The sequence below is a fragment of the Talpa europaea genome, assembly GCF_964194135.1.
Source record: "Talpa europaea genome assembly, chromosome: 2".
NCBI classification, from domain to species: domain Eukaryota; kingdom Metazoa; phylum Chordata; class Mammalia; order Eulipotyphla; family Talpidae; genus Talpa; species Talpa europaea.
The window spans coordinates 117,483,197-117,599,831 of NC_140068.1; the positions used below are offsets into that span (position 1 = coordinate 117,483,197).

The following is a 116,635-nucleotide window of genomic DNA, read 5'->3' on the forward strand; positions in this document are numbered from 1 at the left end:
CTCCTCCCACTCACCCTCCCAGGTCTGCACCTCCATGCCCGCTGGGGTCCTGGCGCGCAGCTCCTCCATCAGGGTGAGGGGATCAACGCCGTCGTAGGCGAACTGATTGAAGCGGCTTAGGCTACCGTCCAGGCCCACTTCACAGCCATCCCTCACCTGCAAGGTGTGAGGCACCGGCCGCCCCCGCCACGTCAGCCGCGCCCACTTAGCACCTCCCATCCCCAGGCAAGCGCAGCTGCTGGGGATTTGTAATAAACTAAAATAGAAACAGGGTAAAAGTTCCAAGGCCTCGAGGGGAAGCTCGGACCCAGAGACTGGAGGGAACCCCTGCCTGTAGGTGGGGATCACGCACCTGTTCCGCTCTGGGTGTAGTGTATCCGCAGGTTGCTCAGTCGGAGCCTGGACAGGTGTACGTGGCTCTCGACAATCCGCTTTTGGCTCTCCCAACCCCTCTAGCTCCATCCAGGGCACTGTTGCCTCCATTTTCAGACTCGGGTCATTGTTGTGGCACCACAGGAACTGCGTGTCGTCCACGTAGCCCACGCAGATGAAGTGGGGTTCCCCGGGGCCAGGCCAGGACATCGCGGTGTGCAAGTACATTACAGAGTGGGAGCCTGGGGGAGGGGAGGGGCTGAGACCCCAACTCTCCTCTGGGCGCCAGTGTCTGGGTCCGAGGATGAAGGGGCCGGGCAGGGGGAGAGAGCAAGGGATTCGTGAGAGTAAAAGGGGGTGGCAGGAAAAGGTCAGGGCACAGGAGTGGGTGGAAGGGAGGAGCAGGACACCGAGGTGTGGGGTTTGATGCGGGTGGAGGAGAGGGCGGTCCGGGGACTCTTCCTGGGTCCTGGCCACTGCAGGGTCCTCTCACTCCTTCCAGGCCAAAGCCTGGAAGGACTTTTCTCCTCCGAACTTTTCCCCTCCGAACTTCGCACTCACCTGCCCAGGTCTCAGTCATGACCAGGGCCCCGGACAGCAGCAGGAGGAAGGTTGGGGGTGGCATAGTCTGGATCCTCCTGGTCTGGGAAGACTATAAAACTCAGTTCAGACTTTACACCCCGAAAGCCTTGACGTTGATTGACTTATCCGGACGGTCGTGTACAGGGAAATAGAACTGGGCGTGTACAGGGTGAGGACTTGGCGCAGCCTGTGACAGAGCAAAGTGGAGATGAATATTCCCTTCGCTTGGCTCCCCACCCAAACACTGTCCTGAGGCCTGAAGCCCTGAGAACCAGCCTGAGAGCTGGGGCTGGGTCCCGACCCTCCTGCAGGTGGCTCTTGGCTCTGGCGTCTTTGCTTCTGCATTGAGTAGCCTTTCTCACACCCTCTCTCTGAGTACCAGGGTCTGTTTCAGTCAGTGATTCTCAAAATTTCTGTCTTTATGATCTGAATACACTCTCACAGATGAATGAGGATCCAAGGTAATTTTGTTGGTTATATCTATCAATATTTGCCATACTAGAGATCGAAAATTAAAAAATGCTTATTCATTTAGAATGATATTAACAACCCTACATGTTAATAGGAATAAAATATTTTTATAAAAACTTTTTTCCAAAATAAAAACTATAGTGACAATATTAGGGGGCAGGATGTCCTGAGCAAGCTTCATACAGGCTTTGTGGACCCCACCCCCACTCCAGACCAAAGCCATCAGGACATTGGGAAAGACAAATCCCATTACCACCAAAGGGAGGGTGGCTGGGACCTGAGGGTGGGGTTAAGCTGCCAGGTTTGGTATAAAACCAGACACGTGGGCTTGTGTTGGCCGCACATGGCTCTTGGCTCGTCCCCAGCTCTCAGCGTGCCCTTGGGATTCCAGGTCAGCAGAACTTGTAGGATGCATTCATGAATTTATCTCCCTCTTTATCTCCCTGAGTTATTCATTTCTAAATTTCCCCTTCTTTGGTAAATTAACTTTTTATTAACCATTTTTGTGTGCCTGCAGTCAAGCCTTAATAAGGCCCTTCTAAGTGCGCAGGTGAGGACCCACAGTCACACAACCAGTTTCATAAGGGGGTTGCCCTGTAAAAGATTGGTGTTCAACGTGGTTGACCAGGTTACACCTGTGGTTGACCAGCCCAAAGTAACTTTCCTTGCGATGGTCACCACAAGTGCCACTAGGTCTGCAGGACGTGTGGTGTAATCTTTGTCTCAGGTCTTGAAAAGTCTGCTTTTTCCCCTGCTTGTGTACAGCTCTCTCTTATGGGTGTGTTTTTGACCAAAGCATGGCCTCAACCATGAGCTTAAGCAGTTGTATCCCTAGTTTGAGTTCTTTCGGTTTTTTCCAGCCTTGAGTTTAAGTAGCCTTTTTCCATTAAATATTATCACCAGTTTTATAAATGTACATAATTTGATAAAACCTGGTATATGGCACATTTTTTTACTTCTGTACACAAATGTGGGTGGTTTATAAGCCATCCCTACTTTACAGTCTTTGCTTCTGGGTTTTTTTTTTTGGGAATGTGCATAAGCGCCATTTGCTACATTCTTGTTTCTATGAGAGGTAGATGTTCTACTTCACATACTGAGAATGTGCAAGAACGCATTCAGGCTCTTAGCCATGCAACAACAAATTCAGGCTCTTGATTTAACTATTAAGAGTATGAGGGATGAAAACCATAACATTTTTGAGTCAGCTTTTAAAAGCATGCAGGATCAAGCTTGTAAAAGTATGTAGGGCCAGCTACAGGCCGCCCTCCACGAGGACTGCAAGAGGGCAGAGTTAGAAGAGGAGGATTATCACGTGTTAAACATCTTAAACACATCAAGACAAAGTCCTTCTCCGTGTGACAAGGCCCCTCCCACGCAGACTCCTGAGGCGTCACAGCCTCCACTGCCCTCCAGGGAAGAAAAAAAAAATGGCATCTCCCCCCACACTAGATGGGGCACCCACTTTTGCAGGAAGAATCACCCTGATGCAGGACAGTTTCCTCTCCGACAGCTGCCAGTGGGTGGCTTGAATGAACATGGGTGACCTGCTGGGTACTTTTGGTCACACCATCCCTTTAGCACCGCGGACCTCCTAAATTGGAGGAGATCTGTCCCCTCATACCGGCAGGCTGCTAAGAGGATGGCGAACTTGTCTGCATTTATCTTCCTCTCCCAACGCCCTAACAGTCCATGCTCACTGCAGGGAGGAGGGACATTGGAAGTACAGTTGTCCCAGATTACAGGGGAGCAGCAGACACAATAATGACAGAAGACAGGACAGAAGACAGAGGACACCACGACATGACGATTCACCCAGGGGTGACTGGACGGAATATAGACAGAGCACACAGAACCCAGAACCACGGAGAGAGGAAAGGAGAGAAATGATAGCCCAGAGTAGAGGCTCAGATGAAGATAGGAGGGAATATAGACAGAATAGAAGGAATCTAGAGCCAATTACAGAGGAAAGGAGACAAATGATATTCATGGAGAAGGTTCAGATGAAGAATAGGCGTTCCCGGGGGCTCCACTAAATCTAAAGAAGCCCATTACAATAACCGCCTCAGAGCCCCGATAACACTCGCTGTGGGGGATCGTCTGATTGATTTCTTGGTGGACACTGGAGCGACATTCTCAGTTCTGAATTCTAGATTGACTAAAGTGAGCAAAGAGACCGCAGCAGTCACTGGGATCCCAGGAAGGCCACAACAGAAAGCCTTCTTACAACCTCTGGATGCTGGCTGGGCACCACACAGCTCCAGCACAGCGTCCTGTACATGGAAGAGTGTCCAATCCCGCTGCTTGGTTGTGACCTTTTAAGTAAGCTTAACGCACAAATTATGTTTTCACCCAAAATTCTGAGGCTTCACCTACAGGTACCTCCAGAACATGCTCTGTAGTTCCAGATGTTTTTTACTCAAGATGTTCCACCAAAAGTGAAGTTTTACCTTCAGAAATCATTGAACGAGTAAGTAAATGGGTATGGGCTGGTGGGACCCCAGGACGTGCAAAAAATGCAGAGTCTATAAAGATAGAAGTGATTGCAGGGGGCCTCCCTGGTGGCACAGTGTGTTGAGTGCTGCGCTGTGAAGCTGTCTGCAGCCTCTGCAGCGCTGGTTCGATTCCTGGCCGGCCAGGGAGATTCCCACATGGCGGGGCAGGCCTCTCCTGCCTTGCCCACTGCTCCCCTCAGCAGTGTATTTCTGCCTGTTCTGTTCCCCATTCTGTCTCTGGTGAATCCTCTCACCATCCCTCGCTTGTGTCCTGTACCCCAGTTCTTGTATAAAAATAAATAAATCTTTAAAAAAATAAAAGAAGTGATCGAAGGAAACAAAACCCCAAGGAGGAAGCAATACCCCTTAAAGAAGGAGGCCTTGAGGGGAATTGAGCCAGTGTTAAAAAGATTCCTTCAATCTGGACTCATTAGGCCCTGCCGCTCACCATACAACACTCCAGTGTTGCCAGTGAGGAAACCCCATACAGGCCGTTTTGTCCAAGATTTTTGGGCCATTAATGACATTGTCCAGGATTTAAATCCCGACTGTGCCTAATCCCTACACCTTATTAACTGCCATACCTGGTGACTTTGGATGGTTTTCTATATTAGATCTTAAAGATGACTTTTTCTGTATCCCAATAGATGTTCAGGATCAACTGCTTTTTTTTTTTTTAAAGAGGTATGTATTTTTATTTATTTGTTTGTTTGTTTTGTTTATACATGCACTGTGTACAGTCAGAAGTGCGGGAGGGTGAGAGAATTCACCAGAGCCAGAGCGGGGAGCAGAGCAGGCAGAAGGACTGAAGCACACTGCTGAGGGGAGCAGCGGGCGGCAGGAGAGGTCTGCGAGCCATGTGGGAACCTCCTCCGGTGTCCGGGGAGCAGCCGGGAATCGAACCGGTGCTGCAGAGGCCGCGGGCAGCTTTGCAACCCAGCGCTCAACTGCTGCACCACCAGGGAGGCCCAGGATCAACTGCTTTTTGCCTTTGAATGGCAAGACCCTAAGTCCAAGAGCACCCTCCGGTATTGCCGGCCTGTGCTTCCACAGGACCTCCCTGGTGGTGCAAGGAGTTAAGACGCAACCTATGAAGCTATCAGCAGCCACTGAAGCAGGAGTTCTAGCCCTAGCCAGGGAGCTACCCACATGGCACAGCAGACCTCTCCTGACTTGCCAGCTACTCCCCTCGGCAGTGTATTTCAGTCAGTCTGCCTGTTCTACTCCCCACTCTGTCTCCAGTGAATTCTCTCACCCTCCACGCCTCTGGCCCATACGCCAGTTCTTATATGTATAAATAAATCTTAAAAAAAAAAAAAGAGAGTTATAGGTATCCCAGAAGGTGAGGAGAGAGACCAAGGCACTGAGACACTATTCAAGGAAATTAAGCATGGAGTTTGGTAATTGTGTCACCATTGCTTTATTAGCTATAAAATAAATAACAACTTTAGTCATGCAAGATGTTAACAAAGTGGAAATGGTGTGGGGTAAACAAGAACTGTACTACCTTTGCAACTTTTCTGTAAATTTAACAGTATTCTTTAAATGTTATTTTTTTTTTAATGTCCTCAATACTAAATAGATTGTAGAAGGAAAAAATGATCCACTTTCCTGTTTTCCAGAGACTGGAATCCAGGGACTTGTTTTGTTATCCAGGGACTAGAGGGGTCCTGGGGAGAAAAGCTGGAAACCTCACACCCAGGGCAGGCTCCAGAGTCTTCTCTCCTCTGAGTCCTGCTTCTCTGACTCCTCACAGAGCATCTCACCCCAGGACACCGGACCCCAGAGCCCCCAACTCTGCCCAATTCACATCCCGCCCCATCCTGGCGGCTCCACCAGAATCCGGAGCAGCGCGGCAGCGCCCCCGTGTGGCCACAGGGCTGAGCACAGGAGCCCAGAGCCGCCCTTTCTCCCGCTCACCCAGGCCCTCCCCAGGCCCTGGGCTCGCAGCGGCAGGACAGGGATCTGCCACAAGGTGGCGCCCAAGTCTGTGTCAGTTTTAGTGTCCTCATTTTTAGTCTCCAGTGGACATGACAACTGGTTCCTAGATTCTGAGAAAATCCCCAAATATAAAGGTTGCCTCAGTCTCTTGGGATGGAAACTTAGATCCCAGGGTCCCTGTAATTTGTTTCTGCTCTGCTTCCAAGGACGAAAGGCCTTCCTCCTGGGAATCACCTGACATTCTCCATCCTTGGAGGAGGGGAAGGCCTAGGAGAGCCCCCAGGGCACTGACTAGGAAGATGGGGAGACTCCTGGAAAAGAGAGAGAAGATGGAAATGGGGACTTTAGGGGACAGAGGTGGAAAGGGGTACAGTGGGGAGCCAGAGAGGACCGGGCAGGGACGGGGCAGCATCAGGGACACTGTGGGGGGAAGGTCTGTGTGGGCTGATCTCAATTACAATACCCAGTCAACCAGCAGATGAGAAGTGCCTGGAGAGCAGACTCACAACCCCTGAAACTATAGATGTGGAGCACATTTTCTAGTCACCTTCTTCCCCTTTTTCTTTTTTCCTTCCCCTTACAACTGCTACTGTATGATTATTCTGTTAATAAAAAGGCCAGGATCTTGCTCTTCAGCAGCATGCTGCATTATGTAGCCTGCTCCATGACTCCCATTTCTTTATCAGTGTGGTGTTGCCAGATGCAACACTTGGTAAAACACCCATATTTCCAATAGTCAGTCAACTAGAAGGGAAAAAAGAACCTTATTGGATATATGCAAACTAACATTTTGACATGAGAAAATAGAATACTTAGTAAAAGTTTTACTGCTGCAAACCAGCCGCAACAGCCTGGGTGTCAGGGGTTCCTGAAATATGGGACAGCGTCGGCGCGATTGTAGAAAATGAGTGAGGATGAGATGCAAACACTTAATCAGGGTGCGGCCCGGACCCTTGTCAGACAACATGAGTAGCATGGCTTCCAGCATTTTACATCCTCGGGAGAGAGAAAGAAAGGAAATATTTCAGTTAGCTTTTATATATATATATTTTTATTGAAAGATATATCAGGGCCTCCCTGGTGGTGCAGGGGTTAAGATACAATCAATGAAGCTATCTGCAGCCACTGCAGCACTAGTTTGATCCCCAGCTAGAGAGCTACCCACATGGTGCAGCAGACCTCTCCTGACTTGCCTGCTGCTCCCCTCAGCAGTGTACTTCGTCAATCTGCCTGTTCTGTTCCCCACTTTTCTCTGGTGAATTCTCTCGCCCCCCTATCTCTGGCCTGTACCCCAGTTCTTATATGGATAAATACATAAATCTTTTTAAAAAAATATATATCGGGCCTCCCCTGGTGGCGCAGGTGGTTGAGCCCTGTGCTGTGAAGCTGTCTGCAGCCTCTGCAGCGCCGGTTCTATCCCGGCCGGCTGGCGATGGTCCCAAATGGCGCAGCAGAACTCTCTTGTCATGCCCGCTGCTCTCTTCAGCAGTGTATTTTGTCAGTCTGCCTGTTCTGTTCCCCGCTCTGTCTCTGGTGAATCCTCTCACCCTCCTGCGCATCTAGCCGGTACCCTGGTTCTTGTGTAAATGAATAGATAAATCTTTTAAAAAAAGATATATCATATATCAAAAGATATATTTATGGGCCCAGCTTTGCATAAGTTTTGTAGTTTTCTTTAGTTTCATGACAAAACTGTAGTTTTATTTCTTAGTGTGAAAGAAGTTTAAAAGAATTAATGTTCATAGAGAGAAAGGAAGAAATAACATTAGGAATAAAACACCCAAAGTTCCCCAGCCCCTCGTGGGTAAAGACCCAAACACACAGCCTTGGCCCAAAGCAGGCCACTGTGGCCTGAAAGGTCCCCCAATGCTAAGGCACCTTCAGGTGGGGACCTGGGAAGTGGATGAAAGGAGCCAGTAAGTCTGGGCCAAAAGGAGCAAAATTAAAGTACAAGGGAAAGGTCTGTCTCCCCCCTGGGTCTCTTCCAGGAGTCTCCTTCCACGTCTCTAAGTTCCTGGTTCAAGTCCAAAGCCAAGAAGCAAGGCAGCTTCTCCACACGCCTCTCTCCTGTGTGTCTCCCGGGGCTCTCTGTGCTGGCAAACCTTTATGTTCTGAGAAAATCATCCATCAGAACAGCCTGTCACAGCTGACACTCTTGGTGTCTGTCTGTCATGAGCAGCCCCAGAACTTGCCATCAACCTCCTGGGTATCCTGCCCCTGGTACATCAGAAGGCATCAGTGTCCGGCACTCTTTGGGGCATCAGCAGGGCAGGATCTCAGTTTAAACAAGAGCTTTAGTTCAAAGAAAACAGATCATGAGTCATGTAGCATGTATGTGCAGCCTGCATGTGTGCAGATTCCTCTACTAGGTATGGGCCCTTCCTTCCTGGCCCCCTCTCAGAAAGACAGAGCTAAGGTAGGGGAGAGGACACTGTGGTTCTCACCCCTGTGCTCAATTGCAACCACTCAGGCTCAGGGAACAGCAATGAGGTTTCTCTAACAAACAGGAGAGCAGGGAAATAAAGAGTTTCTAAGGCCTCAGTGGCCAGCTGTGTCACCCCAGATAGTGTCCGCTGTGTCCAATAGTCCCAAATTAAGGCTGCCTGTGTAAGGTGGTACAGTCCCATCAGGGAGGGCCTGGAGCTGGTGGAACAGCCGGAAGCACTGGGCCAGGACCCAACCCATAGTGGCAGCAGGAGGTGTTCCCCGGGGGTGCTCCCCTCTGAGCATCACCCCAGCAGGCACAGCCACAGTCTGAATGCTGGGCCTGAAGGGAAGGAGGCAACAGCACCGGGAGGTGGTGCCGGACAGTCAGCAGCAATGACAGGTCTCAAAGCTGACCTTGCTGCTGTAGCCCCAGTGGGCTGCATGCCCTGGGGTGGTGTGTGGGGACAGAGAGCCTCTGCTGCCAGATTGGTTGCCGCCATTTCCATGACACTGACGGTGGCTGCTGGTAAAGTGCCCACCTACTGTCACCCACTGCCACTCCCGCTGCTGGGTGCAGTGGCCACAGCTGTCAGGGTGGCCTCAGCCCTGTCCTCAAGCAGCGGCCTTCTGGAGCCTGCCAGAGCTGGTGGGGTCCATTCATACCCAGCTGATGCCCCCCAGCTATCATCCCTAGCTCAGTGAGGAGGTCCTTAGCGAAGCTGTCATGTGGCACCCACTGCAGGGCGGCCTTGGTGCTGCCCAGAAGCAGCTCCTCTGAGGGGCCAGGGATGGAGGAGCCAAGCCCTAGGTGCTCCTGTGCTTAACCCTGGCTTGCTCTGGGGGAGGGGCCCTCTGAAGTCTGTCTGCCCCCTGTCAGGAAACTCCCCCTCTGCCACCACCTCTAGAGCTGCGCCCACCAGCTCCCACCTGCACACACAGGGTGCCAGGGTAGGAAAGCCCCACTGCATCTGCCAGCCCTTTCAGACTCCTGCTCCCACTGGCCTCTGGCTGTGCCCACTGGGGCAGCTGCACCAACAAAGCCCACATGTCCCACCACTCAGGGGGCAGGACAGAGCTGGGTAAGCCACAGGGATCTGGAGTCAGTGTTACACACTACACTATTATATACAGACATATACACATTCACATGTATCTATTAATGCCTTTAGTAAATTTTACTTGAAAAATCTATGTTGTAAATTTGTATGAAACGAGTAAGAAATCCATCCAGGAATAGTGACAGATTTTCCTTATGCTGAACCACTTCCTCATGTCCACCTGGATATGCCTTCTGGGAGAGAAAGCAAAACAGACCCCCCAGCACATGTCTTGTCTTTTTCCTCCCAGGTCCTCACAGCTCCCTGATCACCGACATCAGGGGGATCCCAATTTGGCTGTGTGGCATCGGGCAACCCCACACTGACAAAGACGCGGGAGCCGTGGAGCAGGCTGCATAATGCAGGCTGCCGCTGCGAGCAAGATCCTGACCGTTTTTATTGGTGGAATAATCATAGAGCATCAGCTACGTGCGTTAGGAGGACAAGGAGAAAGGATGGGTGAAACTCGGGAATGTCATCAAGGGCTTGGGGGGACATGAGTCTGCTGACTATGTTATCAGCTTGATGACCAAGTGTTGTAATCGAAAACTGGACCCCAAACCCCCGGCCATGTTTCTAATCTTATTAAGAAGGCATTCCACTGATCAGCCTCTGGGGTCCCTTGTCATACATCAGTCCTCAGCGCCCAGGGTGTTCCCGGTCCTATCTCTTGATGCACACCCTTTCCAGAGTGATCCAGCTTTCTGCTCTTGATTGGTATGAAAGTCACCTTGTAAGGTTTGGCTCATATGACTGTGACTGGACCGTTCTGACCTTGGTATAGGAATGCAGAACTGCAGGTAACCGTAATGGTGGCTGAACGGGCCACTGAAGTCTGGCAGACCCACATGGTTGAGCCCCAGGATGTATGTGGGCGTGTTACAAACGCTCAGGTCTCGCCCAGATCCAGCAGCTCAGAGTGATGAACAGGGAGCCTGGGAATCTCTTCTTCAACATGCTCTGCATGTGAGGCTGACGCACATCCAGGTGGGAGTCATGGTTTTGACCTGCTGCTAAAAGTGTGATATGAAAGCAGCACATCAGCACCAGCGCTTTTATAAACACAGACTCTCGGGCTCTGTTCTAGACCTTCTCAGTCTTCATAAGCATCCCAGTGACTCCTCGGCTCACTGAAGTGGGACTCTTTGATCTTTGTGTCTTCTCCACGTGGGGTCAGACTGTGCAGTGAGTGGGGCTTTGGTCTGATCAGGTCACCCAACAAATATCATTTACATAATATCACCTCCCAGATCTATTTCTCAGTTTACATATTTCACCTGTGCTCCAGGCTTGTCTGACCTTTGCCACCATCACTGTATTTTCAGTAACCCTCAGCTTCAACTCTCCTAATGAACACCTCGGATGCCATTTCCACAAATGTGCTACTTCTGAAGCCTGCTCGTGTCACCGAGGGCTCCACATCTCCACTTCACAGTCTGAGATGTTGGGTGGCATCCTGACCCATCTTTCTCACAACCCAGATGTTACATTAGGAAATGCTGTAAAGTCCATCTCTAAATATATCCAGATGCAAACACTTTATGTTACTTTCCTCATCATACCCCATAAAGCTACCAAATGTTCCATCTTAGAACCTGTGCTAGTTTCCCACATCTATCTTCCCACCTATCACCTTCACCTCTTGATTCTGCACAGCAGCCAGACTGAGGCTTCCAAAAAGAGGTTGCACCATGTCAATCTCTGCCCAGAAAGGTCCGGTAATCCCACATCTTACTCAGAGAAAAACCAGTCTTCAGTGACAAGAATAAATATTTGGCAGTTATTTCTTTTTAGGAAAATACATTTAGATGCACAATATTTTACAATTATTTCACAATATTTTACAATTATTTCATGATGGTTTGAAATAAAAACCATAAAATCTTTAGTTAAATAACCCCACATCTGGACTGAATCATGGTAGTATAGATATTTTTTAGAAATTCCAGTGTAGGGCCTCCCAGGTGGTGCAAGGGGTTAAGACACAACCTATGATGCTATCCTCAGCCACTGCAGCAAGACTTCGATCCCCGGCCAGCCAGGGAGCTACCCACATGGTGCAGCGGACCTCTCCTGACTTGCCTGCTGCTCCCCTCAGCAGTGTACTTCAGTCAATCTGCCTGTTCTGTTCCCCACTCTGTTTCTGGTGAATCCTCTCACTCCCCCGCTTCTGGCCTGTACCCCAGTTCTTGTATACATAAATAAATAAATCTTAAAAAATAAAGAAATTCCAGTTTATCTATTCATCAGTAAAATGCATTTCACAATGTCCCCAAAGAAGAAGCTTCCTGTGTGTCAGGAGTTGACAGTGTCATCACACCTGCTAGGAAGTGGGTCACTTGCACAGTCACTACTAGATTCCATCAGACCTGCTGTCATACTGAGGCTTCCCGTGAACAAAGTACTACAAGTGGTCATTGCCAGACCAGCAGGAAGACGGAGCTCACTCCTGACACCAGACACCACCTGAATCCTGTACTTATGTTCCCTTGTCATGGTGCTGAGCCTTGGTGCTATTAAGCACAATGAGTTTTCCTTAATGAATTTTGGGAGTTAAAGCAAAGGTATATTACCTGGCTCCCTCAATAATTTACTATCTCTCCAACTTTTTAAAAATTATTGATGAGACTATATAAGTTATAGATTCACTGGCTAGGAAGACACAGTGACCTCTTAGGTCAAACCCTGGTGTTTACCCATGAGGTTGGTTTCTCTTGGTCTCTCACCATGACCATCATCTATCTGTCAGCAGTGCCCTCAATGTGGAGTTTCAAATGCTGTCATTGCTATGTCTCCTGGCTGGATATAGATTATTTCCCCTCATTAAAAATATTTAATAATGGAGCAATAACGTGCTCAGGGTGTCCCCGGTGGTGCAGCGGGTTGTGCACAGTGCTACGAAGCTGTCCACAGCCTATGCAGCGCAGGTTCAATTCCTGGCCCACCAGAGAGTTATTGACATGGCATGGCAGACCTCTCCTGTCTCACTGCTGCTCCCCTCAGCAGTGCTTTCAGTCCGTCTGTTTGTTCTGCTCCCCACTCTGTCTCTGGTGAATTCTCTCACCTTCCCGCACCTCTGGCCTATACCCTATTTCTTGTATAAATAAATAAATCTTTAAAGAAAAAATAATGTGCTCAGTCTTTGTAAAGTCAGCATTGAATAATTTCTCTCTCTCTTTTTTTGAAAGATTTATTCATGCACAGAAGAACCGGGGCACAGGCCAGATGCATGGGAGGTGAGAAGATTCACCAGAGCCAGAGCAGGGAACAGAACAGGCAGACTGACGAAATACACTGCTGAGGGGCACAGCGGGCGAGACAGGAGAAGTCTGCCATGCCATGTGGGTTGCTCTGTGGCTGGCGAGGATCGAACCGGCACTGCAGAGGCTGCAGACAGCTACACAGTGCTGCGCTCAACCTTCTGCACCATCAGGGAGGCCCTAATTTCTCATTTTTCACAACCATTTCCTGCTTGCTGCTGTGCTTTTCTTCTGTCACCTTCTTCCATAACTGTGGTCTCTTTCCTTCAAAGGAGGAATGAGCCTCCAATTCTACCCCACAATGTAAATTATTGTTCACAGCTGAAGTCAAAAGAAGAGGTGAATGTCTGTATGGTGAGCTGAGCCACTAATAAGTGGCCTTAAGATCTGAAGACATGAAAATCACCATCATGAATGGAAACTGAATGGCTTCATCAGCACTATCCCCAGGGCCTCAGGGATCAAACCCCTGACCCACACTTACCTGCAACCTGAGTGTAGCTTCCTCTTTGTCCTCCTGTGGGATGAATCATCATGTGAGACAAGGGAGGAGTCAGCCCGTGCAGTCCTAAAGGAATCTTCTAATCCTGGAATACTTTGACTAAAGACCCAGGTTAGGACTGGGAAAAATGAAAAAAGGAAGTGCAGGGACTGGACCAAATGCCTTCTGGGCAACATGTGTATGGATGGTACTTCCCATTAACCAGGCAGGGCAAGTTCTCCCTCGGACTTGAAAGCCCTCAGTGGACAAAATCCCCCCAGTCCCTTCCCTACCTGAGTGCTTCTTCCTCCAGATCACAGCTGCAGCCACTGCAGCTCCAGTGAGCACAGCTCCAGGGAGAACCAGGTCAGCAATGATGCTTTTGAAGTTCTCAGAAGGGCTCCTGATTCCCTTGAGAAGAGGTCCTGTGCCCAAGTCCCCCTCCTTACCCCATCTCAAGGTAAGGGGCTCCAGCAGCCCCTCATGCTGCACATAGTATGTGTCTCTCTGCTCCTCTCTAGAAGGCACCACCACAGCCAACCACTTCTGGAAGCTTCCATCACCTGCAGGCCTGGTGTCCACCCAATCCATGTCCTGCATCAGATCTTCCCCATTTCTCTGCCAGTTCAGGCTGATGTCCACAGGGTAAAAGCCCAGGGCCCAGCACCTCGGGGTGACCTCATGCTCAGAGATGGGGTTGTGGGCCACATGTGCCCTTTGGGGGTCTGAGTGGGAAGAATCGGAAATTTTATGGTTTATATTTTCTCCATGGACACTGAAGCAGCTTCATGACGATCCTCAGAATGGACAGGACAATATGCTTGGAAGAAGGAAGCACAAACCCCAGAAACCAGCCTGGTCTGGGAGTCCGGGAGAGTAGGTGAGAGCCTGGGGTAGGATGCGGGTCTCTAAGCATTTTGTTGCTGACTTGGGTGGAGGGTAATGACACAGACAGGCAGGAGTGAGATCTCCAAAAATGCTCTCTGACTAAAAATCAAGATCTTGAGGGAGAAACTCATTGTTCCTAAGAAGACTGCCAGTGAAAAGGATCCTATGCAGGGTGATTTCAGGGGGTGGTCTCCCCTCTTTCTCAGGAGAAACTGGATTCCTTAACTGTCCCTCAGAAAAAATAGGAGCCACTGGACCAGTCTCTACTACAGAGTTTTGAAATGTGACAGACAGCTCCTTCTCTGACCAGAAGGGGGCGCTTTTCTGACCATGATTCCGTTTTCCCTGAGGGGTGTAAGCCTCAGGGAGATGAAAGACTCCTCAGCACCTCTTACTTCTGAGCTGCAGCACCTCCTTCCCCATCTGCAGGAGTCTTGGGAGTCACTCCACGCACCTGCCCTCCAGGTTGTTCATTTTGTGCTTTGCCCAAACTTCCTCCTCCACTATAGCAGGTGCCGTAGCCTCTCGAAATCACTGTGGAATGGGATCTGTGACCTTCCCTGGGCAAATATTGTTCACCATCCTAGCTCTGATTGTAGTAGCTGCGCAGGTCCTCCAGGAGCCATGTAGGGGAGCTTTGAACCTCTGTGCCTATTGTCTTGGTTCTGTATCATTGTCCAGATCCTCCTGTCCCATCTGCTCTACCCTGGGCTCCAGCACCTCCACACTGTGACCTGGAGAGTCGCTGTCAAACCGCCTGAACTGTGTGTGTCGTCCATGTAGCCCACGGCGATGTACTGGGGCTCCTTGAGGCTGGGCTGGGAGGTCTTGGTGGTACAGGTCAGAAGCGTGGGAGGGTGAGAGGATTCACCAGGGACAGAGTAGGGAGCAGAACAGGCAGACGGACCGAAGACACTACTGAGGGGAGCAGTGGGCGAGACAGGAGAGGTCTGCTGTGCCATGTGGGCTTCTCCCTGGCCAGCGTAGAATTGAACCAGTGCTGCAGAGCCTGCAGACAGCTTTGCAGTGCGACGCTCAACCACTGTGCCACCGGAGGCCCTGGGAGATCTTGGTTTCGAAAAGCCTTAGATAGTGGGAGCCTGGAGGCAGGAAGGGGTGAAAGCCAGGCTGACCCATCTCCCTGGGTCCTGAGTCCCAGGAAGATGGGGCATGAGGGGAGAAAGTGTTCAGGGAAGGAGGAGCCTCCAGAGCTTGAAAAGGGGCATCAGGTGGAGAAGGAGTGGGTCTCAGGGAGACAGAAGAGGGAGCTAGTGTGGGAGGGACAGAAAGGCACTAGGACTGAGAGGAACCGTGGGGGGACAGAGGGGCCTAAGGCAACAGCCTCCACCAGAGAAGCCTTTTCTCTCCCCATCCTGCACTCACCAGCCTGGGCCTGGGACACAGCCCTGGAGAGAAGCAGCAGGAGGAGGTTGGGGGCCCCATGACCAGCACTGCTGGGGTCTGGGGAGCTTCTGACTCTAGGCTGGTGGACAGAGATTTAACTGGGGGCCATGCTGATTGGCTTCTCTGGGAACCTCCAGGCACTGGGGACTGAGAACTGGGGGGGAGTCACAAGTGTCCAGGGTCCAGCACAGGTGGTGGAGACAGAAGGGAGGCTAAGGGGGCAGTGGGGTATCCCCAACAGTAACCTTCCTGCCCTGGACACAGCCCTGGGGCCTGGAACTATGAGAACCAGACTAGGGCCCTGGGGCTTTGCTCTGCCCCTCTTCTCCTCACCCAGAGCTTTGTCACACTGTCTCCCCGATTCCAGGCCCAAGGACTGGGTCAGCGCTTCTCAGTCATTTTCCTTTCAGAATCTGCATAAAGTCTTACAGATACGTGAGGACGCCAAGTATACTTTTGTTTATGAGGTATTACTACCCCTATTTACCACCCTAGGAATAAAGCTGTGTTTAATCATGTAACTATTTCATTTAGAATAATATGTATAACCCAATGCATGTTAACAGAAAGTGTTCTTAACAGAAATAATATTTCTGAAAATAATCGGGGCAATGAGAAGAGTGGATCTTTTGCATTTTATATTTTTGCAATTGTCTTTCTTGTCTGTCTCATTAGAAGACCTTTGCATTTTCATATTTTCTTCTCCATTTGGTCTGTTGTTCTGGTTGAAGTCTATGAAAAAATACACACTGCCTTACTATAACTATGCAGACACTGCCTTACACAAATATGTTGAAGTAGTGTTTTCAGACAATTTGAAATATTCCACTTTGATACTACATTAAAACTATACAGGTGGTGTTTTGGTATTTTCTCCAAGGTTAATTGCAAAGTGAAACCTGAAACAGTATCATTGAATATTTCTTATTCTGTTACATTTCCATAGTGTTCTTGTAGAAATAAATTCTGGCCTTTTATCCAGGCAGAGGAAGAACAATCGGTACTTCAGGAATGGTGAGGTCAGCAGCTTTATTATTCATGTATGAGGTCCCAGACCTGGGTAGCCCCATAAGGTTTGAGCACTGGTTTAAAGACCAAGGGCATTTGGTTTGTTTCCAAAGCTTAGCTATTGTAAACAGTGCTGCTATAAACATAGGGGTGCAGGTGCTCTTTGGAATTAATGTTTCGGTGTCCTTTGGGTAAATACCTAGGAGTGGAATTGCTGGATCCTATGGAAGCTCTATGTTTAGTAGGTCCAGAAATCTCCACACAGCTCTCCATAGTGGTTGGACCAGTTTGCACTCCCACCAACAGTGCAGGAGAGTTCCTTTTTCTCTACATCCTCGCCAACATTTGTTGTTGCTAGTTTTTTTAATATGTGCCATTCTCACTGGTGTAAGATGGTATCTCATGGTAGTTTTGATTTGCATTTCCCTGATGACAAGTGATGTTCAACATTTTTTCATATGCCTGTTGGCCATTTGCATTTACTCTTCAGAGATCAAGAAGGTGTGGTACATATACACCATGGAATATTACTCAGCATTCAAAAAAGATAAACACATGCAATTTGCAGCAACATGGATGGCGCTGGAAGGGATCATGCTCAGCGAAATAAGCCACAAAGAAAAAGAAAACTACCGGATGGTCTCACTCATAGCAGGAATCTAGAAAACTTAAATAAGGGACCAGGAAAAAGAATAACTATAAGAAAGTGAAAATCAAAATCAACAAACAACTATGAACCAGAGACACTCTATGGGGGTTGGGGGGCGGGGAGGGGAGGGATTGGGGTCAAAATAAGGGGGTTCCAATTGTATGGGGAATATAAAAATAAAATTTATTGTAAAAAAATCAACAAAACAAAACAAAACAAAAAATAAAAACCAAGGGTTCCTTTTATACACAACTGTGTCCATATCTCTTACATTGATAGTGATGTGGTTTTTGTGGTCTGTGGGTTTAGAATGTGGGGTCCTTGGGGTCACTCTGGGAAAGGTTTCACCAGAGCTCCTATTTCAGCGACACATGGAGAATTCTCCAGGCGAGTTTCTCCACGGGACAGAGACACTAGTTATATTTAAAGGGAAGGTTTATTACTGCAAGAGACAGAAGAGTAAGACACTTACATAGACACAGGTGGGCAGGAAGAGCTGCTCCGAAAGGGACAGGTTTGCTGAGAGAGGCCTGTGTGGTTGCAGGCGAGCGGCCTTGAGGAGAGCTGCCTCCACTGAGGGAAGTCAGTGAGGAGAAGCCTTGGCAGGTACAGGTCATGGCAGGCAGGGAGGCTGCTGCCCTGCGGAGAGAGATATCTGTCACAGGTGGGCAGAGGGAGAGCTGCCCCAAGCTTGTGCAGACTGCACTGATATAGTCCTTTTCTGTTGGGAGGGGCCACTCCTTGTAAGCTTTAGGGTTAGTGGCTGATTTGGGATAACTTTGCAGAATCTGAAAAAGACCTGAAATTCCACAATGGGCTCAATCTCCCTATCTTTACCTTTGGATGCACCCTGGGATACCTGCTTGGATGTTATGCTTTGTAATCTAGGCTTTGGCGCCAAAGGATCTTAGTTTTCACAACTGTGTAGTCTGTGCAGAAGGATCCTAGTTTCCACAACTGTGTTGATGGTTATGCTAATCTCTTCTACCCCCATCCTTGTGAGAGCCAGTGTAGGACCAGGATGGCCACAGAGCAGGTTATTTATGATTGGGCAGATGGGGTAAAGGAGAGTCCTGGAGCCCGCATTGGTTTTATTAGGCTTTTATTGAGCTTTACATGTAGTGTGGCAAACAGGTACAGGGTAGGCAGGGGTGCCAGGGGGCCAGAAAGCCTGCAGGCCTCCTAGCCCCTGGCAAGCCTTCACTTTGGGCTTCTCTGGCTACTTTCTCCCCTTTTCTCTTCTGCTGCTCTCCTGCTTCTGCTTCTCTGGAGCCTATCTCAATACCCCTCCCACGGCCCACAGAAGTAAACCAGACAGCTTGCAACAATGTAACAACTGCAGGTGCCCCATCAGGCAAGGCAATCCTGATGGTGGAAGGGCAGAAAAGCCTGAAAACCATTTATCCTACAGCCAGGTTTCTGGTCTTGTGGTGCTTCCTTTCTTCAGTTGTTTTCATTCCTGTCCTCCATCAATAGCATCGTTTTCAGCAGTGCAGGGTCAGGACTGGATACAGTGCAGGTTTTCTGATCCCATGCAGACCGGGTAAAGGAGGAGTCAGAGTCCTCAGTGGGTTTTTTGCAGGTCTTTTATTGGGGTTCACCAGGCATATGGCAGGCAGAGGTGTTGGGGGGGCGGGACGCTGGCAGGCCTCCCAGCCCCTAGCAAATCCTCACTCTATCTGGGCTCTCTGGTGATCTCGGCTTCTCTTTCGGTTTCGGCTTCAGCTTCTACTGCTGCTGCTGGCATCCCCGTGACACCGCCCTTAAAAGCACAGTCTTAGCTCAGCTGAATCCCATCTACCTATGCCCACACCCTATTCCAGGTGCCCGCCATCAGGCATGCATTGAGGACAAGGATCCATCATCTATCCTGATGGCGGAAGGGCAGAAAAGCTTGATATTTTCTTTACCCTACAAGCAGGCACAACCATTTGCTGCAAAGTCCCCAGACAAGGGGCGTCAGGCAAAGGGGGCAAGATGAGGTATTTGAGGATGCCCTTTAAGAGACAGGCCAGCTGGTTTACTGCCCAACGTTGTAGATAAGAGTGCTCAGGCCCTGGCCATGCATCTTAGAAGGGAAAGAGCTGTGAGTAAGCAAACTTGTTAATTATGCCTGCATGGGCGTGTTCATTGTGTTACAGGGCAGGGAGAGGAGCACCCCAGGCCCCGCAAACCTGCCTGCTCTAAATAGGTTCTGTCATCGGCCATATCAAGACAAAACATTCAAGACTGTAATGGAAAGGAAATTGAATACAATTAGTAAACTATATAGAAAAGACAAAGAATATAGTTTCTAAATCCAGCACCCAAAGTTACCCGTCCCCTCATGGGTAAAAGACCACCCGAATGGGATTGGCCCAGAGCGAGGCCCAAAAGCCTGCCACAAATCTAAAGCATCTTTTAGTGGGGACCCACAGAAAAGGATCAGAAATAACCAGACAAGTCTGGAGGGAAAAGAGCAAAATCAAAATCAAGATAAAAGCTAACATTGCTCTCCTCCCCATGGGTCTCTCAACCACATCTGTTTCAGGACCAAAAGGCAAACGCAGTTTCTTCACATGTCTCTCTGTTCCATGTGCCTCCTCCATGTCTCCTTCTGGCTCCATCCTGCTTCATTTCTTCTTCTGTCTCCTCTCCAGGTTCTTCTCTTCTCTTTAGCTCCACCCTCCTTTGGGTGGGGCGAGGGAACATTTTCCTGGGCACCACTCTATTACAATTGCACCTAGACTGGAAATTCTGCTGGAATCTTTATATTCATTTGCTCAATAATATATTTTCTCATCACTCTCTTGCATATTGGTTGGGTCTTGTGCTAAAGTGTGATTTTTTTTTTTAAAGTAATATATTGTTCCACTAAGTTATAAAGTCAAGGTCCATGCAGGAGGCCAAATGCAAAAACCCACCAGGCAGCCCACCTGGGAACAGCCCACCAGGCTTCACTGACCCCCACCTTGGGTCCGTGAAGTCCGCCCGGGGCGCAATAAATTTTCCCTTCCTTTGAGAAAGTTTAGCCTGGCTCTCCTTTTCTTTACCAGGCCAAACCTTTCATAAAGCTCTTCAGTATTCATTACACTGGAATCAAATTATTTATTTTTTTTAAAAGATTTATTTATTTATGCATACAAGAGCTGGAGAACAGACCAGAGGTGTGGGGGGTGAGAGGATTCACCAGACACAGAGTGGGGAACAGAACAGGCAGATTGACCAAAGGACACTGCCGAGGGTAGCAGTGGGCTAGTCAGGAGAGGTCTGCTATGCCATGTGGGTTGCTCCCTGGCTGGCCTGGGAATCCAGAGCAGATTGAGGCTGCAGAGGCTTCTGATTACCTCATAGGTTGCGTCTTAACCCCTTGCGCCACCAGGGAGGTCCCTGGAATCAAATTATTTAAAAAAATTTTTTCACTTTATTTTGCACCACAAATCCCAATAGTAAAAATAGTACTGGAAGTTGTCAAGTTAGTAAATGATGGAGAACAGCAATAGAAAAAGACTGGAAAGGAGGTTCCCCAAGACCAGAAATCTGGCTCACACAAGGAGCAGGGGGTAGAAGGGATTAACACAGCCACTGACACAGATCTAGAAACCAAGATCCGTAGGCACCAAAGCCTAGATTACAAAACAGAAAATCCAAGCAGGTATCAGACTGCTGTCTAGAGCACAGGCCCAAGGGTAAAGATATGGAGATTGAGCCCATGGTGGAATCTCTGGTCGCTTTCAGATTCTGCACAGTTATCCAAAATCAGCAACTACCCCAAAGGCTCACAAGGAGTGGCCCCTCCCCAACAGAAGACTGTATTAGTGCGGTCTCTGCACAGGCTGGGGTAGCACTCCCTCTGTCCACCTGTGACTATGCAGGTGCCTCTTTTCACCAACTCTCTCCTCCGCAGGGCAGCAGCCTCCTGCCTGCCCATGACCTGTATCATGCCTGCACTTCTCTTCATTGACCTCCCTCAGTGGAGGCAGCTCTCCTCAAGGCCGCCCACTTGCAACCATGCAGGCCTCTCTCAGCAAACCTGTCCCTTTCTGGGCAGCTCTTCCTGCCCACCTGTGTCTATGCAAATATCCTTTACTCTTCTGTCCCTTTCCCTAATAAACCTTTCCCTAATAAACCTGAGCAGCCCCGATATAAAAATGGGTTGCCTGGCTGTGGGTTCTCACCTGCGCGCATAAAAGGGACTTATTTGTACTCCACTACAGGCACACACAAAAGGTTAATAAAAGGGAAAGGGACATGAGGAAATGTACAACTCAGGGAGAAAATAGGGAAAGTCTTTAATGCGTCCTACCCTATTCGCCAACCTGGAAACACAAAGGCACTCTCAGAGCTGGCCAAGCGCTGCCAGCTGGCGGAGAGCCAAAAAAAGAGCCCCCCACCAAAGCCCACGTGTCTGGTTTTATACCAAACCTGGCTGCTTAACCCCACCCTCAGGTCCCAGCCACCTTCCCTTGGGTGGTGATGGGATTTGGAGTTCCCAGTGTCTTTGGCTTTGGCCTGGGGTGGGGGTGGAGTCCACAAAGCCTGTATAGAATTAGCTTTAGGACATCCTTTTCCCCGTAAAAAACCTTCCCTTTAAATATAACTATTGTCTCTGTCTCGTGAAGAAACTTGCCTGGGGAACTCTCCACGTACCGCTGAAATGGGAGCCCTGGTGACATCTTTCCCAGAGTGACCCCAAGGATCCCTCACTCCAAACCCACTGACTCAAAAACTCCATCATTAGCATATCATAGGTTATTAGTATTCTTTTTAAAAAAGATTTATTTATTTATGCACACAAGAACTGGAGTACAGGCCAGAGGTGTGGCAGGTGAGTGGATTCACCAAAGACAGAGAGTGGGGAGCAGAACAGGCAGATCTACAGAAATCCACTGCTGAGGGGAGCAGCAGGTGAGGCAGGAGAGGTCTGTGGTGCCATGTGAGTTGCTCCCTGGCCAACTTGTGCTGCTGCAGCTACAGGTCACTTCACAGTGCTGATGCTTAACCCCTTGCGCCACCAGGGAGGCCCCATGTTATTTATATTCTAAAGTAAAGAAGCAATAACATCTTTTAAAAAGGTTTTATTCTAGTAAAGTAAATATTTAAAGCTGTAACCCACGTAACAAAATTATACATGGGACCCGTAATAATTTGTGAGACTGAACAGAGTTTCTGAAAGAAAAATGTCTGAGAATTGCGGACCCAGTCCCTGGGCCTGGACTCAGGGACACGGTGTGACAAAGGTCTCGGAGCAGGAGAGGAGGGGGCGGCAAAGTCCCAGTCTCGGGTGTGGCTGTCTGGGTATCAGTCCCCAGCGCGGGGTGCAGGGCTGGAAGGTGACTGCTGGGGATTCGCCCTCTCCCCTGGGTTCTGCTTCTGGGCTCACAGCCTGGGCGGGTCCTCCTGCCTGGATACTGGTGACTCACCCCAGGGCTCACTCCCCATTGCCTGGAGGTCTCCGGAGCAGCCAATCAGCAGCCCCGCGGCTCCCGTTCCAAAGCCCTCGCCCACCCGCCGGGACTCTGTCTCCCCAGCCCGGGTGGAGGCGCGTCCTGGGGGATGGGGGGCGCAGCCCTCCTGCTCCTGCTCGCGGTGGCCGCGGCCCCGGGGGAGACCCGGGCGGGTGAGTGCGGGTCGGGAGGGGACAGGGCGCTCCCAGAGGCGGGGGCGAGGGCGCGGGCGGGCGTGGGAAAGGCGCGACCTCGCCGCCGCCCTAGTTGTCCCCCCACCTCGGCCCCGCCCCGTCCTGGCCCCTTTCCGTCCCCCGAGACCCCAGCCTCCTCTGGCCCCCCGAGTCCCGGCCATTTTCGTCCCGCAGCCGCTTTTCACTCTCATTCGTCTTTCACCCGCTTTCTGTCTCGTGGGCGCCCCCTGGGACTCGAGTCCCCGAAGGGGAGAAGAACAGGCAGGGTCTCCCCTCCCGCCCCCAGGCCCCCACTCCCTGAGGACTTTCTACACCGCGATAACCCGGCCCGGCCTCGGGGAGCCCCGCTTCATGGCCGTGGGCTACGTGGACGACACGCAGTTCGGGTGGTTCCACAGCGACTCTCCGGGCCAGAGCGCGGAGCCGCGGGCGCCCTGGGCGGGGCAGGTGGAGCAGGAGGAGCAGGAGGAGCGGGACGGGAGGACTCGGATCTTAAGGGACCCCATACCTTGGTTCCCAGCGCACCTGGACTCCCTGCGCGGCCTCTACAACCAGAGCGAGACCGGTGAGCTGGCGCGGGTCCGGGCCGGGTCAGCACCCCCATCCCCACGGACGGGGGTCGCCCAGGGTCTCCCCCTCCAGGCTTCTCTGCAACCTGCCCGGGAACAGCCCGCGGGACTTTCACCCCGTTTCATTCTGTTTAGTTTATTCCCGGCGGGAGGGGGCGTGGGCGGGGAGATCCCGGGGTGACGGGGCGGGGACAGGCTCTCACACCTTCCAGAACATGTTTGCCTGCGACTTGGGGCCCAATGGGCGCCTCCTCCGTGGGTATGATCAGTTCGCAGCGCTGATTACCTGGCCCTGAACTAGAACCTGCGCTCCTGGACCACTGCGGACATGGCTGCTCAGATCACCCAGCGCGAGTGGGAGGCCCAGGGTGAGGCAGAGAGATTCAGGAACTATGCGGAGGGCAGGTGCTTGAGGTGGCTGCGCACATTCCTGGAGCACGGGAAGGAGACTCTGCAGCGCACGGGTAAGAGGGGCCTGGAGGCCTCCCGGTCCCCCCCCTGCCTGGAGTCACTGCGGGAAATGAGTCCTCTCTCTAGTCCCGAGAGGGGGGCTCCCCTGGGTTTCATGTTCTGCACGAGAGAGACTCCCAGAGACTCCGGCTTCTCCTGAAGGACAGTGAAGGGATCCCGTCTCTCCTGAGAAAGACAGACAGCCCCTGACCTCACACATCACCAGGTCCTTTTGACCAGGGGCCTGTTTGAGAACCACGAGTTTCTCTCTCAGTCTTGTTTCTGGTCTGAGAACATTTTCAGTTATGTGATTCCTGCTTTTCTGTGTCATTCACCTTCCACCCAGGTCAGGAATAAAAAGTCTGTGTTCCACTCCCTCTGCTTCATCCTACCCTGGGCTTTCCTCCTCATTCCAGAACTTTCTTAGGAATAGGAGAATCACACAGATTCCCCAGATTAGCCTGTTTTTTACAGTTTATGCTTCTTCCTGCCACACCAGTTGTCTTGTCCATTGTGAGGATGCTCTCATGAGGATTCTTCAGTGTCCATGGAGGAAACACAAAATGACTTTTCTGATTTACCACCTCAGATCCCCCAAGGACACATGTGACTCACCACCCCACCTCTGAGCATGAGGTCACCCTGAGGTGCTGGGCCCTGGGCTTCTACCCAGCGGACATCACCCTGACCTGGCAGCGAGATGGGGAGGACCTGACCCAGGAGATGGAGCTGGTGGAGACCAGGCCTGGGGGAGATGGAACCTTCCAGAAGTGGGCGGCTGTGGTGGTGCCTTCTGGAGAGGAGCAGAGATACACGTGCCATGTGCAGCATGAGGGACTGCTGGAGCCCCAAGTCCTGAGATGGGGTAAGGAGGAGGATGTGGGCACTGAGGCTGTTCTCAGGGCCATCAGGAGCCCTTCTGGAGACCTTCAGAGGGTCAGGATAAGGTCTGGGGCTCAGGGTATGATCTTCCCTTCCCTTCCAGTGCCCCTTCCTCAGTCCTCCATCCCCACCGCGGGCATCATTGCTGGCCTGGTTCTCCTTGGAGCTGTGCTCCCTGGAGCTGCGGTGGCTGCAGCTGTGATGTGGAGGAGGAAGCACTCAGGTAGGGAAAGGAGTGAGGGATCTTGTCCACTGGGGGCTTCCATGTCCCAGGCAGAACTTGCCCTGCCTGTTTATTGGGAAGTGCCATCCACACACATGTGTTGCCCAGAGGGCATTTGCTCCAGTCCCCCCTCACCTCCTTTCTTCTTTTTCCCCAGTCCTGACCTGGGTCTTTAGTCCCAGTTCTGGAAACTTCCCTGTGGTGCAGGATTAGAAGATTCCTTTAGGCTTCTGACCTGACTGCTCCCTGGTCTCACATGATTTTTCTACCCACAGGGAGACAAGGAGGAAGCTACACTCAGGCTCTAGGTAAGTGTAGATCAGCGGTTTGACCCTGAGCCCCTGGGGACAGTGTAAATGGACTCCATGGGGGAGTCACCCTCATCAGTCCCTCCTGTGGTGTCATCTCTTACCAGGTTCCGTTTTGTTCTCAACCAGGCAACAATAGTGCCCAGGGCTCTGATGTGTCTCTCAGCCCCTAAAGCATCTTTTAAAATGAATGTGATGAGGGCCCTCCACGGTGGCACAGTGGGTTGAACGTAGTGCTGTGAAGCTGTCCGCAGCCTCACAGTGCAGGTTCGATTCCTGGCCAGCCAGGAAGACTCCCACTTGCCAGGGCAGACATCTCCTCTCTCGTCCGCTGCTTCCCTCAGCAGTGCTTTCAGTTCGTCTGTCTGTTCTGCTCCCCACTCTGGTGAATCCTGATTCATCAGATCTGGTGAATCAGGTCTCTGGTGAACCCTTTCACTCTCCCGCGACTTGGGCCTGTACCCCAGCTCTTATATAAATAAAAAAATTAAAAAAAATGAATGTAATGAGGCTTCTGTTGTTCACACCCTGGACAGCACCTGGTATTGTGCAGAGTTTGCATTTTCAGTCTCTCCTAGGTGTGATGGTGTCACTGTTCTTAACTGTGATAGTGAGCATTTGTTCATATTTTCACTTTTCTATGAATACAGTTGCCGTTTGTATAGAAGTTTTGTACATTTTTACAGATGAGGTGCCATTCATTTATTACACTATTTTTGTCCTTATTAAAATTGGGTTATTTCTTTCTGATCATTGAGTTTTCGGCATTATTTGTAGATACAGTCCTTTGTCAGATTCGTGATTTGCAAATGTTTCCCCCCAACTCTGTGACCTGAACTCCTTTACTGATGGGAAAACGAACACTGTTGCCCAGACAGGAGCATGGAGATACATATATTTGGAAGAGAAAAGATAAATTGCTAGGTTTTGAGCAGATACTGGCTGATTGGGGTGTTGGGGGTGGAGGGGAATGACTTATGCGTATCCTTGAGTGTTATTTAAATGTCCTTGTATGAGCATGAAATATGTTTTCTAAAGTAAATTACACTTCATTCCTCAACTTATAAAACTCTTCACACATCATGACCAAATCATGTGTTAAGACCAGACTGAAATGTGGGTTACAAGTAATGGACCTGCTCGTCATAGTTGCAAAGTCATGGTTTCCCTTTGGGTTTACTCTGGTATTGTCCATTCTTGGGGTGTTGGACACGTGTAATGACCTGTGTCCATCATGAGAATATCATACAGAGGATTTTCACTGCCCATAGTGTCTTCTGTGCTCCAAGGATTCAAAAGCAAAAAGGAACCAGTGGAATCACATCAGACTAAAAAGCTACATAGTGAAGGAAACTATCATTAAAATGAAAAGACAATATCAAATTAGAGAAACTATTTGTACATCATCAATCCAATAAGGATTTAATATCCAAGATCTACAAAGAACTCCAAAACAAGAAAATACCTCAAAACAGAGGAGAGGAGCTAAATAGGTACTTTTCTAAAAAAGATACACATGTGGCCATTAGATATATGGATACAAGTTTATCATCATGTGCTGTCAGAAAAATGCCAATTCAAACCACAATGAAGGTCTCCCCTGGTGGCGCAGCGGTTGAGCACTGGGCTGCGAAGCTGCCAGCAGCCTCTGCAAGCCAGTTTGATCCCCGGCCACAGGCGAGGGTCCCACATGGTGCAACAGACCTCACCTGCCCCTCCTGCTGCTCCCCTCAGCAGTGTATTTCTTCGTCAGCCTGCCTATTCTGTTCCCTGCTCTGGCTTTGGTGAATTCTCTCACCCTCCTGCGCTTCTTACTGTACCCAGTGCTTGTATAAATAAATAAATAAATCTTTAAAAAATAAATAAAACCACAGTGAGTTCCCACCTCACATCTGTGAGAATGACCCATTGAAAGGTGTGGAGAAAAAGGAACTCTGGCACATGGTGGGTGGGAATGATGTCTTGTCCTGTCAGTGGGCAGAATGAGGGGTTCCCTGGACCTTCAAAACTGCACACTCTACATGGGATCTGCCATCAGCTGCATAAAGACAAAACATACACTAAAGTGTAAGACCTTCAATAGAAAAGAACTTTAATACAATTACTATAAAATAGAGAATCAGTGTGCAATAGAGAGAGAAGAAGAGAAAGAATATAGTTAGTATAGTTCCCAAGTGAAGCACCCAAAGTTACCCGTCCCCTCATGGGTCAATGCCCAGCCAAACAGGCTGGGCCCAAAGCAGGCCCACTGGGGCCCGAACGCCTGCCACAAGGCTAAGGCACCTACTGGTAGAGACCCATGGGAAAGGGTCAGGAGGGGCCAGGCAAGTCTGGAAGGAAAAGAACAAAATCTAAATCCATGACAAGATAACAGCGGTCATTGTCAGCCTCCCCATGAGTCTCTCACCCATGTTTTTAATCCCTTTCACATGTCTCTTTCCATGTCCCCAACTCCATGGCACAAGTCCAAGTGAGAAGCAAGGCGTGGTTTCTTCTTCACATGTCTCTCTGCTCCATGCACCTCCTCAGTCTCCTTTCCCCATCTTGCTCCATGTCTTCCTCCTCTTCCTTAGCTTCTCATCCCTGCTCAGCCCCACCTTTCCTTAGGCGGGGCGGTAACTTGGTACCTCTGTTTTCTATGGATAGCACATTGGTCCTGCCCCTATGGGGAAAAAAAAAATGAAGGTTCCTCAAAATAGACCTGTCATATGGTCAAGGATCCCATTCCATGGTATTTATCCAAAGAAATTAAAACACTAATTCCAAGGAATATGCACCTCCTACAGTCACTGCGGCACTGTCTACTATAACCAAGCTATGGAGACAATCTAAGTGCCCAACGGCAGATGAGGGGATAAAGAACACAAGCTATACACACTATGGAATACTACTCAGCTGTGAAAAAGATGAAATATTGAATTTGCATCAACATGATAGATATAGATGGGATTATGCTAAGTGAAATAAATTTGAAGGAAAAAGTTATATACAGATGATTTCATTCATATTTGGAATATAAAGAAACAAAGTTGGGACAGATGAAACTAAACCAAAACATATTCTATATATATGACTGTAGAATTGAAGCTATGGCTGGAGGTAAGAGTAGGAAACAAAGTAGGAAGAGGGCCCGATGGACTGTAGTGAAGACTATGGGTGCCCTTAGGGTGGGTGTGATGTGGTAACAAACATCTGAAGAGATGTGACCCTTGCCTCTGAACACATACAGTGTGTAAACCAATGCTAACCTCAACTGAATAATACAATGAGGGGGAAAAGAAAAGAAAAAGGTAAATTGTCTCCTCTATTGGTCACTGACCTCAGGACTTGGCCTTCGCCTCCTCACTGCCATGCAGGGTGAGGGGCTGGTTGCCCACAAGGGCAGAGGCAGGAGGTGCAGGGACTCCTGGGGCTGCCCAGGCACTGCTGAGTAGAGACACTGCAGAGAGGGAGGCTCTGAGGGGACCAGAGACAGAGGGTCAGAGTACCCCAGTGCTGAGTGAGGGTCTGGTTCCCAAGGAGAGGGGAATGTGCGCGTGTGTGTGTGTGTGTGTGTGTGCGTGTGTGTGTGTGTGTAACAAGAATGACAGGGTACACAATATAAAATGATGGGAAGTCAATTAACATCAAGCCCCAGAATAAAGTAATTCAAATTTCACACAGTGTAAAGAGTGTCAGAACAACACCCCAATAAATACAGTTCCATGGAGAAGGAGCTTCTGAGTGGGACTGAAAAAGCATTGGACCTGCAGAAGAGGAGGAGGTTTATGGTTGGCTTGAGGTGTAAGGAGCTGGGCGGGACCCCTCCGCCTGTCCTGGCCCCTGCTAGGATGTGGTGGCATCTTCACCCCTGACAGCTCACTCATTACCCGAGTGTTAACATTATCAATGGTCCACTGCATTCCCAAGATGTCCTCCTGAAAGCATCCCCATTGCATAGTCCCAGCCTCTCTGCCTCAATCCCCACCCCCACTGCAATTCTCCAGGGTCTCACCTATAGGGGCGGAGATACACTTCAGAGCACAGGGACTGTGGCTGCCCAGGGGAGAACACAACAAAACTTGGTGAGAGATGAGACCACAGGAGAAACTGATGAGAGTGACTCCCCCATGGGCTCCATCTACGCCATTCCCAGGGCTCAGGGATCCAAGCCTTGACCACACTTACTTGCAGCCTGAGTGTAGCTTCCTCCTTGTCCTCCTGTGGGAAGAAGCATCAGGTGAGACCAGGGAGTAGTCAGGTCAGAAGTCCTAAAGGAATCTTCTAATCCTGCAGAACAGGGAAGTTTCCAGAACTGGGACTAAAGACCCAGGTCAGGACTGGGAAAAATGAGGAAAGGAGATGAAGGGGGACTGGACCAAATGCCCTCTGGGCAACACCCGTGTGTGTGGATGGTACTTCCCATTAACCAGGCAGGGCAAGTTCTCCCTGGGACATGAAAGCCCCCAGTGGACAAGATCCCCCACTCCCTTCCCTACCTGAGCACTTCTTCTACCCCCTCACACATGAAGCCACCTTGTGTCCAATGAGCACCTCTAAAGAAAACCGAGCTGGAAATGAGGACCACGGCAAGGATGGAGAACTGAGGAGGTGGCACTGGAAGGGAAGGGAAGGTCAGACCCTGAACCTGAGGCCTTGGTCTGACTCTCTGAAGGTCTCCAGAAGGGCTTCTGATGGCCCCGAGTCAGCCTCTGTGCCCACATTTCCCTCCTTATCCCATCTCAGGAATAGGGGTGCTATCAACCCCTCATGCTGCACATGGCATGTGTATCTCTGCTCCTCTCCAGAAGGCACCTCCACAGCTGCCCACTTCTGGAAGTTTCCAGTCCCCACTGCCCCCCGCCTGGTGTTCACCAGCTCTGTGTCCTGGGTCAGGTCCTCCCCAACTCGCTGCCAGGTCAGGGTGATGTCATCAGGGTAGAAGCCCAAGGCCCAGCACCTCAGGGTGACCTCATGCTCAGAGATGGGGTGATGGGTCACATATGGCGATTGGGGGGCCTGAGTAGGAAGAAATGGAATTTTAATGCTTTTTGTTTCCTCCATGGACACTGAAGCAGCCTCATGTGACCATCCTCCAGTGGAGAGAACAGTGTAGATGGAGGGAGGGGCACAAACCCCAGAAACCAGCCTGGTCTGGGAGTCTGGGGTAGTAGGTGAGAGCCCAGGGAGGGATGCAGGTCTCTGAGCATTTTGTTGCTGACCTGGGTGGAGGGAGATGACACAGAGAGGCAGGAGTAAGATCTCCAAAAATGCTCTCTGACCAAAAACAAGATCTCGAGAGAGAAACTCATTGCTCCTACGATGGCTGCTGGTCAGAAGGATCCAGTGAAGTGTGATTTCAGGGGTGGTCTCCCCTCTTTCTCAGGAGGAACTGGATTCCTTAACTGTCCTTCAGAAAAAGCAGGAGCCTCCAGGCCAGTCTCCATCCCAGAGCTGGAAAACGTGGCCGACAGCTCCTTCTCTGGCCAGAAGGGGGCGCTTTCTCTCCATGATTCCATTGCCCTGCGGGGTGCGCGCCTCAGGGAGATCAAAGGCCCCGCAGCCCTCTCACCTCTGAGCTGCGGCGCCTCCTTCCCCATCCCCAGGAGTCTGGGGGCCCCTCCACGCACCCGCCCCCAGGCTGCTCCCGTCCTGCTCTGCCCGACCTTCCCCCTCCCCCTCGCGCCGGGGAGCTGAGCCGCGGGCCCGCCGGGTCCAGGCGCGCAGGTCCCCGCCCAGGGCGCGTCCCCGGCGCCGTCGTGAGGAGCTGGTCGTGCCCGCGGGGGAGGCGCCGTCGGGCCCCGCGGCGCAGCCCAGAGTCCTCTGGACCCTGGGAGACCCTGAGCCCGCCCTGCAGTCACCCCGTGGTCTCCGCCCGCACCCGATCTCCCGCCCTGAATAATCCCAAACTTAAATAAAACCTAAAGGGGGAAAGTCCCGCGGACTCTTCCCTGGTCAAGGGGCCTGGCAGGGGCCACGGCCTCGGGGGTCACGGGGCCCCGAGACTCGGGGCGGGGGGTGGGGCGGGAGCGGTGACCCGCCCCGGCCCGCGCGGCTCCCCGGCCCGGCTCTGGCTGCGGCGGCCGCGCGGGGCCTCCAGGAGCGCTTGGAGCCTCCGCGCCGAGTGTCTGCGGAGCCGCGTCTCCTCGCCCGACCCTCCCGCCCCGCCCGCCCGCCCGCCCAGGGGCCCGCGGCTCCGCGCTCTGGCCCGGGGAGTCGCTGTCGAACCCCCGAACTGCGTGTTGTCCACGTAGCCCCCGCGATGCACCGGGGCTCCCCGAGGCCGGGCTGGACATCACCATTTCTAACACCCTCAGAGAGGGGGAGCCTGGGAGCGGGGAGGGGTGAGAGCCGGGCGGACCCTCCTCCCAGGGCAGGTCCTGAGTCCCGGGGAGATGGGGCAGGGGAGAAAGTGGCCAGGAGGGAGGGAGCTCCAGAGACTGAACATGGGCAGCGGGTCCAGAGGGGGCAAGACTCAGGGGACAAAAGGAGGAGGCAGGGTGGGGGGACAGAAAGGGACCAGGACTGAGGGGGCCACGGGGGTGACAGAGGGCCCTAAGGCAGCAGCTTCCTCTGCAGAAGCCTTTTCCCTCCACCCTGCACTCACCAGCCCAGGTGTCTGTCTGGGCCAGAGCCCTGGAGAGAAGCAGCAGGAGGAGGGTTGGGGGCCCCAAGACCAGCACTGCTGGGGTCTGGGGAGCTTCTGACCCTAGGCTGGTGGGTGGAGACTTACCTGGGCAGGCAGTGATGCTGACTGGTTCTCTGGGAACCTCCAGGCACTGGGGACTGAGAACTGGGGAGGAGTCACAAGTGTCCAGGGCCCAGCACAGGTGGTGGAGACAGAAGGGAGGCTAAGGGGGCAGTGGGGTATCCCCAACAGTAACCTTCCTACCCTAGACACAGCCCTGGGGCCTGGAATTATGAGAACCAGACTGGGGCCCTGGGGCTTTGCTCTGGCCCCTCCTCTCCTCACCCAAAGCTTCCCCACCCTGTCTCCGTGACCCAAGCACTGGGTCTGTGATTCTCAGTATTTTCCTTCCGGATCCGTGTCCAGTCTGACAAATTAGGGAGGACGCCAAGCATAATCTTGTTTAGGAGGTATCGCTCCCCATACTTACCACACTGGGAATAAAGCGAGTTTGATCATGTAGTTGTTTCATTTAGAATTATAGTAATAATCCAATGTCTTAATAGATAATCAATAACCAATGCCTGTTAAATAACTTCTTTTAATCAGGGCAATGGGAAGAGTGGATCTTTCACGTGGTTTATGTTTGCAGTTGTCTTTCTTGTCTGTCTCATTGTTTTTTCTTGTCTGTCTCATTAGAAGACAGTAGGATTTTCAAGTTTCCTTCTGCATTTAGCTGTGGTTCTGGTTGAAGTCTATGAAAAAATGTCTACAGCCTCACACAAATATGTTGGAGTAGTGTTTTCACATTATTGTGAATATTTCACTTTGATACTAAATTAAATCTATACAGCTGGTATTTTCTCCCAGGTTATTTGCAAAGTGAAACCTGAAACAATATCATTAAATATTTCTTATTCTGTTACATTTCCTTAGTTCTCTCTTGCATAAAACTAGCTGCAGTTAGTTTTAATGTGTGATTTTTGTAAAGTAATATATTGTTCCACAAATTATAAAGCTCTTCAATGTTCATTACACTGGAATCAAATTATTTTAAAAAAATTCATTTTATTTTTCACCACAAATCCAAAAAGTAAAAGTAGTACTGGAAATTGTCAAGTTAGTGATAGGACACAATTTTCCATGATTCTGGTTTTTTCTGAGCACTTATATTTGGTCAAGGAGAAGTTACTCTCAGTTAGCAATTGTCAGTTGATTTTCTCAAAGGAGCACACACTCATTTTAAGGACAATGTCTGTCTAATTAACCGAATCAAATAGCCACAGATTTTGTCATTCATTCCTTCATGTGCAGATGGAATTACCTACAAAAAAAGAAAAACTGTCTAATTCATCTCATGCAAATATTTTTCTTGGCACATGGTAGTTGGGGACGCAACAGGAGTGTTGTGTGTGCACTTGCGTGTCATCGCATCAGGTGCTGTAAAATGTGGATTTGAGGATGACAGAATAATGAAGATAATTTTTAATGCTTCAACCAAGACACTTTGAAATGACACTGCCTTTGAATTGTGTTTCTGAGGTAAGTAGTTGTGAAGAATAACTGCAGTTAGTAATTTAAGCTCCATTTTTAGTAAGTTTTACCTCAGCAGATGGCGAAGTAGTGAAAAAGCCAATGGTGTCTAAGTGACGTTTAGAAAATAGTTTTGACCTCGTGGCTCCTGTGACAGGCTCTGGGTGACTTCAAGGATTCCACAACCACACTTTGAGAAATGCTTTTCTCAGTGAACCAGGGAGCATCTCCCTAGTGTTCTCTGCCTTTGCCTCCTCTTCACTTCCCAGCATCCCTCTCCCTGGCTGGCTCCTGCCTCCCCAAGCTGCCTCCCCTGCAGACACAATGGCAGCAGAGAGAGGACTCTGGAGACATGGAGCTTGCACTGTCATGAGAGATGGACACTGAGCAAAGGTGACAAAGACACGTGTAAACCTGACCTGAGCCAAGGGCTGGAGCGTGTTTATTATGAAAGTAGAGCAGTAGGAGTGCTTCTATTATTTTAAATAATATCAAAAGATGTTAAAAAAAAAAACAAAAACCAGGGCCTCCGTGGGGGCATAAGGTTTAAGTCTGAGTGCTATCACTTCTTAGACCTGAGTTTGATTCCTGACCAGGGAGCAACCCACATGGGGCAGCAGACCTCTCCTGTCTCACCCACCACTCCCCTCAGCAGGTGATTTCAGTGGATTGGCCTATTCTGCTCCCTACTCTGTGTCTGGTGAATCCTCTCACCCTCTGCACCTCTGGCCTGTACCCCAGTTCTCGTATGCATAAATAAATTAAAAATGCATCTAAAAACAAAGAAATAAAAAATTACATGCAGCATCAAGTACAAGATCCATCTCAGACCCAGTAAACAGCAGAGGCTGGGGACCCAGTGGTGGTGTAGGTGAAACAAGACAATGGGGCACTCAGTCAGCAGGAGTCAGACTTTGTCATCAAATGAGTTTGATGTCAAACTAGAGAGGGTCAGTCCACCATCCAGTGCTGCCAGGCCAAGAAGTCTAGGCTGGTCTGCAGCCCCAGCCAGTAGTCAGGCACCACCTGGGAGACTCAAGGGATAGTTTAATCTAGCCCTTTGTTTAATTTCTCTATATCCATATCTAAGTGACGTTTTTGTCTTTCTCCTTTGGGCTTATTTCCATTAGCTCCGTCCATGTTGCCCCAGATGGCATGAGTTTATGTTTCTTGATGAGTCGTATTCTATTATCTATGTACAACCCCTTCCACAGCTCGGCTACTGTAAATTGTGCTGTAGTGATCAGGGGGTGCCAGTTTCCTTTGAAGTAGTGTAAGGTCCTCTGCTGGTATGCTGGCACCTGCCACCCTAAAGGGAGCTGGAGTCTCTGAGAGCACCTGCTTACTCTGCACAGGGGGTTGCAGGAGGTTAGAAGTTCTGCCAATAGAACTTTTTTCTTTTTTTTATTCATATAAGCGTTAGGTAAAGTCAGAAGCGCGGGAAGGTGAGAGAATTTACCAGAGCCAGGGCAGGAAGCAGAACAGGCAGAAGGACCCAAGTACATTGCTGAGGGGAACAGTGGGTGGCAGGAGAGGTCTGTCCCGCCATGTGGGACCCTCACCAGCGGCCAGGGATAGAGCCGGGGAACCGGCGCTGCAGAGGCTGCAGGCAGCAGAGGCAGCAGCTTCACAGCCCAGCACTCAACTGCTGCACCACCAGGGGAGGCCCCCAAGGTGGTTGTTCCCAGACTGAAGTCTCTTGCAATTGTGCACACGGTTGAGAACCACAGTGATGAGTCCCCTACCAGGCACTATCCTTCCATCGGCTCCAGCCTGTAGGCCCCTATCGTATGGGTACTGTAATGCTCCAGCCCTTGGTTTTGGCTTTGGGGCTTTTTGGCGGCTCTCTTATCTTAGAGCCCGGGCAGGTGGGTGCCACTGCGGCCTATCCTGGCATCCCATCCTCATGCCCCGTGACTACCCTTTTCAGTTGGGATCCCAGCCGGTGTCAGAGACACCAAGTGTTAAAAGCTCTTTATGAGTTGCTGGACAACACCAACAACAAACAGCTCTTTCAGACATGAGGCCCGGAGCCTTTGCTCCTTTCCGGTGATGTCAGACTGCGGACTGGAGGCCCAGTCTCTGACAGAGGTCTTCATCCTCTCTTCCTCCTGCAGAGGTTGGCTCCTGGGTGCTGCTTTTCTTCTTTCAGCTTCTGGTTCTCCTTTATTCAGAGGCCAGGAACAGAGTCTTCCCCTTCTTTCTTTGGAGGTTGGAACAGAGCCCCTCAGCTCCCTCTAACCCTGGCTTATATCACTCTTCAGGGTGTCCCAACATCAAGTCTGGTTGGACTATTTTTCCTTTTTTGTGCAGAAGAACTGGGGTATTGGCCAAAGGTGTAGAGTGAGCAGAACAGGCAGACTGACTGAAACACACTGCTGAGGGGAGCAGCTGGCAAGGCAGGAGAGGTCTGCTGTGCCCTGTGGGTCAGATCCCAGCCAGGGATCAAACTCAGGCAGTAGTGATGATGGGTGCCGAGACTTAACATCTAGGCCACCAGGGAGGCCCTGGACAATCTTCATCCTTGGCTGACTGGACCACTTAGCACCAATCAGCTCAGAACTTGCACCTGATTGGTCCTGCCCATAACCCAGGAAGCATGCAGAAAAGGGCAATTCTGAGGAGCAACTGCTACAACAGACTTGTGGTGGAGCAACAGAGTGGAGACCACCGCTGCTGCTGGCTCCTGCCGCCAAGTCATCTCACAGATCTATGCCCATAGATGCGGGGGACAGGCGCGGGCCCCTCTTCCTGAGGCAGGCACTGTGGGACTTTGCCACCTGCCTAGGCCCCTTCCTTCACCGCAGCAGAACTGCTTTCTAGTGCTCTCTGAAGTGAAGGATGCTGAGGCTCAGCCCTGTTCAGTGAAGCATGACCCGGGCCAAGTCTGGAACCAGGATGTCTCCACGTCTCCTCCGTCTCTCCCCTACTGGCTCATGCCTTCAGCAGGGAGGTGACCTGCAGTCCTGAGGAACCCACCACTCCATGTCAGAACCTAGGGCACAGGTGGTCACAGACCTTGCAGGACTGCAGGGTCATCAGTGCCCCCCAGCCCTGAGTTGGAGCTACCTCTGTCCTGGCCTAAGGACCTCCCTCCCAGAGGCCTCCGAGCCCTTCCCAGCTAGCGCAGGCCTTACCAGCTCCTTCAGCTCTGCCAGCTTCTCCCATAGCTGGCCGAGTTTCATGGCCAGCTCGCTCTTGGTGTGTTGCTCTGTTTGGAGGGAGCCGGTCCATACTCTGATGGGCCAGGACAGACAGAAGTAACAATGAGACGCCACCCAATACAGCTGGAGAACCAGAGCTCGGTGTCCCCTTCCACATCAGGACGAGGTCATCCCCCAGCCCAGGGCACCCCAGCCTCCTTACCTTCTTGCCAAGCGCTCTCTGGGCTCCAAATCCGATCATCTCCTGCACCCACCCTCTGCCCGGGACTCCCACGTCACCCGTTCTCCACGGGGATGAACACTGCCCACCTCTACACATCAGTCTCAAAGGCCACCCCCTCCAGCCTCCAGACCCTTCAGAGCCAACTGCTCCCTCAGTTGCCACATCCCACCTTGCCGCCTAGCAAAGTGTCTGCTGCCAAGGGCCCATGGGAGATGGGTAAGTGTCCAGTTGATTTTTAAAAGACAGTGGGGGAGGATGTCCCAGTCACTTATCTCTGGTGAACCTCACGCACTTGCAGTTCTGCTACAAAACTCACCTTAGTCCTTGCACCTGTAACAAAAGCCCCTTTTCTCCTAATCTTGCATTTCCTACTCCTAAGCTAAAATGAATTCATCACTTTGGAAAATCAACTGCAGTGTGGACTGTTGGTCTTTGCAGGACATGCCCAGAGGGCAAGCCCTGTGTTTGGGGCGGGGGTTTATTGAGGCTCTCCCAGTAGGACGGGCCCCTGAGCATTCACCCTGGAGGCTTGGAAGGCCCAAATCTCACACCCCTGCTCTGGAAGCTCTTCCCAAATGACCTCTCACCCTTCACGGTGTATTGTATCTTCTCCAAGATGATAAAGATGTGCAGGAAGGAAAAGAACGATCAACCAAGCAGGTGAAATAGCAGACGTGGACATACCGAGGGTTAATGATGGCAACATAAAATCAGCCAGAGGCCAAGTACCCCAAGCAGACAATCCTCGGGCATGCATGCTGGGAGAGGGCAAGCCAGAGAGGGGGTCTCAGCACAGCCTCACCTTCCTCCTGTCAAATGGGGGGAGCGCTACCCCATTGGAGCGGTTAAGGTCGGACACCAGCACCTGCAGAATGTCCTGAATCTACAGGAGGTGAAAAGAGAAAAACAAGAGTATGCGGGGAGGAAGAGAAAAGTGGCTTAGAGAAGAAAAAAAGGTCAGAGAAGTAAAGAGAGAGCAGCTCTGGACGATGGATGCTGGAGACATGGTCGAGGGATCATACCACGGCCTGCGCCATCTTTCTAAACGGCCACTCACCACCTCACCTGAGGCAGAAAGCAACATGAACCAAGAGATGATCAAAGCTACCAAATCAGTCTGGAGGACACTGATCTGGCCCAACAACTTCATCTTCCAGGTGAGGAAACTGAGGCCCGGGAGGGACGTGACTTTCCCTGGGATCACCCAGCAAGCAGGTGGCAAAGACGGACTCCCACCTCAGAGGTCACCTAATCCCGAGCACCCAGGGTTCATCTGTGCCACCCTAAAGGGAGAGGGTGTCCTCACTGACTGGCTTCCCCTTGAGGCTGGGGATGAGGGAAATTGCCAGAGCAAGAAGTCCATAGCGACGCCCTGTACTGAAGGCTCACTGCGCACCAGGCCCCGCATGAAGGGATGAATGCACAATCCTCTCACGGATGCTGCCTAGATTTAAGTAGAGCTGTAGCACCCTGACTCACAGGTGGACAAAGAGCTTAAACAGTGTTGCCCCAAATCAGATCCCCAGCAGAGCTACGGAGAGGCCGCACTCAGACCCAGGGTTCTTACCCACTTCTTTCATGCTCTTCACCTCTCACTCAGCTGCCCCTGGAGCACCCCTCTCCCAGCCTGGCTGAGCAAGACTTACATCTTCAGATGACTTACAACCACTGGAAGTGGTTGTCTCTGGCCTACTGCCATGTTTCTTCTTTTTTTCCTTAACTCCTGCAGGAGACCCCAAGGTGTTTTTCCTTTGGTAGTCTGTCAACTGCGGAGAGGAAAAAGAGAGTTGAGGCTCACGAGAACGGCAAGCCCCTGTACTCACACCCCACTTTACAAGTTAGATTTGCCATCTGACGTCATGCCACCAACATCTCCACCAGGTGCTGTGAGTAGTCCCCCCGTCCCATCCTCCCAATGACAGAAGAAATGGACTGATAACTTGGTTTAAAGAAAAAATGTTTAGGAATTTTCACTCAGTCTTCAGACTCGAACTTCTGGGATGCCATGACTCAGTAGCTGCCAGCAGGCAGCGCTGCTCAAGCTCCTGCACCAGTGGATGCTCATGGCAGGAGGCAGTGAGGGGACAGCCAGGGGCACAGCCAGGCCCATTTCAGAGCAATCTGTTACAATCTCACATATGTCTGCATACGTGCATTAACACAGAAGGCTTTTTTTCTCAGGAGACTCAAGCAGAATTGATGCTTCAGTCACCTGTTTATCCTGTGGCGAGCAGAGCAACCCATGTTGAGACGACTGGGGGAAGATTCCCAACTGGGAAGGTCAGTTTGCTGGGGTCTGCTCCACAGAGGATAAACAGATCACTCCAAAGAGCACCGATTGGGGGGCACTCTGGCCCCAGGGTCATAAGGAATTAGAATGTGAGATGGAGGAGTCAGACAAAAATTGGAAAGTCTCCGAGGAGAAGTAGAAACCCCGCAGAAAACCAAACTAAACAATTCTTCCCAGTGTCTCCCAGAGCAGTTGCCAGCGTTTCAAGTATACTAGGGAAGCGTAGGCTTTGTAGGCGCTCAGTGTTTAAAGGTGGGGTACAGTACAGAGCAAGCGAGCCTGAACCCTCTCCCAGGGTCGGGTCCCATGGTCTTGGGTCCCCTTCAAGTTGGTAATCTGCAGCCACAAGAGAAACCTGAAAGGGGGTTAGTCCTGGGGGGCTGGGGCAACAAATCAAGCACCCAGCTCTTGATGTGACATAAGGATGGTTCCCAGGGATTGTGAGGGAACTACCTTCCAACCCTTGCCCCGCCACGCACATTCGCCGCTCCTCTTTGTCCTGGGCCAGCCCGTTTATGAGAACCCGTTCTCTAGGTGCTGCTCCCTCATCACTGCTCTCTGGTCTGGCAGAGAGCCAAGGGGGTGGCTCAGGCCTGGTTATGAGGGTCTTCTGCAGGGATGCGATAACGTTGGTGGAGAAGGAGTTGGTTAAAGGTGGTAGGAGACATTTCCTGAATGTGAGCCTGTGTGAATTTCAGGAGGCAAGGAGCAAAAAGAAAAAAAAATGTAAAGTCATCATTAGTATTGGCCCCAAGAGTGGGAGGAGCCATGACACTATAGGATTTTGAAACCATGTCAGCGGGGAATTGGAGCCCCCAATTTCCCTTTCCATGTCTTTGCGTAGTTTCATGAAGGCTTCCACATTTTGTTCTACAATCTCTGATTCATTGATACAATAACAACATTCTTCCCTGAGGAACAGGCAGGTGCCCCCCTTGTTAGCCATTTACAGGTCCAGAGCCCGCCGGTTTTGGAGCATGGCCTATGCCAGGGAGGGGAGCTGTCTTTGTGATGATGCTAAAGACACAGAGGTTTTTTCTAAGGAGGGGTAGATTCCTTTAACCGAAATGTTAGAAGTGCAGGAATGAAAGCCGACAAGGGCATCAGTTGGATAGCAGGGGTAGCTGTGATTGGAGTCCCATAGGGCGACTGAGAGTTGGAGAGTCTGGCAAGCAGCGTCTGTAATCTTGATCATAGTGGTATTGAGATGAATTGGAGCTGCCGCCAGTAGAGGCCTCTGAAGGGAAGCACAGAGGAAACAAGAAAGGTATTAGATCCAAAAGAGTTATGTAGGAATAGTATAGCGTTTTGTATTTTACGAATCCAGGTTGAGGGCGTCTCAGTCTTTTCTGATGATGTTAGCTGATTTTGTAGGACTTGCTCTGAATGGAGGATGTCCTGGGAGACTTGGACTGTGGCATTTTGTGTCGGGACATAGTCCCTTGAGATGGGAAAATGTTGCCACTGTGTAGGAATGCCAGCCTGTGTACCCGGTGGCTTGGACTCCCTGTACCCAGCGTAGGTCCCAAGGACCTGAAATAGTATAGTTAACTTGATTCGTATTGAAACCCGTATTATGACAGATGGAGAGAACATTCGGCCTTTGTCTGGAAGGTGCACTGCACATGACGGGCAAGGGCACCCCCCATATTCTTTGTAGGTATTCTTGCAATGATCTAAGGTTTGATGGTAAAAGAAAGAAAACATGGTGTTCATAGTGTTGTTCATTGATGAAAGAGTTAGGGTGAGAGTGATGGGTGCTGTGCATCCGGCCTGTGGGCACTCTGCAGTACCCACCAAGTGGGTAGTCTCCGTGGATCCTGAGACAAAGGTCTCCCTAACTTTGAATTTCTACACATAGGACACTGAGCTAGGGGAGATTTTGACAAGAAATGTGCATCCTAGTAGGACCCAGGTTACAACATACATACTGTTTGTCTTCGGGCGCACGTTTGACCCGAGAGAGATGGTACCAGGAGGGGTCTCCCAGAGGTGTTACCACTATAGGCGTGGTGAGAATGACTGTGTACGGACCAGTCCATGGAGGCTGCAGTGGCTTTGGCTGAAGCGGTTTGAGCAGAACTTGGTCTCCTGGATGCAGTGGTGGGGAAGGTCAGTTGAGGAGGTCGAGATTCGGGCAGGACTGGGTAAGTACCGGTCTGCGTGTTCCTGGAGCAGTTGCAGAGCTCTCAGGAGAGTTTAGTCAGGTGACCCTTGATTAGCTCATTGGCGCGCTCCACTTTCCCTGAGAATTGTGGGTGGTGGGGAATGTGAAGCTTCCAGGTGATACCCAGAGCTGCGGAGACCTGCTGAGTAATCTTTGAGATAAAAGCTGGACCATTGTCAGATAGGACAGATGTGGGGAGGCCAACGCATGGGATAATGTGGTTAAGAAGGGCCTCGGTTACCCCCTGAGCCGTTTCTCTAGCTGCGGGGAAGGGATTGACCCAACCTGTTATTGTATCAACCGTTGTGAGCAGATATTTTACTTTTTTGTGAGTAGGGAGGTGAGTAAAATCAACCTGCCAATCCTGTCCGGGTAAGTGTCCACGCAGCTGGGGAGCTGCAGAAGAAGGAGGTTGGTGAATTCCCCCTTGAGGTGATCCAGGAGCACCGGTTTGACGATGGGAACACAGCTGCCAGACTTTTGCATTCAAGGAGGGTGGAAGAGCAGACTCAGGATTTGGCGTTCTTTAGGTTCTAAGTCGGAGTGATGGAGGGGACAGATAGAGAGAGAATAGGACCAGGATCTGCAGCAGAGTGAGTGGTGGGAGCCCTTGTTGCTGCATCAGCCTTGTTATTCCCTGTGGTCACATAAGAATTGTCCGTGTGGTGTCCTTCACAGTGGATCATGGCGACTTCAGTTGGAAGCTGCAAGGCCGCTAGAAGCTTAAGGGCAAGTTTAACGTTCATGACGGGGGACCCCTGGGTGGAGAGGAACCCCCTTTCCTGCCAAATCGCAGCAGGACTGTGAGCCATAAGGAAGGCATATGTTGAATCCGTATAGATGGTGACTTTCTTATGGTGGCTGAGGGTGAGGGCCCCGGTAAGTGCTCTGAGTTCTGCCTTTCGGGAGGTGGTTAACGGTAAAATGTGACATGTACGCCATGCAGCTTAAACTTAAAAATAGAGGGGGAACTGCGGCAGCCTCTGCCGCTGAACGCCAGTGAACTTACTGGAAAGAGGGAGGCTTTCACTCAGACACATCAGAGTGAGTAAGTGTAGGGTAAAGAAAATGTCAGGCTTTTCTGCCCTTCCGCCGTCAGGATAGATGATGGATCCTTTTCCTGAATGCATGCCTGATGGCGGGCACCTGGAGTAGGGTGTGGGCATAGGTAGATGGGATTCAGCTGAGTTAAGACTGTGCTTTTTAAGGGCGGCGTCAAGGGGGGACGCCAGCAGCCCCAGCCAGCAGCAGCAGCAGTAGCAGCAGTAGAAGCCGAAGCGGAAAAGCAGCAGAAAGAACGCCAGAGAGCCCAGATAGAGTGAAGACTTGCTGGCAGGCCTCCCAGCCCCCCAGCCAGCACCCCTGCCTGCCATATGCCTGGTGAACCCCAAATAAAAAACCTGCAAAAACCCACTAAGGACTCTGACTCCTTTACCCGGTCTGCATGGGATCAGAAAACCTGCTCTGTGTCCAGTTCCTGCCCTTACAATTGGCGTAAGTCGGCAAGATCCATGCAGACGGGTATTGGAGCCCTCCGAAGACCTGGAGGGACTAAGGAGAACAGACTGTGTGTTTGCCTGTGAGGACGCTGGAGGCGCCATGGCGGCACAGAAGATGGATACGGTCCGGGAGCTGTGGGACGAGACCTCGCATGGAGGAGATGCCCGAGAGGACCAGGCAACAATACCGGAAAGGACCAGCCAACGACACCGGAAAGGACCAGGCAATGACCCCTGAGGCAGCAGGCCGCTGCTGACGCAGGGAGAGGCCAATGGACATGGACTGATAAACTTGGACTGACAATCCTGCCAGAAGGCGGAGGACCTTGGCAGGTTATGTTTTTTTTTTTTTTTTTTTTTTTGAGAATCTGGGGGTGGCCAGTGGGCCTTGATGGCCAAAAGCAGCCTGTGCATGCCCAGCAGCCAGGTGGAGGAGAAAAGCCAACTAAGGCAGCAAAAGCTGGTACTGATGCTAAGTTGAGAAGCCCTAAGCGGCTGTTAAGCAGCCTGACTATGCTGAAGCCCTGTGAGTCTCGTAAAATCACCTGTGGGTGATGCCCTGCTCATTCTTGAGTGAGGGTGAGGAGCTGAGGAACCTGTCCTTGGGGGACGGGTGGGGAACGTGGCTTGGGGTGGAGCCCAAGCCGAATGCAGAGTTTGGATCCCGACCCATGTGCTTGTGCAGTGGGTTGGCCTGAGTGCAGGGGTCTGCGAGTCGCATTGGTGGCTATGAAGGCCGAGTGTTGGAGCGACTACAGACAGAAACCCTGAGGGTTGGTGATTACCCCCAAGAGAATAAAATTGCCAATCCCAGAGCTAGTGCATCCTGGGGGTGGATGCTGTGTGTGCCTTGTAGCCGAGACTACAGCCAGAGAAGGCCAGGAAGCCTGACGGCTCCTGGTGTGATATAGTAGATGCCGTGAGTGATTCCCCTCCCTCGTATGAGCAGTGCCTTCGGCAGAAGATTTGGTGGCTCATCTGCTGGTACCAATAATTGTCTTTTGCGCTAGGTTGGTGCCCTGCCTGGACTTATTTGTGTTCTGTTGTATTTTGTTATATTGTATTTTGTTATATTTGATGTATTTGCTTTTGTGGGCCATGGCTGCATTGTTTGTTTGCTTAGAAAATTGTATATATATGTATAGACTGTATGGCAGAAAACCCTGAGGGGGTGGACTGTAGGGTAAAGAAAATGTCAGGCTTTTCTGCCCTTCCGCCATCAGGATAGATGATGGATCCTTTTCCTGAATGCATGCCTGATGGCGGGCACCTGGAATAGGGTGTGGGCATAGGTAGATGGGATTCAGCTGAGTTAAGACTGTGCTTTTTAAGGGCGGCGTCACGGGGGGACGCCAGCAGCCCCAGCCAGCAGCAGCAGCAGTAGCAGCAGTAGAAGCCGAAGCGGAAAAGCAGCAGAAAGAACGCCAGAGAGCCCAGATAGAGTGAAGACTTGCTGGGGGCTGGGAGGCCTGCCAGCCCCCCAGCCAGCACCCCTGCCTGCCATATGCCTGGTGAACCCCAAATAAAAAACCTGCAAAAACCCACTAAGGACTCTGACTGCTTTACCCAGTCTGCATGGGATCAGAAAACCTGCTCTGTGTCCAGTTCCTGCCCTTACAGTAAGACCCCCTTCCCCTGTGCGCTGGACTGGACAGTCAATGACGGGTAAGATCGGGGGCAGACTAAAGAAGGCACTGGCCAGCCTCATGTCTGTGACTCCTGACGACCTAAGACAGGCGCAGTCCCCGAGGGGCTTCATCATGATAAACTTTGGCGTTCAGATCAAACAAGGCACACATGCCTATAAGCCTAATTTAGGCAACAAGCCCCCAGTAATTAACCCCTCCTTTGATGGAAACAAGGCTGCTAAGGGCGTCACCTGCAAACAAGCCTGATGGAATTACCTACAAAGCAGTTTAACCATTAACCAGATAGACATTGTTTCAGAAATAGCAACAACTTAGCAACCTGTCCATAATCATACAACTTTTCACTTACTTTGCTTTTTCTTTATATGTGTACAATCAGTTTCAGGAAATGCATGATAAAGAAAATAGTGTGTGGCAATGGTAGTTTTATAATAATCATAATACTTCTCACATGAGACAACACCATAAAAATCAAAATGCTTATGTAGAGAATATATTGCTCGTGATCACTAAAAGTAAAAGGTGCCAGTAGGTAAATATCAATGCTTTCTGATAATTGAGGTCTTGGGAAACAAATAAAGAAAAACTAGCTTAAAGAGTGCTGTTCTGTATAAGCAAAAATGATTGTGTAGATTCAGTACCTGGAGATCGTTTACTGTGCCATGTCATGGAACAGCGATCACATGAACATGAATAACAAAGTAGATGTCTTATGCCTTACAAAGTATTTTATGCTGAGAAAGAATTAAATTGTATGAAATCATCTATTGTTGGAAAAGGTATAAAAGTGTATGATGATTTTGAGCAAATTACATTCAGATCTTCACTCTTGAAGTGTGTCTGTCTGTCATTTGTGTGTCTGTCTGTCATTTATGCGCCGATTCCTTGAGCATCCTCACAGTTTCCCAATCCTGAGACAGTCCTGCAAGTCTACCGCTGCGCTGGTCCGTGGCAGTGGTTCCTCCGGGCGGCTTTCCTGCCTCGATGACGTGATCGAGGGTAACCATGGCCTGGGCAGCCCTCCGCTGACCTCGCACACCTTCACAAGAGCTGCCGCCTACAGGTAGAGTCCAGTAGGCATCTGACCAAGGGGAGTCGGCCAAACCCAGTCTGGAGGTTTGCATTTCGCCCAGGATTTCAGGGCATGAATGAGCGGCAGAAGGGGGGCCAGAGACAGAAGAGGGGCTGGGTTGAGAGAAGTTGACTGAGTGAGACTCGCCAGAGGGTTTTCGAGAAAGAGCACGTGGAAGTCCTGTGAGCGGGCAGGAGTGAGAGTGGAGAGTGGGCCGGGAGACAGGAGGGCCTGAAGGCGGTGCAAGGAATGTGCTTGGACAGGTCTTCCCAGAGTAAGTTTGAGGGTTTCCCGGGTGAGTAGAGCTGCCGCCACCAGGGCTCTAAGGCAAGGTTGCCAGCCCCTGACGGTGGGATCCATCTGCTTGGAGAGATGAGCGACAGGACACAGGGCTGGGCCCAGAGGTTGGGAAAGGCCGCCTGCCGCCATACCCCGACGTGCATCTGTGCACAGGAGGAAAGGCTTTTCTGGGTCAGGAAGGCCAAGAGCAGGTGCCCTAAGGAGGATATGTGTGAGTAAAAGGAAGGCCCTGCAGACCTCCCCGGGGGATTGGAGAAGTCCTTCGAGGGAGGCTTTTGCTGTGTCGTACAGTGGCTTGGCTGGGAAAGCAAAATTAGGGATCCAGTGACGGAAGAATCTGACCAAACCTAGGAAGGAAAGGATTTGTTCTGCCGATTCAGGGGAGGGAAGGTCCCGGATGGCCTGTTTGTGGTCCACCGTCAGCTGTTTGGAGGAAGGAGTTAGTGGAAGACCCAGATAGACGGCTGTGGGAACTGAAAGTTGGGCTTTGGACGGGGAGACACCGTATCCTTTTGAGCCCAGGAAGGTGAGGAGTTGTGCAGTGTGTTGCTGAGATTGTGGCAGAGAAGGTCTGCAGAGGAGGAGGCCAGCAACATATTAAAGGAGAGCCCAGAAAGGAGTTGGACTTACCTGCTACCTTGACTGTTACCCTGGGCTCCTTGAAGTTTATCAGGGTCGATGAGTCCGGGCCTCTTCAGTCCTCAGCTGCCAAACCAAAGACCGCCGGTGGCAAGAGTTGCAGGGGCTGGAAGGACTGGTCCACCGCAGCCAGGCATGGAGGGACAGTCACTTTTCCAGTGACCCTGGACGTTGCAGATGGGGCACGGTCCTGGCAGGTGTTGGGGCATTGTCTGGACCAGTGGCCTTCTCGACCACATTTGAAGCAGGCTCCCAGCGGTGGTCGGTTGGGGGCCATGGGGCCCGTTGTCGTCCTCTGTCGGGCGGCAGGCACTGCGGTGGTTGGAGGAACATGGCCTGGCGGTCTCAAGACCCTACCAGGGCCTGAGCTTGAAGCCCAGCCATCTGAAGACTACGGGGTTCCCTCTCTGCCCTGTACTGTTCCTTCCGGTTTTTAAATACTGTCAAGGCCATATTCAGCAGATCCTGGATAGGGGTTTGAGGACAGTCCTCAGCCTTCTTTAAAAAAAAAAAAAAAAAAGATTTATTTATTCATTTACACTAGAACCGGGGTCCAGGCCAGATACGTGGGAGGGTGAGAGGATTCACTAGAGACAGAGTGGGGAACAGAACAGGCAGACTGACGAAATACACTGCTGCGGGGAGTAGCGGGCGAGGCAGGATTGGTCAGCTGTGCCATGTGGGACCCTCGCTGGCCGGCCGGCATGGAACCGGCACTGCAGAGGCCTCGGAGAGACTCACAGCGCGGCGCTTTGCCATCTGCGCCTTCAGGGGAGGCCTCTCAAACTTCTTAAGCTTCTATTAATGTCAGGAGCTGACTGAGATATAAAATGGGTAGCCAGAACTGTTGAGCCTCCATTTGAGTCAGGGTCAAGCCTGGTATGGCGCTGGAGCGCCTCCGTCAGGCGGCTAAGGAAGGCAGCAGGGTTTTCTGAGGCAGACTGGGTGATCTCCCTGAGCTTAGCAAAATTTACACTTTTGTGCACAGCCGCTTGGAGACCAGCTAGGAGACAGGTAATAAAATGGTCTTGGTGAGCCCTGCCCCGGGGGCCCTGCCTGTGTCAGTCTGGTAGCCCCACCCCAGCTCTGGGCTGGGAACTGCTGCAGAGCCTGGGGCCATGGTTGTGTCAGTCACAGGGACCTGATCTGCATGGTCTTGGGCAGACCTAAAAACCTGCTCCCTTTTTTCATAGGTCAGGGTGGATGAGAAGATCACATGTAATCATGACAAGTAAGGTCACAGGCTTGGGTAAGACAAGGAAACTCTTTGGTGTAGGTGGTGGGATTGTTAGTGAAAGAGCCAAGAAGCTTTTCAGTCTTGGAGAGACCAGACAGAGAGGAAGGACCATGGACCCTAATTCCTCTTCAGTCCCCGCCACTTCCCTGAGGGGACCCAGAAGAGGACCACCCAGAACGGGTGTGGTGGCTAGGAGGTGAAAAAAAGAGGGGAGGCCGGATTGGGGAGCTGGAGGAGGTGAAGACTGAGAACTAGAGGATCAGAGAACATTGAAGAGGGTCCAGAGAGGGGGAGAGTGAGAGGAGTCTCAAGACTTGGAGAGTGTGGCAGGTTTTCAGGAGGGAGGGGCTGGAGGGTGGCACGGGAGCACAAGAGAAAGACAGCCTGGCCCTAAGGGATCTCTGACCATTTTCCATTGCGGTGACAGAACTCTTTAGGTCTGTAAGGATGGAGAAGTCAAAAGCGCCATGCTCGGCCCATGGGAGCCATTGTCCAATTGGTATTGAGGCCACGCAGCGCTGCGGTAAAAGATGAGACGCTTAGGGCACATATCTGGCCTAAGCTCCAAGGGACCGAGGTTTGAGAGAAGGCATCTGCCGCGAGGGTGATAGATAAGCTTCAGTCAGAAGTTGGCTCTCAGAGAGAATTTGATTCCTATATTGGTCACACACACACTTAAGTTCATACAGGCAAGCCAACCCCAGGTTCCCAAAGTACCTCCGACTGAAGACAGCCACTGAGACTTGTCTTACCCGGGCCTTCCACCTAGGTGGATGTTCTCTGGCTGTGGAAGTCTCTAGGCTCGAGGACCTGCAGTGCAGATGGTCACGCAGGGTGTTGAGCTGATAGGCCGCTTGTGCCGCTGTCAGGGAGCAGGCCGTCAGGGAGCCTTCGAAATTCATGCTGGGGGTGCAGCCCCCATCCCCCTATGTGAGTGTGCTGCTGGGGCAGGGCAGCCGCCTTGGGAGCTTTGGAACAGGATCCACCACAGGGCAGAGGAGGTCTAACCCCTCCTCCTTATGGTGGCAACTGAGTCCCTTCAGGAAGGCTCAGGTTGTCTGATGGCTTTGGAAAGCCTGAGGGTCCAAGCCACACCCTCGGCCCGCAGCCACCTTGCAACCAGGCAGGCCACAGAGCACCTTGCCCTCCATGCCTGCTGTTGCTGTTCCCGCCAGCACAGGGCCACGGCAGTCCCTGTGCCCCAGGTGAAGCACCGAAGCCCGCCTGCAGCCCGTGGACCTGGGCCTGTTGTTCATAGTGTCACTTCTCCTTTTTCAGCCAGGGGACCTCAGTGTCGGCTGACCTGGGCAAGTCGGCTTCTCTGAGTTCTACCCAAGCTGGTCAGTAAAACTCGCCCCACAGACCTGCCTGCCCCCGCACCCCTACACGGATGCTGGCTCTTCTGCTTTTCCACTCCAGGAAGGGCCCAGCCTCACCTACACGACCTGTGGTCCCCCAGCCAGCTGAGGCTCCCCTCTTAGACTTATAAGCCTGTGGCCACTAGCATCTGGCCTCCTGCCCTCCCTGCCTCCCCAGGGTCCATATGGGGAACTACTGTGCTTTCTGCCCACCCCAGGGGGCCCCCGGTGCTCCCTCCAGCCATCCTCTCAGCTCTGCCCTCCCGGGGCAAACAGTGGTATTCCCCTGTCTTTCTCCATCAGAAATGGTGGAGTCATGTGGGGCCCGAGGCCGCCTCCTCCTGACACTAAGGGTGACCCTGGGCTGGTGGGTTGAAAGACAGGGGAACAGAGAGGAGGGAGCCGGAGGGGGCCGATCACATGTCTGGCACAGGGGTGCACTGTCTCCTGTGTGTGAGAGGCTGGCGAGTGAGCAGGGAGAGGCTCCAGCTCCTGCTCCTGCATCCCCCCCTCCCTGTACCCCCTCCCCTCTCATCCAGAACCCCTGCCCACACCCTCCCCTGCTTAGTCTTCCCTCCTCACCTCCCCCCCAGCGCTGCAGCCCAGGCTGCACCTGCCTTCCCAGCTCTCCCCCTTCTCTGCCCTCCCCCGTTTTCTCTCTGCTTCTCTCCAGCTGCCAGCTGATCGGGTCAGGCAAGTCCATCCAACCTGAGAGCCCCAGGGCCCCCTTCGGCCTCTAACCAGACCCCTCCTCTTCTTGGGACACCTCTCTTCCCAGGCCTGCCTGGGTGGCTGTTCTGTGACTTGGCCCCCAGCCCCCAAGCCTCCCCCTTCATCTGTGACTTTAGTCTGTTGTGGTGGTGAGCTGACACCCCAGGCGTGACCTCGGTGACTCTTGTGCCCCCTCGGTGGTATTGCTCCTGCCCTGCTCTATGCATGTCTATAAATACACGGGCACACACACACGTGCAAGCGCGCATCTCTGGTGCTGGGAACCGCCGGCTGTGCTGTCTTTCTGAGTCTTGTGGCCCAACTACAAGCAAACACTGTCACCCCAGCCACCCCCGCCAACACGTGCCACCTCCGACGAGCCTCCCTGCCATTCCCGGCCTGTGCACAGTCAGCCCCCCAGCCACCTTCCTGCCCCTTCCCCGAGCATGGGGGTGCTGTCCTGGCAGCTGTGTGCTTCTGGCTGCGACCAGTCCTGCTGTCTCTTGGCTGAGAATGAAACCCATTTCTGAACAATGGGGAGCAACGTGTTGTGTGCTGGTTGTGTTCTGTGGTGTTCAAGGGGAAGGGAAGGTTTAAGCATGGGGGCGCAGGGGTGCCTGGGAGGCCCCAGTTTTTCCCAGGCTGCTTGGGAAAGCACCTGGACTTAGCTGTTCTTCATCTGAACCCTGCTGTGGCCACCAGGGGTAGAGTGCCAGCCTGGAGGACTCATGGGGCCTGGGTGGGAGCCCCAGAAGAACAGGGTGAGAGGAGAAATGCCTAGGCTGGAAGCCAGTACTCTGGCCCTCCCAGCGAGGCACGCAGCCCACAGGCCCCACAGGTCAGAGAGCTGAGGGGGATTGGATGCCCTGACAGGCAGCGCCAATGCGCACCTTGCACCCCGAAGCCTGCCCTCTGCTGGCAGGACCCACACCCAGCGCAGCACCTGAGCCCAGATCCCAGGGCCCGACCACGTGGTGAGTTCGGTTTATTCAGAAACAAAAGTGAAACACCAGGAACCACTCCCTGGCCTTGCCTCCTTCCTCTGTCCTGGGCAATCTATAAATAAGTTTCCTCGATGTCAACTGATTCATAGAAACCTCCTCTCCCAGGGCCCACCGCAGCCTCCGCTGTGATACAGGGGCCGTCTCAGCCCCATGTACACACGTCCCAGCATAGTATGTACACCGCGGGGTGCCCGCGCGCCTTCCGCCTGGCCTCCACCAGCCACCCCGGCCCGGCTTCTGGCCAAGCCCAGTTTTCCACAGGGTTGGGGGAGTGTGTACCCCCAAATTGCCTCAGTAAGCCATGCGTCCCCTCTATGGGGACTTTCTGTAAAAGAAGAGTGAAGGCCACCTCTGCAAATCCGGGGTGGCCCCAAGATAATCAGGCACAGAGGCCCACGGGACTTTTGCAAAGACAGCAAGTGGAGGCCACCCCCTTGTGGACTGCGGTGGCCTCATACCTGTGGGACATTCGAGAGGAGCGACGCTGGAGTCCACACCTTTGCGGATTGGGGTGGCCTCATGCCTGCAGGACTTTTGTGAGGAGGGGGATAGGGAGTTCTCCCCTTTGTGGATTGGGGTAGCCTCATACTTTTGTGAGGGGGCAAGGGGGAGACCACCCCTTTGTGCACCGGGTGGCTTCATGCCTGTGGATCTTTTGTGAGGTGCAGGACGGGAGAGGCCACTCCTCTGCAGATTGGGTGGCCTCATGCCCATGGGCCTTTTGTGAGGGGGGAAGGAGGAGGCCACCCCTTTGCACATTGGGGTGGCCTCATGCCCATGGGGCTTTTGTGAGGAGGACAGCAGAAGCCACCCCTTTGTGGATTGGGGTAGCCCCATGCCCGCAGGACTTGAGGGGTGATGGGCGAGGCCACCCCCTTGCAGATTGGGGTGCCTCATGCCCGCGGACCTTTTGTGAGTGGGGACAGGGGAGGACACCCCTTTGAGGACTGTGGTGGCCTCATGCCCGCGGGACTTTTGTGAGTGGGACAGGGTAACCTCAAGCTGCAAGACATATGTAGTGAGCAGAGCCCCCCCTTAACAGGTGGGTTCCCACAAAATAATCGGGCACACAGGCCCATGGGGACTTTTGCTAGGTAGTAGGAGAGGCCTCCCCTTTGCAGATAGGGATCACCTCCAGAATAATTGGGTGCAACAAAAAGTAAAAATAAAAAAAAAAATAAAGAAAAATCAAAACAATTATTTGGTCCAACAAAAAATTAAAAACAAAACAAAACAAAAAAAAAACAAAAACAAAATTGGGTGCAAAGGCCCATGGGGAAATTTCAAAAGGGAGCAGGGGAGGCCACCCCTTTGTGGATCTGGGTGGTCTCAAATAAACCACTGCTATCTCTGTGGCTACACTCTAGACAGGTGTTGGTGCCCACCTGCCCCAGCTGGTATCTCTGTCTGCACTTAGCCCCCGTGCTGGGCTTCCATAAAGTGCTGCCCCGCTCGACATGGTTGGGGTGAGGTGGGGGGCACGTGGCCCAAAATTGCCTAATATAAACTAGGCCCTCTGCAAGAAGGCCTGGTAAGGATTCAATTGGTCATTCAAGGAGCCCCTATATTGTAGAACGGAGCCCCCTAAATAACTAGCTGGATATTTCTAGCTCCTTGCCTCTGCAAGTATGATTAGTCCAGAGTTAAATTAAGACACAGCCCTAACCTCAGAGGCTAGGGTCTGCACCTATTTCACCCTATTAGATAGGGGAGTTGTTGTACCCCTTTTTTAAGCCGAGGGATGAAAGGACGACTGGGAAGGAGAGCCAAAGGATGGGGGGGGAAAGCCTGGGGAACAGGGATGGGTTGGTGAGGGCCAGGTGGGGGCAGAGCTTCCGGCCCCATGCCGGTGGCCTAGACCACCATTATCTTCACCTCATTGTCGTCAGCCTGGTAGAAGAAGGGAAGGCATGGGCTGTTTCCAATGGTGACGCCTTCCTGGGAGTTCTGCATTTCTTGAAGCAGCTGAACGACCTGCTGTGCAGAGGTGTTCTCGAGGGGAGTCAGGCCCAGCTGGGCCTCGCCCTGGGTCAGCTACACATCGTGGACAAGGCTCACCTTACTTGGTTCTTTAGAGAGAGTAAGGGCAGGAGCAGGGCACAGCGCAGGTTTTCTGATCCCATGCAGACCGGGTAAAGGAGGAGTCAGAGTCCTCAGTGGTTTTGCAGGTTTTTTATTGGGGTTCACCAGGCATATGGCAGGCAGGGGTGCTGGCTGGGGGGCTGGGAGGCTGGCAGGCCTCCCAGCTCCCAGCAAATCTTCACTTTATCTGGGCTCTCTGGTGATCTCGACTTCTCTTCCAGCTTCGGCTTCGGCTTCTACTGCTGCTGCTGGCGTCCCCGTGACGCCGCCCTTAAAAGCACAGTCTTAGCTCAGCTGAATTCCATCTACCTATGCCCACACCCTATTCCAGGTGCCGGCCATCAGGCATGCATTCAGGACAAGGATCCATCATCTATCCTGATGGTGGAAGGGCAGAAAAGCCTGATATTTTCTTTACCCTACAGAGAGACAGAGACAGGATGCTGTGTGCCTGGCGGAGTGTGCTCTTCCTGACCAGCCGCCCGTTAGGGGCCTTCCTCACCTTGCACGTTGGCGGTGCCAAGCTTCTTGGGGACTAGGCATGCGCTAGTGGGCTCAGCAGCAGGGTTCTGGGCAGGTGCTCAGGGCTTCGCCTGCCATTCGTTGCGTGCCTCCACCAGCCGCAAAACCAACTCTTGCAGCTCTAACAGCTTCACCTAGAAGCAGAGATGCTCAGAAGCCCACCCCCCCCCCAGCCGCACCACCATGGAGCCAGAGCTCTGACTACCTTCATCTCCTCTTTGTCCTGGGCCAGCTGCCTTATGGACTCCTCCTTCTCTTGGTGCTCCTCCCTCATCACTGCTCTCTGGTTCTGGTAGAGAGCGATGTATTCTCCTAGGGGGAGGGCGCGCAGACAGCTCAGCTGCTGGGGTCTCCCCAGCCTCTGCATAGCACCCCAGCTGCAGGGCACAAGACTCCCCGCTCACCGATGGTGTCAGTCTCTCCAGACATCTGGATACATCGATGCTCCAGCTCCTCCATCCAGTCCTGTAAGCCCACTTTTTCCTGCATGAGCTCGGTAAAGCGGCCCTCGGCCAGAGAGCGGGCTCAGGGGCTCAGCAGTGCCGGCCTGCGCAGCACCCAGCCCGCCCAGACCTCCGGAAAACCACACTGTAGAGTAAGATAAAACTATCAGGCTTTTCTGCCCTCCCGCCTTTAGGATAGATGAGGGAACCCTGTGGTCTGAATGCAAGCCTGATGCAGGCACCTGGAGTAGGGTGTGGGCATATGTAGATGGGATTCACCTGGGCTAAGACTGGGCTTTTAAGGGTGGCATTCACAGCAAAAGCAGAGAAACCTAAGCAGAACCGAGAGAGCAGAGCAGCAGAGGCCACCAGAGAATGCCAGAGAGCCCAGAAAGAGTGAAGTCTTGCTGGGGGCTGGGAGGCCTGTCAGCCTCCTGACCCCCTAGCACCCCTACCTGCCATGTATCCAGTAAATCCCAATAAAAGCCTACAAAAGCCACTGAGGCTTCCAGGACACTCTTCTCCTGGACCGAGTCTGCTGGATCAGAAAATCTGCCCCGTGTCCATTCCTTCCTCTCTTACAATTGGTGTAAGTCAGCAAGATGATCCATGTAGACCGGTATGGAGCCCTCCGAAGACCGGGAGGGACTGAGGAGCAGCAGACAGTGTTTGCCTGTGACAGCGCTGGACGTGTCATGGCGGGACAGGGGAAGGGCAAAGTCCGGGAGCTGCGGGATGAGACCTCGCCTGGAGGAGGAGATGCCCGAGAGGACCAGCCAACAATCCCCGCTGAGGCAGCAAGAATCATCGGGGGAGAAAGGACCACGACTCAGAGCTCCCCAGTGTGGACAAAGGGAAAAGCCGATGAACTTGGACTAATGGACTAACAATCCCGCCAGAAGGGGGAGGACCTTGGCAAGTTTGATATGTTTTGGGGACCCTGAGGAAGGATGGGATTGTCCACCCCCAGAGATGGGAGTCTGGGGGTGTCAGTGGGCCTTGGTGGCCAAAGGCAGCCGGTGTACTGCCCAGCAGCTAAGCAGAGGAGAAAAGCCAACTGAGAAGGCAAAAGCTGGTGCTATTCGGGAAGCCCTGAGCGGCTGTTAAGCACTACGTAAGCTAAAGGCCAGTGAGTCTTTTAAAATCACCTGTGGGTGATGCCCTGCTCATAGTTGAGTGAGGGTGAGGAGCTGAGGAGCCCATCTTTGGGGGATGGGTAGGGAACGTGGCTTGTGGTGGAGCCCACAGCCAAAGAGGGGACCCAAGAGAGGCCGCATGTGGACTTGTATCCACGGATCCCCGACCCATGTGCTTGTGCAGTGGGTTGGCCTGAGTGCAGGGGCCTGCATGTTGGAGCGTTGGAGCGACCACAGATAGAAAACACTGAGGGATGGGCGATTACTCCCAAAGAATACAGAATCGCCAACCCAAGAGTGAGTGCATCCTGGGGGTGGATGCGGTGTGTGGCTTGTGGCCGAGACTGCAGCCGGAGGGGGCCGGGAGGCCTGATGGCTCCTGGCATGTGACGGCTGATGCCTGAGTGGTTCCCTCCCTCCCATGAGCAGTGCCTTCGGCAGCGGAAGTGGTGGATCATCTACTGGTGCCAATAATTGTCTTTTGCCACTAGGTTGATGCCCTGCCTGGACTTATTTGTGTTCTGTTATATTTCATTGTGATATATTTCATTTGCTTTTGTGGGCCATGGCTGCAGTGTTCATATTCGTCAAGAGAAACGTGTGTATCACTTGTATAGACTGTCTGGCAGAAAACCCTGAGGGGGTGGATTGTAGGGTAAGGTAAAAGTATCAGGCTTTTCTGCTCTCCCGCCCATAGGATGGATGACGGAACCCTGCGGTCCCTAATGCATGCCTGATGCGGGCACCTGGAGTAGGGTGTGGGCATAGGTAGATGGGATTCCCCTGGGCTAAGATGGGCTTTTAAGGGTGGCATCACGGGGACGCCAGCAGCAGCAGAGAAGCAGAAGCAGAACCGAGAGAGCAGAGCAGCAGAGACCACCAGAGAACGCCAGAGAGCCCAGAAAGAGTGAAGACTTGCTGGGGGCTGGGAGGCCTGTCAGCCTCCTGGCCCCCTAGCACCCCTACCTGCCATGTATCTGGTAAATCCCAATAAAAGTCTGCAAAATTCACTGAGGCTTCCAGGACTCACTTCTCCTATACCTGGTCTGCTGGATCAGAAAACCTGCCCTGTGGACATTCCTTCCTGCCTTACACACACTCACCTGCAGTTTCTCCATGGCTCCCTGAAGGGCCTGGTGGGTCTCCCCAGGCACACTTTCCCCCCGGGGGCTGGGGCCTCCATCTTCTCAGGCTCCTGGTCCCATGGGGCTACCTGCTGAGCCAGGAGCCAGCAGAGCAGCTTTTACTCCTTTAGCTGCCTGTGCAGCCGCGCCTGTTCTTCCTCAGCACTGGCCAAGGCCGAGTCACAAAATGCCACCTGTGGGCCAGAAGTGCAGGGTGCCCCTGTGCGCCCGGCAGGAGGTTGGGAGGCACACCTCTCAGGGCCTCCGTGGGCACACCTGAGATTCGAGGATGGTGTTGGTGTCTACCCACTGGCTCCCAGCAGAGGTGGGTGAAAGCTTAATCAAAGGGAGGGGAACCAAGAAGAAGGGTGTGCTGGTGGGAGGGGGAAGGTGGGGCAGGGAAGGGGGCCCAGGGCCGAGCTCACCATGGCCTCGCAGCTGTCTAGATCGTCCGGGATGCTTAGTTTTGTCAGGGGACCCTTGTCCTCCTCTTCCTCCTCCTCTTCACTGTTCAGTCCATTTACTGTTGTGGGGGGGCAGCCAGAGGGGCTCAGAGAACCCCTGGGTTCTGAAGCAGCCCTGAAAGCCAGCAAGCTCTGCCCCCTCCTCTCTGTGCAACCCCGCGCCAGCAAGTCCCAAAAGGAGAAGGATCCAAGTTGTCCTAAGGGTGGCTTCCATCTCTTTGGAGTGCTCCTTTAGGGGTGTCGGAAACTGTTCACCAGACTGAGACTAGCACTGGGGACAACACTCCACCAGAGTGTTGATGCTGTGTTGCTGGGCACTGTCCCTTACATTTCCCTCCCTCTGTATTTAGTCAGTTCCAACAGGGAATCAGTTAGTTGGTGATTTTGTTCTGGTCATAAGGTGGCACCAGAGACCTGTCCTTGCTGACCTTTGCTTTTTCCCAGTGGTTCTCCGCTGGCCTTAGGCTATTTGTAGGTCTCCGTGGAATCCTTGTCTTCCTCTGATGGCGCCCGGAGCCGCTCGATCACCTCTGTGGTGATTTCTTCACCGTTATCCACAGTTCCCATTTGTGGGGTGCGGTGCCTGAAATAGTTCCTCTCTACTCAGTGTCCCACTTGATCTGTAGTTCGTTCTTGCAGTTTTTTTTTTTTTTCCCCTCCTTTCCGTTGGTCGGAGAGAGCCTACTCAGTGGGTGGGGGAGAGTAGCAGGGTTCTGACTCTTTCCCTTTTTTTAAAAAAAGAAATAATAAAACTTCTCTTTGGCAGAGACAAAAAGTCTCTGTCTTGTGGGGAAACTCACTGTGTATGTGAAAGGGGGAATCTGGTGAAACTTTTCTCAGACGTGACCCAAGAACCCCAACTGTGAACCCAACCCCTCTCCAAAATATCACTCCTCACCAATGTCAACGTTATAAAAACAAGCAAAGTCAGAAACAGTCAGCAAGAGGCACATCGAGGAGAACTGGCTGTAACTGAGTGAGGCAATTTGGATTATGGAACATAAAATGTGCATTAGGGAAAACTGATGAAATTAAGCACGGAGTTTGGTAACTGTGTCAACATTGCTTCATTAGCTGTGAAAAAAAAAAAGACAACTGTATTCATGTAAGATGTTAAAGTGGAAATGGTGTGGGATGAATAAGAACTGTACTATCTTTGCAACTTTTCTGTAAATTTAACAGTATTCATTAAATGTTATGTTTTTTTTTTTTAAAGTCTCATTAAATGTTATGTTTTTTTTTTTTAAAGTCCTCAATACTAAATAGGTTGTAAAAGGAAAAAATGATCTACTTTCCTGTTTCCCCAGGTTTTGTTATCCAGAGGCTGGAGAGAGGGGTCCTGGGGGGAAAAGCTGGAAACCTCACACCCAGGGCATTCCCCGAGTCTCCTCTCCTCTGAGCCCTGCTTCTCTGACTCCTCACAGAGCATCTCACCACCAGGTTGCCGCCCTCCAGGACCCCCAACTCTGCCCATCTTAGAACCGGCCCTGTCCGGGCAGCTCCACCAGAATCCGGAAACAGTCAAACAACCCTATTTATACCGGGGCTGCCCTGTAACAGTTTGGCGCAGTAAAGAAAAGGGGAGCCAAGCTAAACTTTCTCAAAGGAAGGGAAAATTCATTGCGCCCCCAGGCAAGTGTCGTACCCAAGATGGGTGTCCCTGAAATCGTGCCCGTTGTGGGGGGAGATGTCATTTCATAGGGTGAGGAGAGGTTACGCAGGAAAACTGGGTTGGTAGCGGGGGGAAACAGGCTTAGGGGGAACTAAGTTGTTTTTTCGTGGAGCTGAGTAGTTTTCTCCTGCTTATGGCTTCAGTTTTGGTTTGATGGAATCAGGGGTACTGGTGTCAGGGCCATCCTGTTGTTTGTATGTGGGCTTCCCCATTCCTGGTCCCTGCATCAACCTTTCATACCAGCCTTTTGTTGAAAAGGGGAAATGGTTCTCTCTTTGGCTACTTCCTGCTGGACGGGGGCGAAGACCAGGGTGGGCGCTCAGGCCTGGTTATGAGACAGTCTTTGCAGCGCGAGGATATGGGTGGAGAAGGAGTTGGTTAAAGGTGGTATGGGACAGTTCTTGGATCCGGTGTTGGATGAAATGGAGTAAGCATGGGGCAAACAGAAAAAATGAGGAGATTAGGATAAGAAGCCCTATGAGTGGTAATACCTGGTCTGAGGCTGTGCTGATCTGGAATTGCTGGGCATAGACAGAAGAACTGGAAGTGGCTTGAAGAGATGGGATTAGAAACAGAGGAAGGAGAGGGGCCTCCGCGGTGGCGCAGCGGTTGACGGTTGAGCGCTGGGTTGTGAAGCTGCCCACAGCCTCTACAGCACCGGTTCAATCCCTGGCCTCAAGGCGAGGGTCCCACATGGCGGGCAGACCTCTCCTGCCGCCCACTGCTCCCCTCAGCAGTGTGCTTCGTCAAGTCTGCCTGTTCTGCTCTTCGCTTTGTCTCTGGTGAGTTCTCTCACCCTCCTGTGTTTCTGACTGTACCCAGTGCTTGCATAAATAAATCTTTAAAAAAAAAAAAAAAAAGAAACGGAGGAAGGAGAATCAGAGGGCCTCTACTCTATAGGCTGAGTGGGATGTGGACCAGGGATGCATTGATGCAAACCCGAGTTGGGCCCATGTGCTTGTATACATACTGCTTGTCCACAGGGACCGCTTTGACCCTGGACAGCTGATGCATTGACAGCCATTGGTATAGTCAGGATGATCGTGTGTGGACCCATCCACTTTGGCGGAAGTGCTTTTGGAGAGATGGCTTTCAGAAGAACCTGGTCTCCAGGGCACAGCAGGTTGACAGGTGCATCAGGGGACGGAGGCACAGGTTGTGGCAGACAAAGGTCTGTGTGTTCTTGGAGCAGCTGTCTGAGCAGAGAAGTATGAAAAATATCCAGCCAACAGTTTAAGTTGGACGGGGAGCTCATGGTTAGTAAGAGGATGTCTGCCATACATCCATACAAGGGGGCTCAGGAACAAGGGGCCACAGGGAGTGGCTCAGAGGTGCATTAAAGCCAGTGGGAGCAGCTCCACCTAGGATTTGCGCAGCTCAGTGGTTAGGTGGTCTCTGGTCAGACCATTTACCCGTTCTCCCTTACCAGAGGATTGCGGTCGGGAAGGAATGTGTAGTTCCCAGGTGATGCCCAGGGAGGAGACCTGTGGAGTAATCTTTGAGATAAAGGCAGGTCCACTGTCCAACTGGTGATGGTGTCCACCGTAGTAAGAAGAGGGTGTTACCTGCGTTAGGGAGTGGAACACCCGTGAAGCCTGGCAGGATGGAGAGTCGAGGATTGGGAGAGGGAGATGAGAGGGTCTTTGACAAAGAGAGTAGAAATCTAACAGACAAGAGGGTGATGGAGGGGAGAGAGCCTGATGAGCGAGCAGGTCCTGGAGCCAAAGTGGAGAACTAACATTTACAGGTTGGCCCAGTGTGGGTTTTAAGGCCTTAGGTCTAGCGAGACGAGCAGCTACCGCAAGGGCACGCAGGCAGGGCTGCCATCCTCTTACAGTGGGATCCATTTGTTTAGAGAAATAACCAACTGCTCGCTGGACTGGCGTAGGTTGGCCCAGAACCCCTAGAGCTACGCCCTGTTGCTCATCTGTCAATAACAGGAATGGCTTTCCCGGGTCTGGGAGTGCGAAGGCTCATCTCAGAGAGCTTTTCCTGGATAAAGCAGAGAAAATGGGGTGTAGAAGCAAATAAAAGCATGATCATGATCACCAGGCCTACTATGGGAAGGATCCATGGCAGTAAGGGAGAATTGGTCCAAGTTTGGATGTCCTGGTCCCAGATTCAGCTGACAAAAGGTCAGTCAGAGGGGGCTTTGCTGGTCAGATGAGCAAGCCCAGGAATGTGTTGGAGGAGGGGGAGACACCTGAGTACACACGATTTCTCACCAAAACCTCCCTGTCAGACCTTCAACACTTTCTTTTCCTTGCTTTCATTCTAATGCCATTTCATTTTACCCATCCGGCTTTACATTATCTTAAGGCCCTTCAGAATATCCCTCTTCCATACATTTCTTTTTCAAACACACATACCTCACCTCACTTGCATTTACCAGACTTAGCAAAACCTTAGTTTTAGAAGGGAATTGAACACCATCTAAACAATGATGAAAAAACACAAATTTAAGGTAGACAGCCCCTGTAGCTTTTCATTCCTGTACCCAGTGATTTAATTGGCAGAGACTGGTGTCCAAAGCCTGCATCTGTTGGGCATATTAATGTTTCCAATTTGGCTAAGGTCACCCTGCAGGGTTTGAATCCAGGGAGGAGGAAGGGTGGGTAGCCGTCTGGAGAGGATTTTTAAAAGGAGAAATTCCAGCTGGACTGACACTGTGTAAGAATCCCAAGTTGCAAAATCCCTCCTGCATGTACTCCATGACGAGCTGCAGCTTCGGCCCAGGGGACACTGGACACCTAGGTGTGCTCACTGCGGGACTGAGACTGATCATAGCCTAGGCTTCGTGGAGCAGGAAGATGTGCGGATTTTCCAGCTGAGCAGGTCATGGTGGATTAGGGCTGCTCTGTGAATAACCTCTGCCCACCTTGGAGAGTCCTGTTTGGATTCTAATATACTGGTCCCAGAGTCTTTCTTAAGGGGAGCTAGAGAGCCTATCTATGTGCTCCTTGCAATCTGCACGATTTACCACCCAGGCCCAAGCCTTTGCAAGAGCTCCTGCATCCTCTGCACCATCTGTGTGCCCAGGGGTGAGCAGCAGGTTTCTCCCACCAAGGGGGCAGTACCTAAGATGGGGGAGAGAGGCCCAGGGTTCCTCGCCTGTGGCCCTGGGACCTCTGGAGGCTCTGCCCACACAGCCCCACACCCCTCTCCTGGTCCTGTACCTGCTCAACTCTCCCCAACCCCCCCGCACGCCAACCCTCACCCGCTCTGCTCCTCTCCAGATGCTTCACCAGTTTCGTTGCCTGCCTGGTCCTTCACCTGCTCTGCTCCAGGGACATCAGTGCTGCCCAGACTTCTGTGCTGCAGTCCTGTGAGTCTCATGCTGCTCCTGGCCCCTCTGACTGGGCCCAGCCCCGGAGCCTTCTCCAGAGCCTCAACCTTCCCTGGTGTACTCCTGTTCACCATGGCCACTGAGTGCTTGTTCTTTGGGGGTGGGGGGTCTTCTGCCGGGTATGGCACTATTTTTAATCTTTGTTGCTCTCCAGTTCCTAATGCTGCACATCAGCAACAAAATTCTAGGATAATTTCTAATACTCTATCTCTGGCCCTGATGATTGCTGAAGGGGCCACTGCACTGGAAGGCCAGTCACATATTGGGGGACGTCTTAGGGTGGTGCTGGAGGGCTGGGGAGCTGGACTGATTGTGTTGGCCCTGCTTTCCTGGTCCCTCTCCAGCTGGGGGCCTGTCTCAGTGGTTCTGCCGTGCTCCCCAGTGTTCTCCAGCTGGGGTCTAGCCACAGAGGTGCTGGTGTCCCCCCAGGCATCCTCCAGCTCTGGGCCTAGCACAGAGGGACTGCCCTTTGGGGTGTCCTCTAGCAGGGGGCTTGGACCTGCAGCAGTGGTGTGCTGCTGCGCATCCTCCAGCTCAGGAACCTGGTGGAGATGACCCTGTTGCCTGGGGTGACATCCTTTCCTCTTTTGGACTTCCTGCTTTCGCAGGATACCTGGCCTTGGGGCATTCCCCAAAACCTCAGGCTGAGGGAGTGGGGTGGGTATCTTTTCCAATCTTCTGCACTGGGTGCTTTCCCAGGATACCCGGCCTTGGGGTATTCCCCGAAACCTCAGGTGCCGGCGGGGTGGGGGTGGGTGGGGAGTCCTTGTAATCAGGGTAACCGGGATCCCGGAAGGTGACGCACTTCGGCACCTGGAAGGTAAGGCGCCTGGGCCGCTCCTCCCCCTCCTCCTCATAGTCCTCCTCCCCCGCCTGCTTCCTGGAGCGGAGGATCAGGTAGGGGGCCATGACCTCGCGGTACTTGTTGGTGTCAATGGCCTCCCGAATTTCCTACCTCTGGTAGCCCAGGCGCTCTATACCTTTGGTTATGGCCAGGTCCTGGGGGCAGAGCGACGGCTCGCTGAAGGGCAGGAGTCCCCTGCTCGTTTCTGCTACCCAGGCGTGCTGCTGGATGCTCTCCAGGGTGCTGTGCTTCCAGGGGTCCCGTGCCAGCATTTTGGCCAGCAGGTCCCCGCCCTGGACCATGAGGTAGGTGGTCTGGTGGACGTTCCCACCCAGAACGCACTACCTGATTGCCCTGAGGCTGGGCCCCCTGAAGGGCAATGTGCCGGTCACCATTTCGTAGGGCATGATGCCCAGGCTCCACACGTCCACCTTGGGGCCGTTGTACTGCTGGCCAAGGTAGCCTTGGGGGCCCTGTATTCTGGGCGACAGCAGCACGTGCTCAGCGCCTGGGGGAAGCCTTGGACACTGAGCCCGAAGAGGTAAAGGACCTATACAAAGAAAACTATAAAACACTATTAAAAGAAATAGAAGAAGACACAAATAAATGGAAGGACATCCCCTGCTCATGGATTGGTAGAATAAACATTATTAAATGGCCATCCTACCAAAAGCAATATACAGATTCAATGCTATTCCAATCAAAATCTCAATGTCATTCTTCAAAGAACTAGAACAATTATTGATGAAATTCATATGGAATTACAAAAAACTCCGAATAGCCAAGCTCTCCTGAAAAAAAAAAAGAAGGGAATGGAGGCATCACACTCCCAGACTTCAAACTCTACTACAAAGCCATAATCATCAAAACTGCATGGTATTGGAAGAAGAACAGACACACAGACCAATGGAATCGAATAGAAAATCCAGAAATAAACCCACAGATTTATGTCAACTAATCTTTGACAAAGGAGCAAAGACTATGCATTGGAGCAAAGAAAGTTTGTTCAATAAATGGTGCTGGGAAAACTGGGTTGCCACATGCAAAAGAATGAAGCTTGACCACTACCTCACACCATACACAAAAATCAACTCAAAATGGATTAAAGAACTAGACATAAGACCTGAAACCTCAAAATACATAGAAGGAAATATAGGCGAAACACTACATGATTTGCACATCAAAGACATCTTTACAAACACATCACCCAAAGCAGTGATAGTGAAGGCAAAGATAAACAGCTGGGACTACATCAAATTAAAGAGCTTCTGCACAGCAAAAGAGACAATAACAAAAACAAAGAGAAACCCCACCAACTGGGAGAACATTTTTTTTTATTTTTATTTTTTTTTTAATTTTGTTTTTTATTTATTTTTTTAATAATAAATTTTATTGTTATATTCCCCATACAATTGCAGTCCCCCCATTCTGACCCCAATCCCTCCCCTCCCGCCCCCGCCCCCCTAAAAGTGTCTCTGGTTCATAGTTTTTTGTTGATTTTGATTTTCACTTTCTTATAGTTATTCATTTTCCTGGTCCCTTATTTAAGTTTTCTAGATTCCTGCTATGAGTGAGACCATCCGGTATTTTTCTTTTTCTTTTTGGCTTATTTCGCTGAGCATGATCCCTTCCAGCGCCATCCATGTTGCGGGAGAACATTTTTTTACACAACACTAATGATAAAGAACTGATCACAAAAATCTGCAAAGAGCTGATGAGACTCAACAACAACAAAGAAAATAATCCAGTCAAAAATTGGGCAGAAGAGCTAAAAAGAAACTTCTCTGAAGAGGAAATGCAAATGGCCAACAGACATATGAAAAAATGTTCAACATCACTTGTAATCAGGGAAATGCAAATCAAAACTACCATGAGATACCATCTTACACCAGTGAGAATGGCACATATTAAAAAAACTAGCAACAACAAATATTGGCGAGGGTGTGGAGAAAAAGGAACTCTCTGCACTGTTGGTGGGAGTGCAAACTGGTCTAACCACTATGGAGAGCTGTGTGGAGATTTCTGGACCTACTAAACATAGAGCTTCCATATGATCCAGCAATTCCACTCCTAGGTATTTACCCAAAGGACACAGAAACATCAATTCCAAAGAACACCTGCACCCCTACGTTTATAGCAGCACTACTTACAATAGCTAAGCTTTGGAAACAGCCCAAATGCCCAAAAATAGATGACTGGATCAAGAAGATGTGGTACATATATACCATGGAATATTACTCAGCATTCAAAAAAGATAAACACATGCAGTTTGCAGCAACATGGATGGCGCTGGAAGGGATCATGCTCAGCGAAATAAGCCAGAAAGAAAAGCAAAACTACTGGATGGACTCACTCATAGCAGGAATCTAGAAAACTTAAATAAGGGACCAGGAAAATGAGTAACTATATGAAAGTAAAAATCAAAATCAACAAAAAACTTTGAACCAGTGACACTTTTTTGGGGATGGGTGGCGGGAGGGGAGGGATTGGGGTCAGAATGGGGGGGGTTGCAATTGTTGGGGAATATAAAAATAAAATTTATTATTAAAAAAAAGAATAACTACTTTTTAAAACTAATGCACATGACCAAAGTTTAAAAAAAAAAAAATCAAAAAATCTGTTTGTATCACTATCTAATGCCTTAGGAGTATTAGTTATAAATGACAACTATATAAAGTCTAATAAAAAATTCCCAATTTTGAGATCAGGATTTAAGATTTTGGTAATCAAAAACTAGATCAAAACTTAATGGTTGAATTTGTAGCATTCAAGCCTTACAGTTTTCATGTTGAGTATCAATATTTTATGTTGAAATGTCTCTATTTTCAAAAGGAAGCACACAGTATTCAGGAAAAAAAAAAGAGTAATTGACCTAGTCTACATCAAAAAAGATAAGTTTGCATTTTGATGGTTAGTCCTAAATCTCTTGATAAAATTCTTTTCCAGAAAAATCCCAGATTGACTTCTTTCTTTCCCCTTGTCCTAGCAAAATCTAGCCTCATGGGCAAGTTCCTTAGCAACACTGTGTTCCTCACAGGTATGTAGGAAATGTATATGATATTAAGTCTCTCTTATTTTTCTTGGTTTTCATCAATCTATCTAGTACTTGCCTAAGAAAGAAATTTGGTTTTTGGGATGTTAGAATTTGCAACTCTGAAATTAATTTAAAATTCCTGTCCTAAGAAAAACTAACAGCTACAATTGGTATCTCTCCCTTAAATTTTTTCTTTTATCACTATTTAAATGGTGGCCAAATTTCATATAAAACTAAGGTCTTATTAAGTTTAAGAATGAGAATGTTAAACAATATCACTTTCTCTAAATATTGTTGAGCTTGCAGGTTTATTTTTTTGCTTGTTATTATAAGAAAACTAAAATTTAATGACATCTCACCTAAACAAATTAAGACAGTTAAAATATGTGTTTCTGTATGAGATATCCAAGATAATAGGGTGGTCCCCAGGTAAAGGGGAAGTTCCAGGTTCCCTGCCCAACCCAAAGGAAGAGAGAGAAGGGAGCTGAGAAGGGAGAGAAGAAGCTGCAGTGGAGACTGAGAAGGAAAGAAGCAGGATGGAGCCAGAAGGAGACCTGGAGGAGGCACATGGAGCCGAGAGACACGTGCAGAAACTGCACTTGCCTTTTGGTCGTGGACTGGGTGACATCAGCATGGGCAAGAGACCTGTGGGGAGGTGACAATGGTGGTTTTTGTCTTGATTTTGATTTTGCTGTTTTCCTCCCACACTTGTCTGGTTGTTTCTGATCCTTTTCTGTGGGTCCCCACTGGAAGGCGCTTTAGACTTTGGAGAGGCTTTCAGGACTTGCTCTAGGCCAATCCTGTTTGGGTGGACTTTTCCCCACAAGGGGATGGGTAACTTTGGATGCTTATTTTAGAAACTATATTCTTTACCTTTCCTGCATTGTTTACTAATTGTATTAACGTTCCTTTTCATTTAAGTCTCATATGTTTTCTGTTGATGCGGCGGATGGCAGAACCTATTTAGAGCAGGCAAGTTTGTGGTGTCTGGGCTGCCCTTCTCCCTGACCTCTAACAGATTCTTTGTCTTTTCTGTATTGTTTACTAATTGTGTTAAAGTTCCTTTCCATTAAAGTCTTAAATGTTTTGTGTCCATGCGGCAGATGGCAGAAACTATTTAGAGCAAGCAGCTTTGGGGGTTCTGGGGTGCCCCTCTCCCTGCCCTGTAGTAGACTGACTACTGACACCTCCTGGATGACAAGTGATAGGGCCCAAGGACGTCACCAGGTCCCCAATGTCATGGTCTCTGTGGTTAAGCCTAGAGTAACCCTGGATGTCACAGGTAAGATATTAATTCTCTGATTGCTATAGGAGCCACTTACTCCATACTCACCCAGCATTCGGGACCCAGCTTCCCCTCCTCACAAAATAGGAATACCTTAATAGCAGACAGAATAGAAAGATTGGAAAGGAGGTACCCTGACACCAGAACCTGACTCACAAGGAGGTAGGGATAGAGGGAAATAGCATGACCATTAACTCAGCGGTAGAGGTCGTGACCCTTAGGCACCAGGGCCTTATCACAAGGCATGAGACCCAAGCAGGATCAGATGCTCTAGGGAGTGGAGCACAGGCCTGAGGGGAAAGATTTGGAGATTGGGCCCATCCTGGAATCTCCACTCCCCATCCTGGTATCTCCAGTGCCTCTTGGATTCTGCGTGGTTATCCAAAATCAGCAACCAACTGACGGCTCACAAGGAGTGACCCCCCCAAACAGAAGAGGACTGTGTCTGTAAAGTCTCTGCACTGGCTCGGGGCAGCACTCCCTCTGCCCACCTGGGACTGTGTAGGTTCCTCTTCTTACCAACTCTCTCCCTCTGCAGGGCAGCAGCTTCCTGCCCGCCTATGACCTGTCAAGGCTGCCAGCCTTCAACCATGGAGGCCTCTCTCAGCAAAACCTGCCCCTTTCCCTTTCCCCAATAAACCTGTTTTTTAAATGTAACTACCGTCTCTGTCTCGTGGAGAAACTCGCCTGGGAAACTCGCCGCGTGCCACTGACAGGGGATCTCTGCAGATACCTATCCCAGAGTGAAGCCCAGGACCCCGCTGTAACGCAACCAATCCATTCCGGGTGGGTTTATGAACGGTTCTAGCAGCCACATGCTCCTCGCCCTTGTTTGTAGTCGCCGCTCTCCTCCACACACTCCACTGTCCTCCTCCACCCTCGACACCGCACCCCCACCCTACTCCAGGTGCCGCCATCAGGCCTGCGCTCAGGCCCGCACAGATGCGTCATCTCTCCTAATGGCGGGAGAGCAGAAAAGCCTGATACTTTTTACCTTACCCTACAATCCACCCCCGCAGGGTTTTCTGCCAGACCATCTACATATAGACAATTTTGTTTCTTAGCAAACATAAACAACGCAGCCATGTCCCATAAAAGTAAATAGTACACATCACACTATAACAACAAAATACAACAGAACACAAGTTAGTCCAGGCGAGGTACCAACCTAGTGGCAAAAGACATTCATTGGCACCAGCAGATGATCCCCAAATCTGCTGCCGAAGGCACTGCAGCATGCAAAGTGGGAACTAGCTTATTTAACTCATGATAATCTACCGTCATGCGCCAAGAGCCATCGGCTTCTTCACTGGCCACACCAGTGAATTGTCGGGGCTGTGGGCAGTACGCACAATGCCCGCTTTCTCCAGTTCTGATATTGTGCCCAATTTCCTTGTAGACTCCGGGCAACTGATATTGGTTGGTATTAGTCACTCGCCTAGGGACTGGCAGTTGTGTGGGCAGATGCTTAGCGTGTCCTCTCACCACTGCCTTTACCACACGCACTCTAAGGTGAAACTCTCCGGCTGTGGTCTCTCGCCATAAGCCACATAGTACATCCACCCCCAGGATGTACTCCAGGACGGGCAACACATATACTTTATACTCTTTTGGGGGGTAATGGCCCAATCCCCAGAGATAGTCTCACTGCTGTCACCTTGACACTCTGGCCTCCATAGCCATCAATACAAGTAGACCTGTGAAATCTTTCTGGATTTCCATAGAGCAGAGTACATTCTGCTCCTGTGTCTACCAGAGCTAAAACCCTTTGCATGTTAGTTGGGGACCAGTGGATGGCAAGCTCCACATGTGGCCTCCGGTCCCCGCCCGTCCCCTGTGGACGGGTTCCTTGGCCCTCACCCTATTTGAAAGCGATCAGGCCTCACCCGAGGATGGGGTTGGCAGCAAGTGTCTTCCAGGCGCAGGACATGTGCCTGAGGCCTGGAGCTTCCAGGCTCCCTCTGAGCAGCAGTCCTTCTCATGGGCGTGAACCTCTGGTCTTCTTGCAGCTGCTGCCATAATTCCAACAAATATAGATTGGGCTGTGCGTGTATTTTAGTGCTATCTACACCTGCTCTCACTAAATCTGTCCACATTTGGTTATGGGTGACTTTAATAAATTCTGTGGTGCCAAGTAGATTCCTTTCCCTCCTTGGCATTCCTTTTGACTTTTCAACAACTACCCATATTCCCTCCTGAGTTTGCGAGCGCCAGTTCTCAACTTCGCCCAAGCTGGCTATCACTGTTGTGACGTCGTGTAGCTGACGACTCACATGGGGTGCTACAACTGCCATGAGGGATCCGAATGAGGATGAGGGGACATTTTTTAATACCAAGTCTCTCATCCCTGCTGTGAAACGCTCATCATCAGGACCACGGGAATTCACATTAAACATGGCCTGCTGTATCCCCAATTCCCGAAGGACCTGTACCAGCTCGGCGTACGTCTGCCATCCACTTACTGTGTCCGGCACGTCTCCTGCATCAGCCAGACTGTCCGTATGGCAGCCATTATCCATTCCCGGAGGGTGTGGTCGCCCTGGCCATACTGCTGTCTGTTCTGTAGCCTCTGTCGCAAGGATGGGTGTAAACCATGGAGGCCAGTCTCTCCATCACTTGTGCCGTGCAAATGATCCCATCCAGCCCCAGGCCCCACAAATGTAGCAGCCAGGCTGCCAAGGGTTCCCCTGGTTTCTGGTGGAAACTGTTTGTCCAAGTCCACCAGTTCCGCCTGGGTGTATGGTTGATAGGAAGTAAATTCTGTCATTTGTGGTGGTCCAGCAGCCTGACCACCCACCTGGGGCCATGGGTGGCTGCCGCTTTATTTCTGAGTCACCACTCAGCGGGCCCGGAGCATGGGACCAGCCTCCACCTCCTCTCCAGAGGAGTCCGGCATCTCAGGGGTCGCAGGTTGGTTTGCCATTGCTGGTTGTGACTCGGGCAAAGGGCCAGCCTCCCTCTCCTCCTGTCCTGAGGAGGGGTCTGGCATCTCTGGAGTCATGGGTTGGTTTCCCACCACCAGCTGCGATTCGGGCAAAGGGCCAGCCTCCCTCTCCTTCCTTTCTGAGCTGGAGTCTGGCATCTCCAGAATGGTGGGTTGGTTTCTCTGAACTTCTTCCTCCAGAATCCTCAAACATTGTAGTTTTCGCATCTCTTCCCTCTTCTCATCCCATACTCGCTGGACTCTAGATTGCTCTTTCTGCCTGGACTCAAGCAGAGCTGTGAGAAACACCCATCCCACTGCTCCTGCCACCTCGCGGGAACTGCATCTGTAACAGGGTGGTCCCCAGGAAAGGGGGAGGTTCCCTGCCCCACCCAAGGGAGGGTGGAGCTGAGCAGGAAGAGGAGAAGCTGAAGAAGAGACTGAGGAAGGAAGCAGGATGGAGCAAGGAGACCTGGAGGAGGCGCATGGAGCCTAGAGACATGTGTAGAAACTGTGCTTGTCTTTTGGTCGTGGACTGGGTAACACAGATGTGGGTGAGACCCGTGGGGAGGTGACAATGGCAGCTTTTATCTTGATGTTGATTTTGCTCTTTTCCTTCCGGGCTTGTTCAGTTGTTTGTGACCCTTTTCTGTGGGTCCCCACTGGAAGATGCTTTAGACTTGTAGCAGGCTTTGGGGCCTTGTTCTGGGCCAATCCCATTTGGATGGACTTTTACCCACGAGGGGACGGGTAACTCTGGATGTTTCATTTAGAAACTAGACTCTTTGCCTTCCCTGTATTGTTTCCTAGTTTTATTAAAGTTCCTTCCCATTAAAGTCTCCTATGTTTTGTGTTGATGCGGCGGATGGCAGAACCCATGTAGAATAGGCAGGTTTGCGGGGTTTGGGCTGCCCCTCTCCCTGTCCTATAACACATCCACTCAGGGTTTCTTCTATTTCATACAGGGCCTGTTCCAACTGCCCTGGGGATCCATCTACCTCTGGCCATTCCTGGAGAGGTGCCCACAGGGCGAGGAGGTTGGCCACCGAGTGCCATCTGCTCGTGGCTGGCCACCTGGCAACCCCTCCCCAGGTTCCAAAGGGTTTCGTCTGCGTAGAGCCGTCCTGCTTTGAACCGTCCTGCCGTCTACGCTAGTTGTAGTGCAACCAACCCATCCCGGGTAGGTTTATGAACAGATCTAGCACCCACATGCTGTTCATCGCTGTTTGTAGTCACCGTCCTCCTCGTATGGGGTGGAACTGGGTGATCTCCCGTGCTTGTCAAAATTAACTGCCTTGGAGACAGGCTGCTGCTTGGAGCCTGGCTAAGAGGCAGCGAGCCCTGCCCCTGCGACCCGCATCAGTGTCAGTCTGGGATTCCCAGCCAGGCTCCTGGCGGGGACCTGCTTCAGGGCCTGGGGCATGGTTGTGTCAGTGAAGTGGCCTGATCTGGGTGGCCTTGAGCAGACTGAAAAACAAGTTCTCTTTGATTAGAGGTCAGGGTGGAAGAGAGGATAACGTGTAGTCATGACACCGAAGGTTATAGGTGTAACCTTAGGTGTAACCTTGGGTAAGATAACGAAATTCTTTGGTGTAGGTAGTGGGGTCCTTAGTGAAACAGCCGAGATGCTTTTCAATCTGGGAGAGATCAGACAGAGGGAAAGGATCGTGGACTCCACCTGCTCCTTCAGTCCCCGCAACCTCCCTAAGGGGACAAAGAGGACGACTGTGAGAGCAGGTGTGGTAGCTGGGAGGTGGAAGCGGGGGCAGGCCTGGGGAGCTGAAGGAGGTGAAGACTGAACATCTAGAGGATCAGAGAACGCAGAAGAGGAGAGGGCGAAGAGGGAGAGGAGAATGGAGACTTGGAAAGTACAACTGGTTTGCAGGAGGGAGAGATGGGAGGGCATGAGAAAGGGACACCTGGACTGGATGGGCTTCCCCAAATCAGAACCAGGAGCAATGGGGGTCGGCTGGTGTAGGCCCGCGGTTTATGGAACAGTCGACCAGGATGGGGGTGAGGAGAGGAGCCAGGTAACCAGGGGTGAGGGCCTCCTAGGAAGGAGGGTCAGGCAGGTGACTCACCCCGAGGATCAAGGCCGGTGGTGGATGTGAGGCGTCTGCCATGGAGAGGAGAGGTCCCAGGGACGGGAAGGCGGCCCCAGCGCCAGGGGACACAGCCTTCCAGGTTTCGGGCACCAAGATGAAAGGTTTGGCGCGGTAAAGAAAAGGGGAGCCAGGCTAAACTTTCTCAAAGGAAGGGACATTCATTGTGCCCCCAGGCGAGCTTTGCTGATTCAAGGTGGGGTGTCCCTGAAGTCACGCCCGTCGTGGGGGGAGATGTCATTTCATAGGGTGAGGAGAGGTTAGGCAGGAAAACTGGGTTGGCAGGGGGGAACAGGTTTAGGTGGAACAAAGTTGTTTTTTCGTGGAGCCGAGTTGTTTTCCCCTGCTTATGGCTTCAGTTTCAGTTTGATGGAATCAGGGGTACTGGTGTCAGGGCCATCTTGTTGTTTGTATGTGTGCTTCCCCATTCCTGGCCCCTGCATCGACCTTTCATACCAGCCTTTTGTTGATAGGAAAAGGGGCGATGGTTCTTTCTTTGGCTACTTCCTGCTGGACGGGGGCGAAGACCGGGGTGGGGGCTCAGGCCTGGTTATGAGAAGGTCTTTGCAGGGACAGGAGGACATGGGTGGAGGTGTTGGTTAAAGGTGCTACGGGGCGGATCTTGGATCCTGTGTTGGATGAAATGCAGTAAGCATGGGGCAAAAAGAAAAAAATAAGGTTAGGTTCAGAGGCCCTGTGAGTGCTAATACTTTGCCTGAGGCTGCGCTGATCTGGAATTTCCAGGTATAGACAGAAGAACGGGAAGTGGCTTGAAGTGATGGGATTAGAAACAGTGGGTCTCTGCTCTGTAGGCTGAGTGGAACCTGGACCAGGGGAGCAGTGATGCGTGCCCGAGTTGGGCCCAGCACTTGCATACATACTGCTTGAGTAGGTCCTGGAGCCGATGTGGAGAATTAACATCTACAGATTGGCCCAGTGTGGGTTTTAAGGCCTGTCTAGCGAGACGAGCAGCTGCCGCAAGTGCGTGCAGGCAGGGCTGCCATCCTCTTACAGTGGGATCCCTTTGTTTAGGGAAATAAGTAACTGGTCGCTGGACAGCCCAGGTTGGCCCAGAACCCCTAGAGCAATGCCCTGTTGCTCATCTGTCAATAACAGGAATGGCTTTCCCGGGTCTGGGAGAGCGAAGGCTCATCTCAGAGAGCTTTGCGTGAATAAAGCAGAGAAAACAGGGTGTAGAAACAAAGAAAAGCATCATCATACTAGGGGCAGGATCCATGGCAGTAAGGGAGAGCTGGTCCACATTTGGATGTCCTGGCCCCAGCTTCGGCTGACGAAGTATCGATCAGAGGGGACTTTGCTGGTCAGATGAGCAAGTCCATGAATGTGTTGGAGGAGGGGGAGACACCTGAGTACACATGATTTCTCACCAAAATCTCTCTCAGACCTTCAACACTTTCTTTTGCTTTCTTTCTTTCTTATGCCATTTCATTTTACCCATCTTGAACACCATATAAACAATGATAAAAAACACAAATTTAAGGTAGACAGCCCCTGTAGCTTTTCGTTCCTGGACCCAGTGATTTACTTGACAGAGACTGGTGTCCAAAGCCCGCATCTTTTGGGCGATATTAACGTTTCCAATTTGGCTAAGGTCACCCTGCAGGGTTTGAATCCAGGGAGGAGGAGGGGTGGGTGGCCTTCTGGAGAGGATTTTTAAAGGGGAAATACCAGTTGGGCTGACACTGTGTAAGAATCCCAAGCTGCAAAAATTTGAGGTGACAATGCTCACTGTGGGACTGAGTTTGGTCACAGCCTAGGGCTTCCTGGTGTAGGAAGATGTGCAGATTTTCCAGCTGAGCAGGTCGTGTGGAGTAAGGTTGGTCTGTGCATAAACTCTGTCCACCTTGAAGAGTCCTGTTTGGATTCTAATATACTGGTCCCCGAGTCTTTCTTAAGGGGAGCTAGAGACCTTCTCTATCTGCTCCTTGCAATCTGCACGTTTTATCACCTGGACCCAAGCCTTTGCAAGAGCTCCTGCATCCTCTATGCCATCCCTGTGCCCAGGATAGAGCAGCAGGTCTCTCCCAGCAAAGGGGCAGTATGGTCCTCAGGGAACTGAGCCTATGATGGGGGAGAGAGGCCCAGGGTTTCCTGCCTCTGGCCCTGGGGCCACCCACACAGCCTCATACCCCTCCTGGGCCCTGTACCTGCTCAGCTCTCCCCAGCCCCTCCACACCCCACCACTCACCCACTCTGCTCCCCTCCAGGTGTTTCACCAGTTCCGTGGCCCTCCTGGCCCTTCACCTGCTCTGCTCAGGGACATCAGTTTTGCCCAGATTTCTGTGCTGCAGTCCCATGGGTCTCATGCTGCTCCTGGCTCCTGTGACTGGGCCCAGTCCCTGAGCCTCTCCAGAGCCTCAACCTTCCCTGGTGTACTCCTGTTCCCCATGGCCACTTTGTGCTTTGGGGTGGGGAGGCTTTTGTCTGGTGTGGTGCTATTTTTAGTCTTTGTTGCTCTGCAATTCGAATGTTGCACAGCAGCAACAAAATTCTAGGATAATATCTAATACCCTGTCTCTGGCCCTGATGATTGCTGAAGGGGCCACTGCACTGGAAGGCCAGCCACGTCTTGGGGGAGGTCTTAGGGGGGTGCTGGAGGCCTGTGGAGCTGGACAGATCGTGCTGGCCCTGCTTTCCTGGTCCCTCTCCAGCTGGGGGCCTGTCTCAGTGGTGCTGCCGTGCTCCCCAGTGTCCTCCAGCTGGAGGACTGACACCAAGGTGCTACTGTGCTCCCTGGTGTCCTCCTGCTGGGGTCTGGCCACAGAGGTGCTGGTGTCCCCCCAGGCGTCCTCCAGTACCGGGCCTAGCGCAGAGGGTCTGCCCTTCGGGGCATCATCTAACAGGCGGCCTGGCCCTGCGGCGGTGGTGTGCTTCTGGGCGTCCTCCAGCTCAGGGACTCCTGCGGAGATGACCCTGGTGCCCGGGGTGGCATCCTTTGCCCTCTTTTGGACTTCCTGCTTTCGCAGGATACCCGGCCTTGGGGTATTCCCCGAAACCTCAGGCTGCGGGAGGCTGTCCTTGGAATCGGGGTCACCGGGCTCCCGGAAGGTGACGAGCTTTGGCACCTGGAAAGTGACGCGCCTGGGCCGCTCCTGGCCCTCCTCCTCATAGTCCTCCTCCCCCGCCTGCTTCCTGGAGCGGAGGATCAGGTAGGTGGCCATGACCTTGTCGTACTTGTTAGCGTCAATGGCCTCCCGAATTTCCTGCCTCTGGTAGCCCAGGCGCTCCATACCTTTGATTATGGCCGGGTCCTGGGGGCTGAGGGACGGCTCGCTGAAGGGCAGGAGTCCCTCAGTCTTTTCTGCTACCCAGGCGTGCTGCCGGATGCTCTCCAGGGTGCTGCGCCTCCAGGGGTCTGGTGCCAGCATTTTGGCCAGTAGGTCCTGGCATTGCTCCGTGAGATAGTCGGGCAGCTGGACCCGCCTGCCCACGACGCGCACCCTGATCGCCCAGAGGTTTGGGCCCCTGAAGGGCAGTGTGCCGGTCACCATTTTATAGAACACGACGCCCAGGCTCCACACGTCCACCTTGGGGCCATTGTAGCGCTGGCCAAGGTAGACCTCGGGGGCCCTGTATTCTGGGCGACAGCAGCACGTGCTCAGCGCCCGGTTGAAGGCCTGGACGCTGAGCCCAAAGTCCACCAGCTTGACTTTCCCCTCTCGGGTCAGCAGAATGTTCTCAGGCCTCACATCCCTGTGCGCGATGCCTTTGGCATGGCAGTAGCTGAGGGCCGCGAGGATCTGCCGAAAGAGCGGGCGGGCCTCGCGCTCGCCCAGGCGCCCACGCCTGTCCAGGAAGTCCTGCAGGTCCTCCCCCTGCACGTACTCCATGACGAGCTGCAGCTCCGGCCCGGTGTCCACCACCTGGAAGAGCTCCACGATGTTCGGGTGGTGAAGGGCCTTCATGCACCCCATCTCGCGGGCCAGGAGGCGGAGGTCGGGCACCTCGGACTTGCGGACGCCCCTGATGAGCACCTTCGTGCCCGTAAGCGCGTGCAGCGCCAACATCACCTTGGCGTGGGAGCCCCGCCCCAGCTCCCGCAGCACCAGGTAGCTTTGCCCTTGCCGTCCCTGGGACATAGCGCCTGTGCGCTTGACTACGCTGACCACCCTCACCAGCCCTGAGTATAAGCAAATACAAAAAAAAACAAAACAAAACAAGGAAAATAACGTAAAAAACAAAGAAAGAAAAATAAAATAACTAAAATAAATAGCCTAAACAAATAATTAAATAAATAAACCGATAAATAAAACAAAAGAGAACCAAAACAGGCTCTCACTATCTCTCACGTCGTCCGGAGTGCACAGGTCACTGTCCAAAGCTTCCCGGCTCCTGAGGACACAGGCGCAGTCCGGGCGGGCCTGATGCAGGCGGTGCCGGTGCCGTCACAAGGGCTCTTTGTGGCGTCAGAGCCACAGGCCACAGCCATTGGCAGAGGGAACCGCCAGCGGTTTCTCAGCCTTAACGAAAAAGCTGCCGCTTAACGACAACCCTTGGAATGCCCGGGAGGCCCTTTCATCTGTCCTGAGCAATCCCGGCCTGGGTTTTGGCTTTTCCAGGCGTCCCCATCCTGGCCCTGCCTTGTGCAGATGCTTTACTGTCGCGCTCACACTGTGGGGAGAACAGCAAACAGGGGGCGCAGGCGGTTGGGCGCGCGCTGGGGAGCTGTCCACAGCCTCTGCCGCGCCCGCGAGGGTCCACGTGGCGCGCAGACCCCTCCTGCCGCGCCCGCTGCTCCCCTCAGCAGTGGATTTCAGTCAGTCTGTCTGTTCTGTTCCAGGCTGTCTTTGGGGAATCCTCTCACCCTCCCGCGCATCTGGCCTGCACCCCGGTGCTTGCATAAATAAAATACATCTTTAAGAAAATTAAAAAAAAAATAAAGGCACAGTTACTGCTGTTGCAATGAACTAGTAAGGTTTAAATTCTAAAATTTTCAAGAGGTAATTTCAGGATTCTTTTTCAGCCTGTCTTTCTTTTTGGGGGGCTGTAATTGTGTCATGCAGTCAGTTTAGTAGAAAAATAACATTAAATAATAATACTATATGCACAAAAGTTCCTTTGAGAAGGAATATACTAACAAATCCAATAGGTCATAACAGGACCAGTGTGCTTCAAACTAAACAAAAATGTTAGGAAATTCAGAATACTTTGTTTTTTAGGTTGCTTTTAACACTTCAACCAAAATAAAGTGATTTAATAGTGATAAATATCAGGAAGTATAAGTATCATTGTTTTAATTCTATGTATATTACATATATCAATATGTGCACTTACATATATATTAATATCTGAGGAAGGAGATTTAGAGAGGCTAATTACTTTTTCCAAGGTTACCTATATATGATATTCACTCAAAAGAAACAATGACTAATTATTGAGAAACTACACTGTACTTTTGTAGAATTGATAGTGTTCTAGTGATCAAGATATAGAGAGATTGTTGTGATAAAACTGACTTTTCAGTGGCAGGGAATAAAAGCAATATAAATAAGTTTTAAAATATCCAACAGAGAAATAACAAATGGTGATAGGATCTGTACAAAGGATCGAAACAAACCAATTGAATTTTCAATGCCATTTAGGATAACATCAAAATATGAAACCCATCAAGATATTTTTAATAAAATGTATGTATCTGTAAAGCTATGAAAACATTATTCTTTCATGGAAATTATAAGACTTCAATAAATGACAATATGAACTCTATTTACAGACCAGGATGCATACAGCAAAGTTTGGGAGAAAGCACAATTGCAGAGGGGAGCACAGAGAGGCAGAAAGGACTGAATCACCCTGCAGTAAGAAAAAGCAGGTCAGTGTTTCATGTGGACAAAGGATAAGGAATTGTGAGACAAGGTCAAAGATATTCACAGAAACTAGTCACTCAGAACTTCCTAATTCAGGGGGATGGCCTGAACTTCATGCTAATTGTGAAAATGGAGAGAGGTGTTGGCGAGTGGAGTGAATTGAATAATTTGTGTTTGAGGAAAATCTCTTTGCATTGGGGAAACTAGATTGTAGGAGAACAAGATGCAACAGGGAAAACAACAGAGAAACTTGCAGTAGACAAAGAGAGAGGTGTGGGTCAGAATGGTACTTTGCTTAGGATGTTAGCTAATAGGGCTGCTTTGGATGGATATAGAAAGTGAGGGAAAGACAGAAATTAAAGATGCTGCCAAACTTTCTATCCTGAGCAACTTGGTAGATGTAATTGCTATTTGCTTTTTTTTTTTTTTAAAGATTTATGTATTTATTTATACAAGACCTGGGTACAGTCAGAAGTGGGGGAGGGTAAGAGAATTCACCAGAGCCAGAGCAGAGAACAGAATAGGCAGAGTGACAAAATACACTGCTGAGGGGAGCAGCGGGCACAACAGGAGAGTTCTGTGGTGCCATGTGAGACTCTCGCTGGTGGCCAGGGATCGAACCGGCACTGCAGAGTCTGCGGGCAGCTTCGCAACCTAGCACTCAACCGCTGCGCCACCAGGGGAGGCCCATGCTTTTTTTTTTTTAAGTTTTATTTTTATTTGCTGAATTCAGAGAACAAAGAGTAGAGGTTTGGGTAGATGGAAGATTGGTGTAGTTGAAGAGGTTAGGTTCCATCTTCTTTTATAAGAAATCACACCACTCTATCTAACAAAGATTATTGATATAGAATGTTGTGGGGAAGAATCAAGGTGGAGGCCCTGTTGCAGGGTGAAAGAGTTCACCAGATACAGATGGGAAATACCAGGTGAATTTATTGAAATACACTGCTAAAAGAAGCAGAGGGCGAAACAGGAAGGGTGGACTGCTCAGAGTTTGGGTCCCAAGTCTCTACGCTTTAGAACCATTGACTGGTTAGGGTGACTAGTCTTGGGTGTGTCCTGACTGATGATCTGAATCAGCATAGAGGATCATCAGTTCTGGGCCTCACTAGCTTAATGTCCATGTTTCCATGGCAGTTCCATCCACTCCCTTTATCATTCCAGCCTCCCAAACTTGCCTCTGGCCAAGGAGTGGGGGCTTGGTTTTCAAATTCTTAACGATACCTTGACAGACCAGAGGTGCAGGGGTGAAAAATTTCACCAGAGGCAGACTGGAGAACAGAAAAGGCACATTTGTTCAAATACACTGCTAAGAGAAGCAGCTAGGGAGACAGGAAAGATCTGCAAGTGAAGAAAGATTTTGGGCTCCCTTTTATAAATAGTTTTGTCAGTTTTGCTTTGGGGAGTTAGTTTTGGGCTGGTTAGTACAGGGGTGTCTGATCCTGGGGGCTTGATCTTTGACCCAGAATGTGTCCTGGCCTTGCCTCCACATTCCTGGTCAAAGGGATCCATCTTACAGATTGGGACCCAGAGCAGCCTTATCTGTTCTCTCTGTGTTCAAGCCTCCCAAACCTTCCTGCTGGGCAAGGGGTAGGGGCTTAATTTTAACCTTATTTAACACTACCCCACCATTTGGTTTCTGTTTTTCTGCCACAGTGGGTAATTTCCTATATGCAATTTACATTCCATCTTCTTGGTCTTCACCTGTCTGCATCCATTAAATTTGGAAGTCTCTACTGACAGAAACAATCCAAAGCATGCACTTTATGACTTAACACTCTTATATCAATGAATGTCAAGTAAATTACCAAAAAGGGAACCCCAAATCCCCAAAGGCTAAACACGGAAGCAATTCTACATTTTCTTAAGAGAGAATTTCTGACAATTAAGTTGTAAGTTATGGTACAATCAAAAGAGCAAAAGGGGGTTGTATTGGGTTGCTTTATTTTTTTATTACTCATTCCCTGTCAAAACCATGTTTAATTACCAAATATTAAAACATGAGCCCATCAAATCAGCAAAAATAGTATAAATTCTGGAAAAAGGAAAGAAAATACTGTGATTTCCAGAGAAAGGATCATGTTGTCACTCCTGCAGTATACATCTGGCCCAACACGGGTGTCAGGGTGTCATTTCATAAGGTTAAAAACTAAGCTCTCACTCTTACCCCACAGTCATGTTTGAGAGACTTGAGCAGAGAAGGGCATCAATAAGGCTGCCATGGGAACTGGGCCGCTAGACTGACCACCATGGCAGATAAACCAGCCCAACTCCAGGAATGCAGAGGCAGGGCCTGCACATGTGTCTGTGTCAAGGGTCTGCACCCAAGAGCAGACACCCCAGCCGATAACCCGTGCAAACTGGCTCCCCAAGTAAGAAACCCTATGGAACCCTAGTGTAAAAGTCTCAAATCCTTCACACACAGCTGTATAGATCCCTCTTGCCCCCTGTTCCCTTGCAGGGTATTTCAATAAATCCTCCTTTTCTGTTCTCTACTCCATCTCTGCCGCACTCTTACACCCCCATACCTCACGCCTCCCCCAGCTATGGTTCCACCACAAAGACTGCTTAATAATGTTTGTTCCACTTAATGAACTATCCAATCATCGCTTATATCACTGACCCTGAATTATTATTATTTCTGATATAAATGTTATTAACAGCATTAGCAAGCTAATATTGATGGGGCAATCAAAGATAAATTCACTGATTTTCAAACTCTAAAAAGTTCCTTTATTTTCTGTAGATTCAGAGACCTGCTAAGGGAAGAAGAACACAGGCTCAGATCTCTTTCTTCACCCTCCCTATGCCAGAGAAGCTGGGCGTGAATGTTTACAAATCATGACTGTAGAACAAGGATTGACAAATTTCTCTCTCCTCAAAGAATAAATATTTCAAACTTTATTTACCATATATTGTAGTTCCTTTTGCAACTACTAAAATCTGCACTACAGCAAGGAGATAGCCAAGGACAATTAACAAATGAATGTGGCTGGTTTTTCATTGTATTTACAAGGTTGAATTTAGCCTGAGGTGTCATTTTCTTGTTCTAAGGAAATCATTTCCCTTTTCTCCACAATTTTACATCTTTGGGTTTGCTCCATGAATTTTGAAGTGGCTGGAATTTAGGATGACTTAGGAAATTTGCATCAAAATGTGAGTCTTTGAGCAACCCTCATCCATCTTGGAGATTCTGACTCCCATGTATTAGAGCAAAAACTGTAAAGAACACACAGCAATCAGAATAAATGTCCTCTGAAATTAAGACCTTTAAATGTCCCTTCATAGGCCATCAGTTGATTCCATTGTTTTTAAAAATTAACTGCTGAGGGAGAAAAAATTTAAAAAAGGAAAAGTATGAGGATTGCATCTAAGAGAGCAAGTCAAAATATCTCAGAATAGCTTTTACTTTTTTACATATATATACAAATGGAGCTTCGGAATTATCACAAATTTCATGAGCTCTAATAAACATCTTTGTGTTTCACTTCATTTTCTTTTAATTTTTACTGAAGTTCCACTGGTTTGTACCATTATATAGGGATAGTTTTTGGTGTACATTGAAAATTAACATTTGAATAAACAGTTTCTATTCTTCACCACAAGAACTCCTTTACCCAAATTCCTCAGCCCCTTTTCCTGTTTCCCTCTGGCAGCAAATATTTGGTTCTTACAAACTAAGATGTTGTTTTTGGTTTGTTTTGTTGTTCTTTTGTTTTGTTTCTTTATCATCTATATAGGAGTGAAATTGTTACAGGGTGGTCCCCAGGAAAGGGGAGGTTCCAGGTTCCCACCCCACCCAAGGGAGGGTGGAGCTGAGCAGGGAGAGAAGAAGCTGCAGAGGAAACTGAGGAAGGAAGGAAGCAGGATGGAGCCAGAAGGAGACCCAGAGGAGGCACGTAGAGCAGAGAGACGCGTGAAGAAACCACGCTTGCCTTTTGGTCGTGGACTGGGTGACACAGATGTGGGCGAGAGACCCATGGGGAGGTGGCAATGGCGGTTTTTGTCTTGCTTTTGATAATTTACTCTTTTCCTTCCAGACTTGTCTGGTGGTTTCTGATCCTTTTCTATGGGTCCCCACTGGAAGATGCCTTAGACCTGTGGCAGGCTTTGGGACCTTATTCTGGGCCAATCCCTTTTGGATGGACTTTTACCAACAAGGGGACTGGTAACATTGGATACTTTATTTAGAAACTATAGAGACACACTGCAGGGGGAGGGGGTGCGGGGTGGGGGGAGGGAGGGAGGGCAGGGAGAGGAAGGACTAGAGTCAAAATAAGGGGGGGGTGCAATTGTATTGGGAATATAACCAAAATGAAAATGCATACATTGTGCCAAGAGGAAAAATGATGTAAGAATTATATAAAATAAAATATTTAAAAAAAAAGAAACTGTAGTCTCTGCCTTTCCTGTATTGTTTCCTAATTGTATTGAAGTTCCTTCCCAGTAAAGTCTCATATGTTTGTGGTGATGCGGTGGACGGCAGAACCCATTTAGAACAGGTAGGTTTGTGGTGTCTGGGCTGCTCCTCTCATTGCCCTGTAACAAAATGATATGGTGCTTTTATTATCCCTCTGACTTATTTTAGATAGCAAAATATAAATACTCTAGGTCAATCCATGTTGTTGCAAACCGCAGGATTTCATCTTCTTTATAGCTGAGTAGTCTCCCACTGTATATATATATGATATATATATATATCATATATGTCACTTTTTTTTTATTTTATCATCTATCAGTGGGCTCTGAGTTTGTTTCTCTGTCTTGAGTGTTGTGAATAATGTTATGATGAACATGGTGTTCCATATATCTCTTTGAATTTAAGTTTGTATATTTTTGTGGTAAAGCTTGACAACTAAAGAGAAGTCAGCTAGCTGGGTCATGTGATATTTCTTTTCTTAATTTTGTTGAGGGATTGCCACACTATTTCCATGATTAGAACAGTTTAAATTTGTAACAACATCTACAAAGAATTTTTTCTCTCCACAACTTTACCATCACTTGTTTCTTGTCTATTTTGATAATAACCCTCTTAACAGATAGGAGATGATCGCTCATTTTGCTTCTGATTTGCTTTCTGAATAGGAGAGGAGGAACCACGTTCATGTGCCTGCTGCCATCTCTGTCTCCTGTGGACAAGGCTCTCTTCAACATCTCTGTCCACTTTTCAATGGGGACATTTGTTCTTTTGGTGATGAGTTTAATGAGTTCTTTATAAAATTTCTATATTAAGCCTTTGTCTGACATATGTAAGTATTTTCTCCAAATCATTAGCTTTTTTAATGGTGGTTTCTTTCACTCTATAGAAACCTTTTAGTTTAATATTGTCCCATTTGTTTATATTTGCTTTTGTTTCCTTTGCCAATGTAATCCGATTGACAAAAGTCATCTCTAAGGCTGATTAAGGAACTGTGTCTACGCAGACGAAACCCTTTGGAACCTGGGGAGGGATTGCCAGGTGGCCGGCCACGAGCAGATGGTGCTCGGTGGCCAACCTCCTCGCCCTGTGGGCACCTCTCCAGGAATGGCCAGAGGTAGATGGATCGGCGGGGCAGTTGGAACAGGCCCTGTATGAAATAGAAGAAACCCTGAATGCATGCAGTGCCCGCGAGGCGGCAGGAGCCGTGGGATGGGTGTTTCTTACAGCTCTGCTTGAGTCCAGGCAGAAAGAGCAATCTAGAGTCCAGCGAGTATGGGATGAGATGAGGGAAGAGATGCGGAAACTGCAACAATGTTTGAGGATTCTGGAGGAAGAAGTTCGGAGAAACCAACCCACCATTCTGGAGATGCCAGACTCCCGCTCAGAAAGGAAGGAGAGGGAGGCTGGCCCTTTGCCCGAATCGCAGCCGGTAGTGGCAAACCAACCTGCGACTCCAGAGATGCCAGACTCCTCCTCAGGACAGGAGGAGAGGGATGCTGGCCCTTTGCCCGAGTCACAACCAGCAATGGCAAACCAACCTGCGACCCTGGAGATGCCGGACTCCTCTGGAGAGGAGGTGGAGGCTGGTCCCATGCTCCGGGCCCACCAAGTGGTGACTCAGAAATAAAGCGGCAGCCACCCATGGTCCCAGCGTGGGGGGTGGGGGGGGTCAGGCTGCTGGACCACCACAAATGACAGAATTTACTTCCTATCAAACATACACCCAGGCAGAACTGGTGGACTTGGGCAAACAGTTTCCACCAGAAACCAGGGGAACCCTTGGCAGCCTGGCTGCTACATTTGTGGGGCCTGGGGCTGGATGGGATTATTTGCACAGCACAAGTGATGGAGAGACTGGCCTCCATGGCTTTACACCCATCCTTGCGACAGAGGCTACAGAACAGCCAGCAGTATGGCCAGGGCGACCACACCCTCCGGGAATGGATAATGGCTGCCATACGGACAGTCTGGCTGATGCAGGAGACGTGCCGGACACAGTAAGTGGATGGCAGACGTACGCCGAGCTGGTACAGGTCCTTCGGGAATTGGGGATGCGGCAGGCCATGTTTAATGTGAATTCCCGTGGTCCTGATGATGAGCGTTTCACAGCAGGGATGAGAGACTTGGTATTAAAAAATGTCCCCTCATCCTCATTTGGATCCCTAATGGCAGTTGTAGCACCCCATGTGAGTCGTCAGCTACACGACGTCACAACAGTGATAGCCAGCTTGGGCGAAGTTGAGAGCTGCTGCTCTCAAAGTCAGAAGGGAATATGGGTAGTTGATGAAAAGTCAAAAGGAATACCAAGGAGGGAAAGGAAGCCTCTGGCATCACAGAACTTATTAAAGTCACCCATAACCAAATGTGGACAGATTTAGTGAGAGCAGGTGTAGATAGCAATAAAATACATGCACAGCCCAATCTATATTTGTTGGAATTATGGCAGCAGCTGCAAGAAGACCAGAGGTTCATGCCCATGAGAAGGACTGCTGCTCAGGGGGAGCCTGGAAGCTCCAGGTCTCAGGCACACGCCCTGTGCCTGGAACACACTTACTGCCAACCCCATCCTCGGGTGATGGCCTGATCGCTTTCAAATAGGGTGAGGGCCAAGGAACCTGTCCACAGGGGATGGGCGGGGACCAGAGGCCACATGTGGAGCTTGCCATCCACTGGTCCCCAACTAACATGCAAAGGGTTTTAGCTCTGGCAGACACAGGAGCAGAATGTACTCTGCTCTATGGAAATCCAGAAAGATTTCACAGGTCTACTTGTATTGATGGCTATGGAGGCCAGAGTGTCAAGGTGACATCAGTGAGACTATCTCTGGGGATTGGGCCATTACCCCCCAAAAGAGTATAAAGTATATGTATCACCTGTCCTGGAGTACATCCTGGGGGTGGATGTACTATGTGGCTTATGGCGAGAGACCAAAGCTGGAAGTTTCACCTTAGAGTGCGTGTGGTAAAGGCAGTGGTGAGAGGACACGCTAAGCATCTGCCCACACAACTGCCAGTCCCTAGGCGAGTGACTAATACCAAGCAATATCTGTTGCCCAGAGGCTACAAGGAAATGACGGGCACAATATCAGAACTGGAGAAAGCGGGCATTGTGCGTACTGCCCACAGCCCTGACAATTCACCAGTGTGGCCAGTGAAGAAGCCCGATGGCTCTTGGCGCATGACAGTAGATTATCGTGAGTTAAATAAGCTAGTTCCCGCCTTGCATGCTGCAGTGCCTTAGGCAGCAGATTTGGTGGATCATCTGCTGGTGCCAATGAATGTCTTTTGCCACTAGGTTGGTACCTCGCCTGGACTAACGTGTGTTCTGTTGTCTTTTGTTATTATAGTGTGATGTGCACTATTCACTTTTGTGCGCCATGGCTGCATTGTTTATGTTTGCTAAGAAACAAAATTGTCTATATGTAGATGGTCTGGCAGAAAACCCTGAGGGGGTGGATTGTAGGGTAAGGTAAAAAGCATCAGGCTTTTCTCTCCTCCCGGCATTAGGAGAGATGACGGATCCCTGGGGGCCTGAACGCAGGCCTGATGGCAGCACCTGGAGTAGGGTGGGGGTGCGGTGTCGAGGGTGGAGGAGGGCAGTGGAGTGTGCGGAGGAGAGTGGAGACTACAAACAAGGGCGAGGAGCATGTGGCTGCTAGAACCGTTCATAAACACACCTGGAATGGGTTGGTTGCGTTACAGCGGGGTCCTGGGGTTCACTCTGGGAAAGGTGTCAGTTCTCCCCTGTCAGTGGCACGCGGCGAGTTTCCCAGGCGAGTTTCTCCACGAGACAGAGACGGTAGTTATATTTAAAAAACAGGTTTATTGGGGAAAGGGAAAGGGGCAGGTTTTGCTGAGAGAGGCCTGCATGGTTGCTGGCGGGCGACCTTGACAGGTCACAGGTGGGCAGGAAGCTGCTGCCCTGCAGAGGGAGAGAGTTGGTAAGAAAAGGAACCTACACAGTCCCAGGTGGGCAGAGGGAGTGCTGCCCCGAGCCAGTGCAGAGACTTTACAGACACAGTCCTCTTCTGTTTGGGGGGGGGGGGTCACTCCTTGTGAGCCGTCAGTTGGCTGCTGATTTTGGATAACCACCCAGAATCCAAGAGGGACTGGAGATACCAGGATGGGGAGTGGAGATTCCAGGATGGGCCCAATCTCTGTATCTTTTCCCTCTGGTCTGTGCTCCACTCCCTAGAGCATCTGATCCTGCTTGGGTCTCATGCCTTGTGATAAGGCCCTGGTGCCTAAGGGTCACGATCTCTACAGCTGGGTTAATGGTCATGCTATTACCCTCTATCCCTACCTCCTTGTGAGTCAGCTATGGTCTTAGGGCACCTCCTTTCCAGTCTTTCTATTCTGTCCACCATCAAGGCCATTACTATTATATTTTGTAAGGAGTGGAAGTTGGGTCCAGAATGCTGGGTGAGTACAGAGTATGCGGCTCTTGTAGCAATCAGAAAATTCATATCTTGCCATTGACATCCAGGATTACCCCAGGCTCAACCACAAAGACCTCCTCACTGGGGAGCTGACGACCTCCTTGGTCCCTGTCACTTGTCTTCCAGGAGGTGGCAGTAGTCAGTCTGTTACAGGGCAGGAGAAGGACACCCCAGAACCCCCAAAGCTGCTTACTCTAAATAGGTTCTGCCATCTGCCGCATCAACACAAAACATGTAAGATTTTAATGGAAAGGAACTTTAACACAATTAGTAAACAATACAGAAAAGACAAAGAATCTGTTAGAGGTCAGGGAGAAGGGCAGCCCAGACACCACAAACCTGCCTGCTCTAAATAGGTTCTGCCATCCGCCGCATCAGCAGAAAACATATGAGACTTAAATGAAAAGGAACGTTAATACAATTAGTAAACAATGCAGGAAATGTAAAGAATATAGTTTCTAAATCAAGCATCCAAAGTTACCTGTCCCCTTGTGGGGAAAAGTCCACCCAAACAGGATTGGCCTAGAGCAAGGCCTGAAAGCCTCTCCCAAGTCTAAAGCACCTTCCAGTGGAGACCCACAGAAAAGGATCAGAAACAACCAGACAAGTGTGGGAGGAAAAGAGCAAAATCAAAATCAAGACAAAAACCACCATTGTCACCTCCCCACCGGTCTCTTGCCCATGCTGTTGTCACCCAGTCCACGACCAAAAGGCAAGTGCAGTTTCTGCACGTGTCTCTCGGCTCCATGTGCCTCCTCCAGGTCTCCTTCTGGCTCCATCCTGCTTCTTTCCTTCTCAGTCTCCACTGCAGCTTCTTCTCTCCTTCTCAGCTCCCTTCTCTCTCTTCCTTTGAGTTGGGCAGGGAACCTGGAACTTCCCCTTTACCTGGGGACCACCCTATTATCTTGGATATCTCATACAGAAACACATATTTTAACTGTCTTAATTTGTTTAGGTGAGATGTCATTAAATTTTAGTTTTCTTATAATAACAAGCAAAAAAATAAACCTGCAAGCTCAACAATATTTAGAGAAAGTGATATTGTTTAACATTCTCATTCTTAAACTTAATAAGACCTTAGTTTTATATGAAATTTGGCCACCATTTAAATAATGATAAAAGAAAAAATTTAAGGGAGAGATACCAATTGTAGCTGTTAGTTTTTCTTAGGACAGGAATTTTAAATTAATTTCAGAGTTGCAAATTCTAACATCCCAAAAAACCAAATTTCTTTCTTAGGCAAGTACTAGATAGATTGATGAAAACCAAGAAAAATAAGAGAGATTTAATATCATATACATTTCCTACATACCTGTGAGGAACACAGTGTTGCTAAGGAACTTGCCCATGAGGCTAGATTTTGCTAGGACAAGGGGAAAGAAAGAAGTCAATCTGGGATTTTTCTGGAAAAGAATTTTATCAAGAGATTTAGGACTAATCATCACAATGCAAACTTATCTTTTTTGATGTAGACTAGGTCAATTACTCTTTTTTTTTTCCTGAATACTGTGTGCTTCCTTTTGAAAATAGAGACATTTCAACATAAAATATTGATACTCAACATGAAAACTGTAAGGCTTGCATGCTACAAATTCAACCATTAAGTTTTGATCTAGTTTTTGATTACCAAAATCTTAAATCCTGATCTCAAAATTGGGAATTTTTTATTAGACTTTATATAGTTGTCATTTATAACTAATACTCCTAAGGCATTAGATAGTGATAGAAACAGATTTTTTGATTTTTTTTTTTAACTTTGGTCATGTGCATTAGTTTTAAAAAGTAGTTATTCTTTTTTTTTTAATAATAAATTTTATTTTTATATTCCCCAACAATTGCAACCCCCCCATTCTGACCCCTATCCCTCCCCTCCCGGCCCCCACCCTCCAAAAAGTGTCTCTGGTTCATAGTTTTTTGTTGATTTTGATTTTCACTTTCTTATAGTTATTCTTTTTCCTGGTCCCTTGTTTAAGTTTTCTAGATTCCTGCTATGAGTGAGACCATCCGGTAGTTTTCTTTTTCTTTCTGGCTTATTTCGCTGAGCATGATCCCTTCCAGCGCCATCCATGTTGCTTCAAATTGCATGTGTTTATCTTTTATGAATGCTGAGTAATATTCCATGGTGTATACGTACCACATCTTCTTGATCCAGTCATCTATTTTTGGGCATTTGGGCTGTTTCCAAAGCTTAGCTATTGTAAATAGTGCTGCTATAAACCTAGGGGTGCAGGTGTTCTTTGGAATTGATGTTTCTGTGTCCTTTGGGTAAATACCTAGGAGTGGAATTGCTGGATCATATGGAAGCTCTAAGTTTAGTAGGTCCAGAAATCTCCACACAGCTCTCCATAGTGGTTGGACCAGTTTGCACTCCCACCAACAGTGCAGAGAGTTCCTTTTTCTCCACACCCTCGCCAATATTTGTTGTTGCTAGTTTTTTTAATATGTGCCATTCTCACTGGTGTAAGATGGTATCTCATGGTAGTTTTGATTTGCATTTCCCTGATTACAAGTGATGTTGAACATTTTTTCACATGTCTGTTGGCCATTTGTATTTCCTCTTCAGAGAAGTTTCTTTTTAGCTCTTCTGCCCAATTTTTGCCTGGATTATTTTCTTTGTTGTTGTTGAGTCTCATCAGCTCTTTGCAGATTTTTGTGATCAGTTCTTTATCATTAGTGTTGTGTAAAAAAATGTTATCCCAGTTGGTGGGGTTTCTCTTTGTTTTTGTTATTGTCTCTTTTGCTGTGCAGAAGCTCTTTAATTTGATGTAGTCCCAGCTGTTTATCTTTGCCTTCACTATCACTGCTTTGTGTGATGTGTTTGTAAAGATGTCTTTGACGTGCAAATCATGTAGTGTTTCGCCTATATTTCCTTCTATGTATTTTATGGTTTCAGGTCTTATGTCTAGTTCTTTAATCCATTTTGAGTTGATTTTTGTGTATGGTGTGAGGTAGTGGTCAAGCTTCATTCTTTTCCATGTAGCGACCCAGTTTTCCCAGCACCATTTATTGAACAAACTTTCTTTGCTCCAATGCATAGTCTTTGCTCCTTTGTCAAAGATTAGTTGACCATAAATCTGTGGGTTTATTTCTGGATTTTCTATTCGATTCCATTGGTCTGTGTGTCTGTTCTTGTTCCAATACCATGCAGTTTTGATGATTATGGCTTTGTAGTAGAGTTTGAAGTCTGGGAGTGTGATGCCTCCATTCCCTTCTTTGTTTTTTCAGGAGAGCTTGGCTATTTGGAGTTTTTTGTAATTCCATATGAATTTCATCAATAATTGTTCTAGTTCTTTGAAGAATGACATTGAGATTTTGATTGGAATAGCATTGAATCTGTATATTGCTTTTGGTAGGATGGCCATTTAATAATGTTTATTCTACCAATCCATGAGCAGGGGATGTCTTTCCATTTCTTTGTGTCTTCTATTTCTTTTAACAGTGTTTTATAGTTTTCTTTGTATAGGTCCTTTACCTCTTCGGGCTCAGTGTCCAAGGCTTCCCCCAGGCGCTGAGCATGTGCTGCTGTCGCCCAGAATACAGGGCCCCCAAGGTCTAACTTGGCCAGCAGTACAACGGCCCCAAGGTGGACGTGTGGAGCCTGGGCATCATGCCCTACGAAATGGTGACCGGCACATTGCCCTTCAGGGGGCCCGGCCTCAGGGCAATCAGGGAGTGCATTCTGGGTGGGAACGTCCACCAGACCACCTACCTCATGGTCCAGGGCGGGGACCTGCTGGCCAAAATGCTGGCACGGGACCCCTGGAAGCGCAGCACCCTGGAGAGCATCCAGCAGCACGCCTGGGTAGCAGAAACGAGCAGGGGACTCCTGCCCTTCAGCGAGCCATCGCTCTGCCCCCAGGACCTGGCCATAACCAAAGGTATGGAGCGCCTAGGCTATCAGAGGCAGGAAATTCGGGAGGCCATTGACACTAACAAGTACCACGAGGTCATGGCCACCTACCTGATCCTCTGCTCCAGGAAGCAGGCGGGGGAGGAGGACTATGAGAAGGAGGGGGAGGAGCGGCCCAGGCTCGTTACCTTCCAGGTGCCGAAGCGCGTCACCTTCCGGGATCCCGGTTACCCTGATTACAAGGACTCCCCACCCACCCCCACCCCGCCGGCACCTGAGGTTTCGGGGAATACCCCAAGGCCGGGTATCCTGGGAAAGCACCCAGTGCAGAAGATTGGAAAAGATACCCACCCTACTCCCTCAGCCTGAGGTTTTGGGGAATGCCCCAAGGCCAGGTATCCTGCGAAAGCAGGAAGTCCAAAAGAGGGGAAAGGATGTCACCCCGGGCAACAGGGTCATCTCCACCAGGTCCCTGAGCTGGAGGATGCGCAGCAGCACACCACTGCTGCAGGTCCAAGCCCCCTGCTAGAGGACACCCCAAAGGGCAGTCCCTCTGTGCTAGGCCCAGAGCGGGAGGATGGCTGGGGGGACACCAGCACCTCTGTGGCTAGACCCCAGCTGGAGAACAATGGGGAGCACGGCAGAACCACTGAGACAGGCCCCCAGCTGGAGAGGGACCAGGAAAGCAGGGCCAACAGGATCAGTCCAGCTCCCCAGCCCTCCAGCACCACCCTAAGACGTCCCCCAATATGTGACTGGCCTTCCAGTGCAGTGGCCCCTTCAGCAATCATCAGGGCCAGAGATAGAGTATTAGAAATTATCCTAGAATTTTGTTGCTGCTGTGCAGCATTGGAACTGGAGAGCAACAAAGATTAAAAATAGTGCCATACCAGGCAGAAGACCCCCCACCCCCAAAGAACAAGCACTCAGTGGCCATGGTGAACAGGAGTACACCAGGGAAGGTTGAGGCTCTGGAGAGGCTCCGGGGCTGGGCCCAGTCAGATGGGCCAAGAGCAGCATGAGACTCACAGGACTGCAGCACAGAAGTCTGGGCAGCACTGATGTCCCTGGAGCAGAGCAGGTGAAGGACCAGGCAGGCAAGGAAACTGGTGAAGCATCTGGAGAGGAGCAGAGCGGGTGAGGGTTGGCGTGCGGAGGGGTTGGGGAGAGTTGAGCAGGTACAGGACCAGGAGAGGGGTGTGGGGCTGTGTGGGCAGAGCCTCCGAGGTCACAGGGCCACAGGCGAGGAACCCTGGGCCTCTCTCCCCCATCTTAGGTTCTGCCCCCTTGGTGGGAGAGACCTGCTGCTCACCCCTGGGCACACGGATGGTGCAGAGGATGCAGGAGCTCTTGCAAAGGCTTGGGCCTGGGTGGTAAATCGTGCAGATTGCAAGGAGCACATAGATAGGCTCTCTAGCTCCCCTTAAGAAAGACTCTGGGACCAGTATATTAGAATCCAAACGTGACTCTCCAAGGTGGGCAGAGATTATTCACAGAGCAGCCCTAATCCACCATGACCTGCTCAGCTGGAAAATCCGCACATCTTCCTGCTCCACGAAGCCTAGGCTATGATCAGTCTCAGTCCCGCAGTGAGCACACCTAGGTGTCCAGTGTCCCCAGGGCCGAAGCTGCAGCTCGTCATGGAGTACGTGCAGAAGGGATTTTGCAACTTGGGATTCTTACACAGTGTCAGTCCAGTTGGAATTTCTCCTTTTAAAAATCCTCTCCAGACGGCCACCCACCCTTCCTCCTCCCTGGATTCAAACCCTGCAGGGTGACCTTAGCCAAATTGGAAACATTAATATGCCCAACAGATGCAGGCTTTGGACACCATTCTCTGCCAATTAAATCACTGGGTACAGGAATGAAAAACTACAGGGGCTGTCTACCTTAAATTTGTGTTTTTTCATCATTGGTTAGATGGTGTTCAATTCCCTTCTAAAACTAAGGTTTTGCTAAGTCTGGTAAATGCAAGTGAGGTGAGGTATGTGTGTTTGAAAAAAGAAATGTATGGAAGAGGGATATTCTGAAGGGCCTTAAGATAATGTAAAGCCGGATGGGTAAAATGAAATGGCATTAGAATGAAAGCAAGCAAAAGAAAGTGTTGAAGGTCTGAGAGAGAGATTTTGGTGAGAAATCATGTGTACTCAGGTGTCCTCCTCCTCCAACATATTCATGGGCTTGCTCATCTGACCAGCAAAGCCCCCTCTGACTGACCTTTTGTCAGCTGAAGCTGGGACCAGGACATCCAAACTTGGACCAACTCTCCCTTACTGCCATGGATCCTTCCCATAGTAGGCCTGGTGATCATGATCATGCTTTTATTTGTTTCTACACCCCATTTTCTCTGCTTTATCCAGGAAAAGCTCTCTGAGATGAGCCTTCGCACTCCCAGACCCGGGAAAGCCATTCCTGTTATTGACAGATGAGCAACAGGGCGTTGCTCTAGGGGTTCTGGGCCAACCTACGCCAGTCCAGCGAGCAGTTGCTTATTTCTCTAAACAAATGGATCCCACTGTAAGAGGATGGCAGCCCTGCCTGCGTGCACTTGCGGCAGCTTCTCGTCTCGCTAGACCTAAGGCCTTAAAACCCACACTGGGCCAACATGTAAATGTTAGTTCTCCACATCGGCTCCAGGACCTGCTCACTCATCAGGCTCTCTCCCCTCCATCACCCTCTTGTCTGTTAGATTTCTACTCTCTTTGTCAAAGACCCTCTCATCTCCCTCTCCCAATCCTCGACTCTCCATCCTGCCAGGCTTCACGGGTGTTCCACTCCCTAACGCAGGTAACACCCTCTTCTTACTACGGTGGACACCATCACCAGTCGGACAGTGGACCTGCCTTTATCTCAAAGATTACTCCACAGGTCTCCTCCCTGGGTATCACCTGGAAACTACACATTCCCTCCCGACTGCAATCCTCTGGTAAGGTAGAACGGGTAAATGGTCTCACCATGGACCACTTAGCCAAACTCTCCACAGAGCCCACAAATCCTGGGTGGAGCTGCTCCCACTGGCTTTAGTGCACCTCCGAGCCACTCCCCATGGCCCCTTGTTCCTGAGCCCCCTTGAACGGATGTGTGGCAGACCTCTTCTTACTAACCATGAGCTCCGCGTCCAACCTACACTGTTGGCTGGATATTTTCCATACTTCTCTTTGCTCAGACAGCTGCTCCAAGAACACGCAGACCTTTGTCTGCCACAACCTGTGCCTCCGTCCCCTGATGCACCTGTCAACCTGCTGTGCCCTGGAGACCAGGTTCTTCTGAAAGCCATCTCTCCAAAAGCACTTCCGCCAAAGTGGATGGGTCCACACACGATCATCCTGACTACACCAATGGCTGTCAAGGCATGAACTGTCCAGGGTCAAAGCAGTCCCTGTGGACAAGCAGTATGGATACAAGCACAAGGGCCCAGCTCGGGTTTGCATCAATGCATTCCTGGTCCACATCCCACTCAGCCTATAGAGTAGAGGCCCTCTGATTCTCCTTCCTCTGTTTCTTTTTTTTTTTTTTTTAAGATTTATTTATGCAAGCACTGGGTACAGTCAGAAACACAGGAGGGTGAGAGAACTCACCAGAGACAAAGTGAAGAGCAGAACAGGCAGACTTGATGAAGCACACTGCTGAGGGGAGCAGTGGGCGGCAGGAGAGGTCTGCCCGCCATGTGGGACCCTCGCCTTGAGGCCAGGGATTGAACCGGTGATGTAGAGGCTGTGGGCAGCTTCACAACCCAGCGCTCAACCGTCAACCGCTGCGCCACCAGGGAGGCCCCTCTCCTTCCTCTGTTTCTAATCCCATCTCTTCAAGCCACTTCCAGTTCTTCTGTCTATGCCCAGCAATTCCAGATCAGCACAGCCTCGGACCAGGTATTACCACTCACAGGGCTTCTTATCCTAATCTCCTCATTTTTTCTTTTTGCCCCATGCTTAGTCCATTTCATCCAACACCGGATCCAAGAACTGTCCCATACCACCTTTAACCAACTCCTTTTCCACCCATATCCTCGCGCTGCAAAGACTGTCTCATAACCAGGCCTGAGCGCCCACCCTGGTCTTTGCCCCTGTCCAGCAGGAAGTAGCCAAACAGAGAACCATTGCCCCTTTTCAACAAAAGGCTGGTATGAAAGGTTGATGCAGGGGCCAGGAATGGGGAAGCCCACATACAAACAAGATGGCCCTGACACCAGTACCCCTGATTCCATCAAACCGAAACTGAAGCCATAAGCAGGAGAAAACTACTCAGCTCCACGAAAAAACAACTTAGTTCCCCCTAAGCCTGTTTCCCCCCCTGCCAACCCAGTTTTCCTGCCTAACCTCTCCTCACCCTATGAAATGACATCTCCCCCCACAACGGGCACGATTTCAGGGACACCCATCTTGGGTACGACGCTTGCCTGGGGGCGCAATGAATTTTCCCTTCCTTTGAGAAAGTTTAGCTTGGCTCCCCTTTTCTTTACTGCGCCAAACTGTTCAGGGTAGCCCCGGTATAAAAAGGGTTGTCTGACTGTTTCCCGATTCTGGTGGAGTGTTTCGGATTCTGGTGGAGCTGCCGGACAGGGCCGGTTCTGAGATGGGCAGAGTTGGGGGTCCAGGAGGGCGGCGTCCTGGTGGTGAGATGCTCTGTGAGGAGTCAGAGAAGCAGGGCTCAGAGGAGAGGAGACTCGGGGGAATGCTCTGGGTGTGAGGTTTCCAGCTTTTCTCCCCAGGACCCCTCTCTCCAGCCTCTGGATAACAAAACCTGGGGAAACAGGAAAGTAGATCATTTTTTTCCTTTTACAACCTATTTAGTATTGAGGACTTTAAAAAAAAAAAAACAATATTTAATGAATACTGTTAAATTTACAGAAAAGTTGCAAAGCTAGCACAGTTCTTATTCATCCCACACCATTTCCACTTTGTTAACATCTTACATGAATACAGTTGTATTTTTTTTTTTCACAGCTACTGAAGCAATGTTGACACAGTGACCAAACTCTGTGCTTAATTTCATCAGTTTTTCCTAATGCACATTTTATGTTCCATAATCCAAATTGCCTCACTCAGTTACAGCCAGTTCTCCTCGATGTGCCTCTTGCTGACTGTTTCTCTGACTTTGCTTGTTTTTATAACGTTGACATTGGTGAGGAGTGATATTTTGGAGAGGTGATGGGTTCACAGTTGGGGTTCTTGGGTCACGTCTGAGAAAAGTTTCACCAGATTCCCCCTTTCACATACACAGTGAGTTTCCCCACAAGACAGAGACTTTTTGTCTCTGCCAAAGAGAAGTTTTATTATTTCTTTTTTTAAAAAAAGGGAAAGAGTCAGAACCCTGCTACCCTCCCTCACCCACTGAGTAGGCTCTCTCCGACCAACGGAAAGGAGGGAAAAAAAAAAAAAAAACTGCAAGAACGAACTACAGATCAAGTGGGACACTGAGTAGAGAGGAACTATTTCAGGCACCGCACCCCACAAATGGGAACTGTGGATAACGGTGAAGAAATCACCACAGAGGTGATCAAGCGGCTCCGGGCGCCATAAGAGGAAGACAAGGACTCCATGGGGACCTACAAGCAGCCTAAGGCCAGCTGAGAACCACTGGGAAAAAGCAAAGTTCGGCAAGGACAGGTCTCTGGTGCCACCTCATGACCAGAACAAAATCACCACTAACTGATTCCCTGTTGGAACTAAGTAAATACAGAGGGAGGGAACTGTAAGGGACAGTGCCCAGCAACACAGCATCAACACTCTGGTGGAGTGTTGTCTCCAGTACTAGTCTCAGTCTGGTGAACAGTTTCCGACACCCCTAAAGGAGCACTCCAAAGAAATGGAAGCCACCCTGAGGACAACTTGGAACCTTCTCCTTTGGGGACTTGCTGGCGCGGGGTTGCACAGAGGAGGGGGCAGATCTTGCTGGCTTTCAGGGCTGCTTCAGAACCCAGGGGTTCTCTGAGCCCCTCTGGCTGCCCCCCCAACAGTAAATGGACTGAACGGTGAAGAGGAGGAGGAAGAGGAGGACAAGTGTCCCCTGACAAAACTAAGCATCCCGGACAATCTAGACAGCTGCGAGGCCATGGTGAGCTTGGCCCTGGGGCCCCTTCCCTGCCCCACCTTCCCCCTCCCACCAGCACACCTTTCTTCTTGGTTTCCCTCCCTTTGATTAAGCTTTCACCCACCTCTGCTGGGAGCTAGTGGGTAGACACCAACACCATCCTCGAATCAGGTGTGCCCACGGAGGCCCTGAGAGGTGTGCCTCCCAACCTCCTGCCGGGCCCACAAGGGCACCCTGCACCTCTGGCCCACAGGTGGCATTTTGTGACTCGGCCTTGGCCAGTGCTGAGGAAGAACAGGCGCGGCTGCACAGGCAGCTAAAGGAGCAAAAGCTGGTCTGCTGGCTCTTGGCTCAGCAGGTAGCCCCATGGGACCAGGAGCCTGAGAAGATGGAGGCCCCAGCCCCCGGGGGGAAGTGTGCCTGGGGAGACCCACCAGGCCCTTCAGGGAGCCATGGAGAAACTGCAGGTGAGTGTGTGTAAGGCAGGAAGGAATGGCCACAGGGCAGGTTTTCTGATCCAGCAGACCAGGTATAGGAGAAGTGAGTCCTGGAAGCCTCAGTGAATTTTGCAGACTTTTATTGGGATTTACCAGATACATGGCAGGTAGGGGTGCTAGGGGGCCAGGAGGCTGACAGGCCTCCCAGCCCGCAGCAAGTCTTCACTCTTTCTGGGCTCTCTGGTGTTCTCTGGTGGTCTCTGCTGCTCTGCTCTCTCGGTTCTGCTTCTGCTTCTCTGCTGCTGCCGGCGTCCCCGTGATGCCACCCTTAAAAGCCCATCTTAGCCCAGGTGAATCCCATCTACCTATGCCCACACCCTACTCCAGGTGCCCATATTAGGCATGCATTTGGGGCCGCAGGGTTCCATCATCCATCTTATGGGCAGGAGAGCAGAAAAGCCTGATACTTTTACCTTACCCTACAATCCACCCCCTCAGGGTTTTCTGCCAGACAGTCTATACAAGTGATACACATGTTTCTCTTGACGAATATGAACACTGCAGCCATGGCCCACAAAAGCAAATGAAATATATCACAATGAAATATAACAGAACACAAGTAAGTCCAGGCAGGGCATCAACCTAGTGGCAAAAGACAATTATTGGCACCAGTAGATGATCCACCACTTCCGCTGCCGAAGGCACTGCTCATGCGAGGGAGGGAACCACTCAGGCTTCAGCTGTCACACGCCAGGAGCCATCAGGCCTCCCGGCCCCCTGCGGCTACAGTCTCAGCCACAAGCCGCACACCGCATCCACCCCCAGGATGCACTCACTCTTGGGTTGGCGATTCTGTACTCTTTGGGGGTAATCGCCCATCCCTCAGGGTTTTCTATCTGTGGTCGCTCCAACGCTCCAACATTCAGGCCCCTGCACTCAGGCCAACCCACTGCACAAGCACATGGGTCGGGGATCCGTGGATACAAGTCCACATGCAGCCTCTCTTGGGTCCCCTCTTTGGCTGTGGGCTCCACCACAAGCCACGTTCCCTACCCATCACCCAAAGATGGGCTCCTCAGCTCCTCACCCTCACTCAACTATGAGCAGGGCATCACCCACAGGTGATTTTAAAAGACTCACTGGCCTTTAGCTTACGTAGTGCGTAACAGCCGCTCAGGGCTTCCCGAACTTAGCACCAGCTTTTGCCTTCTCAGTTGGCTTTTCTCCTCTGCTTAGCTGCTGGGCAGTACACCGGCTGCCTTTGGCCACCAAGGCCCACTGACACCCCCAGACTCCCATCTCTCTGGGGGTGTACAATCCCATCCTTCCTCAGGGTCCACAAAACATATCAAACTTGCCAAGGTCCTCCCCCTTCTGGCGGGATTGTTAGTCCATTAGTCCAAGTTCATCGGCTTTTCCCTTTGTCCACACTGGGGAGCTCTGAGTCGTGGTCCTTTCTCCCCCGATGACTCTTGCTGCCTAGGCGGGGATTGTTGGCTGGTCATCTCGGGCATCTCCTCCTCCAGGCGAGGTCTCATCCCGCAGGTCCCGCACCTTGCCCTTCCCCGTCCCGCCATGACACGTCCAGCGCTGTCACAGGCAAACACTGTCTGCTGCTTCTCAGTCCCTCCCGGTCTTCGGAGGGCTCCATACCGGTCTGCATGGATCATCGTGCTGACTTACACCAATTGTAAGAGAGGAAGGAATGGACACGGGGCAGGTTTTCTGATCCAGCAGACTGGGTACAGGAGAGTCCTGGAAGCCTCAGTGGCTTTTGTAGGCTTTTATTGGGATTTACTGGATACATGGCAGGTAGGGGTGCTAGGGGGTCAGGAGGCTGACAGGCCTCCCAGCCCCCAGCAAGACTTCACTCTTTCTGGGCTCTCTGGCATTCTCTGGTGGCCTCTGCTGCTCTGCTCTCTCGGTTCTGCTTAGGTTTCTCTGCTTTTGCTGTGAATGCCACCCTTAAAAGCCCAGTCTTAGCCCAGGTGAATCCCATCTACCTATGCCCACACCCTACTCCAGGTGCCTGCATCAGGCTTGCATTCAGACCACAGGGTTCCCTCATCTATCCTAATGGCGGGAGGGCAGAAAAGCCTGATAGTTTTATCTTACCCTACAGTGTGTTTTTCCGGAGGGCTGGGCGGGCTGGGTGCTGCGCAGGCCAGCACTGCTGAGCCCCTGAGCCCGCTGTCTGGCCGAGGGCCGCTTTACCGAGCTCATGCAGGAGAAAGTGGGCTTACAGGACTGGATGGAGGAGCTGGAGCATCGATGTATCCAGATATCTGGAGAGACTGACACCATCGGTGAGCGGGGAGGCTTGTGCCCTGCAGCTGGGGTGCTATGCAGATGCTGGGGAGACCCCAGTAGCTGAGCTCTCTGCGCACCCTCCCCCTAGGAGAATACATAGCTCTCTACCAGAACCAGAGAGCAGTGATGAGGGAGGAGCACCTAGAGAAGGAGGAGTCCATAAGCCATCTGGCCCAGGACAAAGAGGAGATGAAGGTAGTCAGAGCTCTGGCTCCATGGTGGTGCGGCTGGGGGCAGGGCGGGCTTCTGAGCATCTCTGCTTCCAGGTGAAGCTGTTAGAGCTGCAAGAGTTGGTTTTGCGGCTGGTGGAGGCACGCAACGAATGGCGGGCGAAGCCCTGAGCACCTGCCCAGAACCCTGCTGCTGAGCCCACTAGCGCATGCCTAGTCCCCAAGAAGCTTGGCACCGCCAACGTCCAAGGTGAGGAAAGCCCCTAACGGGCAGCTGTTCAGGAAGAGCGCACTCCGCCAGGCACACAGCATCCTGTCTCTGTCTCTCTGTAGGGTAAAGAAAATATCAGGCTTTTCTGCCCTCCGCCATCAGGATAGATGATGGATCCTTGTCCTGAATGCATGCCTGATGGCGGGCACCTGGAGTGGGGTGTGGGCATAGGTAGATGGGATTCAGCTGAGCTAAAACTGTGCTTTTAAGGGCGGTGTCACGGGGACGCCAGCAGCAGCAGTAGAAGCCGAAGCTGAAACCGGAAGAGAAGCCGAGATCACCAGAGAGCCCAGATAAAGTGAAGATTTGCTGGGGGCTGGGAGGCCTACCAGCCTGCCAGCCCCCCAGCCAGCACCCCTGCCTGCCATATGCCTGTGTAACCCCACTAAAAAACCTGCAAAGCCACTGAGGACTCTGACTCCTCCTTTACCCGGTCTGCATGGGATCAGAAAACCTGCGCTGTGCCCTGCTCCTGCCCTTACTCTCTCTGAAGAACCAAGTAAGCTGAGCCTTGTCCACGATGTGCAGCCGACCCAGGGTGAGGCCCAGCTGGGTCTGACTCCCCTCGAGAACGTCTCTGCGTAGCAGGTCGTTCAGCTGCTTCAAGAAATGCAGAACTCCCAGGAAGGCATCACCAGTGGAAACAGCACATGCCTTCCCTTCTTCTACCAGGCTGAAGACAACGAGGTGAAGATAATGGTGGTCTAGGCCACCGGCATGGGGCCGGAGGCTCTGCCCCCACCTGGCCCTCACCAACCCATACCTGTTCCCCAGGCTTTCCCCCCCATCCTTTGGCTCTCCTTCCTAGTCGTCCTTTCATCCCTTGGCTTAAAAAAGGGGTCCAACAACTCCCCTATCTAATAGGGTGAAATAGGTGCAGACCCTAGCCTCTGAGGTTAGGGCTGTGTCTTAATTTAACTCTGGACTAATCATACTTCCAGAGGCAAGGAGCTAGAAATATCCAGCTAGTTATTTAGGGGGCTCAATTCTACAGTATAGGGGCTCCTTGAATGACCAATTGAATCCTTACCAGGCCTTCTTGCAGAGGGCCTAGTTTATATTAGGCAATTTTGGGCCACGTGCCCCCCACCTCACCCCAACCATGTCCAGCGGGGCAGCACTTTGAAAGCCCAGCATGGGGGCTAAGTCCAGACAGAGATACCAGCTGGGGCAGGTGGGCACCAACACCTGTCTAGAGTGTAGCCACAGAGATAGCAGTGGTTTATTTGAGACCACCCAGATCCACAAAGGGGTGGCCTCCCCTGCTCCCTTTTGAAATTTCCCCATGGGCCTTTGCACACAATTTTGTTTTTGTTTTTTTTTGTTTTGTTTTGTTTTTAATTTTTTGTTGGACCCAATAATTGTTTTGATTTTCTTTATTTTTTTTTATTTTTACTTTTTGTTGCACCCAATTATTCTGGAGGTGATCCCTATCTGCAAAGGGGAGGCCTCTCCTACCACCTAGCAAAAGTCCCCATGGGCATGTGTGCCCGATTATTTTGTGGGAAAACACCTGTTAAGGGCGGGCTCTGCTCACTACACATGTCTTGCAGCTTGAGGTTACCCTGTCCCACTCACAAAAGTCCCGCGGGCATGAGGCCACCACAGTCCTCAAAGGGGTGTCCTCCCCTGTCCCCGCTCACAAAAGGTCCGCGGGCATGAGGCCACCCCAATCTGCAAAGGGGTGGCTTCCGCTGTCCTCCTCACAAAAGTCCCACGGGCATGAGGCCACCCCAATGTGCAAAGGGGTGGCCTCCTCCTTCCCCCCTCACAAAAGGCCCATGGGCATGAGGCCACCCAATCTGCAGAGGAGTGGCCTCTCCCGTCCCGCCCCTCACAAAAGATCCACAGGCATGAAGCCACCCCAGTGCACAAAGGGGTTGTCTCCCCCTTGCCCCCTCACAAAAGTATGAGGCCACCCCAATCCACAAAGGGGAGAACTCCCCCATCCCCCTCCTCACAAAAGTCCTGCAGGCATGAGGCCACCCCAATCCGCAAAGGGGTGGCCTCCCCCGTCGCTCCTCTCGAATGTCCCACAGGTATGAGGCCACCGCAGTCCATAAGGGGGTGGCCTCCACTTGCTGTCTTTGCAAAAGTCCTGTGGGCCTCTGTGCCTGATTATCGTGGGGCCACCCCGGATTTGCAGAGAGGTGGCCTTCACTGCTTCTTTTACAGAAAGTCCCCATAGAGGGGATGCATGGCTTACTCAGGCAATTTGGGGGTACAAACTCCCCCAACCCTGTGGAAAACTGGGCTTGGCCAGAAGCCGGGCCGGGGTGGCTGGTGGAGGCCAGGCGGAAGGCGCGCGGGCGCCCCGCGGTGTACATACTGTGCTGGGACATGTGTACATGGGGCTGAGACGGCCCATGTATCACAGCAGAGGCTGCGGTGGCCCCTGGGAGAGGAGGTTTCTATGAATCAGTTGACGTCCAGGAAACTTATTTATAGATCGCCCAGGACAGAGGAAGGAGGCAAGGCCAGGGAGTGGTTCCTGGTGTTTCACTTTTGTTTCTGAATAAACTTAACTCACCACGTGGTCTGGCCCTGGGATCTGGGCTCAGGCGCTGCGCTGGGTGTGGGTCCTGCCAGCAGAGGGAAGGCTTGGGGGTGCAAGGTGCGCATTGGCGCTGCCTGTCAGGGCATCCAATCCCCCTCAGCTCTCTGACCTGTCGGGCCTGTGGGCTGCGTGCCGCCCTGGGAGGGCCAGAGTACTGGCTTCCAGCCTAGGCATTTCTCCTCTCACCCTGTTCCTCTGGGGCCCCCACCCAGGCCCCATGAGTCCTCCAGGCTGGCACTCCCTGGTGGCCACAGCAGGGTTCAGATGAAGACCAGCTAAGTCCAGGCGCTTTCCCCAGCAGCCTGGGAAAAACTGGGGCCTCCCAGGCACCCCTGCGCCCTCATGCTTAAACCTTCCCTTCCCCCTGAACTCCACAGAACACAGCCAGCACACAACACGTTGCTCCCCATTGTTCAGAAATGGGTTTCATTCTCAGCCAAGAGACAGCAGGACTGGTCGCGGCCAGAAGCACACAGCTGCCAGGACAGCACCCCCATGCTCGGGGAAGGGGCAGGAAGGTGGCTGGGGGGGCTGACTGTGCACAGGCCGGGAATGGCAGGGAGGTTGGTCGGAGGTGGCACGTGTTGGCGGGGGCGGCTGGGGTGACAGTGTTTGCTTGTAGTTGGGCCACAAGACTCAGAAGGACAGCACAGCCGGCGGTTCCCAGCACCAGAGATGCGCGCTTGCATGTGTGTGTGTGCCCGTGTATTTATTGACATGCATAGAGCAGGGCAGGAGCAATACCACCGAGGGGGCACAAGAGTCACCGAGGTCACGCCTGGGGTGTCAGCTCACCGCCACAACAGACTAAAGTCACAGATGAAGGGGGAGGCTTGGGGGCTGGGGGCCAAGTCACAGAACAGTCACCCAGGCAGGCCCGGGAAGAGAGGTGTCCCAGGAAGAGGAGGGGTCTGGTTAGAGGTCGAAGGGGGCTCAGGGGCTCTCAGGTTGGATGGACTTGCCTGACCCGATCAGCTGGCAGCTGGAGAGAAGCAGAGAGAAAACGGGGGAGGGCAGAGAAGGGGGAGAGCTGGGAAGGCAGGTACAGCCTGGGCTGCAGTGCTTGGGGGGAGGTGGGGAGGGAAGACGAAGCAGGGGAGGGTGTGGGCAGGGGTTCTGGATGAGAGGGGAGGGGGGACAGGGAGGGGGGATGCAGGAGCAGGAGCTGGAGCCTCTCCCTGCTCACTCGCAGGCCTCTCACACACACGAGACAGTGCACCCCTGTGCCAGACATGTGATCAGCCCCCTCTGGCTCCCTCCTCTCTGTTCCCCTGTTTTTCAACCCACCAGCCCAGGGTCACCCTTAGTGTCAGGAGGAGGAGGCCTCGGGCCCCACGTGACTCCACCATTTCTGATGGAGAAAGACAGGGGAATACCACTGTTGGCCTGGGGAGGGCAGAGCTGAGAGGATGGCTGGAGGGAGCACCGGGGGCCCCCTGGGGTGGGCAGAAAGCACAGTAGTTCCCCATATGGACCCTGGGGAGGCAGGGAGGGCAGGAGGCCAGATGCTAGTGGCCACAGGCTTATAAGTCTAAGAGGGGAGCCTCAGCTGGCTGGGGGACCACAGGTCGTGTAGGTGAGGCTGGGCCCTTCCTGGTGTGGAAAAGCAGAAGAGCCAGCATCAGTGTAGGGGTGCGGGGGCAGGCAGGTCTGTGGGGCAAGTTTTACTGACCAGCTTGGGTAGAACTCAGAGAAGCCGACTTGCCCAGGTCAGCCGGCACTGAGGTCCCCTGGCTGAAAAAGGAGAGGTGACACTATGAACAACAGGCCCAGGTCCACGGGCCTGCAGGCAGGCTTCGGTGCTTCACCTGGGGCACAGGGACTGCCGTGGCCCTGTGCTGGCGGGAACAGCAACAGCAGGCATGGAGGCAAGGCGCTCTGTGGCCTGCCTGGTTGCAAGGTGGCTGCGGGCCGAGGGTGTGGCTTGGACCCTCAGGCTTTCCAAAGCCATCAGACAACCTGAGCCTTCCTGAAGGCGACTTAGTTGCCACAATAAGGAGGAGGGGTCAGACCTCCTCTGCCCTGTGGTGGATCCGGTTCCAAAGCTCCCAAGGCAGCTGCCCTGCCCCAGCAGCACACTCACATAGGGGGATGGGGGCTGCACCCCCAGCATGAATTTCGAAGGCTCCCTGACGGCCTGCTCCCTGACAGCGGCACAAGCGGCCTATCAGCTCAACACCCTGCGTGACCATCTGCACTGCAGGTCCTCGAGCCTAGAGACTTCCACAGCCAGAGAACATCCACCTAGGTGGAAGGCCCGGGTAAGACAAGTCTCAGTGGCTGTCTTCAGTCGGAGGTACTTTGGGAACCTGGGGTTGGCTTGCCTGTATGAACTTAAGTGTGTGTGTGACCAATATAGGAATCAAATTCTCTCTGAGAGCCAACTTCTGACTGAAGCTTATCTATCACCCTCGCGGCAGATGCCTTCTCTCAAACCTCGGTCCCTTGGAGCTTAGGCCAGATATGTGCCCTAAGCGTCTCATCTTTTACTGCAGCGCTGCGTGGCCTCAATACCAATTGGACAATGGCTCCCATGGGCCGAGCATGGCGCTTTTGACTTCTCGATCCTTACAGACCTAAAGAGTTCTGTCACCGCAATGGAAAATGGTCAGAGATCCCTTAGGGCCAGGCTGGCTTTCTCTTGTGCTCCCATGCCCCCCTCCAGCCCCTGCCTCCTGAAAACCTGCCACACTCTCCAAGTCTTGAGACTCCTCTCACTCTTCCCCTCTCTGGACCCTCTTCAACGTTTTCTGATCCTCTAGATTCTCAGTCTTCACCTCCTCCAGCTCCCCAATCCGGCCTCCCCTCTTTTTTTCACCTCCTAGCCACCACACCTGTTCTGGGTGGTCCTCTTCTGGGTCCCCTCAGGGAAGTGGCGGGGACTGAAGGAGGAGTTAGGGTCCATGGTCCTTCCTCTCTGTCTGGTCTCTCCCAGACTGAAAAGCTTCTTGGCTCTTTCACTAACAATCCCACCACCTACACCAAAGAGTTTCCTTGTCTTACCCAAGCCTGTGACCTTACTTGTCATGATTACATGTGATCCTCTCTTCCACCCTGACCTCTGACAAAAGGGAGCAGGTTTTTAGGTCTGCCCAAGACCATGCAGATCAGGTCCCTGTGACTGACACAACCATGGCCCCAGGCTCTGCAGCAGTTCCCAGCCCAGAGCTGGGGTGGGGCTACCAGACTGACACAGGCAGGGCCCCCAGGGCAGGACTCACCAAGACCATTTTATTACCTGTCTCCTAGCTGGTCTCCAAGCAGCTGTGCACAAAAGTGTAAATTTTGCTAAGCTCAGGGAGATCACCTAGTCTGCCTCAGAAAACCCTGCTGCCTTCCTTAGTCGCCTGACGGAGGCGTTCCAGCGCCATACCAGGCTTGACCCTGACTCAAATGGAGGCTCAACAGTTCTGGCTACCCATTTTATATCTCAGTCAGCTCCTGACATTAATAGAAGCTTAAGAAGTTTGAGAGGACTCCCCTGATGGCGCAGATGGCAAAGCGCCGCGCTGTGAGTCTCTCCGAGGCCTCTGCAGTGCCGGTTCCATGCCGGCCGGCCAGCGAGGGTCCCACATGGCACAGCAGACCTCTCCTGCCTCGCCCGCTACTCCCTTCAGCAGTGTATTTCGTCAGTCTGCCTGTTCTTTTCCCCACTCTGGTGAATCCTCTCACCCTCCCACGTATCTGGCCTGGACCCCAGTTCTAGTGTAAATGAATAAATAAATCTTTTTTTTTTTTTTTTTTTAAAGAAGGCTGAGGACTGTCCTCAAACCCCTATCCAGGATCTGCTGAATATGGCCTTGACAGTTTTTAAAAACCGGAAGGAACAGGACAGGGCAGAGAGGGAACTCCGTAGTCTCCAGAAGGCTGGGCTTCAAGCTCAGGCCCTGGTAGGTCCTTGAGACCGCCAGGCCATGTTCCTTCAACCACCGCAGTGCCTGCCGCCCGACAGAGGACGACAACGGGCCCCATGGCCCCCAACCGACCACCGCTGGGAGCCTGCTTCAAATGTGGTCGAGAAGGCCACTGGACCAGACAATGCCCCAACACCTGCCAGGACCATGCCCCATCTGCAACGTCCAGGGTCACTGGAAAAGTGACTGTCCCTCCATGCCTGGCTGCGGTGGACCAGTCCTTCCAGCCCCTGCAACTCTTGCCACCGGCGGTCTTCGGTTTGGCAGCTGAGGACTGAAGAGGCCCGGACTCATCGACCCCGATAAACTTCAAGGAGCCCAGGGTAACAGTCAAGGTAGCAGGTAAGTCCAACTCCTTTCTGGGCTCTCCTTTAATATGTTGCTGGCCTCCTTCTCTGCAGACCTTCTCTGCCACAATCACAGCAACTCACTGCACAACTCCTCACCTTCCTGGGCTCAAAAGGATACGGTGTCTCCCCGTCCAAAGCCCAACTTTCAGTTCCCACAGCCGTCTATCTGGGTCTTCCACTAACTCCTTCCTCCAAACAGCTGACGGTGGACCACAAACAGGCCATCCGGGACCTTCCCTCCCCTGAATCGGCAGAACAAATCCTTTCCTTCCTAGGTTTGGTCGGATTCTTCCGTCACTGGATCCCTAATTTTGCTTTCCTAGCCAAGCCACTGTACGACACAGCAAAAGCCTCCCTCGAAGGACGTCTCCAATCTCCCGGGGAGGTCTGCAGGGCCTTCCTTTTACTCACACATATCCTCCTTAGGGCACCTGTCCTTGGCCTTCCTGACCCAGAAAAGCCTTTCCTCCTGTGCACAGACGCACATAGGGGTATGGCGGCAGGCAACCTTTCCCAGCCTCTGGGCCCAGCCCTGTGTCCTGTCGCTTATCTCTCCAAGCAGATGGATCCCACCGTCAGGGGCTGGCAACCTTGCCTTAGAGCCCTGGCGGCGGCAGCTCTACTCACCCGGGAACCCCTCAAACTTACTCTGGGAGGACCTGTCCAAGCACATTCCTCGCACAGCCTTCAGGCCCTCCTGTCTCCCCGCCCGCTCTCCACTCTCACTCCTGCCCACTCACAGGACTTCCACGTGCTCTTTATCGAAAACCCTCTGGCGAGTCTCACTCATTCAACTTCTCTCAACCCAGCCCCTCTTCTGTCTCTGGCCCCCCTTCTGCCGCTCATTCATGCCCTGAAATCCTGGGCGAAATGCAAACCTCCAGACTGGGTTTGGCCGACTCCCCTTTGTCAGATGCCTACTGGGCTCTGTCTGTAGACGGCAGCTCTTGCGAAGGTGCGCGAGGTCAGCGGAGGGCTGCCTAGGCCATGGTTACCCTCGATCAGGTCATCGAGGCAGGAAAGCTGCCCGGGGGAACCACCTCCCGAAAGGCAGAACTCAGAGCACTTACCGGGGCCCTGACCCTCAGCAACCATAAGAAAGTCACCATCTATACGGATTCAACATATGCCTTCCTTATGGCTCACAGTCCTGCTGTGATTTGGCAGGAAAGGGGGTTCCTCTCCACCCAGGGGACCCCCATCATGAACGTTAAACTTGCCCTTAAGCTTCTAGCGGCCTTGCAGCTTCCAACTGAAGTCGCCATGATCCACTGTGAAGGACACCACACGGACAATTCTTATGTGACCACAGGGAATAACAAGGCTGATGCAGCAACAAGGGCTCCCACAACTCACTCTGCTGCAGATCCTGGTCCTATTCTCTCTCTATCTGTCCCCTCCATCACTCCGACTTAGAACCTAATGAACGCCAAATCCTGAGTCTGCTCTTCCACCCCTCCTTGAATGCTAAAGTCTGGCAGCTGTGTTCCCATCGTCAAACCGGTGCTCCTGGATCACCTCAAGGGGGAATTCGCCAACCTCCTTCTTCTGCAGCTCACAGCTGCGTGGACACTTACCTGGACAGGATTGGCAGGTTGATTTTACTCACCTCCCTACTCACAAAAAAGTTAAATATCTGCTCACAAAGGTTGATACAATAACAGGTTGGGTCAAGCCCTTCCCCGCAGCTAGAGAAACGGCTCAGGGGGTAACCGAGGCCCTTCTTAACCACATTATCCCATGCGTTGGCCTCCCCACATCTGTCCTATCTGACAATGGTCCAGCTTTTATCTCAAAGATTACTCAGCAGGTCTCCGCAGCTCTGGGTATCACCTGGAAGCTTCACATTCCCCACCACCCACAATCCTCAGGGAAAGTGGAGCGCGCCAATGGGCTAATCAAGGGTCACCTGACTAAACTCTCCTGAGAGCTCTGCGACTGCTCCAGGAACACGCAGACCGGTACTTACCCAGTCCTGCCCGAATCTCGACCTCCTCAACTGACCTTCCCCACCACTGCATCCAGGAGACCAAGTTCTGCTCAAACCGCTTCAGCCAAAGCCACTGCAGCCTCCATGGACTGGTCCGCACACAGTCATTCTCACCATGCCTATAGTGGTAACACCTCTGGGAGACCCCTCCTGGCACCATCTCTCTCGGGTCAAACGTGCGCCCGAAGACAAACAGTATGTATGTTGTAACCTGGGTCCTACTAGGATGCGCATTTCTTGTCAAAATCTCCCCTAGCTCAGTGTCCTATGTGTGGAAATTCAAAGTTAGGGAGACCTTTGTCTCAGGATCCACGGAGACTACCCACTTGGTGGGTACTGCACAGTGCCCACAGGCCGGATGCATAGCACCCATCACTCTCACCCTAACTCTTTCATCAATGAACAACACTATGAACACCATGTTTTCTTTCTTTTACCATCAAACCTTAGATCATTGCAAGAATACCTACAAAGAATATGGGGGGTGCCCTTGCCCGTCATGTGCAGTGCACCTTCCAGACAAAGGCCGAATGTTCTCTCCATCTGTCATAATACGGGTTTCAATACGAATCAAGTTAACTATACTATTTCAGGTCCTTGGGACCTGCGCTGGGTACAGGGAGTCCAAGCCACAGGGTACACGGGCTGGCATTCCTACACAGTGGCAACATTTTCCCTTCTCAAGGGACTATGTCCCGACACAAAATGCCACAGTCCAAGTCTCCCAGGACATCCTCCATTCAGAGCAAGTCCTACAAAATCAGCTAACATCATCAGAAAAGACTGAGACACCCTCAACCTGGATTCGTAAAATACAAAACGCTATACTATTCCTGCATAACTCTTTTGGATCTAATACCTTTCTTGTTTCCTCTGTGCTTCCCTTCAGAGGCCTCTACTGGCGGCAGCTCTAATTCATCTCAATACCACTATGACCAAGATTACAGACGCTGCTTGCCAGACTCCCCAACTCTCAGTCCCCCTATGGGACTCCAATCACAGCTACCCCTGCTATCCAACTGATGCCCTTGTCGGCTTTCATTCCTGCACTTCTAACATTTCGGTTAAAGGTATCTACCCCTCCTTAGAAAAAACCTCTGTGTCTTTAGCATCATCACAAAGACAGCTCCCCTCCCTGGCACAGGCCATGCTCCAAAACTGGCGGGCTCTGGACCTGTTGTTGGCTAACAAGGGGGGCACCTTCCTGTTCCTCAGGGAAGAATGTTGTTATTGTATCAATGAATCAAAGATTGTAGAACAAAATGTGGAAGCCTTCATGAAACTACGCAAAGACATGGAAAGGGAAATTGGGGGCTCCAATTCCCCGCTGACATGGTTTCAAAATCCTATAGTGTCATGGCTCCTCCCACTCTTGGGGCCAATACTAATGATGACTTTACTTTTTTTTTTCTTTTTGCTCCTTGCCTCCTGAAATTCACACAGGCTCACATTCAGGAAATGTCTCCTACCACCTTTAACCAACACCTTCTCTACCCACGTTATCGCATCCCTGCAGAAGACCCTCATACCCAGGCCTGAGCCACCCCCTTGGCTCTCTGCCAGACCAGAGAGCAGTGATGAGGGAGCAGCACCTAGAGAAGGGGTTCTCATAAACGGGCTGGCCCAGGACAAAGAGGAGCGGCGAATGTGCGTGGCGGGGCAAGGGTTGGAAGGTAGTTCCCTCACAATCCCTGGGAACCATCCTTATGTCACATCAAGAGCTGGGTGCTTGATTTGTTGCCCCAGCCCCCCAGGACTAACCCCCTTTCAGGTTTCTCTTGTGGCTGCAGATTACCAACTTGAAGGGGACCCAAGACCATGGGACCTGAGCCCGGGAGAGGGTTCAAGCTCGATTGCTCTGTACTTTACCCCACCTTTAAACACTGAGCGCCTACAAAGCCTACGCTTCCCTAGTAAACTTGAAACGTTGGCAACTGCTCTGGGAGACACTGGGAAGAATTGTTTAGTTTGGTTTTCTGCGGAGTTTCTACTTCTCCGCAGAGACTTTCCAATTTTTGTCTGACTCCTCCATCTCACATTCTAATTCCTTATGTCCCTGGGGCCAGAGTGCCCCCCAATCAGTGCTCTTTGGAGTGATCTGTTTACCCTCTGTGGGTCAGATCCCAGCAAACTGACCTTCCCAGTTGGGAATCTTCCCCCAGTCGTCTCAACATGGGTTGCTCAGCTCGCCACAGGATAAACAGGCGACTGAAGCATCAATTCTGCTTGAGTCTCCTGAGGAAAAAAAGCCTTCTGTGTTAATGCACGTATGCAGACATATGTGAGATTGTAACAGATTGCTCTGAAATGGGCCTGGCTGTGCCCCTGGCTGTCCCCTCACTGCCTCCTGCCATGAGCATCCACTGGTGCAGGAGCTTGAGCAGCGCTGCCTGCTGGCAGCTACTGAGTCATGGCATCCCAGAAGTTCGAGTCTGAAGACTGAGTGAAAATTCCTAAACATTTTTTCTTTAAACCAAGTTATCAGTCCATTTCTTCTGTCATTGGGAGGATGGGACGGGGGGACTACTCACAGCACCTGGTGGAGATGTTGGTGGCATGACGTCAGATGGCAAATCTAACTTGTAAAGTGGGGTGTGAGTACAGGGGCTTGCCGTTCTCGTGAGCCTCAACTCTCTTTTTCCTCTCCGCAGTTGGGAGACTACCAAAGGAAAAACATCTTGGGGTCCCCTGCAAGAGACCACTGGAAGTGGTTGTAAGTCATCTGAAGATGTAAGTCTTGCTCAGCCAGGCTGGGAGAGGGGTGCTCCAGGGGCAGCTCAGTGAGAGGTGAAGAGCATGGAAGAAGTGGGTAAGAACCCTGGGTCTGAGTGCGGCCTCTCCGTAGCTCTGCTGGGGATCTGATTTGGGGCAACACTGTTTAAGCTCTTTGTCCACCTGTGACTCAGGGTGCTACAGCTCTACTTAAATCTAGGCAGCATCCGTGAGAGGATTGTGCATTCATCCCTTCGTGCGGGGCCTGGTGCGCAGTGAGCCTTCAGTACAGGGCGTCGCTATGGACTTCTTGCTCTGGCAATTTCCCTCATCCCCAGCCTCAAGGGGAAGCCAGTCAGTGAGGACACCCTCTCCCTTTAGGGCGGCACAGATGAGCCCAGGTGCTTGGGATTAGGTGACCTCTGAGGTGGGAGTCCGTCTTTGCCACCGACTTGCTGGGTGATCCCAGGGAAAGTCACGTCCTTCTCAGGCCTCAATTTCCTCAACTGGAAGATGAAGTTGTTGGGCCAGATCAGTGTCTTCCAGACTGATTTGGTAGCTTTGATCATCTCTTGGTTCATGTTGCTTCCTGCCTCGGGCGAGGTGGTGAGTGGCCGTTTGGAAAGAAGGCACAGGCCGTGGTATGATCCGTCACCCATGTCTCCAGCATCCATCGTCCAGAGCTGCTCTCTCTTTCCTTCTCTGACCTTCTTGTCTTCTCTAAGCCGCTTTTCTCTTCCTCCCCTTGCCCTTGTTTTTCTCTTTTCACCTCCTGTAGATTCAGGACATTCTGCAGGTGCTGTGCCCGACCTTAACCACTACAATGGGGCAGCGCTCCCCCCATTGGACAAGAGGAAGGTGAGGCCGTGCCGAGACCCCCTCTCTGGCTTGGTCTCTCCCAGCGTGCATGCCCGAGGCTTGTCTGGTTGAGGTACTTGGCCTCTGGCTGATTTTATGTTGCCATCATTAACCCTTGGTGTGTCCACGTCTGCTAATTCACCTGCTTGGTTGATCGTTGTTTTCCTTCCCGCACATCTTTATCATCTTGGAGAAGATACAATACACCGTGAGGGTGAGAGGTCATTTGGGAAGAGCTTCCAGAGCAGGGGTGTGAGATTTGGGCCTTCCAAGCTTCCAGGGTGAATGCTCAGGGGCCCGTCCTACTAGGAGAGCCTCAAACCCCCGCCCCAAACACGGGGCTTGCCCTCTGGGCATGTCCCGCAAAGGCCAACAGTCCACACTGCAGTTGATTTTCCAAAGTGATGAATGCATTTTAGCTTAGGAGTGGGAAATGCAAGATTAGGAGAAAGGGGGCTTTTGTTACAGGTGCAAGGACTAAGGTGAGTTTTGTAGCAGAACTGCAAGTGCGTGAGGTTCACCAGAGATGAGTGACTGGGACATCCTCCCCCACTGTCTTTTAAAAATCAACTGGACACTTACCCATCTCCCATGGGCCCTTGGCAGCAGACACTTTGCTAGGCGGCAAGGTGGGATGTGGCAACTGAGGGAGCAGTTGGCTCTGAAGGGTCTGGAGGCTGGAGGGGTGGCTTTTGAGACTGATGTGTAGAGGTGGGCAGTGTTCATCCCCGTGGAGAGCGGGTGACGTGGGAGTCCCGGGCAGAGGGTGGGTGCAGGAGATGATCAGATTCGGAGCCCAGAGAGCGCTTGGCAAGAAGGTAATGTGCCTGGGGTGCCCTGGCCTGGGGGATGACCTCTTCCTGATGTGGGAGGGGACACCGAGCTCTGGGTCTCCAGCTGTATTGGGTGGCGTCTCATTGTTACTTCTGTCTGTCCTGGCCCATCAGAGTATGGAGATGACCGGCTCCCTCCAAACAGAGCAACACACCAAGAGCGAGCTGGCCATGAAACTCGGCCAGGTACTGGAGAAGCTGGCAGAGCTGAAGGAGCTGGTAAGGCCTGCGCTAGCTGGGAAGGGCTCGGAGGCCTCCGGGAGGGAGGTCCTTAGGCCGGGACAGAGATGGCTCCAACTCAGGGCTGGGGGGCACTGAGGACCCTGCAGTCCTGCAAGGTCCGTGACCACCTGTGCCCTAGGCTCTGACATGAAGTGGTGGGTTCCTCGGGACTGCAGGTCACCTCCCTGCTGGAGGCATGAGCCAGTAGGGGAGAGACGAGGAGACGTGGAGACATCCTGGTTCCAGACTTGGCTCTGGGTCGCGCTTCACTGAACAGGGCTGAGCCTCAGCATCCTTCACTTCAGAGAGCACTAGAAAGCAGTTCTGCTTCGGTGAGGGAAGGGGCCTGGGCAGGTGGCAAAGTCCCACAGTGCCTGCCTCAGGAAGAGGGGCCTGTGCCTGTCCCCGGCATCTGTGGGCACAGATCTGGGAGATGACTTGGTGGCGGGAGCCAGCAGCAGCGGTGGTCTCCACTCTGCTGCTCCACCACAAGTCCGTTGTAGCAGTTGCTCTTCAGAACTGCCCTTTTCTGCATGCTTCCTGGGTTATGGGCAGGACCAATCAGGTGGTCCAGTCAGCCAAGGATGAAGATGGTTCAGGGCCTCCCTGGTGGCCTAGAGGTTAAGTCTCGGCACCATCACCACTGCTGCCTGAGTTTGATCCCTGGCCGGGAGCTGACCCACAGGGCGCAGCAGACCTCTCCTGCCTTGCCGGCTGCTCCCCTCAGCAGTGTGTTTCAGTCAGTCTGCCTGTTCTGCTCACTCTACACCTTTGGCCAATACCCCAGTTCTTCTGCACAAAAAAAGAAAAATAGTCCAACCAGACTTGATGTTGGGACACCCTGAAGAGTGATATAAGCCAGGGTTGGAGGGAGCTGAGGGGCTCTGTTCCAACCTCCAAAGAAAGAAGGGGAAGACTCTGTTCCTGGCCTCCGAAGAAAGGAGGGCCAGAAGCTGAAAGAAGACAAGCAGCATCCAGTAGCCAACCTCTGCGGGAGGAAGAGAGGATGAAGACCTCTGTCAGAGATGGGGCCTCCAGTCGGTGTCTGACATCACCTGATAGGAGCACCAAAGGCTCTGGACCTCATGTCTGAAAGAGCTGTTTGTTGCTGGTGTTGTCCAGCAACTCATAAAGAGCTTTTAACCTTTGGTGTCTCTGACACCAGCTGGGATCCCAACTGAAAAGGGTATTCACAGGGCATGAGGATGGGATGCCAGGATAGGCCGCAGTGGCACCCACCTGCACAGGCTATAAGACAAGAGGGCTGCCAAAAAGACCCAAAGCCAAAACCATGGGCTCGAGCAATACAGTACCCATACGATAGGGGCCTACAGGCTAGAGCCGATGGAAGGATAGTGCCCAGAAGGGGACTCATCCCTGTGGTTCTCAACCATGTGCACAATTGCAAGAGACTTCAGGCTCTGGAAACAACAACCTTGGGGGCCTCCCCTGGCGGCACAGTGGTTGAGTGTTGGGCTGCGAAGCTGCTTGCAGCCTCTACTGCCCGCAGCCTCTGCAGCGCCGGTTTGATCCCTGGCCACAGGTGAGGGTCCCACATAGTGAGACAGTCCTTTCCTGACACTTGTTGCTCCCCTCAACAATGTACTTCGGTCCCTCTGCCTGTTCTGCTCCCTGCTCTGGCTCTGGTGAATTCTCTCACCATCCCGCGCTTCTGACTGTACCCAGTGCTTGTATAAATAAAATTAAAAAAATAAAAAAGTTCTGTTTGCAGAACTTCTAACCTCCTGGAACCCCCTGTGCAGAATTAGCAGTTGCTCTCAGAGACTCTGGCTCCCTTTAGGGCGGCAGGTGCCAGCACACCCACAGAGGACCTTACACTACTTCAAAGGAAACTGGCACCCCCCTGATCACTGCAGCACTATTTACAGTAGCCGAGCTGTGGAAGGGATGGTACATAGATAATAGGATACTACTCATCAAGAAACATAAACTCATGCCATCTGGGGCAACGTGGATGGAGCTAAGCCCAAAGGAGAAAGACAAATATGTCACTTAGATATAGATATAGAAAAATTAAACAAAGGGCTAGTTTAAGCTATCCCTTGAGTCTCCCAGGTGGTGCCTGACTACTGGCTGGGGCTGCAGACCAGCCCAGACTTTCTGGCCTGACAGCTGGATGGTGGGCTGACCCTCTCTAATTTGACATCAAACTCATTTGATGACAAAGCCTGACTCCAGCTGACTGAGTCCCACATTGTGTCTTGTTGCACCTGCACCACCACTGGGTCTCCAGCCTCTGCTGTTTGCTGGGTCTGAGATGGATGCTGCATGTAATTTTTTGTTTGTTTTTAAGATTCATTTTTATTTATTTATGCATAGAAAAACTGGGGTATAGGCCAGAGGTGCAGAGGGTGAGAGGATTCACCAGACACAGAGTAGGGAGCAGAATAGGCCAATCCACTGAAATCACCTGCTGAGGGGAGGGGTGGGTGAGACAGGAGAGGTCTGCTGCCCCATGTGTGTTGCTCCCTGGCCAGGGATCAAACTCAGTTCTAAGCAGTGATAGCACTCAGAGTTAAACCTTATGTCACCAGTGAGGCCCTGTTTTTAATATATTTTTTACATCTTTTGATATTATTTAAAATAATAGAAGTGCTCCTACTGCTCTACTTTCATAATAAACACGCTCCTTCCTCCCAGCCTTTGGCTCAGGTCGGGTTTACATGTGTCTTTGTCACCTTTACTCCTTGTCCATCTCTCATGACAAAGCAAGCTCCACGTCTCCGGGGTCCTCTCTCTGCTCCCCATTGCATCTGCAGGGGAGGCAGATTGGGGAGGCAGGAGCCAGCCAGGGAGAGGGATGCTGGGAAGTGAGGAGGAGGCAAAGGCAGAGAACACTTGGGAGATGCTCCCCGGTTCACTGAGAAAAGCTTTTCTCAAAGTGTGGTTGTGGAATCCTTGAAGTCACCCAGAGCCTGTCACAGGAGCCACGAGGTCAAAACTATTTTCAAAACACCACTTAGACACCACTGGCTTTTTCACTATTTTGCCATCTGCTGAGGTAAAACTTACTAAAAATTGAGCTTATATTCCTAATTGCACTTATTCTTCACGACTACTTACCTCAGAAACACAACTCCAAGCCAGTTTCATTTCAAAGTGTCTTGGTTGAAGCATTAAAAATTATCATTATTCTGTCATCCTCAAATCCACATTTTACAGCACCTGATGCGATGACAGGCAAGTGCACATGCAACACTCCTGCTGCGTCCCCAATTACCATGTGCTAAGGAAAATATTTGCATGAGATGAATTAGACTGTTTTTCTTTTTTTGTAGTCAATACCGTCTTCACATGAAGGAATGAATGACAAAATCTGTGGCTATTTGATTTGGTTAATGAGCAGACATTGTCCTGAGAATGAGTGTTTGCTCCTTTGAGAAAATCAACTGACAATTGCTAACTGAGAGTAACTTCACTTTGACCAAATATAAGTGCTCAGAAAAAAACTAGAATCATGGAAAATTGTGTCCTACCACTAACTTGACAACTTCCAGTACTACTTTTACTTTTTGGATTTGTGGTGAAAAATAAAACGAATTTTTTAAAATAATTTGATTCTGGTGTAATGAACATTGAAGAGCTTTATAACTTGTGGAACAATATATTACTTTAAAAAAATCACACATTAAAACTAACTGCAGTTAGTTTTATGCAAGAGAGGACTTTGCAAATTACCTTGGAGAAAATACCACCTGTATAGATTTAATTTAGTATCAAAATGGAATATTCACAGTAATGTGAAAACACTACTCCAACATATTTGTGTGAGGCTGTAGACATTTATTTCATAGACTTCAAGCAGAACCACAGGAGGGTCTGGCGAGGAGACTCGGCTCAGCAGACACTAGGCCGGAGGCTCAAAGT

At 51.2% G+C, this 116,635-nt stretch overlaps 1 pseudogene across 1 annotated transcript; it reads left to right on the forward strand.

The window, feature by feature from the left end:
* The first annotated feature begins 10,194 nt into the window (after positions 1-10,194).
* LOC311188284 (class I histocompatibility antigen, Gogo-OKO alpha chain-like) lies at positions 10,195-98,139 on the forward strand (annotated as a pseudogene). Its single transcript has 6 exons — positions 10,195-10,255; positions 22,982-23,260; positions 23,460-23,728; positions 24,304-24,579; positions 24,700-24,819; positions 98,087-98,139. The product of its transcript is annotated as a class I histocompatibility antigen, Gogo-OKO alpha chain-like (transcript).
* Positions 98,140-116,635: the final 18,496 nt, after the last annotated feature.